The sequence below is a fragment of the Stenella coeruleoalba genome (genome assembly GCF_951394435.1).
Source record: "Stenella coeruleoalba genome assembly, chromosome: X".
Taxonomy (NCBI): Eukaryota; Metazoa; Chordata; class Mammalia; order Artiodactyla; family Delphinidae; genus Stenella; species Stenella coeruleoalba.
This window is the reverse complement of record NC_137152.1, coordinates 58,063,017-58,184,912: the sequence shown is the minus strand read 5'-3', so window position 1 is coordinate 58,184,912 and position 121,896 is coordinate 58,063,017. Positions and strand designations below refer to the sequence as shown.

The 121,896-nt window shown below is 38.4% G+C and overlaps 2 protein-coding genes across 16 annotated transcripts; one reads left to right on the top strand and one right to left on the bottom strand.

Annotated features, from left to right (window-relative positions):
* Positions 1 to 16,554: 16,554 nt before the first annotated feature.
* Positions 16,555 to 17,267, bottom strand: ZCCHC13 (zinc finger CCHC-type containing 13; the record flags this gene model as incomplete). The annotated part of the gene is given in 4 exon segments (XM_079909850.1): positions 16,555 to 16,607; positions 16,610 to 16,655; positions 16,657 to 16,962; positions 16,966 to 17,267. Coding segments are annotated over 4 exon segments (501 nt in total). The 5' UTR covers positions 17,062 to 17,267.
* A 5,232-nt stretch (positions 17,268 to 22,499) lies between these two features.
* LOC307180014 (uncharacterized protein) lies at positions 22,500 to 85,992 on the top strand. 15 transcript variants are annotated; one of them, XR_013825639.1, is made up of 8 exons: positions 22,500 to 22,797; positions 32,926 to 33,066; positions 33,500 to 33,655; positions 34,092 to 34,194; positions 61,117 to 61,211; positions 61,862 to 71,983; positions 74,878 to 75,006; positions 83,979 to 85,992. XR_013825639.1 is itself a non-coding variant. In XM_079909988.1 (7 exons), exons 1-3 carry the CDS (start codon positions 22,561 to 22,563, stop codon positions 33,545 to 33,547), a joined length of 327 nt encoding a protein of 108 aa, XP_079766114.1. In that variant the 5' UTR covers positions 22,500 to 22,560; the 3' UTR covers positions 33,548 to 33,655; positions 34,092 to 34,194; positions 61,117 to 61,211; positions 61,862 to 71,983; positions 74,878 to 85,992. The 15 variants fall into 15 exon arrangements, 2 of the variants coding, with proteins under 2 accessions (XP_079766114.1, XP_079766115.1); XR_013825640.1 differs by having other exon boundaries at positions 77,060 to 85,992; XR_013825641.1 differs by having other exon boundaries at positions 74,878 to 77,220.
* The last annotated feature ends 35,904 nt before the right edge of the window (positions 85,993 to 121,896 follow it).

Sequence of the window (121,896 nt, the reverse complement as noted above, 5' to 3'; positions counted from 1 at the left end):
TTCTGGAGGGTGAGTGGGCTCAATGTACGGGCAAGGCTTTGAGGAGAGATCCCGGACCCCAGGCAGGAACAGCCATCAGACACTCCAGAGTGATAGGGGTCTCTCTTGCCCCCAGAGAAGGCAAGGGATTGCCCAGGGAGCAGCCTGGGCTTGGGCATCCTGAGGACAGGGGCCTCTGGCCTCTGGCCTCAGCCCTCCCTCCCATAGGTCATTTACCCTCTGAGAGCCTCAGGGAGTCTTCATCCGTGCAGCGAAGACACTCCAGAGAATCGCCTGGGCTGCCCTGTGGTTGAAGGAGGCCTCTCAGCTTGGAGTAATGGAATCAGCTCTGGCCCGAGAGCCCTGGTGGCAGGTCTGGGTCTCTGCTCTTTCATTACGCTGCTCTGTGACCCTGGGTGGGCTACTTCCTCCCTGTGGGTCTCGGTTTCCTCATCTATACAATGAGGGGGCTGCACCAGTCGATCTCCAGGGGCCCGTTAGCTTCCACGTTTCTGTGATCTCCAGGAAAGGGAGACCCACAACATTCCTTGGTAAATGATTGCTGGTTTTATTTACCTTTACAGTCAGGAGGGTCTTCCTGCCTGTGTCCCACTGTCTCTGAGCCTCATTTCCTCTGGCCGAGGCCTGGGTCTGTCTAAGCTTCTTGGCTGACCCAGAAGTACCTGGGTGGGTGACAGCCATTTTCATCACCACAACTCAAGTCACAATGGTGGCAGAGTGGGCTCTAGAGCCCTCAAGTCCCTGCTCCCAATCCCCGAGGCGTTCAGGAGGCAGCAGTGTTGAGACATCATGCAGTTGAGCAACTGTGGCACCGATTGGCTCCTTGCCCTCCATGTAGCCCAACATCCTCACTTTCCAGACAAGGAAACAGGGACTTGTCCAAGGTTACACAGAGCTGGGACAGGGAGGAGCTTGGGGTAGGAAAGAGCTGGAGACCTCCTCAGGAGGGATCTTGCCTGGGCAGGGCGGGTGATGGTGAAGTGGAGAGCCAGTCCCCTAAGGAGCAGAGTTGTGGCATGAACTAAAACCAGTTTATGAAACCCACCCTCAGGGAGCTCCTGGGTTCTCCTGGGCAAATACAGGACACACGCACACACATGCACGCACACACAGGCACACAGGCACACATGCATGCACGCCACAGGGAGAAAGGTCACAAGCATGTCTGACTACCAAGTGCCTGAGCTGGGACGCTTAACTTGACCACCCACCACGAGCCACTGAGTATCCTAGCTACTTCTTTTATTCAACAACTAGTGACCGAGTGACTGGGAACCGAACAGTGAACAAGTGGGACGTGGTCCCTGCCCTCTCAGAGCTTGCAGCCTAGCTAGGCAGGCAAGCGCTCGAGAGGTGAGTCCAACCCAGGGAGCTACCCCCAGGCTAAAGGAAGCCAGGGGCTGTGGGAACCCAGCGGAGCCCGTCTCAGGGGCTCAGGAACCATCCTGTGCTGCAGGCACTTTCCTGGCTGTCCGTGCCCATTTCTGGAGGAGTCGGTTCTAGCTGGTTGGGAAGGTATCCTTGGGGAGCCATCGGTCTCCCCTCTTCAGGCCAGGCAGACGTGGTCAAGGGTGCGGATTACTCTCCGGAACTTTTTGTCACGTCACCGATAACTGGGCAACTTCTGGGGCTTGGAGAAGAGGTGAGGCTCCCCTTCATCACACCAGGGGTTCTCAAAGTAGTGGTTAGGGACCCCAAAGCTCACTGTTGAGTCTTCAGTGGCTGTTCTGAGCAGAAGTTGAATATGAACTGGGTGCCCTTTCTCTTGCTGGCTCTTGTGATGCAAAGTGTGGGTTGCAAGGCCTCCAAAAATGGCAACAGTTCAATTGTTCTGAGAAACCGTTTTCTTTTTCCCCCACTCATGCAGAGGGCCAAGATATTGCCTTCTTCAAACCTGTGTTTGTGATTTAGCTTCCATTGACCTTGACAATTAACATAAAGGGCAGGGAGCAAGGCTGCCCCTTTTCTCCATCCCTGCTACTCTTCTCCTATGTATGTGGGGGTGGGGGGGGAGGAGTGACACAGGAAAGAAGGGGGGAAAAGCATGGGACAATGTCCTGTGGATCCTTTACTTACTGAGCTCAGTGACACACAGGGATGTTTAAGTGAAACTTTCAGGGAAAAAATAAGGAAATGCCTTATTTTACCCGCCTGGTCACTCCTGCTGTTTGGCTTCTGAGACTTCTGGTTTCCAGGCTGTTTCATAAGTACTGACGCATTGAGAAGCTGTATGTGTCCTTGGAACAGAAAGTGAAGGGCCCTCTGGTCCCTGGGGCCCCCACCCACAGACTCTGTCCATATGGTCTCTCTTTGCCACTGGCCCTAGGGGGTGGGGCCTGTGCCCATGAAAAACAATGATCCCAGTGGGCCTCCAGTGCTTTGGGGGACACACTTCCCTTCTCTACCCCATGCCATACCCACCCCTGTCAGACTTTGGATGAGAGAGGAAGCATAGGTGTAGTGGCGTTCAGCCCCTTCTTTCTCAGAGCTGGGAACTGAGACCCAGGGAACACAGGGCTCTTGCCCTTGTTCCAAGCAACACAGGTAACTCCTAATGAATTTAACGATAAGCTTGGATATTTTGGAAAGAGATAACGTAATGCTAATCTTCCATTCCATTTATTCACTGAAAATATTTCAGCTGAATGATTGCTATGTGCCAGATACTGTTCCAGGTACTAGAGTACAACAGTAAACAACAATAGGCAAAATCTTCTGCCCACATGGATCTTGCATTGAAATGGACATAAACGCTAAAAACCTTAATAGGAATATATAATATGTTGCAGTATATATAGTATGGACATTTATCTTTTATAGGGCCATAAAGAGCGGCCTCCTTGAGGAAGCGACATTTGAGAAAGGACTTAATGTAGGGAACATGCCATGTGATTATCTGGCGGAAAATATTCAGGTAGGAGGGACAAGAAGTATAAGTCCCTGAGATATGTTTGAAGAACAGCAAGAAGACTAGTTTGCCTGTAATGAGAGTGAGGTAGTTCCTGTGTTGGGAGATGATGGCAAAGAATTGAAGTGAGAGAGTCAGATTATATACAGCCTTGCAGGCTGTGATAAGAACTTTGGTTTTTATTCACAGTGAGGTGGGAAGGCATTATATTATCAGGAGAGGAGCAAAATTATCAATACATCCTCTAGTCATTAACTGGGTCACTGTGGTAATTGTGCCAAAATGGACTGTTTGCAGGCAAGATCAAAGTAATGAGACAACCTAGACCCCTTGTTGATGTTCCCCTGCCATTAGAGATATACTTGGCAACTTCCATTTCAGGATAATTTAGCCCTCTTCATTAGTGTTGGCATCAAGGGCAGTACTGGAACTTGGATTAGGCTCCAAGCCCTGTGGTGTTTCTATTGCCCTACATAGCCTTTCGTTGACATTGCCAATAAGGTGAGAAAAAATGATGGAATAGGGAACATTGAAGGACTAGCTCTGGGGATTGTAGGAATAATACTTTAAAAAAAGGAAGAGGGTAAATGGCATGAAAAAGCCTGTAAAAAATAGTGGTGATTTTTATTACTGTTTGCTGAGAGATATTAGAGTTGTTTTTCAGTAACCATTTCTGGAAAACTATTATGGATAAATGATAGTGTTAAAAGATTTTGCGAATACGTCTTTAGGGATTTGGACGTTCTGGTCAGGAAATAAAAGGATTCCTTGACACCTGATTTCTTACAATTGAAAGTTAGAAATGGGGAAGAGAAAAATGTTACACATAGATTTTGACCTAATGTTGGAGGTTAGTGTGTATTCTTTGCTTATATAAAGAAAGCAGAATTTGTCAATTTTTAGTGACAAAAACTCTGACCAAACTTTAGTCAGTCTCCTCTGAGCACTCTTCTCAACTAGGCCTCGAACTTTGGACTTTTGTGTCCATCTTTGCATTGCCCAGTTTTAGCAGAAATCCTGCTAAAATGAATTAGCAAGGATCCCCCACACTCAATACATGATCATCCTTGATATCTGATTAAATTCTTCATCCCTCACCCTTGGTATCTGTTCACCCAGGCCTGCCTTCAGCAAGAATCCTGTCAAGTCAGAATCCCCCCCTCACCCCTGATGTTTCCCCTTAGTAATTTTCTGCCCACTGACTCCCACCCTGCTCCTTGGCAAAAATCCCTACTTGTCCTTGGTGTATTCAGAGTTGAACTCAATCTCTCCCTCCAGCTGCAAACCCCCCTTGCAGTAGTCCCTTGAGTAAAGTCTTCATTACTATTCCTTAACAAGTGTCAGAATAATTTTTCTTTGACAGTAATGTGAAAGACAAAATGCACTGGACATTAAGAAGATGCTTTCATTCATGCTATTGCAATAGGGAGAATGTTAATTTCTGTGGGAGAATGTTTCGGAGAAATGGAAGGGGGCCTAAATTTACAGAGGCAGATAAACAAGGGAGCCATGAGGAAAGGTGAACATCAAATTTTATCTAACTTATGAAGAAGAGTGGAAGGGAATATAGGAGGGCAGGGGTGCCCTTTGTAGTTAGCCATTTCTTAGAACACAAAAAGGTGAGGGGATTTCTCAACTATCTCTGCTCTTCCAAAGCACAAGGCTCAAATATAGTTAAACACTGTTACTAGCTTTCTCCTATCATCTTGATTTAGGAAAATAACTTTCAGGCTGCATTATTGTCTGGAGTTTTTGAGATGATACTATAGAGTACACACATGCTAGCATATTCATAAACATGTTTCTGGAAGAATACACAAGAAACTGTTATTAGTTCCTTTACCTTTGAGGAGGAAAACTGGGGAGCACGATGATGAAGGTAAACATTTCTTTTTATACTCTTCTATTTTGTGTGAATTTTCTGGCCTTATGTATACATTCATTGTATTATTAAAAATACTGTCATTGGGAGTTTCTCTGGACAGTGAATCATAGGTTTTTTGTTTCTTCTTTATATTTTTCTGCTTTTCAAACCTAATAATCCTTTTTTTTTTTTTTTTTTTTTTTTTTTTTTGCGGTACACGGGCCTCTCACTGTTGTGGCCTCTCCTGTTGCGGGGCACAGGCTCCGGACGCGCAGGCTCAGCGGCCATGGCTCACAGGCCTAGACGCTCCGCGGCATGTGGTATCTTCCCGGACAGGGGCACAAACCCGTGTCCCCTGCATCGGCAGGCGGACTCTCAACCACTGCGCCACCAGGGAAGCCCAAAACCTAATAATCTTTTAAAGAGTGATATGGAGAAATTTTTACTGCAAGCTTGGTTATTAAAAGCAGCCCCAAGGGGGAAAGAGACTGCCTGGAGAAATTATTTGGATTGTCCTAGGGACTGGTCCCTGGATGTGTTTTTTCCTATTGCCTAAGTGAAAGGGCAAAAAATTAATAAGGTGTGAACGTTCTCAATCTATTCTCTCTCCCCCAAGGAAGTAAAGAGATGCAGTCTTTCCAGTTTAGCAGCCCCAACCAGGAGACCAATTCCCTACCTGGTGAGTTCTTGGACCTTTTGTGATGCAGAAATGGAAAATGAACTGAGGAAAACAATATCTCAAAGGTGAGCAAAGAAAAGGAAGTATGTAAAGAGAGGAAGCTAAACTCATCTACATAATAAAGAAACAAAAGATATTGGGGCGAAAGAGAGGGGAAAAAGAGTATTTGAAGGCATTTTTGCAGATGAGAGGCTCCAAAGATATTAGGGTGGGAGGTGTAAGAAAATTGAAAGATAAGAGAGGATATAAAAAGTATTGCTAAAAGCAGGTGAGAAAAATGCAGCCCCTTAAAAAGCATGAAGGTAGTGGAATGGATATTTTTCTTGTTACAAAGAAAAATATTTTATTATAAAACTTTGGAAAATATGAATACGGGTAAGTAAAAATTTAACATGAAAAGCTTAAAACCAAACAAAATGCCCCCACATAGAGATAATGGCTGTTAATGCATGGGTGTATGTCTTTCCAAGAGTTTTATAATCTACTCTTTCTATATAAAGTATATTTTCAAAAAAAAAAAGTATTGCTGGTGTAAATTGGATTCTATGTCATATTCTGAAAGGGACATAAGATAAAAATGGAAAAATTTATGTATATCTATACCTATGTATCAATATGTACCTAAGACAAATTAAAGTGTCAAGTATTTAGCTCAAAAGATAAAAGAACAGAGTAAAAAAATAAAAAAAAAGGAAAACATTTTTTGATTATTTAAGCTGTTCTGAACATATGTCTTTGAATATAACTCCTTGCAGTAATTGGACCATATGGGTCCAGTATTCATATTGGTTACTTTTGGGGGCTTTTCCATGATAATGGAACTATGAAGTCATGTTCAACTCTATCCAAATCTAAACATGCCTTAGGCCTGAGCCAAGAAATGTCCATTTCTGGCATCCAGATTGTTAGAAAAATCATGCAAAGACGTTTAGATAAACTCAGCATAAGCAGTAATGGTGTTTGAAATATTCTCTCAAGTGGAGAGGGATATGAGAGAGAGCTGAATTCTTTCCTTTAGAGTTACTGGGTGAAGTGACCTTCAAGAGGCAGTGCTTCAAGTGGAAATTTGGAACTGTGCTTGCTGAACAGTTTCTAAATAAGATCCCAAAAGGAGGTGGGCCACATTGGGCTGTGTGTACACATGTGTTGTCTAACACAATATATTTTACCTTTCGTCTATATTTTGTAAAGCTTGTAAGTTTTCTTGTAAATGTAAATGGTAATGTAATGTAAATACAAAACATTTAAGTTTTCTGTAGAAAAGTTGCAATAAAAGTACAGGGAGGGCTTTTCTGGTGGCACAGTGGTTGAGAGTCCGCCTGCCGATGCAGGGGACACAGGTTCGTGCCCCGGTCCGGGAGGATCCCACATGCCGCGGAGCGGCTAGGCCCGTGAGCCATGGCCGCCGAGCCTGCACGTCCGGAGCCTGTGCTCCAAAACGGGAGAGGCCACAACAGTGAGAGGCCCGCATACCGCAAAAAAAAAACAACAAAACAGCAAAACTTATGAGATTTAGTGAAAGTAGTGCTCGGGAAATTTTACAGCTGTGACTGCCTATGTTAAAAAAGAAGAAAGGTCTCAAATTCATTACTTGATTTTAAGGAACTAGAATAAGAATAGAAAACTAAATCCAAAGACAGCAGAAGGAAGGTAATAATAAAGATTAGAGTAGAGATAAATGAAAGAGAGAATGGAGAAAATCAACAGACATTGAAGTTGGTTTTTTGAAAAAAAATCAATAAAATTGACAAAATATTAGCTAGACTGACTATGAAAAATGAAAGCATACTCAAATTACTAAAACATCAGAAATGAAAGTGCAGGCATTAGTATTGACATTACAGAAATAAAAAGAATTATAAGGGAATACTATGAACAATTGTATGCCAACAAAATAGATAACTTAGATGAGATAGACAAATTCCTAGAAACACACAAACTATAGATACTGACTCAAGAAGCATGGAATATCTGAACAGTCCTATAACAATAAAGAGACAGAATTTGTAATAAAAACCTCCCAACAGAAAAAAGGTCAGGACCAGATGGCTGCACTAGTGAATCCTACCAAACATTTAAAGCAGAATTAACTCCAGTCCTTTTCAAATCCTTCAAAATAGAAGAGGAAGGAACATTTTGGAACTCATTCTATGAGGCTAGCATTATCCCAATACCAAAGCCAGACAAAAATATCACAAGAAACAAAAACAACAGATCAACATCCCATACAAATATAGATCCAAAAATCCTCAGCAAAATAACAGCAAACTAATCCAGTAGTGTATTAAAATGATTATACCTATGACCAAGTAGGAAATATCCCAGAAATGCAAGAGTGGTTCAACACACAAAAACAAATTAATATAATTTATATTAAGATAATTAAAGGGGAATAAACCACATGATTATCTCAATTGATGCGTAAAACCATTTGACAAAGTCCAACACCATTTAACGTTAAAAACACTGAGCAAAAATTTCCTCCTAGTTGTTTTTCTTTTTCAGAGATTTTCTGTGTCTTTTTACATGTATATTTTCCCATATGAACTAAGGAATCAGGTTGTCTACTTCAAAAAACAATCAAATAAAGAAACCATGTAGTTATATTTGTTGGGATCCTGTTAAATTTATAAATTAGGGAAAATTGGCATCTTTATAAGTTATTAGTTTTCTGAAAATTGTTATCATAACATGTTATCATGTTATCATACATACAACATATTTTTAATATGTATAGTTTAAGTAATAATAACAAATCAATATTAACTCACTACTAGAGATAAAACTAGAATTATTACTTTTATTATTATTATTATTTATTTTTAAGTGTGGTAGTATACATATAAAATAATATTTACTAAACCATTTTTCCTGGCTTTATTGAGGTATAATGGACAAATAAAATTATATATATTTAAAGTATACAACTTGGTGATTTAATATATACACACATTGTGAAATGATTACCACAATCAAGTTATTAACACATCACCTCACAGTTACCTTTTTTGTGTGTAAGAATGCTTAAGATCTACTCTCAGCAAATTCAAGTATACAATGCAATAGTATTAACTATAGTTACCATGCTGTATGTTAGATCCTCAGAACTTACCCATCTTATGATCAAATATTTGTATACTTTGTCCATCTTCCCCTATTCCCCACCTCCTAGCCCCTGGTAACAGATATTCTACTCTCTATTTCTATTAGCTCAGCTTTTCTTTTCTTTTTTTTAGATTTCACATATGGGTGATACCATCCAGTATTTGTCTTTCTCTATCTTGCTTTTCTCACTTAGCATAATGCCTTCCAGGTTCATCCTTGTTGACCCAAACAGCAGGATTTCCTTCTTTTTCATGGCTGAATAATATTCCATTATATATATAGATATCATAACACTTAGGTTGTTTCCATAAATTGGCTATTGTGAATAATGCTGCAATGGACATGGGGGTGCAGATATCTCTTTGAGATCCTGTTTTTATTTCCCTTGGATATATATCCAGAAGTGGGATTTCTGGATTATATAGTAGTTCTATTTTTAATTTTTTAAGGAAACTCCACAGTGTATCTATAACGGCTGTACCAATTTACATTTCCAACAGTGTACAAGGGTTCCATTCTCTCACCAACACTCGATTTATTTTGTCTTTTTTTTTTTTTTTTGTGGTACGCGGGCCTCTCACTGTTGTGGCCGCTCCTGTTGCGGAGCACAGGCTCCGGACGCGCAGGCTCAGCGGCCATGGCTCATGGGCCCCAGCCGCTCCACGGCATGTGGGATCCTCCCAGATGGGGGCATGAACCCGTGTCCCCTGCATCGGCAGGCGGACTCTCAACCACTGTGCCACCAGGAAAGCCCCTCTTTTGTCTTTTTTATATTGGCCATTCTAACAGATGTGAGGTGATATCTCACTGTGGTTTTGATTTGCATTTCTCTGATGATTAGTGATGTTGAGCACCTTTTCATGTACTTGTTAGCCATTTGTATATCTTCTTTGGAAAAATGTCTATTCAAGTCTTTTGCCCATTTTTTAATCTATTGAATTAATTGTATAAGTATCCCTTATCAGATATAAGGGGTACTTATACTTTTGCTATTGAATTAATTGTATAAGTACCCCTTATCAGATATACAGTTTACAAATTGAATTTTGCTATTTGAATTAATTGTATAAGTACCCCTTATCAGATATACAGTTTACAAATATTTTCTCCCATTCTGTAGGTTGCCTTTTCATACTGTGGAATCATACAATATTTGTCCTTACGTGTCTGGCTTATTTACTGAGCATAATATCTTTAAGTTTCATTCATGTTATAGCATCAGAATTTCCTTCCTTTTTATGGCTGAATAATATTTCATAGCATGTATATGCCACATTTTGTTTATCCATTCATCTGCCAATGGACACTTTGGTTGCTTCTACCTCTTGGCTAATGTGAATAATCCAGCTATGAATTATATATGCTATGTACAAATATGTCTTCAGGACCTGACTTTCAATTCTTTTAGATATATACACAAAAGTGGAATTGCTGGATCATATGGTAATATTTTTAATTTTTTGAGGAGGTGCCATACGATACTTTTACCTTTATTTTGGCATTGAAAAGTTTTCGTCTTCATCCTAAAAGCCTGGGCAATCACAACCTTTAGAGCACAAAGATTTTTCATCACCAGCATATGTAGAGAACTTTCTTCATCTTAGGCATTCATTGAATTAAAAACTGGATCATTTCTACCCTTAAATAATACATTATGCTCATCTCTAGTATCAGTGACATTATTATTTCCACAACCGCATACATCATTTACACTGCTCTTCATTACTTCCTGTATAGTTGACCTATTATCTGGTATCGTTTTCCCTCTTCCAGAACATCTGGTGGCAAAATCTTTCGATTTTTGTTTGCCTGAAAATGCCTATTTTTATTTACTATTTCTGTTTTGCCTAATCATTTAACAACTTTTTATTTACCTTTTTATTATGAAAAATTTCACAGAAGAAAGTTGAAAAAATAGTACAATGTACTCTGTATTTACACCATGTGGATTCAACAAATGTTAACATCTTATCATATTTGATTTAATGTCTGCATTTATGTGTGTGCACATGTGTGCGCACATAAAATCTCTTGAGAATTCACAGAAACAGAAAGTAAAATGGTGGTCACTAGGGACTGAGGAGAGGGGAGAAGTGGAAAGTTCTTGTTTAAGGGGTATGGAGTTTCAGTTTTGTAAGATGAAATAGTTCTGAAGATCTGTTGTACAACAAAGTGAATATACTTAACATTACTGAACTATACAGTTAAAATATATTGTTAAAATGGTTAAGATGGTAAATTTTATGTTGTGTTTTTTTAAAAAAATTTATTTATTTTTGGCTGTGTTGGGTCTTTGTTCCTGTGCATGGGCTTTCTCTAGTTGTGGCGAGTGGGGGCTACACTTCGTTGCAGTGCGTGGGCTTCTCATTGCAGTGGCTTCTCTTGTGTGGTGCTCGGGCTCTAGGCGCACAGGCTTCAGTAGTTGCAACACACGGGCTCAGTAGTTGCGGCATGCCGGCTCAGTAGCTGCGGCTCGCGGGCTCTAAAGTGCAGGCTCAGTAGTTGTGGCGCACAGGCTTCGTTGCTCCGCGGCATGTGGGATCTTCCCGAACCAGGGATCGAACCTGTGTCCCCTGCATTGGCAGGCGGATTCTTAACCACTGCACCACCAGGGAAGTCCCTATGTTGTGTGTTTTTTATTGCAACTTTAAAAAACCCTGAGAAATTTTTTCTATGGGTATCTAAGATGCAACATGGTAAATACACGGCTCTATGAATATACAGTCAGGAGCAAAGGTGGGGAAAATGTGTGATACTGGGCCAGTCATCTTAGCAATCACAAGGCTACGTCTTCTAACATAGTTCCAGGTGTTCTAACTTGTACTCTGCTATGAACATAGTGACTTGATGCCTTGAGTCATCTGCATTTAAAATGGAACAGTAGTTTAATAAGCTATAATGGAAGGGGATGCTTTAGTTCTGGTTCATTCTCATCCCTGGGGTGCAGCTTTTGGGGTCTGTGCTCTCCTGGCCATGTTTGCCTTCAAAACTTTTCTTCTACCTTCCCTGGCTCCCAGCCTCTTGGAGAAAAGCCTCCATGGTTGGGAGGAAGAAAGAGGCCAGGGCATTTCTCTCTGCTTTTGGCAGCTGCTCTGGCAGTGGCTCCATTTTCTCTGTGGCTCCAACTGGACAGGCCTGCTACAGTTCTAGCTTCCACTAGGTGACCCCTGAGCTCCAGTGACATTGCCTCTTACTTCTGTATCTCCAACCCAGAAAAGATTGTGGCATCTTGCTCTTATTAATCTATGGTATCCCATTTGGATTTCAGATCCTCCGTCACCAGTGTGCCAGTTGCCTGCAGTATGTTCCTCCTGTTGTAAATACGTGGTTTCTGCCTTCCTGGCAAAACAAATGGGCTATAGTTTACAAGAGTTCTCATCCTCAGTGTGCCCTGAACTCCACTTGTCCCATTTGTCCCCCAACCTCAAAAGGCACAGTCCAGCATCTTAGGAACCTCTTTGCTTTGGCAAATGTAAGCAGAACAGAGGTAAACCTAATTGATAGGTCCACCTCCACTTTTCAGGATTCCTGTCTTTTCCCAGAATTTCATTCCAGCAGTTCCTCACTATCTTGTTAGCTCTGTGATACTTTTACAGTGATGGTGCTTTATATTTTGACCAGCTTTTAAAGTTGTCTATAGTAAGCAGCTTGGTTTGAATTACCTATTCAGCTTTTACTCAATGCAGAAGTATAACTGAGAGTTGGAGAAACAGAAAAACTGATCCTGACAGTTTGAATTTCTGTTTTTAGTCATGCCTGAAGCCTCACCTACCCCTACTTCATTATATGCAACCCTGAATCCCCCTTCTGCTTAAGCCAGGTTTTAGTATTATAGAATTGTATGCCACTTATAACTAAGAAATTTCTAACTTGTACTCTAGTAATTTTATTTAGGATTTTTGTACTAGTATTCATAAATAAGATTAGTCTGCAGAGTTTTTAAAATTTTTCTACTGGCATTTGCTAAAATTTTCTATGCTAGCTTTATAGATATACTAGCTTTATAGAAAATTAGTGTGCTGTCTCTCTTATGCTCTGGAATAGTCAATAATTTGCTGGTAGTTATTTTTTCTTATGAAATAACCCTAAAACCATCTGAGCTATATCATTTTAATAGTGGCAATAATCAACTTAGTAGTAATATTCACATTATGTGCATAATTTGCCATTTTTAGTAATGTATATTCATTGATATTAAAGTGCATTAAGAGTAAAATTATAATCACTGTTTTCTTATAATTTTAAAAGCAGTCTGCTACATATAATAGCAGCTTTTGTGTGTTGAAATTTTACCATGTACCAGACATTGTGCCAAGCATCTGACATATAAAATCTCAAGTAACTCTTAAAATGACCCTTTGAGGTGTTATTTATTTTACAGATAAGAATTAGTCTCACAGGGATTGAGACTTGCCTAAGGTCACAGAGTAGAGCAAGGACTTAATTCAGGTCTGTATAATTCCAAAGTCTACGCAGGTTTTTCTATTTTAAATATATTTATTTTGTTCAAAGATGCTGATTTTTTTTGTTTATCAATTGTTTTGTCTAATTCACTTGTTTTTTTTGTTTTTTGAACTTTTTGGTTTTAATCTTTTTCTTCATTTCTCTAATTTCTGCAGCTTTGTCTAAGTTTTTAAAAAAATCTTCCTGAATTATAATGTAATAAAATATTTGGCTTCTGAATACTATTTTTTTTTTTTTTTTTTTTTTTTGCGGTACACAGGCCTCTCACTGTTGTGGCCTCTCCCGTTGCAGAGCACAGGCTCCGGACACGCAGGCTCAGCGGCCATAGCTCACGGGCCCAGCCGCTCCGCAGCATGTGGGATCTTCCCGGACCGGGGCACAAACCCATGTCGCCTGCATCGGCAGGCGGACTCTCAACCACTGCGCCACCAGGGAAGCCCCTGAATACTATTTTTGACTGGAGTCCATAAATTTTGTTTCCATCTTCTAAATTGCTGGCAATTGTAATTGTAATTACCTTTTGGAACCTACAGTTATTTAGTAAGTGATTTATAAATTTTAAAATAGCTAGAGAGTTTAAATTTATTTTTGGTGTTTACTCTTGTTTTAGAAAGTACAATGTGCTCAGAGCTTTTATAATAGGAAGAACTACCTATGTTACACTGTATGTATTATTTGGTAGCCTGATCATTTCTGTGTCGATAAACACTCTGCTATAATATGATTTTTAGTGGCAGCAAAGTATTTTATCTTATACATGTGTCATATTTTAAATTCCCTACCCTTTGAAGATAAATGTTTCTTATGTATCACTGCAATAAATAATGTTGAGGTGAACACTATTTTTACTATATATTTGAGTATATATCCATGATCAGTCTCTTAAATTTCTAGAAGTTTAATTTCTATTTCAAAGGATAAGGACTTTTTAAAGGTTTTTGATCTATAATGCCAAATTGCCTTCCAGAAATGTTATACAAATTTTCTGCTTCCAATAGTAGTGTATGGGGTTCTCATCTCTCCATATCCTGGCCAACAGGTATAACCATTGAGCCTTTTATTAATACATAATGTCCTTCTTTGACTCTCATAAACTTTTTTGATTTAAAGTCTATTTTGGCTCATATTAGTATAGCCACCTCTGCTCTATTTTGGTTACAATTTTCATGGAATTTTTTCCCCATCCTTTCACTTGCAATGTATTTGTGTTTTGGGACCTAAAGTGAGTCTCTTACAGACAGTATACAGTTGGATCATGTGTTTTTATCCATTCTTTCAATATCTGTCTTTTCATTGGAGAGTCTAATCCATTTACAATTGAAGTCATTACTGATAAGGAAGGACTTCTGTCATTTGCAATTTGTTTTCTGTATGCCTTATAGCTTTTTCCCTCATTTCCCTGCATTACTGTCTTCTTTTGTGTTTAGTTGATTTTTTTGTAGTAAAATGTTTAAATTCCTTCCTCATTTTCTTTTAAATTAAAGAGGGTACTTGTGACTTGTCTGTAGGGAGAAAGTACTACTCACCTCCAGATGAAAGTTTCCGCACAGAAATTGGTGCCTATTGCTTCCTGATCTTTCGTTTTATTCCAGAAAGTAGAAAAAGAATTTCCATTGGAAATGTTCCAATTTTTAAATGTTGGCATCTAATTAATGAATGTTGTTAAACAATGTTCAGGTCAAACTAAACATATTGTGGACCTGATTCAGTAAGAGAGCTACCATTTTGTAACTTCTGGCACAGGGTACAGGTGAGTCAAAATAAGACTTCCTTTCCTCTAGACTAGAAAAAATGCCTAAAGGGAATGTAAAGAGGACTTCAATGCTGTGTGTGTCCTTAATAAAGGGACATAGCCTCTTTCTCCCCTCCAACTCTGGGCCAAACTCCTGAGGTCATGGGAAATGAAATGCCAGATGGTTTGGGCGGATTCAAAAGCAGATTCCTGTGGTCCTCCTTTCCTAAATAGAGTTCAGCACTATGATGAGACTCAAGAATTTGTTTGGTTCAGTGTGATATAGGAGTTTCTAGCTGTGTCTTGGCAGACTGGACTGAGATTGCCCCGTTTAGGGGCTGGGAGTGACTGAGTTTATCTTGTTGAGATAGCACAGAGTGACAGAATCAATTTCTAGGAGCCCAAGAGGGTCACAGAAGTTGAAACTCAGCTGAATTGAAAGGGTCTTTCAGATGGGGATGAAGGGTCACACATCAACTCTTATGGAGGTTCATAAAAGAGTGCATCTTCAATTATAAAACCAGTTACATTTCTTTTACTGTGTTTGAGTTTATGGATCAAAAACTATACCCTCTACACTATCTTTTCTGCTATAAATTCTATCACATCCTAGGTTTGATATGTAGTATTGTCATTACTGTTATTTTGTAAATCACTTTTCATTACAACTTCAATTTTTTCTTGACACAACGGTTACCTCTCCCCATCCCAGGTTTTATTTAGAATTTAGAATTTAAATTGCCTTTTCTATTTTACAGAACTTCAGTTGTTTTTCAGATCTGATTTTTTAAAATGGGTCGCAGCATATGAAATTGAATGTATTCATATCTGGGAAAACACATTTTTCGGAAATTCCTAAACATAAATATAATTTTCATACCTGTGAAAATGTGTGTTTTGAAATTACAAAAGCCCCTATCTATGTTTAATCTTAATGTTTTTACCTGTTTTCTTAGATTTTTAAAAATATGTAAGTCCAAACTTTATCGCCAATATCTTTATGTCCACAATTTGCTGCTAAGGTTTTTTTGTTTGGTTGTTTTCTCATTGCTCTCTCTCAAAGCTACTTATACACGTTATACATATTTTTCTGTTTTATTTTCATAAACTATACACTCTCTGTAAGACCAGATAGAGATGTCTTTCAATGTTATTTAAGAGGTAATGAGGTCAAATAAATCAAAGCAATCGATATATAATAAAGTTACTTTGGCAAAGTCACAGACATTTCTAGAATCAGCTTTATTTGTGCAATGAATCTCTGAGATGTCGCCTTCTCAGGGTGCCTTGTGTATCTAAGACAGAAACATAGGTCCCCCCCCACACACACATTCTCTATCCTTTTACCTGGTGTTCTTTTTTTTCTCGATAGCAATTTATCTTTATCTGACACACTATTTTACTTGTTAATAGATTCCAGGCTTGTGTTTGCAAACTTGGTCTGATTTGTTCACAGATATTTCTCCAGCTTTTCTGGCAGTGGCTGGCACACAGTAGCTCTTAATTAAATGTTAAATCAAAATGCCTCCAAAGAATCTAGAAACTGCCTAATGCTCAGGATGTTCAATGACTGGAGTTATCAGTGGTGCAGAAACACATTAATTATAAGACATCTACAAGTGAATAACTTTTTCTGAGATTTTTTTCCCCAGCCCTTTCCTCTTTTACCTTTGTAATTAAAGCTCACTGGCCTGAGAGTAGCCTCAGTCTATCAACCTTTGGTCAGAGAAGAGGTTTCAGAGAAAACAACACAATTATCACGCAGCAAAAGGAGTAGGGGTGGGGAGGAACAAAGTGAAAAGTTAAGCGGTAGCCTCAATGGGGCATTCCCGGATTAGATGTCCAGGTTCGCCCAGCGGTAGCAGTTGACCTCGCTTCTTTTGCTGCAGTTGATGACAGTTGATGGCCATGTGGCTGGTCTCGCCACAACGGTAGCACTTGACTCGGGCACAGTGTTTCTGAATGTGGCCATATTCGCCACAAGAGTAGCACTTCTGCCCCTCCTGATGGTCACAATCACGGGCCAGATGCCCTGGTGTGCCACAGGTGTAACAGCACTGCTGTCTTTCTCGCTTAGGCTTAACACAGTCTTTGGTGATGTGGCCACTTGTCCCACAGTTGGAGCAGATGTCATCGAGAAGGTTACAGTTCTTAGCATGATGACCAGGCTCACTGCAGCGGTAACAGATGACAGGTAGGGTGGCAGAACTTCACTGAGCACCTCGGCCACCACCTCTAGCTCCGTGCCCTCGAGCTCCTCCTCCTTTAGGGCCAGAGTGTCCACACTTGAAGCATTCCTTACTGTTCATGGCTGCAGTGAGATCTTCAGGTGAGCAGTCCCACTGCTGCCCCGGAAGCCCCAACAAAACTCCCCTTACGGAGGTTTAAACAGAAGTGGCTGTTTTTCTTGAGGGGCCTCAGCGACGTCACACAGGGTTTGCGCACGGCCCCATTCTTGTGTCACAGGCGTTCTAGTAGTCAGCTCCTTCCCGCCTGACTTTCCTGCTGTCCTTGAAGCCCAAAGCCCGTCTCAGGGGCGTTTTCCGTTTTTTGTTTGTTTATTTTTGTTTTTGTGTGTTAAATAAACACTTCTTGGGTCGTTAAGTTTGAGTTTGAATCTGTTCTTGTTCAGAAAATGTGCCTTGTAGGATTTCTTATAATTAAGGCTTAGGCCTTCTTTGTGGTCCAGTAGATGACCAGTTTTTATATATGTGCTTTGGACATAGGAGAGATATGTGTGAGATGTATCTAATCCAGTAAATGAAAGAAATTATAACAAATTAGAGTAACCCATTTGGGGGGGATTAAAAAATAAAATACAAACGTCCATAAAGATATGAGATACATAAGATAGAAAAAAAATGTGTAAAATGCTACAGGGAGATTTACTCACAATTTAGCCTGTTTTATTTCAGGAGTCTAAGTTTTCAACATAATCACCACCATTTAAGTTGTAAAACAACATAATTGAAGCACTCAGTATAAAGAATATGATGTTCTTTGGAAAATAAATTACAAAATCTTAATTTAAATATTGGACAGGGCTTCCCTGGTGGCGCAGTGGTTGAGAGTCTGCCTGCCAATGCAGGGGACACGGGTTTGTGCCCCAGTCCAGGAAGATCCCACATGCAAAAAAAAAAAAAGAATAAATATTGGACAGATTTCCTCTCTGTTTTCTCAATTATTTATTATATAAATCTCATAAGGATTTATGGACATGTCCACTTACATAGATATAGAAATATGTATGGAAAACTAGACACCAAAATATCCAACTGTAGCTATTTTGGGGCTATAAGATTGAACAGGACTTTTTTCTCCTTATTTTCCTTCCCTGTATTTTACACTTTTTGAAATGACTTTAGGTTGTGTAATTTTAAAAATCCACAATAAATATTTTTCTTTAAGTTACTAGCTAGCTATGTTTTGCATATGAATTTTTTTCAGGAAGCCAGTACAAATGTATTTGGTAAAACATAGACGTGAGAATAATGAATGTAGCAATTGCCCTTTATTTTCAATATGACTTGATTGGAATGTGCAACTGGTTTCATAAATGCAACCACAAAGAAAACTGTTTTCAAAAATTAATAAAAGTTATAGCCAAAGAGGATGAGCAGTTGCCACATATAGAGTAGTGGAGTGAGTTTTATTCCTAAACAATTAAATGATGCAGCATAAATGGTTTCAAATGGCAAAAATTCTCTCTGTGTTTTAAAATTTGATATATGTTTATTAAATTAGCCATATTAACTATCATATTTAAACCCCTGTTTAGATTTATAGTTATATTAAAGTAATTCATGCCCATAGTTTAAAGCATTGATTTTCAAAAAGGTTTAATTGAGACAAGAAGGAAGAAATGCATTTTACATCACAATAGAGGATATGTGTAAAAAATGCTGGTAGTAACCCATTAAATTAATCTTTCAATTCACTAAATGATTTTTACTCATAGTTTGATTGATAACTATAAACAATGCTTATGCTTATGTTATGACTTCTTGATGTTTCAATTTTAGACATTATCTATGCTTTTCCATTTCAGAGAATGAACATTTAGCCCTCTTTTACCTACACCATCTTTTGGTACACTTCATGTGCTTGCATTCCACTCACCCTCCCACCCTTGCACCTTTCTCCTAATATTGATTGGGTCAATAGCCAACATTTACATAATTATAACTATGCAAATGCTACTCATGGCTGAGCCATATTGAATTTTGTCAAATGCTTTTTTTGCATTTCTTGAGTTTGCCTTGACTTCTTGCATTTGCTAGAACCACCAGTAGATTTTTGAATATAAGTTGTGAAAGTGCATATCCTTGTCTTGTTCCTGATCTTAAGGGGAAAGCTTTCAGTCTCATCATTAAGTATGATGTCAGCTGTGGGCTTTTGGTAGATACCCTTTATCAGGTTGAGGAAGTTCCTTCCTATTCCTAATTTATTAAGCACTTTTTTAAAACATGTAAGTGCATTGGATTTTCTTCTATGGCTATTCTTCTGTGGCTATTCAGATGATCATGTGGTTTTGCCCTTTATTACTATTGGATTTGGTTTGCTAGTACTTTGTTGAGGATTTTTGCAACTACACTGATAAGGAATATTAATCTGTAGAAGTTTTAAAATTTTTATTCTCGTGATATCTCTGTCTGGTTGTCATTTCAAAGTAATACTGACCTCAAAGGATGATTTTGGAGGGCTTCCCATCTCTCCTATTTTTTGGAATAATTTGTAAAGAATTTATACTATTTCTCCTTGAAATGTTTGCACGATTTCACTAGTGAAGCTATTTTAGCCTGGGCTTTTCTTGTGGGAAGTTTTAAAATTACGAATTTAGTCTCTTAACTTGTTATAGGTATATTCAGATTTTCTGTTTCTTCTTGAGGCACTTTGGGCAATTTGTATCTTTCTGAGAATTTGTTGATTTCATCTAGGTTATTTAATTTATTGGCATACAGTTGTTCATAATATTCCCTTATACTTCTTTTATTTCTGTGAAGTCAATACTGATGAACACTCTTGCATTCCTGATTTTAGAAATTTGATTCTTACCTCTCTTTTTCTTCATCAGTCCAGCTGAAGGGTTTTTTTCAATTTTGCTGATCTTTTCAAAGAACCAACTTTTGGTTTTGTTGACTTTCTCTATTGTTTTTCTATTCCCTATTTCATTTATTTTCACTCTTATTTCCTCAGTTTTATATCCTTGTAATGCTAGCTATTACAGAATTAAGGCCAGTCTTATGTCAGATTTAGTCAATGTACAATTTGGCAAGGCAAAGCTGTATTCAAGGGACTGATAGAGTATTCTTGATTATTTTTCATTCCTGTACCCCAACCTCAATTCATGGTGTTCACAGGTTTGAGGAGATCCTCTGTATTTGGATTCTTCACAGGAACAGAACCAACATGATATCTCTATATCTATCTATCTATTGAGAGAGATTATCTATCTATGGATATATGTATATATATCTTTTATATAATATATAAATAAATATTCATTTACTTATTTTAAGGAATTGGTTCACTTCATTATGGAGGCTGGGAAGTCCAAAGTCTGCAGGGTGGGCTAGCAGGCTGAAGACCTAGCGAAGAGCCAGTGTTGTAGTTCAAGTCCAAAGACTGTCCACTGGCAGATTCTCTCTTGCTCAGGGAAGGTTAGTCTTTTGTTCTATTCAGGCCTTCAACTGATGGATGAGGCCCACCCACATTATGGCAAACAATCTGCTTTACTCAAAGTCCACTGATTTAAATGTTAATCTCATCTAAAAATACCCTCACAGAAATATCCAGAATAATATTTGGCCATGTGTCTGGGCACCATGACCCAGCCAAGTTGGCACATAAAATTAACTATCATATTTTCTAAAGAGGGTCATTCTTCTAAAAAATGTATTGGGTGGGGAATAAAAGGGAATCAGAGCCTCAGAGTGTTAGTGTGGAGGTAGTAGAGGTCTCCAGATTTTTTCTTTACCACTCCTGAGGAAATGAAAAGTTCAGAAAAATGCGTAGGTCCAGGACCCAAAGTATTTTATAGCATTCAAGATTTACAAGCTGTGCCTCTTTCTTGAATTTCTCTTCAGATTGGACATAGTAGATTAGGGAAGTTTTGTTAAAGGGAAGAGAAGTGGAAAGGGCAAGTAACTGCATCTGCAATTATTATTATGTGCTGACCTCAATTTTAGAATACTTTAAAAAATGGAATGTTGTCCATTTGTTAAAATGATAAAGATGATATTTAGGACCATGTCAAAATATTTAAAACAACACTATATTAAAATGTCGATGTTAAAACATTACATATTTAAGCAAAAATTGAAAGGACACAAAGATATGATAATGGACATAAGGTTTCATTTGGGGGTGATGAAAAATTCTAAAATTGTGGTGATGGCCATACAGCTGTGAATATACTAAAATCCATTGCACTGTACACGTTAAGCTGGTGAATTGTATGACATGTGAATTATATCTCAATAGAACTGTTATAACAAAAAAAAGTACACAAAGAAATAAAAGCATTTGTTATAGTGCTGTAGAATAGTGGGCAAAATTCTCTTTTATTATTATTATTTGGCCACGCTGTGGCAGCTTGTGGGATCTTAGTTCCCCAACCAGGGACAAAAACCATGCCCCCCGCAGTGGAAGTGCAGAGTCCTAACCACTGGACTGTCAGGGAATTCCCAAAATTCCCTTTTAACTTTTGTGCAATAATAAATGATTCTTTTAATTTAGGAGTGAGGTTTTTTATACTACTATAACTTCAAGCATTTCTATTTTTCTCTTTTTTTTCTTTCTGCATATTGCACATTGTTGTATATAACCTTTTTGTGCATATTAGGCAAAAAATAATCTTTCATTATGTCTCCAAATAATGTTAATATGACATTCCTAACAATTAGAGAGGATGATGATGTACACATTTTATGGGTCTCAGAATTTATAGAATTGTGGGTTCTTAGTTTTTGGTATTTCCAAACTGGCTTTCTTAGAAAGCAAGAACCAGCCACCAAAGTAAAACATCATAATGAGAAACAAAATGTTATTTTGTATTCTCTCCTCCTCACATCCGAAAAGGAATCTATTTCAGAGCCTGTTGAATAAATGATGCCACTTCTCTTAAGATTAATTTGTGAATTTCTCACAGGAGACAGGAACAAGCCTTGCATCTAGCACCAAAGTACACTGAACAGTATTTTTAATGTTCAGACAATACCAGGGTTGTGAAGAGAAAGAAAAAGGTGTTGCATACTCCTTCTTCCCCCCAAACTGATGGAACACCCTTTCCCTTTTTGCTCTGTGCATAGGGTCTTTTGGTCCCCTGCCTCTGGGTTTCCTCTGTGGGTTCATCACTAACCAGGCGTTGTTTGCCCAACATTAGCTGGTTGGGCTCAGCTTGAGAGCTTCTTTGGAGAAGATTGTGCGGATACAATATCTTTTAAACAGCATTTTTTGCCGTATCTTTTACAACTTGCAACATCAGACACACAAGGGGAGGAGTAAGAGGCCCAATAGGGCTGCAGACCAGGCAAGGCCAAGAATACACGGGTAAGGCCACTAAGGATAACAGAGCGAATAAAGGCAGCCAACTGGCAATGAAATGGTGGGCTAAGAACAGAAGAGGGACTGACGGAGGAAGATGGGCTGAGGGAAGGATGGTGGTGAAAACGGGTGTAACCAAGAGGAAGAAAGGTTGAAGAAGCAGGATGGGCCAGGGACCTGGGCGAGGGGGAACACCGGAGGGTCAGCCTCAGGGAAAACTGGGGCTGGGTGGAGGGGTGGGGAGAAGAGGGCGGGCTCAGCGCATGCGCCTGAAGCACACTGCGGCGATCCTGGAGAGGCGGCGCTGTCTGGGCATCGGCGCTGTCTGGGCATCTGCGCTGCGGCTGGAGGTACGGCTGGTCCTCTGCCTGCTGTCCACTGCCACCTTGGTCTGCTCTTGCCACCCTGGCGCCGCGAACTCTGTGCCGCCTCTCCCTTCACCCTGTCTTGGGACGGCCGGCGCTAAGAATTCATGCTATGACCTTCGATGCAGCCAGGAGGTAAAGGAACGACATAGGGGAAGAACATGGAGGGCGGCGGAGGGAACTCGGCCCAGGGGGATCCTTAATTTGTGTGTTCTCCCGGTTCACGAGAGGAAAAAATGGGGGACAGTACGCGCCTCAGACCTACAAAAGGATGTTGAGCATTTACTTCCCATTGTGTAAGTAATACAGACTTCTTTCCATTAATCAGGGTTGAGGCACCTGGGTGTCGGCATTTTCCATAACGTTCCTTGCTTTAAAATTTTTTGGAGTTCCTCATATGCAGTAGAAGGTGTATTTAAAGGGCGAGGTTGTAGGACTAGGAGATTATGATAGCTTTCTTTGCCTTTGTTCAGTGTGGTGGCTCTTATTACGGAATCCGAGGGTACTCTAAGCCCCTCCCTGAGGGTCGGGACGGATTCTATCTGGATCTGGCATCTGCTCTGCAAGCAATGACGTCTTTTCCGTATTCCACTTCCTAGTTTATCACACCTACCCCCATTAGGGAAGGCTGGTAATGGCTCTCCTTGATTGAGCACTGGGGCACAACTATAGCAAGAAACACATCCATATATCATCAGGCACTTTTATATAAAAAACTGAGGTGGGAGGACAGACGCGGTGCGCACGTGTATTTGAGAGTGTGGGGATGCGCGGCGCGGTAGCGTGCAGGTATGCAGTCATCCTTTGGTAACCGCGGAGGATTGGTTGCAGGACCCCCGCGGATACCAAAATCCGCGGATGCTCGAGTCGCCTATGTAGAACGGCATAGTATAGTCAGTCCTCCGTATCCGCGGAGGGTCCACTGTATTTGAGGTCTGATGTCTGTGGGGGTGGGGTGGGGGGGCGACCATTGGGGAGAGCGGGAGGTACGCACGCGCAAGGCTTGGGGCAGGGGGATGGGTCGAATGCGTATTAAGGAAAGCAAAGTTGCCGGTAGTTGATAGGCGCGGAAGGGAAGAGTGAAGGTGCACATGCGCATTCGAGACGACTTTGTGACGGCTTTAACGGGAGGAGGGGAGAGGCGCGCATGCGTATTTCAAACGGAATGACGGGGAGGGGAGGGGAGGTGCGTAGCGTACGTGTAATTAAGATTGCAAAATGGCGAGGGGGGAGGTAAGTTGTCTTTTTGCTTGGCCATCTTGGGCTAGGAGGGCCTGCAGAAGAGCAGATCGACCTTTCTAGTTGGGTGAGGGGGTTTAGCCTGAGTTGGAGTTGTCTTAGGCTGTGGCCAGATCCACCAGATAATAACCCAGAATCTTAGCCCCTCTCTGGCCTATAGATAATGTGGGTTTAAAAATGCGGAGGCGATGATGACTTTACAAAAGGTTACGGCAGCAGGCTGTGTGTAGGAAATGCGTAAAACGGGAGCACTTGGAGACAAGGCCACATTCGGGCAGTACGCCTCTGGAGGGCTCTCTGTCGGACTTGCAGATCGTGGGCCGGTGTCCTTGGCTCTGGACACGTTCTCTCATTCCATCAGAATAGCAGAACCCAGCGGTTGCAATATTGTGAGAACCTACTGATGGTCAGAAGCCCTTGGTTTTCTCCCCTTGAGGTTGTAGGGGTGAGGATTTGGCTGTTTCCAAGTGCTTGTTCCACTTTGCTTTAAACCTAGGATTTAGGCAAATGATAATGGTGGTATGAAGGTGACCTCGGTTCACACCCTTTCTTCTAAATTATTTTTTTCTGTAGAACTTTGAGCACGGTTTCGTCTAGGGGGACTATTTTTTTTTTAGGCAGCAGCACTGTCATGGCTCTTAGAGGACTGTCAGTAAGGATCTACTGTTAATTGCTAAAACTAGTAATTTAGCAGTTAGATATATAGAAGAAAGGGCACAGGATTCAAAATTGAGATAGGTCTTTTCAGTAATCCTAGCTGTGATCTCATACGGTCATTTTCCTTCTTTGGGCCTGTTTCCCTATCTATAATAATAATTATGCTTAAACGTCTTTGGAGCTTAAACTGTGTGCCAAGTACTGGGTCTACATGCTTTTACACATGCCTTAACTAATTTAGTACTCTGGACAGTCTTATGAAATAGCAGTACCGTTATTCATCTTTTACAAGTGAGAAATTTGGGGGACACAGGTAAAGTAAATCCAAGGCTTTATATCCGTTTGAATGACTGAGACTGGATTTTTATCCAGGTACTGTGGCTTCGGAATCCTGTGCTCTTAAACATTATATTTATCCACCAAAATCATGGGGCAAATTTAAAGGACCCTTCTTTTATGGTTTCAAATTTTATTTGTAACTTATCTATGATGTATAAGAAAGGAGACCTGTTTCCTGATTTTTATTCAGTGCATTGTACAGGGTTACATATGTTGAAGACAAAAAGTAAAGAATTGGTTTGGAGCCTAGTGGGGTGGCCATCCTTACCTACCCTTGTCTTCTGTGCTTTTTGTTCTGCAGAGGGTTTAAAATGGCCGACTGCGGCAGGCTGGACACACCCTTCTTGTTTTGCCTGATTTGAGATCTGGTCTGACGCTTTGAGACAACCAGTCATTTACCGCAGTAGAGATTTTTTCCTTACCCATTATTAATATTTTGGTGTTAATACCAAGGTTCGATAGTAAAGGAGAGGGTACTGCTTTTCTTTCTTATAATAAAAGAGAATACATGGATTTCTTTTATTATTTGGTTGGGATAGATTCATTGAAGCGGAATTACTGTGTCAAAGGGTATGAACATTTTTAACACTTAATATGTATTGCCAAGTTTCTTCCTGAAAAGGTTGTACCAATTTTTACCCACACAAGCATTGAGTAGTATTTATTAAAAACATTATTTTAATGGATTAAAAAAACAGTATTTAATTTTGCATTTCTTTGGTTATAAGTTTGGATTCTGTTTTCCTCTATATGTTTCTTAGCAGTTTTATTTTCTTCCATGTGATGTTAGTTCATGTCTTATACTGATTTATCTGTTGGAGTTTTTAGTTTAGCGTTTACTATTGTTATCTATTTGAATGTGTTTTGTAAATAAAGGCTCTTACTCAGATTTCTGTAATGTTAGAAATATGTACTACAGGTTATTGTTTGCCTTTTAATTTTTGTTTCTAAATTTTTGGTTAGTAGAAATTTGAAATTGTGGTCAAATCACTCTATCTTCTGTTTCGTGATTTTTCTTCCATTAAGTTTGAATAGTTCCCTCAATGTAGAAATTTGGTAAATACCCATTGTAGCTTCATCTGAAGATAACCATCAAGTATGAGGGAAAAAGATCCATAATTTCACCACCCAGAGATAACCAGTGTTAATAAATGTGTTCACTTTTTTCATTCTTTCTGAATTTTTCTACAGTGATCACATATTTGTACTATTTTATATGGTGTTTTGTGTTTATAATGTGCATTTTTCCATGTTAAACATTTCTGTGATTGTCATTGAATGGTTTCATGATATTTTGTTGTATGGAAGTAGCTTAAGATTTTCAGTATTTTAAATTATGTAATTAATGTCTTTTCATTTAGTTTTTATTGTTTATCTATTTTGAGTTATTTCTTTATAGAACAGAGTTCAGAATTAGCATTATTCATCAAATAGTTTGAACATTGTAAAGACCTGCCAAATAGCATTCCAAACGTTGTCAATTTTTGTACGCAGTCATTTAGGTACATAAAATTTTTTTTACTTACTTTATATGTAAAAGAATGGTATCTTTGATTTATGGTACATTTCTCTGATTATTGCTGAGGCTGGACTCTTAAATGTTAATTGATAGCTCCTATTTCCTTTTATGAACTATTCGACTTGGGTCTGAATGTTATCTATTTGTAAGAGCTCTATATTATGTGTTCTGTGTGAGAATCTATTACCCCTTGTCATTTGTTGCAAATGACAAACCTCATTTGTTGCACATACACTCCTGGTATATGTTTGTTGCCATTGAGTATGAAGAAATGTTTGTGATTCCAAAGAAAACTGCTGCATGGAATACATGTCAAATTCTTGGTAGCCATTTTGAAATAACATTTATTTGTTCTTTAAATAGATAACCATTTCTTTTCATCTAAAAGGAAAGCACTGTTTGCTGTACAGCAGTGATGCTCCCTCGTTTTGGGTGTGGGGAGAAGACATGGCAACATTTTGTCCTTAATAAGACATGGCAACCAAGTAGACAAGACACAAAACAGTAGTCCCCCTCCCCCCATCCATTCGGGGACTGGTGTTCTTTTGAATATTTATGAGTGATCTGGGGGAGGATATGGACATAGTGGAATGTTCACATTTGTAGATAACACGGAACTCTTTGGAGATGTAAAATGGTAATAGGAACAAACCACAACACCTGAGAAGACATTGTGCTTGTGGGCTGACAATTGGCAGAATGGAACAGGGTAGATAAGAGCAGTGTAATGACTTTAGGGGAAAATAGTATGTTAAGCATACAAAATAGTGGCCTCAGAGACATTGGGTCCCAAGACAGGGATCTCAGTGTAAGCAGAAACAATTTATTGATGTCATCAGCTCAATTTGCGGTTGCAGAGACAGAAGACCCATTAAAAACTTAGGCCTGGGGCTTCCCTGGTGGCGCAGTGGTTGAGAGTCCGCCTGCCGATGCAGGGGGCACGGGTTCGTGCCCCGGTCCAGGAAGATCCCACATGCCGCGGAGCGGCTGGGCCCGTGAGCCGTGGCCACTGAGCCTGCGCATCTGGAGCCTGTGCTCCACAACGGGAGAGGCCACAACAGTGAGAGGCCCGCGTACAGCAAAAAACAAACAAACAAACAAAAAAAACTTAGGCCTTATTAAGAAGCAGTATGTGACACACAAAAATTCCATCCTATCTTTGTATAAAATGATCTGAACCAAATGACCAGTTAACACTAGTAATCTCTCCTCAAGGAGTCTCTTAACTACCTCTCACTGAATTTTGAGAAGGTGGTGGGAAGAGTGTGTTACCTCTCTGTTTCATTTTTCTTATTTATAATATGGAGGTGATTTAGATTATATATTCTCAAAGGTTTTTTGGAGGGATAAGGTATCTTATTTTGGTTTCCTGAAACTGAGTCTGTTATTTGTGGTTCAAAGAATCTGTTTAATTATATTTATTAGTTAAGCCTTTCTAAATTATTATTCCCACTCCATGAGCTATATACTATCTCTTTTATATTTAGTAACATTCTAATTTTATTTTGTCAGTGAAAGGGGGATTATTGGATTTAGAGGTGTCAAGTGAGCTGTTACTTGCTTTTTGTTATCCAGTTATGCTGGGTTAATTCAGTTAGTTGTAAGCTCCCATGTTTCAGCATTTTGCTAGTTGCAGATGTTAAACTAGGCTTATGCGTGTGGTGGGGAGGTTGACAGATGTATAATAAGCAAAATGAAACAAAACAAAATGAAACAAAGCAACAACAACAGAGCTTGTGTTGTAGAGGAAGTGATTGGGAATGTCCTTTACTGGAGGTCTGTGCCTATCTTAAGGATGGGAGTCCCATTTTACGTCATGCCAGTGTCTAGTTCCCAAATCCATTTATGATCAGGAGTTAGGGAGAGCCTGGATATTAGAAATAGCCTGAAAGCATTTAACCTTTGGTTTCTACAATTTGTTCCTCCCCTCTCTTGATGTTACAGCCAGCAGCAGCCTGGAGCAGCACCCCCTGGAAAGAAATTTTACATCGGCCATTATAATACAACCTGATAAGTGTTACAGCACTTATCAGGTTGTATTGTAATTGTCTGTGTATATGCCTGTCTCCCTTCCTATGTTATCAGTTAGACTGTGAGCTCCTTGAGGGCAGGGACAGTGTCTTCATCTCCAGAGCCCAGCCTGGCACATTAGTAGGCCTCAGTAAATGTTTATTGGATGAATAAATGAATGACTCATCAACAAACATTTATTGTGTGCCTGCTAACGTGATCTCCACAGGCTCTGGACTGTCAACTGTTTTCTTCAAAATGCGTGTGGTCAGAAACTTGCTGTTTCTTTCTAGTTATGTATATATCTTCTCAAGAGTTTCTCATGAGATAATGCTATTTTTGTGTTTGCATTTCAGTCCTTGGTATTTACAGATGTTGCTACTATTGCTACTGCTGACAGTCTCTTCCTTGGTGGAACCTGGGTGAAAGCTGCCAGATCAGGAGCTTCATCCTCACTGTCTAGTGTTTGCTAAATGGTTTCTATTTGTAGACTCATCCCCTTTTCACTCCTCCTCAGGTCATCCTCCAAATGGTATTCCCATGTGGGCTCCACATTCTAGATCAGGGGTGGGCAAATACAGCCCATGGGCTGCCTGGTTTTGCAAATAAAGTTCTGTTGGAAAACAGCCATGCTCATTTGTTGATGTGTTGTCTGTGGCCTCTTTGACCTACAACAGCAGAGTTGAGTAGCCACATCAGAGACATGGTGACCCACAAAGTCTGGCCCTAGAAAAAGATTGCCTACCCTTTTTGGAGTATCACTCAACAGTCATGGTTTCATTCCCCTCTCCATTCACCGGAGATAACTTTTAGCATCTCAGAAACTCATTTATTTACTTCATTCATTATTACTTATGACGAGTCTTTTTCCTGTTTTACAGATGGGCCAGCCAGGACACACTTCAAACTAGGAGACTGATTATAAGGCCTCCCCCAGGGTCCTGCAGTCAGTCAGTTATACGGTGTCCTTCAGCATCAAGTTTCGAGCTTCAACCCTAGAAATTAAAATTCCTTTTGTTATATCCTAACTTGAAGCATATGGACATTTCATGCTTTGGTACCTTATGCCTTGCCCCCCTCCTTCCTACACAGCTCTTTGCAATGAAGATATGGGAAATAAGGAATTAATATGAGATAAAGCAGAAAAGTAGGCTGAGGCAAATGTTTAGAGGGTCTGAATGCTAATTTTTAAACTGAGAAATGGGATTTCTGAAACATTCACTTATTCAGACTTATACAGGTAGTGAGCCTGCCCTTCCAAGAGCTTAGGGCCCTTCCCTCAACCCTCTCTAACCCACCGCACGTTGTCTTGGTAACCTGTCTGTGAGTATATTGTCATTCATTTCACTTCATTAAAAAGTTGGAGAGCTCCAAGTCTGATGCAAGAAATGTAGATCTAAAAAAGCAAAATGGAGAGAATATCAGATAGTCTCATTCTAGGAGTAAAATGGAGGGAAAGGCCTTACAGTGTTATTTTCAAGCTGCTTGCTGGATTTTTCCCAGGACTTCATTATGAAAATTTTCATACAGAAAAATTGAAAGAATTGTACAGTGAAAACCCATATACTCACCCCCTAGATGGTACAATTAACATTTTGCTGTATCTGCTTTATTGCATATTCGTCCATCTTTGTTGGGTGGGTTTTTAAAGTACTTGTGTTGTCATTCATTTTGATTTCATCTGTATCTGACCCATTATGGTACAGAAAAATAATCTCTTTTGATTCTTATCTGTATTTTCCAAGATGGTATGGAAACTGCAGCCTAACTACGTACAAGCAGATCTTCCTGGGAATAAGAGTCCTAGGGAGAGAAGACATTTTGTTTCTGAAAGAAAATGGCTGCAGCTCACTGTTGTTTACTGGAAATAATAGGCGAAGGAAAAATGGAAGTCCAGATCCAGTGTCAGTAAATCCTTCCAATAATATACTGCCCTGCACCTCATTCACTTCACTGGCTTTAGGGGGTGGGGGGCAGCTGGTTTTCTGAGCTGCTTCTGCTTTTTCTTTCCTTTAAGAATTGATGAAGGAGAAACAACAAAGTGATATCGAAGTGCCACTGATGTGATAGTCAGCATTAACACAACTCCTTGGAATTTTAGTAAATGGATTTTTAATTTGGACTACTGTCTAATATTCTTTTGGACCTTTTCTGTTAGCAATAGCCACAGAGTCAAAGGAAGCACCATGAACTGAAATCTTATTTATCTTTATCATGAATATGATAATGGTACATGTTACCTGTTTGTGTCTATCTCCCTTCATTTAAGTTCAAGGGCAGAGACCATATCTTACTCATCTCCTAGTAAAAAATGTCTATATTCATAAAAAATGCAATATTACATTTAACACCTATCACATGGGCAAAGATTAAAAAATGTTATACTAGTGTTGGTGGGATATGTCCAATTTTAGTGTAATCCTTTGTAGGAGCAATTTGGCAATATATATTAGTGGGCAGAATAAATATTGCTTGCCCTTTGACCCAGCAATTTCATTTCTAGGGATATACCCCTAAAATATTCTAAATAAATTCTAAATATTTTTTTAAATGTTCTAAGGGTATTTTAAAAGATTTAGGTATGGGAATGTTCACAATGTTCATAGCAGTAAAAAAAAAATAGAAAAACTTACTTACCCCTAAATAGGAATTTGAATAAATAAATTTTGGTGTATTCATGTAATAATACAACTTAGGCATTAAAAATGAAAAGTCTTGTAGATGAGTATATGGCTTGGAAAGATGTACCCAGTATATTAATCGAAAGGCTATGGTTTCATCTAATTTTTGTTAAATAAAAATTCATGTTTGTACAGGTACATAAAAGTAATTGGAAGCATATACCCCAAGTGTTAAACTTTCTGGGATTTTGTGATTTTTACTTTCTGTGTATTCTTAATGTATTTCTGGAATTTTTTTTTCACAGCGTGTGTTTATGACTTTGAAAGTTAAGACAAACATTGAAACGGTTTCCATTTTGAAATATGCTGACCTGAACAGAAGTGGAATAAATGGGTTGGTTGAGGGGGCTGGAAACTGGAGCAGTTTAGTTTGGAAAAGAGCTGGGCCGGGTGGGAGTAGGGCATGGTGGAAATAAGATCTCTGTCTTTAGAGAAAGGCACTAGCTTAACTACTAACTGTTCTTGGCTCCTTAGTGCAGGCATTTCACGCATCAGGCTTTACACTTACTGTTTATTTCCCAATTAGACCCTGTACACATTCCTTTCCTACCCATGTCCCTCTGGGCTTTCATAAGCTAAATAATTGCTGGTGGCAGCAGCTGCTTATGGGTGTGCAGATCTTGCTCTAGTAACGGCTGCTTTACTTTATCCAATAAAGGGAAGGCTCAAACCCATCAAGGCTGCCTCCTCACCTCCCCCCACCGCCCCCAACACATACCACTTGGCATTATGAATCTTCCCCACCTATGGTGGGAGAGCTTTCTCCTGGGTCTCATGATCACTAGTAGATTATAAGACACTATTATATTTCACTGTGGGTGAAACAGTTAAAAATGAGCCCTGATAAACTGCTCCTTGGGTTTTCCTGGGGTTTGAGGGTTGCCTGCATCTCACTGCAATAACAGGAAACCTAGTTGCACTAGTTGGTGCTGCCAGCATCTAATGATAATAATTAATAGCCTGGGCTTTGGGCCGTCACTGAATTGCTAGATTTCTGGGTTGCTTTTCATGCTAAACAGCTAGGGACTGGGAAACTTAGAGGCAGAAGGCTGCTTCCTTAGGGAAGAAAGGACCCTTTGGGGGTCTTTGGCTTGTCCTGTGTGGGTCTTAGGTCTCAGAGCCCCATTCCTCATGGTTGAGTTTTGGAGGTAGGGGACTAGCCACGGGCCTACCTAGCTCCTTGTGATCCTTTTGGTAACCCACACAGCTGATAAGCGACAAGATATGTTCTATTACTTTTCAGGTATGGGAAAAGTGAGTCCTGGTGGGAGTTGAGATTGTAAATGACAGGCCTTGGTCCAGAGCCCAGGGTTTTGTACCTTTCCTCATCAGTGTGAACTAAATGCCATATGATGAGTAGATGGAGATTTAGTTCACTTTTAGGGGGGCCTTTTAGTCAGGAGTATGGAATAAAGGGTCATAATTGCCAGGCATAGAAGGGCCCCTAAGATACCAAGTTTACCTCCATTCAAAGATAGGATATTGATTGAGGTCTAAAGAGGGTAGGTAGCTAGGAGGATCAGCATTAGTTCAGATCTGAGTTCTAACACTTTGGTATAGTTACTTGGTGCCTCTGTACCCAAGTTATCTCATTTAAAATGGAGGCAAGAATCCTTATTAAATAATAATTGTTTGCATTGCAACAGTCTTTGCCAGATAAAGATAATTGTGATGCTAATAATAGTGCTTAGCAAGAGTGTAATCTGAGGTCCATGGTGTGGACTGGATGACTTGACTATGGTAAAGTAAAATTAAAGCTAGATCTCATACCTTAACTGTTCTTACATTTGTTTCTTCTTCCTTCTCCCTATCCTACAGGTGACACCAAACTCGATCAGAAACCATGCCACTGGTGAAGAGGTATATTGAGCCCTGCCTGGCCCAGTGAGGTTACTAGAGAATTGGAAGAGACTCAAATCAGCATCCTGCACATGGTTATCAAACCATTGTGAAGTCTTAGTAAGTGGTCAGTGGCTCTGGTGGGCTTGCCCAGTTAGTGGGAAGGGCCAGGAAAGGTAGTCTTACTAGGCCTTTCCCATTATGATATGAAAAAAGGTCTTAAAATATTCAGAGTACACTAGAGAGTACTGAGCCTAACCTCTTCTTTTCCCATTCTCCCATTTCTGCAGATGATATCTTGCCCAAGATCATAGCTAGTTGGTATAGAAAATGGATTTGAATCCAAGCCCAATACTGTGTCTTCCACCCAGTGCTTCCTCTAGATTCCATCTAAGTCCAAGGAGGCCATGTGAGACAGAAACATTTTTATTCCATACTGTGAAAGATTTTTATAATAGCCTCTGAGATTGTGCTCCTCTGATGAAGGAAATGTCCATGGTGTGATTTTTTTTATTATGCATAAAATCACCTGGGATGCTTGTTAAAAATGCAGATTCCTGGGCAGCCTGAAACCTTGTCATTGAGTCAAGAGCAACACTAAGACCTACCTGTCACTTATCCTGAGGCTTCCTGCCCAGTGGGTTCACCAGCAAGCCAGAATGAAGCATCATTGCCCTGGATGTCCTTGTGAAGCCGTTAGGAAGTCTTGGTAAGTTGGTGGTGGTTTCGGTGGGGTTCCCCAGTTGGTGGCAGAGAAGAGATGGTTGTGACGTGGCACTTCCCCCCTTCCTTCAACAGACAGTTATTAGGTGCTTACTAAGTGCCAGAGACTGTTCTAGATATTAACAAAGTCCTGCCATCATGGACTTTCATTCCTATGAGACTAGACAAAAGAATAAATAACCGATAAATAAGTAAATATGTATCATAAATGTTATATCAGAAGTTTCTCCATTTTGGTGTGAAAATGGCATTAAAAAATGGTTGGGTTGGACTAAGCAATACTGTGTGTTTTTCTCCCCCCTTCTCATTCTCCCTTTTCATACATTCCACTGTCTATCAGTGCAGTGGAGGCTGACAAGCTGAGTATGGGAGGGTCATAGATAATGAAAGCAATCTATTTCCTTTTTGTAACCCCTCACTAGGCTGAATTTTGAAGGATATCTTTGAAAAGTGTTTTAGAGAGTCTACCAGATTTTCCACGTGAGTGCATGTGCAGCAGAAGAGGGGGTCTTCTCAGTGATTAAGGTAACACAGTGATTAAGGTAAGTAGGGGGGGGGGAAAGACTGACATTGCCTTGGCTCCTGTCAGGGAGGCTCTTAGAAATGTCATTTCCAGGGGCCAGTACTTTTAAAGCCTGCAGTTTATTCTGTGATATATCCTTCTCAAAACAATTGGGGTGGATTATATGCTTACCCAGTCTGAGAACACCCCTGCAGAGGGTCACGAGAACTGAAATGGTTCCCAAGTAAACTCGGTGGCATAAGCTGCATGTCATAAATAATGTCAACATGACACTGATTACACTCCCCTTAGGGGAGAGTCTAATCTTTCAAACCAGACTTGTTGAGGGTTTTTCTTTATCAGACTATGGAGCTACATACATCTTGTCAAAAGCCAGCTCATTAGCAGAAGCTTGTTGTTTCAGCAGCCACCAAGTATATGGCACTTTGGATTAGTAATTTCAGAGGAGCAGCGTCTTCTTGTGCACTCCATTTAAACCAATTGGACCAGCATTCATTTTTGGCTCCTCAGGGATCAGCCCCCTAATAGGCTTTAAGGAATAATGAAATGGTTCATAATTAAACTGGACAGCATCTATAAAATGGCCATTCTTGGGAGATCTCTGCAGAAGCCACCCCTGTCTTAAGCTAGTAGCTCCTCCATCCAGAGTTAATACCTGAGGGCCATGTCATTCCTTGGTATCTGCCATTTTTTATGGAAGCAATAAAAGTCACCTTTTCTCATAAGGATGGATGGTCTTGAGATGGTGCCTTCATAACATAATGTTCTTGGTATAGTTTCTGGTGTGTTTGGATAATTCCTGCTGGCAGAATTAGGTAGATTAGCCTGCACTGGGAACCTGAATGATAGAAACATGGTCTTTTCCCTACAGAGAAGTCTGGAATAGTCGTTGATACAAAGAGAGTCCCTGCATTCTGTATCCTTCACCAGAACTTATTTTAAAATGACATTGTTCATGTATAAGGATATGAATGTTAGCATGCAGTTAAAAAAGTCTTCTGTCACTTTCTCTATCTGGGCCAAAGTGGGATGTATAAATTTGGCTTTTGCTGTCTGAATGCCATTTCTTGCCCTAGGACTTCCCTAGCCTTGTTATCCATCCTCCTTTCCTTTTGTGACAGCAGGTCTGTTGTTTTTTCTTTTTCTTTTCTCTTTAGGCTAGTCATCTAGCACCCACATACAACATTTGAAAATTTCCTTCCTAAAGTCATATAATAATAATAGTGCTTATTAGTTATAAGTGGCTTTTATGTTCTAGGTGAGTGCTTTACACCTATTTGCTATCTCATTTTAAATTAACATTACCTCTGGGAAGTAGGATTTGTTCCTCCTTTACAGATAATAAAACTGAGGATCAGAGAAGTGTCACTCATGTAACACAGGGAGCCAGTGGTGGAGCTGTGTGAGTCACACTCCAAATATCTCAGCTACCTTACTTGAAGCACTAGAATGTTTTGAGCACGTTCTTAGTTGTTGGGACTTCCTGACTCCTTGTGGGCTCTTCATCACTGTCGTCTTCTGGGATATAGGGGCACATGTGAGTGGTTCATTCTTGAAGGGAGATACAGATGCACAAGAGATGGTGCAAGGGTTGTGTAGGCCCCTCTAACTTTTAGAGATGACCGCTTTGGATGGATTAGCATTTATTTCTTTCCCACACCACCATTCACTATTTCTCATTGTCTTCTCACCTTTTATTATTACCCCCACCCTCCAGCATGATGTTTATGTTGTATAGTTTCTATGAGGTTATACTTCCTTTTACACAAACAAAAAGGAATCACAAAAGTCAGAGTTACAACTGAAAATCCCATCGCTCGCAGAATGTTAACTCAGGTGTAGGTGTATCAGGGGTTGGAGCAGCCTGCTGTGTAGATCAGCGTGTCTAAGCGCGAATTCCACATAAACATTGCCTTCCCTTAGCAGACAATGCTGATAAAATTATTTTCTGTTCATATCAAGTGGAAAACAATAAGAATACCTAACAATTAATACTTTCATAAATTTTATTGCTGGTAAGGTGACAGTGTCCAGATAGTTAACATAAACTATAGGGCTTGGTAAGCTATGGCCCACATGCCAGCTGCCCGTTTTTGTAAATAAAGTTTTGTTGGAATACAGTCATGCTCATTCACTATTGTCCATGGCTGCTTTACACACTACAGTAGAGTTGAGTAGTTGCAACGGAGACCATATGATCCACAGAGACTGAAGCATTACCATCTGGCCCTTCACAGAAAGTTTGCAAACCACTGGCATAGGTTAAATGTACTATGACTACAGATGTTCCCCTCCCAACCCATTTTCTTTTCTGTGGGGCTTAGATTTACAGCTGATCCTAGAAAGTATGGAATCTTATAGTAGTCAGTTTGCCTCTGAATTTCTTCCCACTCAAATTAAGCTCACCAAGAAAGCACATTCACAAATTTGCTATGTATACAGAAAGAACTATGTTTTATATGCCTCACTGTAGCTATTCGTTTATCCTATATGGTTCCCTTTTTCTTTTTTCTTTTCAGGGATGACTTAAATTTTAGCCATTCTCAAGTATCAATGAAGTACTACTCATGTTTCCTAATTATGAGTTTATCCTAATTTTTCATACATCTTTCCCCTCCCTGTAGCGTGAAAGCAGCCATAGACAGTACGGAAACAAGTGGGCAGGACTGTGATCCAATAAAACTTCATTTACAAAAACAAGTGACAGCCCGGATTCAGCCCATGGGCCATAGCATGCTATCCTTGTTCTATACTGTATATACACAAAGACTTTAAAATAAGACTTGAGGTGATACGTTAAAGAAAATATTCAGGGTGATCTTTATTCAAAATACTTGTAATACAATGACAGTAACACAGCTCTACTTGAATTAGCACTGGAAAGTGTCTCATGATCTGTGTATTATGTGCATGACTTAATAGTCACCTAGATATTGGCCTGAGTTCTTGGTAGAGTGATAGAATCCTCATGGGCCACGTTATTATCATCCCTTAGAGGATCTTCTTCCTTGCCACAGGTCTTTTCTTTGGATGGCTTAGAAGTGACTTTGTCTTTATGTCTGTTATTTGTTCTTATTCTTACCTTATCAGCTCTAGTGTTTACCTTCTTCACCAGCGTGTCTTCTACCCTATGTAGGTCCAAAAGTGAATCTGATACAGAGGTTACTTTGGATGTAATCACTCTCCTAGCAGTCATCGTAGGGGGCTGTGGTTTTGGTAATTTGCTATATCAAACCCTAAATGGCTTTCAGGATTAGGAGGAATTAATCCTTCCATTGATGTCTCAAAATGTGATCTGAACAAAGTAACAGGGATCTCAGTCTAGTAAGTGTTGAACATGGAAGTAAATCTTTTTATTTACCCTTTTTGTTGTATTTGTTATATTTAATAGCTTTCCTTATAATGAACCTACCTTGTATTTCCAGAAGAAAATTTCCTAGTTTTCAAGAGTATCGAATTAGGTCTGCTAAATTCGCTATTTTTAAATTTTATTTTCTATTTTATTTTTTTACTACCTTGTTTCTGTGTTCAAAAGTGAGTTTTTGGTTGGAGTGACAGTCTTTGTCAGTTGTTGACGTTAGGGTCATTAATGAAACCTTGTTGCCTGAGCTTTTAAATTCAGCAGATCTCAAACTGTCCCATGCCATCTGAAACATGTTTAATAAAAAAAAATTTTTAATAATAAAAAATTAAACATCTGTTTTAATTGGCATTATAATATAAAAAATAATTTGTATCTGATATTTGGGCCCTCGTTCAATTGCTGCCCTTCTAAGTTTGTGTAAATAATGCTTAATGTGAACATCCCTGTAAATAAGTTTTTGCACATCTCCATGTTTGTTTCCTAAGGTTGGATTAAATGTACAATTCCATCTAGTGTATGAGAATGCCTGTTTTTTCATATCCTCAGTAATATACTATATTGTGGTTTTAAAAAATCTGCCAGTTGCAAAGGTGAAAAGTGGTCTCCCTTGATGTTTTAATTTATTTGATTCCTAATGAGATGGAACAGTTAAAAATCTTTCTTGGGTCTTATTTTTAAGTTTCTTTTTCACACTGATTTTTGATCTACCATATATGTCACAGATGTTTCCCTCAATTTGACATAGAAGTTCATTTTTTTTTTTTTTTTTTTTTTTTTTGCGGTACGTGGGCCTCTCACTGCTGTGGCCTCTCCCGTTGCGGAGCACAGGCTCTGGATGCGCAGGCTCAGCGGCCATGGCTCACGGGCCCAGCTGGTCCGCGGCATGTGGCATCTTCCCAGACCGGGGCACGAACCCGCGTCCCCTGCCTCGGCAGGCGGACTCTCAACCACTGCGCCACCAGGGAAGCCCAGAAGTTCATTTTTATGTAGCTCAAATATCTTTTTTCTTTATGGTTTATTCTTCCCTTGCATTTCACAGTGAAGATAAATATAGTTTATCTTCACTTTATAGTTTCATATAGTTCATGCTTTATTTATTTACTTTTAAATATAAATCTTTTTCTGTTGGGGATCCTCTCTTTGTGTGTGGTATATAATTTTTCTGAATGTCCAGCACATTCAGGGTTCAGGGGGTGATAGGGTACTAGTGGGGATCTCAGCAGAAGGAGTTTTAGAATTTTTTCTCCAGTTTTCTGCTTTTATAACATGACTTAAATATTCTGTCTGCCCCTGTTTCTTTTGTGTGGCTTCTCAGTTTTGCTTCCACTGGCCTATTCTGTCCTCTTTGATGGTTTGGCAACTTTTTCTGTAAAGGGCCTGATAGTAAATATTTTAGGCTTTGTGGACCATATGGTTTTTGCCACTGTGGCATGAAAGCAGCCAGAGGCAGTACATAAACAGACAAATGTGTCTGTGTTCCAACAAAACCATATTTATTTAAAAAAAAAAGATGGTGCTGGATTTGGCCTGTGGGCTGTGGTTTGCCAACATCTGCTCTGTGATATTTTGCTTTATAACTTTTGCTCTCATAGTTTCTACTTAGTCATGGTGGACTTCCTCATGTTCATGCCTCTCATCTCCCCTCATAACCTCTTAGAGCACTTTTTCACCTCCAGTCTCTGCTACTGATTACCTGTTCCTGTACATATTTCACAATTCTGAGTTTCTGAGAGCACAGGTGGTAGCCAGACTGGGTGCTTTGTATGTCATTAGTATTATGTTCTGGGATGTAAAAGTGATTTGCTTGGCTGTCTACCTTGCTGCTTCAATATAACCAATTCCATATTTATTACATTCCTTTTCAGGGTCTATTCCTTGCAATCCAAATTTTATTGCAAGAAATGGGCTCATTTGGATCAGTTTAAGAAGTTTACAGAACTTGACTCCACTGTGGCATTATTAATGTGATTCAGTTTATTTCTCTGGTTTTCTGCATGTCATCTTGCTTCTACTTCCAACTGGTTTCCTCATACTCTGTCCTCCTCTACCTCCTAGCTACTGAATACTTATGTTTTTATGTTTTTTTCTCATTCATAACTTGAGCTTGTGCAGCCTCTGTAGGCGTGGCCTCCAGTCTACCTCATCTTTCTCTCTGCAAACTATCTGTTTCCACTCTTGTTCTCCATGCTGCCCAGTTGTCATTAAATTGAGACTCTGATTGCCTGTGGGTTAAGTTTCCTGAGACTGTAGAGGTAGCAGTTGTTATTTGGCAGGTCTAGGACATTTCCCCCTATTGATTGCTATGTGGAAATGTTTTTCTTTCCCTTTTTATAATCCCGAAGTACTTTAGACTAACACAACTCATCTATCATAGGTATATCCAGAGTCATTTAATTGCTCTAAAACTAGAAGGCATCCCAGTCATGGGACATCCGAAAGATGCCATACCTAACCATCTTTGGAAGTGACAGTTTCACAAATGACTACACGACCCTACTTTCTCTATATCCTTGAGTCCTGCTGCTGTTTGATTTCCTTATCCTCTGTTCTTTATTCTATTGCTAATGGAGTTTTTGCTTATTTTTAGCTTCTGATTTCTGTGCTTACAGTTGATATTACTTAAATCCTTCATGATTCTTACATAGGCTGTGGTATGTTCTTTCATTGCATATCCATTCATTTCAGCTGCAGAGGTTTTGTCCCTCTTTTTCCTCAGTTGTAAGTTGAATCTAATTTTCTTACCTCATCCTTGTTTGTGGACAGCTTTCATGTCACAGCAAGTCATAGGCTGTTGACCGGCTTGTGGATATCTGTCCTTGGATCTGATCCTTACTTCCCCTTGATCTGAATAGCCATGGATTCAGAGGAGGGATTCTTGGTCACAAGAATGCTTTCTTAGCTAGACTTGTTTGCAGTACAGTTTCCTTTAGAAGAATTTTGGGCATGGGTGACACTATGACATGTCTACTTTATTCTCTCTGGTTTAGCTGCCTAACACTGCTTATTTGCAGCATCTAGCAAGTCTCTCAAAGTCTCACCTTCTAAAGTGGGTATAAAATGTAAATTCTATGTCACAAGCTGGTTTGCACAGCATCTTTAAAACAAGGGATTTTCTGGAAGATCATAGCCAATTCCCTAAATTGCATTCCTCTTGAGGGGCTATTCTGCTTCTTACTATTGGTTAGGTACTTCTGATTGCTAGAAACAAATTCACCAGTGAGCTAATGACAGGTTATTGGCTGGTGACTTGTGGGGAAATAATGTGACTGGGATCACATGAAATGCCAATTATAGGGGGACCTTAATATAGTTATGCCCATTAGGGATGGGATCTGGGTCCAAAGAAGCTTTGGGAAACTCAGCAGCAGGAGTTTGCGGATCTTCATGTTACGATTGTGCCATTTATGTAACTGAGTTACTCTGTCTTCTTAAGTTTTGTGTCTTATTTCTCCCATTGCCTATTGGCTTACCTATTCACTTTGTTTTAGTTTTTTTCTCTGCCTCATATTTTTAGCTTATTCATAGGTTCTGCTTACTTAGGGCTTCACCTTTTTTCCCCCCACTGAATTGTATACTTTATTTATTTTTTAAATTGGAGTATAGTTGATTGACAGTGTTCTGAGGGCTTCACCTTTATCATAAGTTTTGCTTGTTTGTGGCCCTCGTGGCCTCACCTCTCTGCATTGTGTTGGCTTGCTGTCTATCCTTTCAGCTTCAGTTCCCTTTGCTAACTATGATTACTACTTTTTTTTTTTTTTTTTTTAAAGAAGATGTTGGGGGTAGGTGTTCATTTAGTTATTTATTTTTGCTGTGTTGCGTCTTCATTTCTGTGTGAGGGCTTTCTCTAGTTGTGGCCAGCGGGGGCCACTCTTCATCGCGGTGCACGGGCCTCTCACTGTCGCGGCCTCTCTTGCTGCAGAGCACAGGCTCCAGACGCGCAGGCTCAGTAGTTGTGGCTCACGGGCCTAGTTGCTCCGCGGCATGTGGGATCCTCCCAGACCAGGGCTCGAACCCGTGTCCCCTGCGTTAGCAGGCAGATTCTCAACCACTGCGCTACCAGGGAAGCCCCGATTACTACTTTTGATAGCCCAATTCTAATTCCTGAGAATACAAATGTACTAGGCCTGACTTATCCCAGTTTAGTTAGATATTTATATACCAACAGCAGCAGTTTGTGGGTCGTTTTTTTTTTTAAGATTTTGTGCAAGTTGATAAAAAATCTACAATCTACAATACTTCTGGGTAGATATGGAATTCTATGAACACATATAATAGCTCTCATACTGTAATTGATGGATGTTTCCTTATGCCTAAGAATACTATTCCTTACTCTGAGTATCTCTTAAATCCTAGAACAAACAGGGTTCAGTCTTTTTTTTCTCGTGTTTCCCTCTCACTTGAAAAATCGTCAACAGCTCTCCGCTCTCACCAGACTCCACTTAGTCATTCACTACGACGACATCGTAGAAGCCACCCTGGGTGTCTCCCAAAAGATAAAATCCTAACCCCTGGTACCTGAGAATGCGACTTTATTTGGAAATATGTTTGTGGGTCTTTACTTTTGTGTTCTGCAGTTAATATGATTATTATACTTAGTCTCTGTTTCTTTTACTTTGCTTCGTTTCTTCTAGCTTCCAATGCATCCATTAACAACTGGCTTCTCCATCCTTTATTTCAGGGGTTGCAATTGCAGATGCATGCAGGGTCCAGATGGGGTAAATGTGTAAGATGGTTCTGATATTTATTTTCTTATTTATTTCTTGAAACACTGCTTTGTTTTTGTTTTGTTTTGTTTTTTTGGCTTTTCTTTTGTTGCTCTACTTTTGATACAGACATTGGAAAAGAGAATTCTCTTAAAATAAAATAAAGATTTCAAATGCAATGGTAAAGAGCAGTTGATGCTTCTAAGAGGGAGTGTTTAGGTTTGTGGTCCAGTGGAACATGAACCTTTCATCCAAAGGAGAAGGCTATTACTCCTTGGCTCCTGTTGATTGTTGCCCAGTAAAAATGCTGCCCAACATTGACAGGATTTCCAGCTCTCTGCAAGGAGCCTGAGTTTGAGCTGTTAGCTTAAATTTGTTTAACTGCTGCAGGCCAACACAGTGTGTTTATTTTATTTTTTTAAATATTTATTTATTTATTTATTTTGGCTGCCCTGGGTGTTAGTTGCGGCACGCGGGATCTTCGTTGCAGCATGTGGGCTTCTTAGTTGCGGCATGCATGTGGGATCTAGTTCCCCAACCAGGGATTGAACCCGGGCCCCCTGCATTGGGAGCACAGAGTCTTACCCACTGGACCACCAGGGAAGTCCCAAACGCAGTGTGTTTATAAATGCTCTTATAACCCCATAGCTTCTGCTTCTTTACATTTTTGACTTGTTTGTAGTGTTACCTTTTTCCCATGTGGTATGAAACATGAGTGTGTAGTACTACCCGTTCAGCTTGGCCTGCGGTTGGCAGTTTTCCTTGGGTAGTGTTTAAAGCTAGGTCGCAGTTTTGAATGGAATGGTATAGATTCGAATAGATTAGGAAAGAACAGATGAAGATAGACTATTTAAAAATGAGAAAATACTAGCCTCCATCTGGCAAAGGGTAAGTACTTTGTGAAATTTTTGTTCCAGCTATATGTTTGTATGTATGTATATCTTTGTTCTAATGTAATTGTTTCTTACTGTGGATTAAGCAACTTTATAAGGCACCTAGTGAAATAGTGTGAGTAAGCTGGCATCCTGTGGGCTAAATCCCTCCTGTATACAGGTCTCCTTTGGCTCACACAGTGTTTCTTAAAAATCTGGTGATTGCCAGGGGCTTGAGGGGAGGGGGAGAATGAGGAGTTGTTGTTTACTGGGTATAGAGTTTGAATTTTGCAAGATGAAAAATTTCTGGAGATTTGTTGCTCAGCAATATGAATATGATTAATGCTACTGAACTGTGCACTTAAAAATGGTTAAGACGGTTTAAAAAAAAGAACAGGAGTAACCCATTAAACAAAGTTTACACAGTCATCAGAATATCCTTGAGTATCTCAAATATAATCAAGTTAAAAAATACTTGATGACCATCTTCGATAAAACCTTCCATTTCTATATATCAAGCTATGGCCCACGGGGCAAACGTGGCCCACCGCTTTTTATATATATATATATATATATATATATATATATATACACACACACAGCCTATGAGTGGAGAATGGTGTTTACATTTTTTAATGGTTCAAAAAAATCAAAAGGAGAATAATGTTATAACCTGTGAAAATTATACAAAAATCAGATTTCAGTTTTATTGGAACACAGCCACACATTCATTTATGTATTGTCTATGGCTGCTTTTATGCTACAGTGGCAAAGTAGTTGTGACACAGACCATATGGCCTGCAAAACCTAAAATATTTACTACCTGGCCATTAAAGAAAAACTTGGAAAGTTACTCTATTGCAACAGTTGCCGGATCCCTCACAGCATCATCTTTGATGGCTTTAAATGCCTAATTAACAGCTCTGTCATGGCCTCCTAGTGGCTATTATCATTCTATTCTAATATGTGGGGGGATTCTCACTTCCTTATCCCCTACTGTGACACCCTAACCAAATCGAGCAAACTCACATTCTTGGTGAGCTTCAGTTATGCCTGGAATTCTGTTAGCAATTTCTGGTATTGTAGGTTCTTTTATTTTCAAGAAACGGACCTCTCTTGGGTCAGCCAGGCAATTTGGACCACCCATGGCTATGCATGGCCAGCCTCTAAGGTAGACAAAGGTTTCATAAGAGTCAAAATAAAGAAAATCCAGTATTTGAATAAGACAATTAAAAAATAAAGAAAATGAAATTCAGTTTCCTCTCTGAGGAAAATGGTTTGAGGATTGGAAACGGTTCCAAGATAGATGCAAGCAACAGGGGTTTGTATCATTCATCTAGTATGCTACCTTTAAAATCTTTTTTTTAAAATAAAAATTCTATATATTTAAGGTATACAACTTGATGATTTGATATACATAGTGAAATGATTACTATAGTCAACCGTCAAACTAATTAACTTTCTTCTCACCTAGTTACCTATTTTTTTGTGATGAGAGTACCTGCAATCTATTCTCTTAGCAAATTTTCAGTATTCACTATAGTATTATTAACTGACCTTATGCCATATATCACATGTCTTCATTCCTCCTTTTCTCTGCTTTTTTGCCTTCCTCATTATCTACTCAAGATTTAGTTTACTTCCTAGTTTTGTTTATATTCTGCTTCCTCATAAATTTTCAGTTATTCATCTCTAAACCTTGCTTATTGCTCCAGTGTCCTTGGCTGTATCTCATGTTTCCCAGCGCTGTCATTTAATATTCAGCTCCCTCTGCTATGGGCCTCACTCTTTTTGTATTTCACAAACTTTATTCCTCAATGCAAGAATTTAAATGGCTTAGCTCACCCCCTGCTTGGGTAGTCAGTTTCTGAGTCGTGCAATGACACAGCACTTAGGTAGTGTGTCCCACACCTGGTACATTCAGCTTTGGGTGACAGGACAGGTCATATTCTAAAATTCATTGCTCTCTCAGACTGCCTCATCTCCAGAACTATGAGTGGAACAGTTTACCTTAGATGAGACTGTGAGTGTAGCCACCACTTGATTCAGGCGTGTTTGTATTGCATTTCTACATCTTGACCACTAATCACCTGTGCCCCGCATCTCATTTTCTCATTTCTAAAGATGCTTCTGTTTATACTTTTCCAGCTCTTACTTAAGCAGAAATGTTGGAGAGTAACTAAGTCACGTCCAGATGCTATAGTCTGATGTCACGAGGCCACATTAGATATTTCCCTGCCAATTTTAGAAGCATCCACCTGTCTGATCTTCTTGGCCACTTCAGTTTTCTCTCTTGCGATTCTACCACAAGTTACCTTCATTGGATGTGTGATCCTGTGACAATAACTTGGCCGCAGTTCCTGTAGGCCCTTAACCTTCTAGCCTGGGTTGTGGTGGGGTGTGTGTCTGTTCTCTGCCCCACCACCAAGTCATAACCAGGTCTAAATATTTTACTTCCTGCCGAAGTTCTGTTTATGTAGCCCAACTCTACATTATTTTCTAAATTACATAAGATTTCTGGTTTCAAGAAATAAGACGCAGGATTAGCTCAAGAAATAGACATTTATCAAATAGATACACATAGTAAGATACACACAGTAAGGAAGATAGGATTTCATAGGAATCTTAAGAACAGTGTGGTATGGAATTAAATCTGTGGTGGCTCTAAGAGCTTAAGCACATGGAGTTTGTAGACCTTTTCCATTGTGCTGTTGACTTGAATTAAATCAGTTATTTGTTCAGCTATTCTCTTCCTCTCTACTTTTTTTTTCTTCCTCATGACTGGCTTTGCCACTACTTCAATGAGGCTTTCAGCTTCAGCTTTTACTGGTAATTACCTAGTTTTCATTGTTTCTACTCAAATTCCAAAGAGTGAAAATCTAATTGGCTTAGTTTATCTTTACTTGTGCAGTGCTTTTTCATGCTTAGACATGCTGGCAATATATGGATTGGTCCCGACAATCGTGCTCATTGGAGAGGATGTAGTACTAGATAATGTGAAACAAAAGCTGGTCATTAAGGGCTGTGCTACAGCTGTGACAATAGATAGGGTGGTGATCTTTAGAAGGATGCGGGCGTACATTTGTAGGAACCTGAACACTGGACACATTTAGTCCAGTGGTTCGCAAGCTTGGGAACCTATGGTCTGATCCATGTTATTCCGTGCCTGTTGGAATGGTAACTGAGCACCCTGTCTAGCTATAAGAGAGAAAAAATCATGCTTTCCAGGGTCAGCACCTCATGGTTATGTTGGAATTTGCACATCATTGTCAGAAGAGAAATAACTGCCAAACCCTGCTCTGCTTATTTTTTTGTTGTTGCTATAATACAACCACTACCAGTAGCCTCAGTGCTTCACCTTAAGTGGCTGTATGTATCAGTCACAAAGGCAATTGTGTAATTAGTGGCTTTGCCACAACATAACTTGGACTTGTAAAAAAAACTTTGCATCCTGGTATCTGGAGGGGATTGTGTATGATTTTCTACCCTACAGTCATACCCTAACAATTCCAAATGTTTTATATTTCTCCTGGGGGTCTGTTTTCATGCAACTGTATTTCTGATACAAATTTCTATACAAAATTGGCTCTTTTGGTCTCAAGAAATGAAGAATCACTCAGCCTGCCTCATTAATAGGAGTTTATTTTATATAAATATGTTGAACAATGTGGAAAATGGGGCTATAATGGGAATCTAAATATAGAAACAATATTGAGTATGGGAACTGGATTCGAGCAGCTCTGGGCACCTTAACAGCAGGTATTTTTGGTTCATTACTCTTGTGCTACACCACTGACATCACTCAGCCACTGTGCGTTTGCTGTTCCTTCTAGCTCAGTGGCTCTCTATCAGAGCTGTACATTAGAATCAACTGAGGAACTTTAAAAATAAACCAGGGTGAGATATTGTGATTTAATCGCCACAGGCATCAGTTTTTAAAGTTCCTTCATGCTTCTTTTGCTTTTAATTTTTAAAAATTTTTTTGGTTGCACTGTATGTGGGATCTTAGTTCCCTGATGAGGGATCGAACCCATGCCCCCTGCAGTGGAAGTGCAGAGTCTTAACCACTGGACTGCCAGGGAAGTCCTCTTTTGCTATTAACTGGCTTCCCCAACCTTTATTTCTCTACCTGCCAGTTTCTGCTTACTTGTGATATTCATGGATTGTATTACCTCGTAAATTTGCCTTCTCTTGGTCTTAATGAGCTCCCTTAGAGAAGAGCCTATGGCATGACAGCAAAATTAAAGTGTCTATTGCAAAGGTTGGCAAACATTTTCTGTAAAATTCCAGATAGCAAATATATGAGGCTTGTAGGCCACAGAGTCTCTGTTGCAACTATTCACTCAGGGAATCAACCAGAGACAGTGAATGCAAGATCCGTCTGCAGCCAGATTTGACCCATTGGCTGTAGTTTGCTGACCCCTGGTCTGTTCCTTCCTTGTTCATAGTAAACTTTCTTGTTTATTCTTTCTCAGTATCTTCTTAGCTACTGTTCTCCAATTCATCATTAACTTGAATATAAGAATTACTTTGGGGACTTCCCTGGTGGCGCAGTGGTTAAGAATCCGCCTGCCAATGCAGGGGACACAGGTTCAAGGCCTAGTCCAGGAAGATCCCACATACTGCGGAGCAGCTAAGCTCGTGCGCCACAACTACTGAGCCTGCGCTCTAGAGCCCGCGAGCCCCAACTACTGAGTCCGTGTGTTACAACTACTGAAGCCGTGCGCCTAGAGCCCGTGTGCCACAGCAAGAGAAGCCACCGCAATGAGAAGCCCGCGCACCTCAACGAAGAGCAGCCCCTGCTCGGCGCAACTAGAGAAAGCCCGCACGCAGCAACGAAGACCCAATGCAGCCAAAAAAAAAAAATAAATTAATTACAAAATTAAAAAAAAATTACTTTGTAAAATTCTACTTCATCAAAAAAAATTCATGTAGGGATATTTATCGTGGTAGCATTTGATTTATAAATTCATTTGGTCAGAATTAACGTGCTTGAAACATTTCTTCTCCTCTTCTAGAGACATTTAGTCAAGTCTTTTTATGTCCTAATAATCATAATTTTCATCATGTAGATCTCCCCAGTATTTCTTATGTTACTCCTTAGGTATTTTATGCCATATGTAGCCACAATTTTCTATTAATTCTAATAACTTTATTTTTCCTAGCTTATTTCAAAATGGAAGTGCTGTTTTTCCTGGTTATAAAGAGGTACTTATAATAAGCAATTCAAATAATACAAGGATATAAAGAGTGCAGGCAAGATAAGCTATAATCCCATCATTCATCTAAAACCACTGTTAATGGTGTATAGACTTCAGTGTTGGGCTGTCTTTGTCATTGAGCATTTATTTTATCTAATTATGCCACCTGTTCAGATTCTGTGCTGATTAAGCAATTTCATGATTACAATTTGGCTACAAGAAAAGCATATGCTCCTCATGTGGAAACGAGTATTCTGGTTACATAGATGGGTATGTTTCTTGTAGTAAGTTAAATTGGCATGTTGAAGATTATTTACCTCTCATTATATGTCAGCTATGATGAATGCCCTTGTAATTTATCTTTGCACAGTTGACTCATCATTTCCTTACCAACCATAATTTTTAGTCACAGAAGCTGCAGTGAATTCTCTCAGGGCCCTTAGGCCTGGTTTGTTTCCATGGAAAAGAGCCTGACAAAAGACTGATAGTGTCGACATGTTCCTGGCAGCAGGCATGAGCATAAGTATGCATTTGAAGAAGTATTAGAGAATATGATAAAAATCAGTGGTTACAGTTTGTTAGGAGAAACTCCCTCATTTTCTAATTTACCTAGAGAATTACTTTAGTCAGTTCAGAGATAGCAGCATGTATATGTTTTGTCTTGTTCCTGAGGCACAGTTGTTGGAAGTTGGCTACAATGGGCCACCAAAGGATTTTTACACTCCTTGAATACATCCAACTAGGGAGAATTGCATGAAGTATTTGTAATTGAAAAGTGTGCGTGCCTGCTTTTAGTAGCCTGGAACTTGATAAAAATGTCGTTAACTAAAGGTAGGATATAAAATATTTTAACTCAGAGTAACAGCTTAATATCTAAAAAGAACTTCTGCATCACTAAGAAGAAAAATGTCTTGCTGGGAACAAGTTTGGGAAACAAATGTACTTTTTTTTCTTTTTGTGGGGAGTAAAGTGCCCTCTCAAAAAAAAAAAAAAACCTTGCCTAGTTCAGAAAATGCATTGTTCTGCTTAAAAACCAGCTTAACATTTTGTTCTAAGTCAGAAGTAGTTCCTAAGTTGTATGTTTTATGATAGTTGTAACCTCATTTATTGACAGTTCTAATCCAGTGATTTAAAAAATGTGACAGTAAGGATAATTATAACCAAAACATCTAATCGTTATAATGTAAATATATATTATATTTAATTGTGGTTGTAAAAATGCATTTTGAAACTTCAAGGAAAACAAGGGTGGCCTATATGATTTGGCTACTTAATATCAAAAATGGATGATATGTGGGGGTATCACTGGATCACAGGACTCAGCATATAGTTTTACTCAGGGCTAACATAGTAAGGATACATAGCCTTTCTAAAGTTAGCATAAAGAAAAAGACACACGTGGAGTCTGGAGGAGTCCCTGTGCAGCTTTCCATCTGCTTTCTCCTTCCCATGAGCAGTCACACAGAGCATCCCCTTGCAATAAAAATACAGCAGCACGTTGTAACAGCAACAGGTTTCTGCCAGGGAAACCTGTTAAGAGACTCAGCAACCAAGGTTTTTATTGTGGGCTGGTCACATGGGCACTTTCTGCTTAGCACATACCAAGACATCAGACTTCCAGAAGGAAAGTAGGTATTCAACGTGATCCACATTATTTATATAAGCAATTTAGGCACAGTGAGCCACCCTTATCAGTTAGGGAAAGTTTTCTATCAGTGCAGGGAACTGTTTGCCAGTAAAGTTTCCTGATGCCAGCCAAGGGCCAACCTTGCAAGCAGGTCTTTCTGAGGATAGTAGTCTTAGGCCTGCTATGTTAACTCTTTCCTGTGTACGTGGGTTGAATGTATAAGAATAGATCAAAATTATAGCATTCTATGATTGATCACATTCAGGTACTGCTTAAGGTGATAAGAGTGAGTTCAAATATATGATTTCCGTTCTGTTTGGGGCATGTAAAAAAATTTTGGGAAGCCTTTTAGGTTATGTCAAAGAGTGACTTAAGCTTAACTTGTAAAGTATTTTTAACAAAATCTTTGATATACTGGCTATTTTTTCCTTTTTTCCTCCTTACACTGTTGGAAATAGTTAACTGAGAGAAGTGTGTTAATTTAAAATTTTGGGTGTCTTTCCTTCCCCACACATTAATTAGGAAATTCACCTTCAAGGAACCATTCTTTAAGAAAGAAGTCCAAGGGAATATTAAAGTTTTGTTCTATGGTTTCACATGAATTTAATTAAAAAACTGAAAGTTAGTTTAAAGTAACAGGCCTCTCCATTTGAGAAGATTTAAAAGCAGATTGATTGTGCTATCTGGGCATAATTCGATTCAGGTAATACTATTTTTCTCCCTTATCAGAAACTGAAGAAATTGCTGTAACCCCTTTGATGTATTTTCCTGCATCAAAAGTAAAAATATGGAAGTCTATTAAGACACCAAAATGTTCACATTGGTTATCTTTTGAGACAGGTTTACATAAGTAATTATTATTTCTTATGGGGTGTTTTGGTTTGATTTTTTTTCTTAATGAAAATATACTATGTTGGAAAAAATAAAAAGTTGGTAGGTTGACAGTGAGAGATTGATACTGCTATGACACCAGGTCTCTGACACCACCTGGCTTCAATTCATTTCTGATGCTAACTACCCCAAGTTAATACCAGATCCCACAAGTTAAGGGCAACATCTTCCTGAAGACTGCCTTCCCTTTAGTAAATCTTAGGGCAACCTATACTGACCAATCAGCTAAATTCAGGGATTCCTGTGACCATCTTGGGTTTGTTAATTTGCTAGAATAATTTCTAGAACTCCCTGAAAGTGCTATACTTACAATTACAGTTTTATTATAAAGGATACAACTCAGGAGCAGCCAAATGAAAAAGATACATAGGACAAAGTCTGGGAGGACCCTGGATAAGGAGCTTCCATTCCCTCACCCCTTGGACTCAGGATATGTCACCTTCCTGGCACATCAAAGTGTTCACCAACCAGGAAGCTCCTTGAGCTCTGGGTTTCTAGAGTTTTATTGGGGTCTTATCATTGGTCAGTTGGTTAAGTTCAGTCTCCAGCCCCTCCTCTCTGAAAGTCTAGAGGATAGGGCTGAAAGTTCCAATCTTCTACTTATATGCTTGGTCTTTCTGGCAACTAAGCCCATCTTGAGTCACCTCGTTAGCATAAACTCAGGTGTGCTCAAAATGGACTTCTTGTAAATAACAAAAGAACACTCCATCACTCACGCATTTTAGAGATCTGTGCTTCCAACAGAGGACAAAGACCAAATTTATATTATACATTTTTATATTTTATCTCTAGTTTTGTAAAGTTTTTTGTTATGAGGAGCGCAAATGATAGATCCAATGAGGGGATGATAATTTGCAAGGTTATAAGGGATCGTGAGCAGTAAGGGAGGTAAGAATTTTACTGGAAACCCACCAAAGGAACAGGTGAGTGGCTGTGCCTCTCTGGCATGGTAACTAGAAGGCCACCAGGAAATGGAGGCATCAGGAGAAACCCTTTATGGGTTTGTTTCTATTTATGGGCCATGTTCTGCTCTTTTTTTTTTTTTTTGGTGGCTTGTGGGATCTTAGTTCCCCAACTAGGGATCAAACCCAGGCCTTTGGCAGTGAAAGCGTGGAGTCCTGACCACTGGACCACCAGGGATTTCCCCTGTTCTGCATTTCTGCTCTATCATTACCTTACCTCTGATTGTTTTGCTCTTTCTTTTGACCTTTTATATCCTTCTCTACACTTCTGCTTACTCATAGTTTATGCTTTTCCATGAATCCTTAGAGATCCAGTTCTATCTCTCACTTCGTTATGCATATTTAAAACTTGAGTGCATGTAAATTGTCAGCCTGTCATACTGACTGGCTCTTTCCTAGGCTAGGTTGGGAATTAACAGTAGTAGACTCAGAAGACTACTACTGCAGAGAAGTTTCACTTAGGAGCCAAGGGAAGAGAGGCTTATTACAATGGAAAGCACTTCTAAAACAACATTAAAATGTTTCTTTTTAAAGAGTGCTTAAAACATTAAGGATATCAGTGCTTTTCCTAATACCAAAAGCAAAATTCTTAATATGGAAGATTGATAAATGTCATGATATAAAATTTAATCGAGTTTAATGTATTAAAAAATGTTTGGATTTACTGTTAGAAAGGAATTCTAAATCTCAAGGCTAAATCAGTATATTTATGTATATTTTCTTATTCTGTCAAAATCTTGCAATCCTTAATTAATTTTTTTTTTTAAGTGGAAAGGATTTACTTTTTTCTCTCTCCCAGTTGTTTGGTTATTCTATTTGTTAATCCATTCTTTGCTCACTGATTTGTAAACACATCTTTATCTTTCTGTGTTTTCAAACATAGAAGCCATAAAATGATTCATAAGCGCAGCTAACATAATAAAATACTTCATGTCAAAAACACTAAATGAAGTCAAAAGAAAATGAGAAATTGGAAAATATATGCAACATGTATTACTTAGTGCTAATCTCCATTAATGTATAAAAAGATTCTAAATAAAATCAAAAGACCACAGTTTAAAATGAGCAGTGGGCATGAACAGAGACAGTTCACAGAAAAACAACACTTAAACCTATGAAAGAACGCTCAAGCTCATAAGAAATGCAAAACAAAACTACAGAGAAAGTTAATACTTGAGAACTTTGCTGGAAGGACTATGGGAAAACTGGCATTTATAGAATGTTTGTTAGAGTACAAAATAGTATAATACTTATGGAGGGCACTTTGGAGATATTTATCAAAACTATAATTGCCTTTATTTTTTGATCCAGTGATCCTGTGTATCTGCACATGTGAAACAAATTGCATATGTAACATTGCAGACAGTTTTATAATAGTAAAAGATTGGAAACAACCCAGGAGCCCATGAGTGTGGAATACTAGGTTGCTGTAAAAACACATGAGGAAGCAGTCTCTGCAGTGATATATTGTTAAGTGAAAAAGTGAAATGGACAATGTTCACTTATGTTAAAAAAAATAACAGATTATATAAAAGTGGTTACCTGTAGGTGTTGGGAGAATGGGGCAGGTGTATCCAGGGATGAGAACAAGAATTTTCTATATATAATTTTTTATATAGAGAGGGGGAAGGTAGCAGAATTGATAGGTTTGGAAGGTTCTGGTGACAAGATACACCTTTAATTTTTACTGTAATGTTTTATATATTGTGTATATTTCTAAGGTATATTGTGTTCGCTGATCTGTTGATTTCTTTTACATGCTAGTCTTTAAACTATGTGTTTTTTTTGTTTTTTTAAATCTTTTTTTACATCTTTATTGGAGTATAATTGCTTTACAATGGTGTGTTAGTTTCTGCTTTATAACAAAGTGAATCAGTTATACATATACATATGTTCCCATATCTCTTCCCTCTTGTGTCTCCCTCCATCCCACCCTCCCTATCCCACACCTCTAGGTGGTCAGAAAGCACCGAGCTGATCTCCCTGTGCTATGCGGCTGCTTCCCACTAGCTATCTTACGCTTGGAAGTGTATATATGTCCATGCCACTCTCTCACTCTGTCACAGCTTACCCTTCCCCCTGTGTCATACAGAGTGAAGTAAGTCAGAAAGAGAAAGACAAATACCGTATGCTAACACATATATATGGAATCTAAGAAAAAAAGAAAAAGGTCATGAAGAACCTAGGGGCAAGACGGGGATAAAGACAGACCTACTAGAGAATGGACTTGAGGATAAACTATGTTTTAATAAGAGGTTTTCTTTTTTTAAAAAAAAGGCTATGTTCACTCATTTTTCCTCTTGATAAGCTTTTTATTCAACTTGTATACATTAAATGCCTCCTGTACCATGCATGGGTACTGTACATAATTTATACATACAGTAGGTTCTAGGTTTTCTCTGGGAGATCAATAAGCTAGGGGAAGTATAATAGAGTTAAGTACGAGGTACGTAGGAAGGAAGGTTACCTAACAGTAGAGGTGATAGGAGGGGAGAGGAGGAGGACTTTGCAACATTGGACTTCAGGGGAATTTTATCACCAAAGCTGTACCCTAAGGCAGAACCCATATTTGGGGCCAAGTAACCAAGCTAACATTGGTAGATCTTGTTCTCTGAAGGACTTTTGGTATTTTTACAGTGGACTTAGCCACCATATATATCAATATATTGCCACCAAGGGGCTTAAATTCCAATTATTAGAGGTTCCAAGGGACCTGCTTTTGTCCATTAGGTGTTCTTGCTAAAATTTTTGTAATTCTGGGTCAGGAATCATGTCAGTCATAAATGCAGCCTTTTTCATGATGTCTCTAGATAAATTTTGTCATTTTTTAATTTCACGTTGTTGATCATCACCCATTCCTTTCTCTTGGAATCATGATACCTTGGTACCCTGGCATAATTTACAGTTTTTTTTCACTTTGTAGAAACTTAAAAATCTGTTGAAGTAGTGTTAAGTGTCTGGCTTAAGTTCTGCTTGGGGGGTTCCTTTGACGCAGAATGTTCCCTCTGATGTTAGACCAAATATTGTGATCAAGCTCAAGGGGTCAGTATATCTTATAGTAACTTTAGTGACTGATCTATAATTGGTAGTTTGATACTTTCAGCTCTATTATTTTCTAGTTGAGAGATTACATGATGTCTGTCAGTACCTGGGATTGAATAGTTGGCATATCATATTATACAAGCATTGCACCCTGGGTCTGAAATTACATTGTAATGTAGGGCGTAGACATATCTACTTCCAACAGGTTGTATGAACATCTTTAACACCAATGAATTTCTACCGAAGTCATGGAACTCAAAGGTATATTGTAGAATTTATAGGAGTCTGCTGGGCATTAACACTTTCAACTCAGGTTAGGTTGAATATCATAAGGTGGCCTGCCATCTTGCATTGGTGTATTTCCCTATAACCCCTGCTTGATTGGCAGCCTAGTGGCAATTTGGTTGTTGCTGCTGATACGTAAGCTCTTTGCTGATATATACAGGGTTTGTGTCTTTGTAGACCAAGCATTTTTATCCTTTTAGAATGCTGTGATTCCATCTCTTAAAACTGCCTGGCACTTAGTAGGTGCTCATTAAATGTTGAATAAACATTGGTATGAATATAATACCAATATGTCTACAATACCATATGTGTCATCCCCTAAATGCAAACAGTGTGTTACATGTCATTTATATTTTTCTGTATCTTGTACACTTGTTCTGAGGTACTTGCACTAGTAATTTTGTATGATTTGAGTAAAGAGAATATGCACATTTAATAATTTGATTCATTAGGTTGCTAGATTGCCCTTTGAAAATGTTCCAGTTTTACTGTCACTCACAGATTATAATAGTTTTTTTCAAAAAACAATGATACATGCAAATAGTAAATAGTTTAGTTTGTACTAAAGTGGATATAGTTAAAAGTTGCCTTTCCACCCCTGGTTTCTAATCCTCAATCTTCCTTCTTCCCAGATATAAGTACTGTTACTAATTTCATGTGTAATTTTTCAGAGATAGTCTCTGCATATATAAGTTGATACTCTTGTTATAAAGTCAGCATATTGTAGAAACAATAGCCTGATAAAAATAGATCTGTGGACCAGTCTCTGACAGTGATATACAGTTGATCCTTGAACAACAGGGGTTTGAACTGCCAGGGCCCACTTATATACGAGTATTCAGTTGTTCAATAAATATGTTCTATACTACAGCATCCCGAGTTGGTTGAATCCTTGGATGTGGAACCCCAGGTATGGAGGGCTGACTGTAAAGTTGTGTGTGGAGTTTTGACTGCGTGGGGGGGTCAGCACCCCTAACCCTAGCGGTGTTCAAGGGTCAAGTGTATAAGCAAATAACCTAAATATAAACTTGGTGAGAAGGATCCAGAAGCAAATTCATGACTAGTATATAAGCAAGTAGTGTTCCTGCCAGCCATGCAAGGATGATTCAATTTTAGGAAATCTGTGAATATAAGTACCACATGGTTAGGCCAGAGGGAAAAAACATCACATGAGCAGCCCTACAAGTTGAACTTTTTAGTATTTTTATAATTTAATCAAAATCATTGTTCCATTTAGATCTTATTTTGATGTCAGTAGTCATATAATGATCTCACATTCTATTTTAAAAGGCTAGCCAATTGCCCAGTACTATTTATTGAAAATTCATCTTTTCCTCACTCATTTAAAATTACATCTTGTCAAATACTAAATTTCATAATTTATTTGGGTCTGCTTCTGGACTCATTGGTGTGTGAGTCCATTAACTGTCTTTTCTGTGACAGTATGGAATTATTTTGATTGTGTAAGATGTTACTATTTGCTGTGCCCACTTGCTGCCTGTCCATACTTAGATTCATTTATTTGACACCATTCCATATACTCTAAATTTCTTGGTTCTACATAATATTTGTGTCAATAACTATTCATCATGGCTCTTGACTTTCCCACTTTAACAATTTACTAGAGTAGTCTCCATCTGAATTTTTTTCATTATTCTATTTTGTGTCAGTTCTACACAGGGTTTTTGTTTTTCCCAGCTGCTTTTATACTTTTTTTTCCTGCCAGGTGTACCGTAAAGATGTATGATGTATATATATATACATGGGCTTTATAACAGGAAATTTTACATGTTAAAATTAATATACAGGGTGATTTTAATCAGCATACACATAGCATAATAGAAGAGCTAAAGCAGAAAAAGTAATATTTCATGATCTGTGCTTCCTTGCATGCCTATTTGCTGCACATTGCTTGTGTTCTTGGTTGAGATAGTCTTATCAAAGTAATATTTATGGGATGTTTCATGACAGCCATATTCAGAGTCCTCTGTCTTGCCTTGTGTCTTTGCATGCCTTAAACAGGACCCCTTGTCATACACAAGTCATTCAATTTTATGTTCTAAAAATTATCAATTTTGGCACTTAACATGTGACTCTGGACTATACATCAGAATATTTGGCTGTTAGTTTGAAATTAATTTATGCATAATATAATTTATTTAACAGATTACTTTAAAGCCTTTTGTTCCTTTCACAAATAATGAAGTGAAAACATGATCCATATTTCCTTGTGTGAGTATTTTTATATGATTTCTATATGATGGTATCTTTGCAAAAGTTGGAGAAATATGAACAATTTTTATTAAAGTTCTTCTCAGTTGCCCATCTAGAAATGTTTTACTTAACCATTTTTATAGTTGCTTAATTAATTTTCTTCAAAATACAAGGCTGTGGATTGTTTAACCTGTATTTTAGCACAATATCACAAAACAGGTTATCCCCAAATTTTCCTTGCACATCAGGGGCCTCAACAAGGTTATTATAAACTTGATTCAATTTCCTTTATTGAATTTGTAATAAGTCTAATTTTTAGTACATGGAAAGATCAAAATGTGTGGTGACCTATTTATAGAGTAAAATTTGGAGGGATGTGGATGTCATCATTCGGTTATTTTTTTTTAAATAAACTTTTTGTTTTTAGAACAGTTTTTGGTGTACACAAATTTACAAAGAGTTCTCATATATGCCCCACTCAGGGTCCCCTATATTAACATTTTATGTCAGTTACTATGGTACATTTGTCACATTCCCTCTCTCCTTAACCCCTGGTAACCTCTAAATATAATTTTGGTCTCTGTGAATTTTCCTATTATGGGTACCTCATATAATTGGAACAGTATAATATTTGTCCTTTCGTGTATGGTTTATTTTACTTAGCATATCTTCAAGGTTTATCAGTGTTGCATGTACCAGAACTTCATTGCTTTTTTTTTATGGCCAAATGATATTTCATTGTGTGTGTATGTATGTATCACACTTTATTTATGCATTCAGTTTGTTTATATGACACATTTTGTTTTTATACAACATATATTGGTATATATTTGTTTATATATACACTTTGTTTATAAAACACATTTTGTTTATTGTCTAGTGGATAGCCCTGCTCTACAACATGCATGTAATGTTTTGGGTTAATTGTTTCTACATTTTATTAAGCTAATTAAATTGCTCATAGTAAACTGTACAGTAGAGAATTATTTAACTCTTGCAATAAAAATCTTGAAATTGGCTCTGTAGTATTAAGATAAAACTTTGGTCTGCTGAAATTATGAGGCATCTATATTAATATCAGCACAGGCTATCCAAAAATTAACAAAATATTTTCCAATTTTAGTTGAGATACCTTTGGCATCAATGTCTATTTTCCTTGATTAAAATTGAACAGTAATACTAATTGGGTAAATAGTTTTATGTGATTTAAAATGTATTTTTCTTTTAGCTATAATTTTTAATATAGGTCAGTATTTTGTGTAGAATTGCTGTCTATTTCCTGAACATTTGCTCTTTACTTTCCTTTTCTCCTTATTCTCTTCATATTTTCTGAGGACTTTTAGTCAATTTCTTTAGGGAGGAATAAGTTCAAATCTATGTATCTATCACTCAAAGAATCATTTTCTTTCCCCCATTATACAATGTATTAAAAAATTATAAAAGGCATAGGTATTAATTGTAAAAAATTGAAGTAAAAAAGCATAGCACAATTAAAAGAAGAATATTCAGAACCACTCAGATTTTTGGTACATTTCTTTTTAGTATATGTATGTATACTGATAACATTTTTAGATGGCTCTTAAATTAACGAAAACATTTTCCTGTCTTTAAATATGAATACACACTAATCTCATTTGGACCGTGATTTTTTGGTATAACATCTCCCTCTTTTTTAGACATTAGAATTATTTTAAGTATTTTTAAAAATAAAATTTGAACATATCAGTACAGTTAACATACTTACAGAAACATCTTTGTGTACGTATGTCCCTGATAATTTCTTTTATTATAAACTTGTTAGAGACGCGATTATTTTTTGTTTGTTTTGCACCTCTTGATTAGCTGATGTGAAGACAGTTAAGTGTAAAGTAATTAGACCCACATTCAATAAGCAAATGTTGTCCATACATCCCTACATCCCTTCACACTTAATTTATTGTCTCACCTCTGACAGACATACTCATTCTGTGCCCTGCTGTCATCCACCATCCTTTACCTTCCTCTTTCAGTTCTATGTTATGAGATGCCTCTGTTCCTTTCACTTTCACTAGTTGATAACACTTTTAATGGTTGAAATATTATTTTAACCTTTTAATCTGTTTTCCTAGCACTTTCTACCAAATACAACTATTCCTTCTCATTTAAATACCTCTTAATCATATCTATTTGTTCTATTACAGACAGCAGTCGGTTTTATACAATATCCTTTTTCTTTTATAATAGTCTTTTGATAACAATAGTTCACATTAACTGAGCACATAGTAAGTGTTACACACTGTTCTTTCACTTTTTTTTTTTTTTTTGTAGTACTCCGGCCTCTCACTGTTGTGGCCTCTCCCGTTGTGGAGCACAGGCTCCGGACGCACAGGCTCAGCAGCCATGGCTCACGGGCCTAGCCACTCCACAGCATGTGGTATCTTCCCGGACCGGGGCACGAACCCACGTCCCCTGTATCGGCAGGCAGACTCTCAACCACTGCGCCACCAGGGAAGCCCTACACACTGTTCTATGTGTGCTTTGACTCAGTTTTAATGGTCAGGAAGTAAATTCTAATATTATCCCTTGTTTTCTTCAGCTGCCGTAATTGAGGTCAGTTAAACTCAGTAACCTTGCTCCCGAAATGTCACAGAGCAATTCAAGCAGTTCATCCCCAGAGTCTCTGCTCTGTAGGTTCTCTCTCATTATCTTTTTATCAATGATGCTCTAGTTGGAGGTAAATTGAGGTCCTTTTCAATGTCCAGGGGTAACTGTGCTCCTAGGAAGATCAGGAACTCTTTAAGATTTGCCCTTTTTTTTAAGTTTAAATGCTGGACCAGCAAAGTAGAGGCAATCATTAGAGTATATAGGATAGGTGTGTTAGGATTAACCGGGGTACCTTTCTAATAGAACACCTGGATAGGACCCTTATCTCCACATCTGGTTTTCAAACACACAATTGAACCATACAGAAAAGACCTTTTAATAAAGGCCATTTCCTCCCAAGTTTGGTTCATTTTAGAGATAGCCAAACCTAGAATTGTTCTAATTGCTTCTACTTGATATAATAATCTCACCAACTCTGGTGTTAGTATCATTTTTATTACATTTCAAAGACAGGTTATCAAACCAAGAGAAGTTCAAAACTCATCCAAGCATGGCCAGACAGTAAATTGTAGACTCCCTTTTTGAACCCCTGTCTTATGATGGAAGAGCCTAATCTCTTAATTGCCCCAGGATACTACAGTGTCATCTTTGGACTTTCTTAATTACCCTTGACCTCTCTGGTATTTCCTCTTGTGATGTCTCCATCCTAACAACTTTTATTATACACATGTTTTCGTGATTTAACCACACTCCATGGAAGAAGCATTTTAAAAAAAATTTTTATTGGAGTATAGTTGATTTACAATGTTGTGTTAGTTTCAGGTGTACAGCAAAGTGAATCAATTATACATATGCATATATCCACTCTTTTTTAGATTCTTTTTCCGTATAGGCCATTACAAGAGTATTGAGTAGAGTTCCCTGTGCTGTACAGTAGGTCCTTATTAGTTCTCTATTTTATATATAGTAGCGTGTATATGTCAATCCCAATCTCCCAATTTATCCCTCCCCCGCCACCCTGAAGAAGCACTTTAGAATGAGACTTGTTCCAAATTACTCAGTTGATTTCCCAAGTAGAGATCTGCCTTTTGGTTCCTTTATCTGGCTACCAGGATAGAGAGATTCCTGGGAGCCAACCTGCTATCAAGTCAACTGTTTTACCCCAGATGTTTCTGTCCAGGTTCAACCTTGGAAATTCAGGCTCCTCAATCTTCAGGTCTTCATCCTCCATTTGACTTTCCATCTCGTCCACGGAGGATTGCTGAGTTAAGTCAGGTGAGCGATCATTCCATCTCATTATCTTTCATGTTGTTGGGACAAGGGCTGTCTTTCTGTCAGAGGGGGGAAGTTTTATTCCTTTAAACTACAGAATAATTTATAAACTATAATGCATAGTCCAATTGGTTGGTTTTAAAGAAAATCCATTAAAAACAGAGCTTTGCTGTGCCTAAACTGAATATCTGTCTGTGTTCCTATTGATTATTACCTACCATGGGCCTTGCAGATATGCTCTTCCCCACATCCTCTGATAAGTAAATTATAATTGGTGTACATATCATGTACATTGTACAGATAATCAGAGTGTGAATTGGAGAGAAAATAATTTTAACAAGATCAGAATGCTTTTTAAGTTACAGTTTGAATTTGAAGGCTCTGCTGTTTGTGGCATTTTACATTCCAAGGAAAGCTTTGAATTGTTTGGGATTCAGTTAACTCACATTTCTCAAAGGAAGAGAAGCATGGCTAACCTTCACACCTGTGAAAATTTCCCCATATTTGCTTGGGAACAGATGACCCGTATGCACTTATATATTTGTCTAAGGGATACATGTGGTTTCTCAGCAGTTAAACCTTCATTCAACTGAAGTGCAGTTAGCCTTCCCCAACAGGGCGGTTTTTTCTCAATAAGTTTTCTTTTTTAATAGGAAAGAAAACGGTCGTGCACAGAGGGAGAATTGATCACCGTCTGTTCTTCAAAGACACTTCTGTGGCAGTTGTTGGGGCTACTAGTGCTCACTGCCCTGACAGAGACCTGCTTCGACAGGGTAGGAGGAGGGTGGGCTTTGGGTGTCAGACCTGCATCTCCACTGTTAACTACAGCCCTTTTGAAAGTCAGGCTTTACTCCTTTTCCAGGGACTCCTTTGGGATTGAGAAGCTTTCTTTCTATTTATTGGCCTTCAGCCTTGACTTGGCCTTGAAGTTTCTGAATTTCTAGCTCACAAGTTTTTTCAGGTTGAAGTTAAATATACTTAATTCACATACGTGTGAGTCATTTCAGTTGTAATGTGCGTAAGTCCTTAGACCAGGCACAGTTTCTTACCTGGCCACATGGCCCTAGTGAGAATAGCATCCCTGTGTCAGGGCTGAAACAGCGAAGCAAAGTGACTGATAGACCCAGATCGCTGGAGCCCAGATTCAGAAGCAACTAACATTTATTGAGTAATTCCTGTGTGTTAGACACTGTTCATGTATTAAAGCATTTAATACAGCAACCCTTTCCTTTAGGTTCTGTGAGTAGTCTTATCCAGATTTTACAGGTGGGGTAATTACAGCTTACACAGTCTAGATGACCTGTCAAGGGTCACACAGCAAGTCATTTGCAAAGCAGGGATTTGTACCCAGGTGATCATACTGCAGGGTCTACACTCTTAGCCACTACATCAAGGCCCCTCATCGATTGCTGTTTCACTCTCCTTCCCCTGGCATGTGCAGTTATTCCTTCTTGCCCCCTTTCATTTATCTGAGTCTAATACTCTCTCTCTCTTTTTTTTTAAATCATCCTTCTCACCTCCACCTTCTCCAGCCCTTCATATTCAGAGTTTAACCACCTGGCTGGGAAAGCTGGCAGGCTTATACAATAAATAAATCCTCATAAAATTCTCAGCAAAGCAGATGGGGGTGAGTGTGGGGTCATTTATCCTTCTTTTGGAATATAAATGGGGTATGGGGTGTAGGGATCGTGGTCTTTTGGCATCATTGTCTCCTGGGAGCTCGGGAGCATCAGTGGTTCAGCTAGAGTGGTGTGCTGGCTTTTTGGGGTCCATGTTGAGCCAGACAAGTGAGGGGCTTTGTGGAGTCACTGAAGAATGAGTTATGTGCCCCTTGGTGCCTCTTGGTGTCTTTCATTTGTCTCATTTTAAGACTTCTCCTTTTACCTTTAAAATGGTAGTTGTGTGTGGTGGGCTTACTTGTTGAAGGCTTCTGTTTTTAGACTCTAGCTTATTCTCTGTGCCTTACCTCCCTGCTTCTGCCTTTGAGGCTTTAACCCCAGGTGACTGAGCTAGTTTGGTAGCAGCTTGACTGTTAAGTAAATGAGTGTTCACAAAAGGAGGAATTTTGAACTGACCTACTAAGAGGGTGGGCAGGGCAATTTAGGGAGTCCTTTGTAGTTTTCCCCCCATTAATCTTTAGCCTTGTACCATATCACTAGTGAGCTCTCATTTCACAGTGCCTATGAGTTCGTCTGTCTAGGAAGTCACTTATTTTACCCTGGCCCCTAAGGAATGCCAAATATCAGGAACTGTAATCACTTACACTTACCCTGCTGTTGGATGCCTAATGTCCCCTCACACCAAACTGTAACATAGCTTGAGGCAGAATCTGGGAAGTGCCTTTAGGTCCAAGGAGCAGGGTGGTAGGATGAAGACTCACTTGGCATTATTAGACTTTGCCATGGTTGACAACCTGCTGCTGCATCAGAAGAACTGGTGCATCTCAGAAGATGTTTGAGATTGAGTTCTTTGGGGCCACTGCTAATACCAGAGCTGTCCTGGGGTGGACAGTGCCGCTCCCGAGCCTCAAGGAAAGGGGTGTGTGGTTAAGAGAGAGAATACAAATCCATATTCTATAGGGTATTAGAGCTGAATAGACTAATTGCCTGATTAGGCCCTATAAGTTTCTGTGTGTGAACACTGAGATCCGTGGGTTGGGTGTGGGTGGCTTGTCTGGCCCAGGATAGATTGAAAACTCAAGGAAACTGCATGAGCCCTTCTAGTACTTTTGCTTTTGGTATTTAAGGGATTTGAGAGTCTTGGCTTAAGAGGGAAGTAGGGAGTAAGGTGTGGGATAGTCAGCATTTCCTGTCATACAGGTTGATGCTATTAGGAGTTCTGTTTGAGAGTTATTAGGTAAGGGAGATAGGTAGGGCTGAGGGCCTGAGGGCTTGGGGCAAGAAGGGAAGAAGGGAAGGGATGGAAGATCCATCTGGAATCGGTTTCAAAGAAGAAAGACTTCATAGTGCTTTGAAGAAATCAAACATCAGTCCAAGAAGACATGTGATCACAGCAGCTATCTTCACATCACCCCATCTCCTTGGCAGGGCTCAGCCTAACCTCTGCCCCCTTAATGCCCATCCTGGTTCTGTGTGTTTTGGAGCCCAGCGATTGTTTATGCTCTGGGTAAGCTCAAGCACTGGGAGAGGGACCACTTGTGGCTGTCATTTAGGCCACGAAAGCAGCAGGGAAGGGATGGTTTCCTGTGGAATGGGGATGTGGTGTCAAGCTGATGAGCAGCAGAGGAGCTATTTGGGGCAGCATGGAGGGAAGGATGCATATCCTGTAGGAATCAGGGGACACAGGATTTTGTCACCTATCAAGTGCCCTCAGTCGGGGATGGCTGCAGCTCTATTACACAACCCTATCAAGCAGGCACCGTAGTTATTAGCAGTGACTTTGAAAAAAATTATTCTTTTGCCTCTTCTCTCTCTCACTCCCAAGCTGCTCAATATGTTGAAAATGGAGTCCAGGGACCATCGTCTTTATATAGAAAGTTCCAACTTGAGATGCCTTTATTATTACATCCAAGAATCCTCTCCACTCTTTCCCTGGCTTCTCATACCTGTGGGATTGATGGGCCAGCCTGTGTCCTACCAGTGTTTCCTGAGTATTTATCACTGTTCAATTTGGGGGTTAATGGGAGAAGGATGGCGGAACTACGATGGATAATCAAGTGTGTTAAGATCTTAAAGATTTTCTGTGGATTTCGACGTGCCTCAAAGAACCTTCCTGTCCGGTAAGTACAGGATAATTGAGCAACATACATAACTACAGACATTAGATTGTAGGCCATCTGATTCAGTAATTTGACTTGAAGCACTTCCTAGTTTGCATGTTTTACACTTGAGGATAAGGTTAAGAGAAGTTAACCTATTGAGAAGTTTTAGTTGCTGCTGGAACTATGTTCACTTAATACAGGACGCCAGTATTCTTCAAAGATGAGAGTTCCTCTGTAGGACAATAGGAAGAACATGCAACATTTGTTCCCCAAGGAATAGTACACCATGGTAGACAAGGTTCTGGGTCCCCTGAGGGGTCTCCAATCATAGTATTGCTGAAATTCCAGCTGTCCTTTGGGATGGGATGTCTTTGGCTTAGCTGTACTTTTTACTGGCTTCTGCTTATCAGGACCAGAAGGCTGTCCAGACAGATGCTGCTATGATGAACTCTTGGTGTTCATCTTAGGAACTCACTGCCCTTACAGCCTTTTAACTAAGTGCAGTAGTTCAGCATGTGTTCTAGAGTTAGGAGGTCTTAGATGAGACTCCAAAATAAAAGATTTAAGAAATCCCATACCTTATGTTAGGACCAGAGCACGTGTTCAAGGATGTAGTGAGATGGTGTTTTGTTTGTTTGTTTATTTATTTTTAACATCTTTATTGGAGTATAATTGCTTTACAATGGTGTGTTAGTTTCTGCTTTATAACAAAGTGAATCAGTTATACATATACGTATGTTCCCATATCTCTTCCCTCTTGCGTCTCCCTCCCTCCCACCCTCCCTATCCCACCTCTCTAGGTGGTCACAAAGCACCAAGCTGATCTCCCTGTGCTATGCGGCTGCTTCCCACTTAGCTATCTATTTTACGTTTGGTAGTGTATATATGTCCATGCCACTCTTACTGAGATGGTTTTTAACCAGAAGGATGGTTGCGGGTATTGACCTCAAGAATAATCTGGAGCAGGTTTGCGATGAAGAGAACAAAGATTACCCCTGCTTTCATCGGGAGGAGAAATGAGCCTGATGCCTTTTGTTTGTGGTATACTTAGCCCATAGAGCTTTGTGATGCCTACATTGATATAGGCAATCTTTGATCACTGCCAGAATGGCCAGTGCACTTTGCATTTATTACCCTGTATTGAGTTACTCATCCTTTGGATGAGTTGCTTTCGGTGCTTAGTTTCTGAGCTTCCTTTGCACTTTCTGGTTCACATCTCAAACGCATATTAAGAGCAGTCAAGAAAAGAAAGATTTTGTTTATTTCAACCTTTAAAAGTGACATACTGGCAGAGATGGGAATAAAACCAGCTTCTGAATCATCAGTTTCAGATTCCAGCACAAAAAAATTGGCATTTTTAAGTGAAAAGCATATGGTTTTATACATGTGGGAACTACAAACTGGGCATGCTTTCCACAAGAAGGGGGGAATAAATACTTTTTAATGTGTCCTTGGAGTATGGGTGGGACTCATGAATATACTTCCCTGCTTGGCTGTTTTATTGATTTGAAGGAGTCCCATGCAGCGGCACAAAAGATCTCTCATCGTTGGAAGTTAAGGTTAGTTCACCTTTGCTGCTCCCTCTCTACGTTGCACTGGAGTGTGTGAAGTAGAAATGTAGGTCTCATAGTTTGTCCTAGACCCCATCCATACAAAGGCCCTTTTCTAGAACCTCTTAGCATATTGTGAAGTGCCTCGCATCATGCACCCCCAGTACTAAGAAGAAATCAGAATTGCCTAATGACAGCATTGGTCAAAGTGTCCCTGAAAGTGAACTAGGAAGCAAAACTTCAGATGGGAGTTTGCCATCGCTGTCAGTAAATATGCAACAATCTTTTAGGTGGTGAAATTCTTTAATGCCTAGTTAGTAATAGTGCCTATCTTCAACAAACTTGCTATCTGAAAATATTCTAATATACTTTTGTCACTCATAGTGTCCCCTTGCTCTTTGGGAATCATGTTTGCAATAGATTCTCCACTCATTGGCTTTAAGGGCAGTTTTCTTGTAAGTGGACAAGAAGCTGTTGTATACTGCTAGCACTTTTTGTCCTAGCCACCTGCGGTTCTGGGACTTCGTGGTCCTCAAATATCCCCTGATGGGCTGGGTTGTATTTTCCCAGATAATCTCTGTTAATACTATTAGTAGACATTACTATTCCTTTCAAGCATTCTACTGCCTAGGACATGTTACTTGAATTTTCATTAAGTTAAGGTTATTCGGACAATTCCCTACATTGGTAGTGCAGGTGAGCTTTCTTAGTTTTTCAAGAAATGCCTTTTAAAATATTTGGTTCTTTGAAAGCATGTAAGTGCCTAACTCCTCTTCTAGTTGTCTGTCTCCTAAGTATGCTCCTGTAGATGCTTTGTTGCATTGTAGACAGCCACTGCTGGAGAATTGGCTGTCCTGAGACAGGATAAACGTCTTAGACATGGTGCTACTCTATGTTTCTAGTTTAATTGATTCTTCAGATGGAATGTAACACCCAATTGGCAGCTTAAGCTCAGCAAATCTTCCTATGATATGGTTGTAATGAACTTCCAATTTTGGTTTCTCTATGGACAAATTAGCAAGAAAATCAAATGTAATTGCATGACTTATCCTTTGGAAATCTCTGGTGCAGAGCACTGTGTTCCAAAGTTTAGACTTAGTAAAAATTTTAGTAAAATTTTGCTGCTTATTGAAAAACTCATTGTATCTTAAGGTCCTTTATTTCTAGTAACTATATATTCATGCTTACGTGTATGATAAACCGGTCACTGTTTTTTAGGTGCAATATTAATTTACCTGGGTTGCTTCCATCTCGTGCAAACAGGCAATGCAATCAAGTTGTCCAATAAAGTCACAGGTTTGGCATCCGTCTTTGAAATATTGAGCCACTAATTGGAATTTGTAGTGCAATAATGTAGCCATTTGCTATTGGGTCAGTTTTCTATGGGAAGTTTAGTCTTGTCATCACTTTATGGCAGATAATACTGCAAACCTGGATAACTATACTTTTCCATATTTGTGTCTTTACATTAAGTAGCATTACTACTGTCATATACCTAAAACGTCAGTCACCTACTTTTTGTTTATGCTGCCAGAGGCTTGCAATGGAGTTCCCCAATTGTCCACTCTGCTTTGCCTCTGCAGAGGTGACATTACAAGTCAACGTCTCAGGGTCTCTTCCAGTTGCATTTCATTAGGATCCCTTGATTCTATACCAATACAATAAGGCTTTTTAAAAAAGAAAGTTTGCTAGGTATCCTTAGGTGCCTATTTACTTTTTTAGGGAGTCAATTTTGTCTGAATATTTGGCAATGTTAAGTAGGATCCCACTGCCAATCATATCTTTCACGAGCCTTGACGAATTCGGTGCTGTGTTTTTGTGTTTTGGACAGAAGACCGATTACCGTGGATCTTACGTATATTTCATTTGTCTTTACAGTGTTGTCTTTTATAAGCTATTAGATGAATTTTAAGAAAATTACTCTTAGTAATGCACTGCTTGCAGCGTTGGAAACCAGCAAGTCAGTAATAAAGGCATTTGGTGGTGAAACATTTTTAATTAAATTGTATGTCTGCTCTTGATCCTTTATGCTGAACGTTTCATGAACGTATTTGATTTATCACCATTATCATTTGCAAATAATTTTACAATACCACTCTCTAATGCACTGATAGCATGTGTTTATCCGGGCATACTTCTAAATGTTAGATTTGGTACTGTCTCAGAGTTAGGTGATGCTCTGTACTAAATTTACCCACACTGCTATTTAACAGGTGACGAGCTTGCATTCTAAGTTTGGTTCTTGACAGGCCAAAAAGTATACGTAGGTAAATTTAGTCGTAAATATATGCGTCATTCTCTGGGCTCCAATATTTTACGGCCATTGTTTCATTATTAATTCCACTGCCTATTTTTTCCCCCGGTACGCAGGCCTCTCACTGTTGTGGCCTTTCACGTTGCGGAGCACAGGCTCCGGACGCGCAGGCCCAGCGGCCATGGCTCACGGGCCCAGCCGCTCCGCGGCATGTGGGATCCTCCCGGACGGGGGCACGAACCCGTGTCCTCTGCATCAGCAGGCGGACTCTTAACCACTGTGCCAGCAGGGAAGCCTCATTCCACTGCCTATTAAATCTGCGGTAATAGTGTGGCGTTTTCATAGGTTGTAATGGGTGTTTTCACATTTGTAACTGAACTGTAGAGAAGTTGGAGCTAATCCGAACTTGTAGCCAATTGGTACATGCATCATTACCCTTTGGGAATTTAGACGGTTTGATGTTCATGTGAATGTAGGAAATTAGTGTCATCAGCAGTGCAGTTTAATACCTCTGCTACATAATCAAATATTGAGATTGGTAGGAATTTGGCGCCATCTTGTGGATACAAGATAACCACTATGTTAGCTTTTATGTTGTACCTCATTTGTCCACAGGGCAGCACCCTTTGTGAAATCACTACAGATCAGAAATGCCTCCCCAATTTTCCAGTAACATTACAATCTGGTTCCTCCATTTTGAGTCACTAATATATTTCAGGGTTGTTGTTGAGTGTCTTTTATTGTTAGACATTTAAATACTTTTAAAGAGTAACAGGGTTTTAAGCCCCAATAATTGTGTTTTTTGGTTGTTAAAGGTATTAATAAGGCTATTTACTGGTACATTTAGTGTCTTATTCAACCATTTACAGTATACCTCCAAAGTTTGTGCATTTCTGAGAACAATTAGCAATGATTGTGGAAATTTTCCACAGCTTGTATTAGTGGTATTGGTTGCATATTTCCCTTCAGGGATTATTACTCTAAATGTAAATGCTCCAGTGATGGTAAGACAACAATAATGTTGTAAGGTTTTTGAGGACATTGAGATTGTCAACTATTGTAGGTTATATATCGCATGTATATCATCTATAGTCTGATTTTCTTGTTTATAGATCAATTTGATCATGCGATATGTAAAGTAGTAGTCTTGCCAATTACTGTAGATCCTCCATAACATGATAGGAACGAGGTTTTCACTCATAAAAACTCCAAGAAAAGTTCATCCAGATTTTGCATAGTTTAGTGGACAAAGAGGAAACATAACGGAAACTGTTACTCAATTTACTCATAATATGATGCCTTTTGGATATGTTAGGTTCATCATTCTCACAGAAATTTGGTCTCTTCAGTCTCTTCTAGAAATGGAAGTTTGTGAATGAAAACTTCCATTAACATCACAGTCTAATAGTACTAAAGAGCAAAAAATAATTTAGTGTTGATAAAAGCTGTTTATTTGCTTGTAATATCATTAACTTTATCTCCACATTCACTGAGGTGTGTGACCTTTTTAAAGTAGGTCAGTGTAATTATTACGTATATTACAGTGGCTGTTTTTCTTTAATTTTAGGTGTCTTGCCTCCAAATTTATGGAGGGTTTTGTGCCCCTTGTCAGGAAATATTTCAAGGTTTGTTGCCACCTTGTGGACACGAAGTTTTTTCCCCCCCAAGACTCTAGTACCGCATTAGTCCACAACGTGTCGCCCTTTTGAGTGATATTGCATTGCTTGCATCACAAGTATGGTTCTGATTGAGAGTACAGTAAACTGATGACTGTGCAGTGAGCCAAAAGTATATTTGAGGAATTTCAAGGGTGTTTGTTTCATTTCTTGATTTTGCCCAGTTACAGGCTCTGGCTTATAAAATTTGACGTTGGTGTTTGTGTGCAGTATAGTGTAGTGCTGATGTATAATTGGTTTAATTCGATATTCCTACTTATTAGCTTTGTCCTGGTTTATCACTAGCAATTTAAAAATTTCACTAGCAAATTAAAAACACATGGATGATGTCTTTATATCAGATAACAAGGACCGTGTTTCTCCTAAAACCAGTTGACCTCACTGGAGTACATTACTCCATATATAAAAAAATGCCTGAGGGAGTGTATTGTTAAAGACTTACTGTGCTATTCCGAAATTTCCAAGTGTTGTTATTTGATATACTTTTATTGTACTATTGTTGCAGTAACTTCAGCTGACTTTTGTCAAACATAACATTGCCCTAGTAAGCACATGCTCTGTGATAATCTGATATGGATACCAAAAAGCATAGTATGTGTTAATGTATTATTGGTTATAATTGTGCTTTGTTTTCCAAATTATTTTAAAAATTATCTAGCATGCATATGTATAATGCAGTGATGAGTGGTGGTTTAATTTTGCTGGTGTTCTCTAGTAACCACTATTGTTTGTTAAACAGTACTTTGAGCTGCGTCTCACTTGGTTTCAAAAATTTTTGCTTTTTTTGTCATGGCAAAACTTGTTTAGGGGGTGTGCTTTAGTATTGTCACCTAGGTTGCTCAGTACGTTATAGTGCTTTACATGGAGAACTTTTCATTGTTTACTTTTAGTTCAGTGTTGCTATTTAGATTGGGGTATTCTAATATTGTTAACCATTTAGCCTTTCTTTGCTCCTCCAGTTGACTGCCTGTAATTTTATTAATTAGCAAAACGTTAGGTATTAGGATCTGCCCACCATGGACTGAGTGGTTCTGGAGGGCCTGTTACTTGCTGTATTGTGAAACCATAGATCCGTGATTTGGTATACTGCCAATGTTAATTTAATCATGTGATCAACAAATGTGTCCCAGAATTTTATCATGGTGAGTGGTCATTGTTTCTGACTGCTGTCGTTACTTATTGAATAGCATTAATCTAAACCATAGTCACCAAGGTGATTGAAATATATTTGGTAGGTCTTAGGCTTTTTCCACCATTAAGAAAATTTTGTCTTTTTTACTGCCTTGTATTGGTACTGAATTGTCATATTTTCCTACCTGTTACTAAAAATAAATGTCTAGTTGTTGGCTCAGCAATCCCTTTGTATTATAGATGTGGTCCTGCTAAGATTTTTCACCACCTGTGGTCAAATGTACTTTTCTGTTTTGGAGGTTCTTCAGTGACTGTTCTTTACAGTCTTGCCTCTGCTACTTCTCTGCTAGATCATTATTTAGCCCAGCTGTATTACGGGATCTTTTGACTTCATGGTATCACTGGAAAGCTTACATGTCCTAGTGGATGAAAATATTTCAATGGTAAGACTAATCTCCATGTGGTATTTTATTTTATCTCTAATTTTTGCTTATATGTTTATGGGTTATGCCTACACAGATTGGGCAGTTTGATGCTGGCATAATGTTGAAGGACATTTCAGGTTTTGTGTGGACATATTTTCATTCCCTTAGGTATCTACTTAGCATTGCAGTTGCTTTGTAATATGGCAACTCTACATTTAATGTTTTGAGTAATTGACAAACTGCTAAAGTAACTGCAGCATTTTACATTCTCACCAAGAAATTTATGAGGATGTTAATTTAACTCCATTCTCACTTATTTTCTATCTTTTATAATAGCCATCCCAGTAGATGTTAAGTACAGTTGACTCTTGAACAACACAGGGGGTTGGGGGCGCTCATCCTCCTCACAGTGGAAAATCCACATGTAACTTATAGTCAGCCTTCCATACATGCAGTTCCTCCTATCCGAGGTTCCGCATATGCACAGATTGTGTAGTACTGCAGTTTTTACTATTGAAAAAAAATCCACCTGTAAGTGGACCCACACAGTTCCAGCCCATGTTGTTCAAGGGTCATTTGTTTCTTGTATCTCGTGTTTTTGCCTAGTGTTTCTGTGTTGAACAACTTTTCATATGCTGATTGACCATTTGTATTTCTTTGGAGAAATGTCTATTCAAATCCTATGTTCACTGGAATTGAGTTATATATTGTTTTATATGTTGTTTAGATTTTCATTCAAAATACTAATTCTTTTTGTGATTTCTTCTTTGACCCATTGGTTATTTAGGAGTTTGTTGTTTAATATGCACATATTTGTGAATTTCCCAAATTTCATTCTGTTATTGATTTATAATTTCATCATGGGAGAACATACTTTATATGATTTCAATTCTCTTAAGTTTGTTGAGACTTGTTTCATTTCTTAGCATCTAGTCTATTCTGGAGAATGTTCCATGTGCATTTGAGAATAATGTGTATTCTGCAGTTGTGTGGATGTTTTGTAGATGTTTAATAGATCAAGTGGTTATTTTTTTGTTTGTTTTTTTTTGTTTGTTTTTTTCAAGTGGTTATTTATAGCGTTGTTCAGGTCTTCTCTTTTCTTGTAGATCTTCTACCTAGTTGTTCTGTTACTGAAACTTACTGCTGAATTATCTATTTCTTTTTCTGTTTCTACCATTTTCTCCTTATTTTTGGTGCTATGTTGTTAGGTACATATATGTTTATAATTATACTTTCCTGATGGATTGATCCTTTGATTGTAATAAAATATCCTTATTCATGTCTAGTAATAATCTTTTCTTAATTGTGTATTTTATTATTAGTATAGCTAACTCCAGCTCTCTTTTGGTTAGTGTTTTTGCCTGGTACGTCTTTTTCTATCCTTTTACTTGTAAACTTTTTGTATCTTTGAATTTAAACTGTGTCTTGTAGATAAGATATAGGTAGATTATATTTTTTAAATCTGTTGTTCCAAGCTCTGTCTTTTGATTGCATTACTTAAAAATTTTTTTATCTTTAGTGTAATTACTGACAAGGTAGGATTGATGTCTGTTTTGCTACTTGTTTTCCATGAGTCTTACGTCTTTTTGTTCCTCTGTTCCTGTATTACTACCTTCTTTTATTTTTGTTAAATATTTTAAGCATTTTCTTGTACCACTTAAATTCCCTTTTTTCTTTTATTATATTTATTGAGTTGTTTTTCTCATGGTTGCTCTGATCTTTCAGTTAACAACTTACCTTAAAAGAATTGATTTCAGATTAATACCAACTTAATTTCAATTGTGTATACAATTTGTTCTGCTATGTCTTTGTTCCCTGTCTTTTCCTTTGTGATGTTATTATTATGTAAATTACATCTGTACATGACGTAAGCATATCAACACAATTTTCTAGTTATTCCTTTATGCTATTGTCCTTAAGTCAGAAATGGGAAGAAAAGTGTTACAAATAAATACAGATTTTTTTTGTCTGTTATATTTATTTATGGAGTTATCTTATTGGTGCTCTTTATTTTTCATGTGCATGTGAGTTACTGTCTAATGTCTTTTCATTTCTGCCTGAAGGACTTGATTTTGTATCTCTTGTAGATGGCATGTCTACTAGCACTGAATTATTTTAATTTTTGTTTATCTAGTAATGCTATAATTCTTAATTTATCAAGGATAGTTTTGCTGAACATAGAATTCTCAGTTTACATTCTTTTTCCTTCAGCAGTTTGAATATATCACCCACTGTTTTTTGGTCTCCATGGTTTATGATGAGAAGTCAGCTATAACTTACTGAGGAGCCATTGTACATGATGAGTTGTTTTTCTCTTGCTGCATTCAAGATTCTGAAGTTAGTCATGAGTCTAGATTTGAGTGTCTTTGACTTTATCCTTTTGGGCATACATTGATCTTGCATGTATAGATTAATATTTTTTTCATCAAATTTGGCAAGTTTTAGGCTATTATTTATTCACATATTCTTTGTCCCCTATTCTTCTCCTTTGTTTGACTCTCATTTTGTTTGTTATCTTTACTGAAAGTAATTCTTTTTCATTACCTTATAATAAGAGAACATAAAGCTATGTATAGTATTGGCTTTATGTTATAGTGTTCCTTTTTTACTTGCTAAATTGGCTTGATTGTAATTTACATTTCTTTTTTGACCCAATTGTTATTTACTGTGATGCTTCATGTTGAGGTTTTCTGGTTTGAGCACATATTTCATATATATATGAAGTATATAATATATGTTGAAATATATACATATAATGAAATGTATATATGGTTTTATTGCATTGTGATTAGACAATGTGACTGCTATATGTTCCTACATGTCTAGTTTTAAATAACAACTTTATCTAGTAGGGAAAGACCCTCATTCATTTTTTAAAAAATTTCTTTATTTTCATATACTTGTTCTTCCAGGAGCCCATTAGAAAGAGCATGTCAAGTTCTCACCACAAATACCATTGGAGTTACAGTTGGAATGGCGTTGAATTATAGAATAATTTTTGGAGAGCTGTCATCTTTATAATTTTCTCATACATGAAGGTGGTATGTTTCTCCTTTTATTCAGGTCTTCATTATTGTGTGCTTGTCTTTTCCACTTATTATTTTCAATATTTTTTTCCTAGTTTCTGGAAGAAGTAGGCAGATATCTTAGGAACTGAGATTCTGGTGGGAAAAGTACAGAAGGTGTCATCTGCATAGACTAGACTCTATTAGTATAAAAGGTCATATAAAATGTATTTTTGAATATGACGTTACCATTTCTTCCACAAGGCCCTAGGAGTCTGCATTATTTATAATGTTCCATATCCCTGTTCTGCATAAGTATAGAGGTGGTTGCTAATATTAGGGGAAATTATGTAGTAAGCCATTTGTTTTTAATACTGTCAGCATCCCTTTGACCCTCCCCTTTCCCTTTTCGAAGTGCTTCTTCCATCCTGCAAGCTTTTGGGGACTCTGCTTATTGTTTATAGCATATGTACCCATTGAAGACCTTCAAACCCTCCAATATAGAGCTAACTGGTTGTGTTTTCACTACAAAAGTTTACAGTTTCGGAGAGGTAAGAGTCCTGTTCCACTTGATGGTTTTGTTTCAATTTTAAGAGCAACTCTCTGAGAGGGAGCTAAAGGAGAACATCCAGGATACAGAGACATATTTGAACTTAGATCCTATGAGAAGCATTATAGGAATTAGAGCTATTTAGATTGTGGGAGACAACTCCAAAATGGAGAGCTTGCTGGTCTGAAGTCAGGGATAGTTGGTTTTGTTGTGTAAAGGCAGTTCTAGTTAATGGAGTAACAGATTCAAGAATGTCCAAAGATGAAAATACTCTTGGAAATAATAACCTAGTGGAATTTGAGAATCTCCCTGCATGGAGTGAAAGTTGGATTACATGCACTTTAAGGTCACATTTATAACTGAGATTCTGTCTCAGTCAGGGCAGATGAAACTGATTTTTATTGTGTGCCTACTTCACATGTTCCCATTTAATCATCACAACCCTCTGAGGCATCCCAGAGAGGTAGAATAAGTTTGCTCAGGTAACTAATCTCATTAATGGCAGAGCATACTTCTTTTACCTCTCCCCTCCTATATATCTTAATTTGCAATAGTAATTCCTTACATTTGTATCGCAGTTTATCATTTAGAAGCCTTTCAGAAACATGGTTTTATTTGACCCTTATAAAAATCTGGTGAAGTTGGAAGAACCGATTCCACTTGTCTATTTTATAGGTGAGGAACATATATTTCTCTGGGGTAAAAGGGATCTGAGAGACTATTCAATACAATGTCCATATTTTGCAGTTGAAGAAACAGTACCAGAATTAAAAATCAGGATATTTTGTAGGCATTCTTTGATTTGTGTTGGATGGAGGGGAAGGTGAGACTAGATGATTTCATGAGGTACAGAAGGTTGTATTGTTTTTATCCATCCTATAGTATACACTGAATTGGTGCGAGCTCGCCATATTAGATTAAGTGGCATTTTAACAAACTGATCAAAGGCACTAAAGGTTTAAGGAAGAAACGTAAGGCTTCAGGTAGCAGGTTGTGGAAGATATTTGGTCATGAGGTTCTACTTGGTGGCCTTTAAAGCATTTAAAGTATTTCCTGCTCCAGGTTCAAGGGTCACCAGGGAATCAGGCCACCGGAAAATGAGTTATGTTGTACAATCAGTCTGCTAATGGACAGGAATGAGATGAAGCCTCAACAGTTGTCCACAACTCTGGGAGCCACCATTCACTGTGACATGGGCTCAGAGTGATGGCTCTTTTGATTATAGCATAGGTTATAGATTTAGAACCTCAAGGATAGAAGGACCTTAAAAAAAAAAATCTCATATCTAAAACAGCTTATTTTAATTTGACCCTAATTCAAGTCCTTTTATAATATACCCAACAAATGGTCTTTTTGCCTCCAAGTGAGTGTACTTAGTGATAGGGAACTCCTCCCTGAGTTAACTTATCTCTTCTTTCAAGAGCTCTATGTAATACTGAGCTGAAATATATTTTTCTATAGCTTCAACTCATTCATCATATTTGTATTATGCCTCAGTTCAAGAATATTGCTTTATTGTTCTCTCTCCTGCATCTTCAGCTTCTCTCTGCTGCCTTTTGTGCTGCCAGGCACAGTGCTTGGTGATGGGGATATGGAGATGAATTAGACACGATTCCTGCCCTCAAAGAGTTCTCAGTCTAGTGAGAGAGTTCGACATGTACACAGATACTTACAACAGTATGGTATGCTCTACAATGGAGGTATGTACAAGATACTATGGGGTTCAGAAGAGAAATCATTTGACTGAGTCTGGAGATGCAGAGGTTGGAGGAACTGATGCTTCAGTTGATTCTTTAAAAAAGTAAAGGTTGACTAGGCAGAAAACAGAGGGAAGTACCTTCTAAGCAAAGGTATGGGGATTAGAAATAGAATGATGAATTGGGAAACTACAAGTAGTTCATGAAATTAGATTGGAAATATGCCATGAAATTTGGATTTCATTTTGAGTGTTTTAAGGAGATGCTTTTGATGGTCACTCTGGTAGTATGGAAGATTTTCAAATCTGGACAGGGAGATCAGTTAGAAGGATACTGTAGTAGTTAAGATGATATGTGATCTAAGGCTAGAAGGAGTGGGAGTGAAGAAGAGGGGATAACCTCTCAAATAAGGGTTTATACAAAATACAGATATAATTAGAACATGGGAAAATTTAGGCTTTCAGGCTTCGGCAAGTGTGTATCCCCCATCCCCACCCCTGGCCTTCATGAAAGATCCTCACGTGTTCTTTAGATGGGTGAACATCTAAAGATGTTCCTTCCAGACTAGGGCTTTGCTGCACAGATTTTGCAAGTTTCTTTGGTTTGGGGGGCAGCCACATATGAAATTTTGACTCTTGGGAAGACATCTGAACAGCTGTAGACTTCTCATAGTATTACTAAGTTCCTGGTCCTTCTCATCAATAGCAGGGCTAATCTCATTGTCATATATCTCTCAAAATATTTTTTACCAAAAATGGAGGCTTTTATATTTAAAACCCACTCAGGGAAGAAATGGCCTTAGTTATTGTCTCAATTGCTTTATTTTGCTTAGGGATTTTTAAATGTTTATGGTTATATCTCTTGGTAAAAAAATACATTCAATAATTAAAAATCTAAATATATCCAGTGTTTATTTTCTCTTTTCTCAAAGCAATATAAACAGAATATTTGGGAAATTCTCCCCTTAAGGCTCAGAGTGGTGACCCTGGGGATTCAGAGAATGGCTTTCTGTGACTCAATGATTAATAGGAGATTATGTTTAAGTAGACCTTATGTATTTTCAGTGGACCTTATGTCACTAGCCATCCTGGAGGGCAGTAGGGGGAAGAAGGTTTGGGACAGGAAGCCCCGAGCAGGACAGCAAAGCAGTACAGTGACAGTTTGGGTCTTGGACTCAAATCGAGTCTCACACTTACCAATGTGGTTTTGAGCATGGTTTTTCACCTCTCTGGTACTTCTTATGTAAAATAGAATTAATAATATCTTTTTGCAATGATGAGTGAGGGTGGGAATGTAAGTATTTAATGGGATTATTTCTGTAAACTGCTTGGAACTGGTGTGGAATATGCTAAATGCTATATGAACTGTAGTTGCTGCAGATAATGATGTTGACCTTGACGAGGATTAAAAGAAGATAGTTAACTAGAGGTACTTATATTTTATATTGTCAATAAGGATGTTGGGGTTTGCAAAAGAAAGTAAAACTAACTGACCTCAAGGTTTTCAATGGCATGCTAGTGTGAAGTCACTTCTCTGCCTTTTTTTTTCCCTCTGCCAAATAGGTTGGGAAAACAGATGACTTTTGTCCATGCCCTGATCACTAATCTATTGCATTTGCTCTTATTTCCAAATATAAAGTCGTTGAAAATTTGTACAGTACCCAAACTGAATAAAAGTATCCTAAAAAATGTAGTAAAATGCTTTGGAATTGGTCAAAACTGGATTTGAAACCTGGCTCAACTACTTAATAACTGTGTGATCTAAGGCATGTTACTAAACCTCATTGAACCTCAATTTCTTCATCTATTATAATAATTAATTTGCAGGGTTTTCATGAGGATATTGTAAAGTGTATGTTATAAGCATGCTATAAATTGCAGGTATCATTGTTAGTTCTTGGGACATTCACCGCGTGACAGAAACAACAGCAGGCCCTGGTGGCTGGGAGGACTTCATGGATCCAACAGCAACCTGAAGAAATCCTACTCGGATGGATATAATACAACCTGCTAAGTGTCCTAGCACTTATCAGGTTGTATTATCATTGTCCGTGTCTATGGCTCTCGTCTACCAGACTCTAAATTCCTAACGGGCAAGGACAGTGCCTTATTCATCTTTGTATTCACAGTGCCTAATCCGGTGCACATTGTAGGCCTCATTAAATGTTTGTTGAATGAAAAAATGAATCATCAACAGACATTAATTGGGCGCCTGCTCTGTGATCTCCATGGGCTCAGCTTGTCCCCGCCAGTTGCCTACAACGTCCAAGCTGTCTTCAGTATGCTTTCTCCTGAAGCTTACTCCTATCTTCTAATTCTTTTGCCAAGGACTTTTCTGTGTAGTGCAAAAATAGCAAATATACTTCATCTCAAGTACCATCTCCAACTGATTGATAGTACCTGTCTTGATTATGTTTTATAAAAAGGATTCTGAAGCCAGATCTCAGCTCAGTATGAAAGAGGATTATAACTAATTAGTGATGTTTGCTGGGGGTGGGGGAAGGGGAGTAGCAGCACAAATGCCACATATATGTCATATTTAATATTGTATTTTCCATGAAATACTCTGTTTCTATGCCTGTATTTTAGTCTTGGCTACTTGCAGATGTTGCATTGTTGCTGCTGCCACTACTACACTTGCTGCCAGTTGCTCCTTGGGTAGGACCAGAGTGATCATTGATCAGAAACTTCATCCTCACAGTCTGGGGTTTGCTCCTGTGGCTGGTATTCACAGTTTTCCCCTTTCAACTATACCTCAGCTATCCCCTTACCTACATTAACAGGTAGGCCTCCAGATTATCTTCACCACTCAACAGGCTCATACTTCCTTTTTCTTATTTAGTGTGATAAATCATTATTGCTTCATGAGAAGCCTTCTTTCTGTTAGAAGATGTGACAACTAGAATACAAGTTAACCAATTCCATCAGGGCCCTACAGTGAGTCATAAAAGCTCCCTTTTAATGTAGGAGAAAATTGAGCATGCTCACAGACTACAGGGCAGGGAAAAGGGAGGCATTGTACATGTGGGAGAGAGATGATAACTTTTGGCTCTTAGAACACAGGTGGAGGGATAGCCTTAGATGAAAGGAGTTACCTCTTCACTGGGGCATAGTGACAAGAATAAGAGTTAGGAAGAGTACCTGATAAGGGTGTTGAAGATTTGTAATTGGAGAGGTGGATGATAGAGAGGAAGCTGACCAGGGCCAGGATTATGGAGACAAGAGTCTAAGGAATATCCAGGCCAAAAGGCTGGATTGGAGAGCTTATGACATATCAAAGTGAACAACTAGTTTGAAGCTTGATAATAGATTCAGGAAAATATAAAGTGGTCTTGGACCATTGTTACAAGTAACATTTGGTTGCCTGGAACTGATCTTGATTGATTGAGGGATGGACAGCTAGCAAGAGAGGAGTTATGCAGAAATGGATTTGAGGATCCAGACTGTATATGGAAGGAAGCTCAGAGTCTGTAAAAAAAAGAGGCCTTAGTGCAATCAAGATGGGTGCTGAGTAGTTGGAAAACTAGAATGATAGGACCTGTATCAGGGGCTGAACTTTGGAATGTTAAAATTTTAAAATTGGAGTGATCAAGATACCTGTGATGGTAGGATGTCAGATGGTTGTTTACCTGGATACTGAAGTGACCCAGGATTATAGCAAAAGCTGGGCTAGGAATGAACACTGTAGGCTAGATAAAATAGGCTTCAGTGACTGAGGAATGATCTGGAGGTTGGCACATGACAGTTGTGCAGATGCAAGAGAAGAGAGGTTGTAGTGGGATGGTAGTATGAGCCTCAGAAGAGTGGTGGGGATTACTAGAAGATGCAAAAACTGTGGTTTGCCCATTGCACTGAGGTTTTGGCTGGCAGAATGCACATCTAAAATGATCCCCTCCTTTATTAAGTGCTTGTTCTATATCTGACACTTCGCTGTGTGCCATCTGTTTATCCCTTTTGGATCTGTCAACATTTCATGTGTGAAAATGAGCAGCAATCCCAGGCAAGGATAGCTAGGCTGCTGGCCCTTAACACTGGTGGAATCCTGTGGCCATCTCCTAACTCTTTGAAAGAGCAGCAAGGCTGGTCATCTGGAAGTATGATAAAAAGATTTGTTTAGGATTAAAATTTTCCCTTGACCTTGATGTAACTTCATTACATGGTACAGGCTTTTGTTGGCTGTGTTCCATAATGTGCTTTGGCTTCTGAGCCTCTGAGTTGAGGAGTGAACTAGAACTGCCCTTTGAAAAAGACAGGCACAGTACTTGAAAAACACTCGTGTTGATTAGAACAAGACACAGTCCTATTATCTAATTGAGCTTTTAAGATAAAGAGTAGACAAAGCCCACATCAGTGGGTGAATAACAAAACCACTTTGTAAAAGCCATTTAGCTTCAGGATGCATCCAGTCTGGTGGCCATATTGTAGATGTTCCCTGTGCTGTTGGGAAGGATGGCTGGAAATTGATGCAAAGAGATGGCCCTTAGGACTTGGAAGGTAAAGTTTAGGAAGAGAGTCTCTCTGAACCCTCTGAAATTGCATGCAGTCATTTTTCTTTTGTTATAGTCTTCAAATGAGCCAATATTCCAATAAAGGTTTAGAGCCACTGTGTTAGAGTGACCAGACCCTCAGATAGCCCATCCCCTCCCATGGGGGCTGCTCTATATTTATTCCTCAGGAGGAGCTGGTAGAAGACTTCATGAAGGAGAAGAAAAGGAAAAGATCAGAGGATGACTACAGCCTCTCTTCATCCCAGCTTTGCAAAGCATGACTCAATAGATAGATCACTCTTTTGAAGACTCTCCAGACCACAGGTTGCTCTTTTCAATTGCATGCTTAGCCCTCTTGGCTCCTTTCAGAAGTTGTACTCTATGTATGTATATATGAACTATCACTTCGCATAAAGAGGACACCATGTAGTCAAAAATTGCCAGATCCCCAATGCTGGAATATAGGCCACCAGAGATGAGTTTGAGTTTCAGCAACGTAAGACCCCAACTTCATGGAAGGAAGGTAGTCAATTGACTTGAAAATAACCCCAATCCCTGTATTCATATTCTTTTTCCTTCAGTCCTATGGCTAAGATATCACTGATTAAAGCAAACAAAAGCCATGACTTTCTCCTTCCACTGGCACTTCTCTATCCCACGTATATGCCACTGTGAGTCACTGTCTTTCATTAGCACTTCTTTCCATCTCTTAAAACCCAAGGAGGTATGAATACTAAGGTTGGGGTTGAATTTGTCATAATTACTCTGCAGTTGGAGAATACTCAATGTTAATCACCCTGAAACCAACTCCCACCTTATCTCCTGGGGCAGCCACAGGAGACACTGTAGCCATGGCTAGCAACTGGACCCCAGCCCCAGGGATTACTCCTGATGTCTCAACTGATTATGAAATACCAGTAGGAGGGCTTGTTTCCCTTTCTAACTTGGTCATCAGAGATTAGGATTTGCATACATATGATATATAAGGACACACATCTTATGGGTCAATAGTAAACAGTGTCAGGTTACTTTTTGTCTCTTGGGGATGGGCAAGATAGGGTATGGGGGAAGTGGAAAGTCTTGAACCTTTCAAATATTCCCAGTGATTGTTCAGGACACCCCTAGTCACATCTTCTGGTGCCTTATCCTGTGCCTTGCCTCTCCTTTCTTCATAATCCTTCTAGTGCACTCCTTGCTCTCTCTAGCCACCTTTCATCTCCTGCCCCACCCTGATGGGTTTCAGCAGGTGTTTATTTTCTTTTCCTTCCCCCAGGCCATCTGTAACAGGCCCCAGATAGGAAGAGCCTTACTGTGAATGAGTGAATGAAGATTCAGTGAGTGTTGGTAGTGACACCATGTTTCTCTCTGGATTTAAGGAGAGAAGGAGTGCGGTGCAGAGGGGAAGGAGAGGGAAGCTATGAAATCCCATTATGGAGTAACAAATGCTTGACATTTTAGTGGGTATTAGACCTAGAAGCCTACATGATTGAAGGAAGCAAACCTGAGATTTCTGATATTTGTGAGTGAAGATAGGTGTTAACTCCTTATTGCCATTAAGAATGAGGGGAGGAGAGAAAAGTAAAGGTCATAAAATCCTTTACCTCAGTGGAGAAGGCACTGAGACTCACTTTATGAACCTGTTATTTTTAGAGGTAGGGTGAAGGTAAGTTGTTGTGCTGCACTTTCGTTACTCGTGAGAGTCACTGTCAGCCACTTTTCTTAGGTAGGTCTGCCCTTGTGGAGGTTTCTGTTGACCTGTATAAAAAAAACAACCCAGAAAAAAGTTTGCAACTTAGAAGAACTCTCCAGTTCAATAACAGGGTGTTAAAGGGGTTGAGGACAGAGGAAATAGCACAAGTAGTACCAAATAGCTCAGTTTTTTTGTTTTTCTTTTTAATAGGATGAATGGGCCAGAGATAGTGGGCAGAATGGCTTCATGCAACCCCAAACAGCAGATAGGACATAAGGAAACAGTACAATGAAAGGTCAATACTTGGACGTTTGTCATTCCCCAGAGAATGATGGAATATCTAAAATAAAATTAGGAGCTGCTTTGGAGAAGGGTTTTAAAAGATTATTTCATAGAAGAAAGATTTAGAAGAGGGGAAACTTCCAGTTATATAAGATGGGCATTATAGCTTTTAAAGACATCTGTTCCCTGTATAGGTCATAGAGATTGATACCAGTATCAGCCTGTGGCTGATCAGGCCAGTTTAACTAAGCAGTTTCATGTTGCTGGAGAGATGCTGCCACTCTCTGTCTCTCACTTTGGCAGGTATTCATTCATCTGCAATGAGTCCAGTACCTGAAGGAGCAAGACAACAACAAGCATCCAGGGGGACAACAGTGTGGCCTTCTGAGTGAAGATAGCAACTGAAAAGATCATGGGATTGGCTGCATTAGGCTGGGTTTGTTTCTTTTTTGAAAATAAAAAATGTTCTCTTTTTGATGACAAAAGTAACAAGTGGTCATTGTTAAAAAATAAAGTGAAAGGTATAAATTAAAAAGTAAATAATACCTATAATCTTATAACCCAGAAAATAATTCATAACATTTGCATGTATTTCCTTTTACTCTTTAAAATAAGTGTATATAACACAGTTTAAAAATAAAATTGACATTGTATATGTTATTCTCTAACTTTTCTCATTTGAGAATAAACAAGCATTCTCCTATATCATTAGCATTACTTAAAAATACAGTATTAAGTGTCACATAATATTTCATATGGTTCTAACAAAATTCATTTACAGTAAGTCCCCCTACATATGAACCTTCAAGTTGCAAACTTTCAAAGATGCGAACGTGTGTTCACATGTCCAGTCATGTAAGTTAGTTCACGTGTCTGGTGTACATTGTCACGTGCATGCATCTTCTACAAGTGGTTGTGCTTTTGTGTACTTTACTGTACCGTACTGTATAGAGCATAGTAGTACAGTATCTTTATTTCAGGCCCAGAATGTGAGTGAAACTGAAGCTTACCCAGCCGCCTAGCACAGGGAGATCAGCTCGGTGCTTTGTGACCACCTAGAGGGGTGGGATAGGGAGGATGGGAGGGAGACGCAAGAGGGAAGAGATATGGGGATATATGTTTATGTATAGCTGATTCACTTTGTTATAAAGCAGAAACTAACAAACCATTGTAAAGCAATTATACTCCAATAAAGATGTTAAATAAAAAAAGTATTTTTAAATTAAGGTTAAAAAAAAAATTGAAGCTTACCTATTGCTGATGATCCTTCAGCTCTACCATCTCCCACCTCTTCTCCCTCCAGTCAGTAACTCTTCTTGCCTGTTCACTTGATGCCAGCCCCTGTATGCCAGCTGTTATACTGTACTAGTGTACTTTTCAAGGTACTGTACTTTAAGATTAAAAATGTTTTCTTTATTTTTCGTGTTTGTTTTTTATGTATTATTTGTGTAAAAAGTATTATAAACCTATTATAGTACAGTACTATATAGCCTATTGTGTTAGTTGGGTACCTAGGCTAACTTTGTTGGACTTATGAACAAATTGGACTTATGAACACGCTCTTGGAATGGAACTTGTTTGTATATAGGGGACTTACTGTGGATGATCCCATGATGCAGACATTTTGGATATTATCAATTTTGCCTATAAAATTAAAATGTAATGAACATAATTGCACATTAACCTTTATGTGCATCTCTATTTCTTTAGAATAAATTTCTAGAATTGGAATTACTGAGTTTGATGAGAGCATTATTAGGGCACCTGAAAGGTGTTGTTGAATTGTCCTCAATATTGTACAAATAACATTCCCATCAGTGGTGCATAAATGTGCATCAAAATATGCCCTTTCCTTTTATAAATCTCTCATCATTTGACAGGCAAAAATATCCATTTGTTTGAGATTTTTATTTCTAATTTGCATACACTAAAATTCATTCCTATCATGTATAGTTCTATAGTTTTGACAAGTATAGAGTCATGTATCCTTCCACTCCAGTACCATACACAATTGTTTTAGCATTAATAATTTCTCTTGATTGCTCTTTTTGTTGTAAACCCTTTCCCTCAATCCCTGGAAACCACCTATTTGTTCTCCATCCCTATGGTTTTGCCCTTTCCAGAAGGTTATATGAATGGAGTCGTGCAATATGTAGACCTTTTGATCTGGCTTCTTTCACTTAGTAAAATGCATTTAAGTGTCATCTATATTGTTATGTAAATCAATATTCATTATTTTTATTGTTGGACTTCACTATATGGATGTACCAGCTTTTAATCCATTCACTAATTGATGGACATGAGAGATATTTCCAGTTTAGGCCATTATGAATAAAGTTGCTATAAATTCTCAGGTACCAGTTTTATGTAAATATAAATGTTCACTTCTATAGGGTAAATGCCTAGGAGTGAGAGTGAGTTAAACTTTTCCAAAGTTTCTGTATCACTTTACATTCCTACCACAAATATGAGTTCCAATTGCTCCACTTCTTCCACATCTTAACCAGCACTTGGCATTATCATGTTTTAAAAAATTTTACCCATTGTGTGTGTGGTGATCTCTAATTGTGGTTTTAATTTGCAGTGCCCTAATGGCATATGAGTTTGAACATCTTTTCATATGCTTATTTGCCATTTGAATATCTTCTTTGGTGCAGTCTCTGTTCAAATCTTTTGCCCCCCCCCTTCTTATTAGGTTGTTCTTTTTCTTACTGTTGAGTGTTTAGACTTCCTTATATATTCTTGATACAAGTCCTTTGTCAGATAGATTATTTGGAATTGGATTCTCCAAGTCTGTGGCTTGTCTTTCTATTAGCAGTGCCTTCTTCAGAGTAAGTGTTTAATTTGACAAAGTCCACTTTGTCAAATACATGACAATGTAATTTGGGGTGGGTATAAATGAAATTAAAATGTTCAAAGCCACTTAAATTATCCAGGTAGTGTTTAATACTACAAATATTTATTGTTGAAGTGAGACTCTAAGGATAAATCTAAAAGATCTGTCCTAGTCCTTAACACTGTGTAATCTCCTTGCCTTCAATGTGGGCAGGATCTGTTTCTTGCTTCTAACCAACAGGATATGGTGATCATCATTTTCATAAAAATGTTACATAATATTACATTTCCACGTGAAAATAGCCTCAAAATATACAGAGCATTAATTAATAGAAGTCCACAGAGAAACTGAAAAATCCACCAAGCAACTGAGAGAATTAAACAGCTCTTTTTCAATTGTTGAGAAATCCCATATACAAATCAACAGCATACAGAAAATTTAAACAACACAAATCACAAGCCTTACCAAATGGGAGTGGAAATACAAACACTTCTGCCTTGAAGGGTTACAGAAAACATAATTCATTTGAAGCACACTTGGAACAGTTACAAGAATTGATTCTGGGAGAGAGCAAGATGGCAGAGTAGCATGACGTGAAGCTCACCCTCTCCCACAAATACAGCAAAAATACATCTACATGTGGAGTGATTCTCACAGAATATCTACTAAACGCTGGCAGAAGACCTCAGACTTCTGAAAAGGCAAGTAAATCTCAACGTAACTGGGTAGGAAAAAAGAAAAAAAAAGCGAGCAAGGAATCAGGATGAGACCTGTGCCCCTGGGAGGGAGCTGTAAAATGGGAAAGGTTCCTGCACCCTGGGAAGCCCCCTTACCGGCAGGGAGATTGGCCAAGACAGAAGGGGCGCTTCAGAGCCTCAGAGGAGAATGCAGCAACCAGTTTGCTGCAGCCAGAGCAGAGGGAGAACTGCACAGGTGGTCAGTGCTGCTGCCCAGCACTCCACAGCCTGACATGCACGTCTGCCAGTGCTGGTGGGGGCTGGTTGCTGGAACTCAGGCTTCAGAGATCAGAACCAGGAGAGGACTGGGGTTGGCTGTGTGTAGACAGACTGGGGTGGGGTCGGGGCGCTGGAATCCAGTGTGACTGTGGCTGGGTGTGTAAGCAGAGGAAGCCTGGGCCACTTTAGAGGCCAGTCGCCATTGTTTGCGGGGTGCATGTGGGGAGGGGTGGGACCAGATTGTAGACTTCTTCCTCTGTGTACACTCTCAGAGGGCAGGACACTGCCTGAATGGGCTCCAGAGGCAGTGGCAAGCCTCCACTGCTGCCTCCCCAGACGCTAGGAGCAGTTGTGGGACCCCACCACCTCCCACTCAGACACCAGGAGTGGTTGTGGGCCCCTGCTGACTCCCTCCCAGACCCTGGGAGTGGTCATGAACCCACCCAAATTCCAGTCGTTATTACAAGCTGCCTCCACTCCCATCACATGTCCCAAGTGCACGCCTGAGCTGCCTGCCTGAACTGAGAACCCCAAGACTGGGCATGAGCCACTGCATCTGCACACCCCCTATCAAGGGGGAAACAACCAGCACACTCTGGGGAAAGAGGTGACAGGCATCCATACTAAAAACAGCCCTCACACCAAAAATATTAAACCCACACAAGCTACACAGGGACAACCTCACACATAAATAGCCGTCCAAGACCACAGTAGGTAACTTTCTCCTAAACTCACAGAGTAAGAGAAATATAAGTAAAATTAAGGAACAGAGGAACAACTCCCAGTTAAAATATCAAGAGCATTCCCCTGGAAGAATTAACAATGAAACAGGTCTCTGACACTGAGTTCGTAGGTAACTTTCTCCTAAACTCACAGAATAAGAGAAATATAAGTAAAATTAAGGAACAGAGGAACAACTCCCAGTTAAAATATCAAGAACATTCCCCTGGAAGAATTAACAATGAAACAGGTCTCTGACACTGAGTTCAAAAAGGAGATAATGATAATGAAAGAATTAAGAAAGGCTATCAAAAGAAATGCAGAGCACTGTAAAAAGGAACTAGAAACTATAAAGAGGAACCAAGAAAAATTAGAAAACTCATTTACAGAGATGAAAGCTGAGCTAAAGGCAATGAATAGCAGAATGAATAATGCAGAAGAATGAATAAGTGACCTGGAAGACAGAATAATGGAAATCACCCAATCAGGACAGCAGACAGAAAGCCAAATAAAAAAAAAAAGAAAAAGAAAATAGTATGAGACAGATGGGATAATATAAAGTGTGCCAACCCACACATAATAGGGATTCCAGGAAAAGAAACAGAAAAGGAGACCAAAAATATACTTGAAGAAATTATGTCTGAAAACTTCCCAAACCTAAAGAAGGAAACAGATATCCAGGTACAGGAAGCACAGAGGGTCCCAAGCAGGATAAACACAAACAGACCTACACCAAGACATATTATAATAAAAATGGCAAAAGTTAAAGATAAAGAGGGAATTCTAAAGGCAGCAAGAGAAAAACAAAGAGTGAATTACAAGGGAACCCCCATTAGGCTATCAACTGATTTCTCTACAGAAACGTTGCAGGCCAGAAGGGAGTGGCAAGATATATTCGAAGTCCTGAAAGGGAAAAATCTGCAAACTAGGATACTCTACCCAGGAAGATTATCATTTAGAATAGAAGGAGAGATAAAGAATCTCTCATAGCAATACTAAACCTATCCTAAAGGAAATATTGAAAGGTCTTCTCTAAATAGAAAAGAAGTAAGAATCCATAGGGAAGACAAAATCACAATTGGAAAATAAATCACTTAAATAAGCCAGCACACAGATTAAAAACAAAAAAATTTCTGTGAAAGTGATGATAACCACAATGAACAGCACAAGAATGAACATGAAGATGTAAAAGAGGACATTGAAATCATAAGACATGGGGGAGGAGAGTAAGAAAATGTAGATTTTTTCCCCCTAGAAAGTGTTTGAGCCTATATGACTACTAGTTTAAGGCAAGTAGATATAGGAAGGGGTTAACATACTTGAAAAACAGGGTAACCACAAATCAAAAACATACAGTAGATTCACAAAAACCAAAAAGAAGAGAACACAAGTACAATACAAAAGAAAATCATCAAGTCACAAAAGGAAAAAGAAAGGAAGAAGAAATACAGAATCAATGGAAAAACAAGGTTCAAAATGGCAATAAATACATATCTATCAATGATTACCTTAAATGTCAGTGGACTAAATGCTCCAATCAAAAGAGAGAGTGACAGATTGGATTTAAAAAAAAAAAACCAGGAGCCTATGATATGCTGCCTACAGGAGACCCACTCTGGGGCAAAGGACACGCATAGATTGAAAGTGAGGGGATGGAAAAAGATATTTCATGCAAACGGAAATGACAAGAAAGCAGAGGCCTCAGTACTCATATCAGAAAAAATAGACTTTAAAACAAAGGCCATAAAGAAAGATAAAGAAGGACACTATATAATGACAAAAAAGATCAACATAAGAAGAGGATTTTACACTCGTCAACATATATACACCTAATATAGGAGCACTCACATAGATAAAACAAATACTAACAGACATAAAGGGAGAAACTGACAGGAATACAATAATAGTAGGAGACTTTAACACCCCACTCACATCAATGGACAGATCTTCCAGATAGAGAATCAATAAGGCAACAGAGATGCAAAGTGATACAATAGAGTAGTTAGACTTAATTGATATTTTCAGGACATTACACTAAAAAAAACCTAGAATACATATTATTTTCAAGTGCACATGCAACATTCTCTAGGACTGACAACATACTAGGGCACAAAACAAGCCTCCACAAGTGTAAGAGTATAGAAGTTATCTCAAGCATCTTTTCTGACCACAATGGCATGAAACTAGAAATTAACCACAGAAAAAGAAATGAGAATAAAAAGATTACATGGAGACTAAACAACATGCTACTACAAAACCAATGGGTGAATGATGTAATCAAAGAGGAAATTAAAAAATACCTTGATACAAATGACAATGAAAATATAACCATACAGAATCTATGGGATGCAGCAAAAGCAGTTATTAGAGGGAAGTTCACAGTGATACAGGCCTTCCTCAAAAAATAAGAAAAATCTCAAACAACCTAACTTATCACTTAAAAGAATTAGAAAAAGAAGAACAAACAAAACCTAAAGACAGCAGAAGGAAGGAGATAATAAAGATCAGAGAGGAAATGAACAAAATAGAGAACTAAAAAACAATTAAAAAAAAGTCAATAAAACCAAGAGCTCGTTCTTTCAAAAGATAAACAAAATTGACAAACCTCTGCCCAGGCTCACCAAGAACCAAAGAGAGAACGTAAATAAACAAAATAAGAAATGAAAAAGGAGGCATAACAACTGATACTGCAGAAATACAAAAAAAATAAGGGAATACTATGAATAATTATTAGCCAACAAATTCAACAACCTAGAAGTGGACAAGTTTCTAGAAACATACAGCCCACCAAAATTGAATCAAGAAGAAATAGATAATTTGAATAGACTGATCACTAGAACTGAAATAGAATCTGTAATTTAAAAACTCCCTACAAAGAGAAGTGCAGGACCAGATGGTTCCAGAGGCAAATTCTACCAAACATACAGAGAATTTATACCAATCCTTCTCAAACGCTTCCAGAAAACTGAACAAGAGGGAACACTTGCAAGGACATTCTATGAAGCCACCATCACCCTGATACAAAAACCAGAGAAAGACACTACCAAAAAAGAAAATTACGGGCCAATATCTTTGATGAATGTAGATGCAAAAATTCTCAACAATATATTAGTAAACTGAATCCAACAGCACATAAAAAAGATCATACACCACAACCAAGTGGGATTCATCCCAAGTTTACAAGGATGGTTCAACATATGCAAATTAATCAACGTGATACATCACATCAACGAAAGAAAAGACAAAAAATACATGATCATCTTAATAGATGCAGAAAAAGCATTTGACAAAATTCAACATCCATTCATGATAAAAAAACTCTTACCAAAGTGGGTATAGAGGGAACATATCTCAAAATAATAAAAGCTATTTATGACAAACCCACAGCCAATATAATACTCAATGTTGAAAAGTTGAAAGCCTTCCCACTAAAATCTGGAACAAGACAAGGATGCCCATTCTCACCACTTCTCTTCAACATAGTGTTGGAAATCCTAGCCACAGAAATCAGACAAGGAAAAGAAATAAAAAGTATCGAAGTTGGAAGGGAACAGGTGAAATTTTCATTATATGCAGATGATATGATACTATATATAGAAAACCTTAAAGATTCCAAACAAAAGCTACTAGAATTGATCAGTGAATTTAGCAAGGTAGCAGAATACAAGATTAACATACAGAAAAAAGATTGCATTTCTTTACACCAAAAATGAAATATCAGAAAGGGAAGGTAAAAACAAATACCTTTTTAAATTGCAGCTCCAGAAATAAAATACTGAGGAATAAATTTGACCAAGGAGGTGAAAGACTTATACACTGAGAACTATAAAACATTAATAAAGGAAACTGAAGATGATTCAATGAAGTAGGAAGATATCCCATGCTCTTCAACTGGAAAAATTAATATTGTTAAAATGACCATACTACCCAAACCAATCTACAGATTTAATGTGATCCCTATTAAATTACCCATGACGTTTTTCACAGAAATAGAACAAATAATCCTAAAACTCATATGGAACCATAAAAGACACAGAATTGCTAAAGCAATCCTGAAGAAAGGGAACAAAGCAGGAGGCATAACCATCCAAGACTTCAAACAATACTACAAAGCTACAGAAATCAAACAGCATGGTAATGGCACAAAAACAAACTTATGGATCAATGGAAGAGAATAGAGAGCTCAGAAATAAACCTACACACCTATGGTCAATTAACCTTCAACAAAGGAGGCAAGAATATACAGTGGGAGAAGACAGTCTCTACAAGTGTCAGTGGGAAAGTTGGATAGCCACATGTAAGTCGATGAAATTAGAACCTACCCTCTCGCCATACACAAAAATAAACTCAGAGGGCTTATAGACTTAAACATGACATGACACCATAAAACGCCTAGAAGGGAACATAGGCAAAACATTCTCTGACATATATCGTACAAATGTTTTCTTAGGTCAGTCTCCAAGGCAATAGAAATAAAAATAAAAACAAGCATATGGGACCTAATCAAACTTACAAGCTTTTGCACAGCAAAGGAAACCATAAACAAAACAAAAAGACAACCTAGAGAATTGGAGAAAATATTTGCAAATAATGAAACTGACAAGGGCTTAATTTCCAAAACATACAAACAGCTCATACAACTCAACCACAAAAATACAAACAACCCAATCGGAAAGAGGGCAAAAGACCTAAAGAGACATTTCTTCAAAGAAGAAATACAGATGGCCAATAAGTACATGAAAAGATGCTCAACATCGTTAATTATTAGAGAATTGCAAATCAAAACTACAATGAGCTACCACCTCACGCCAGTCAGAATGGCCATCATTAAAATGTTGACAAATAATAAATGCTGGAGAAGGTGTAGAGAAAAGGGAACCCCCCTACAGTGTTGATGGGACTGTAAGTTGGGGCAGCCACTATGGAAAACAGTATGGAGGTTCCTCAGAAAACTAAAAGTAGAATTACCATATGATCCAGCAATCCCACTCCTGGGCATATATCCAGACAAAACTATAAATCAAAAAGATACATGAGGGACTTCCCTGGTAGCACAGTGGTTATGAATTCACCTGCCAATGCAGAGGACACAGGTTCGAGCCCTGGTCCAGGAAGATCCCACATGGTGTGGAGCAACTAAGCCTGTGTGCCACAATTACTGAGCCTGTGCTCTAGAGCCCATAAGCCACAACTACTGAACCCTCATGCCACAACTACTGAAGCCCATGCGCTTAGAGCCTATGCTCTGCAACAAGAGAAGCCACGGCAATGAGAAGCCCGCATACCACAACAAAGAGTAGCCCCCACTTTCCACAACTAGAGAAAGCCTGCACACAGCAATGAAGACCCAACACAGCCAAAAATAAATATAAATTTATATATAAAAAAGATACATGCACTGCTGTGTTCATAGCAGCACTATTCACAATAGCGAAGACATGGAAACAACAAAAATGCCCATTGACAGGTGAGTGGATAAAGAAGATGCGCATATATACAATGGAATATTACTCGGCCATAAAAAAGAACGATATAATGCCATTTGCAGCAACATGCATGCAACTAGAGATTATCATACTAAGTGAAGTAAGAAAGAGAAAGACAAATACCATATGATATTACTTATATGTGGAATCTAAAATATGACACAAATGAACCTATCTATGAAACAAAAACTGAATCAGGGACATAAAGAATAGACTGGTGGTTGCCAAGGGGGAGACGGGTGGGAGAGGGTTGGATTGGGAGTTTGGGATTAGCAGATGAAAACTGATATATATAGAATGGATAAATAGGGGACTTCCCTGGTGCTCCAGTGGTTAAGAATCCACCTTCTAATGCAGGGGACATGGGTTTGATCCCTGGTCAGGGAATTAAGATTCTACATGCCACAGGGCAACTAACCCCGTGCACCACAATTACAGGGCCCATGCGCTCTAGAGCCCTGTGCCACAACTAGAGAGAAGCTCACATACCACAATGAAGAGCACGTGTGCCACAATGAAGAGCCCACATGCTGCAACAAAATATCCCACATACCACAATGAATATCTCAGGTACTGCAGCTAAGACCCAATGCAGCCAAAAATAAAATATTTTTTAAAAAAAGAGAAAAGTTACTTAAAAAACAAAGAATGGATAAATAACAAGGTCCTACTACATAGCACAAGGAACTATATTCAATATCCTGTGATAAACCATAATGGAAAAGAATATGAAAAAGAATGTGTATATATGTATAACTGAGTCACTTTGCTGTACAGCAGTAATTAAGAGAACACTGTAATTCAACTATAATTCAATAAAAAATAAATTAAAAAAAATGTCAGTTCTGCCTCAATGTCTGGAGAAGCTTATTTAGATTCATAATATACTAGACAGTGTTCCAGTGGGATAAATGGCACAGATTCATTAGAATGATTCAAGAAAGTTTTAATAAAGGGACTCTTTTCAAAGATATGTGTGAGGAATTAGAAAACCATTAGGGGTTAAAAAAGAGTTTAGGAACACTAAGAGTGAAGATGAAATTATTTTTAATTCCAGAAATGACAAGGAGAGGGAGTGGCTACAAGAACTTGAGAACTGTGGGCAGAGACACTCTTAGTGGAGTCGTGCACTGTATTTGACGAATACAGTCAACCCAAGTTCCTCACATGGAGAGAACCATGGAAATATAAAACAAAACCTCATCCCTTTCTGATTTCTTACTCTTGTTCTCCACTGACTAATCCAACTGGAAGCCAAAAAACAATTATACAGCCTATTGTCTTATCATGAAAAAAAAAACTACTAGAGAAAATACCAGTCACTAGAGAAATACCAATTGAGGGGCATTTTACAAAATACCCGAATAATACTTTCCCCAAATATCAAGGCCATCAAAAATAAGGTACAAAAGTGTCACAACCAAGAAGAGACTAAGAAGACATGATCACTAAATGTAATGTAGTATTCTAGATGGGATCGTAGAACAGAAAAAAAAAAGGGTATTAGGTAAAAACTGAGCAAATCTGCATGAAGTATGGGCTTTAGTTAATAATAAAGTATCAGCTTTAGTTTACTAATTCTAAACTATGTACTATAACAATGAAAGATGTTAAACGCAGGGAGAACTAGGTGTGAGTATATGGAAAATTTCTGTACCATCTTTGCAATTTTCTGTAAATCAAGAATTGTTCTAAAAAATAGTTTATTAAAAAATAAAATTCAAAAAAAGAATTGATTCTCCATAAATTATTTACTAATTTTAAAGAACTGGTATCATAGCAACCATGTTATCTTACCACACTGCAATTAAGTTATATATGAATAAAGAAGGTAAATAAAACATCTACATATATTGTACAATTTAAAACACACTTCTAAATATATGAATCAAAGAAGATATCATGAGGGACATCTTAAAATACTTAATGTTTAAAAATAATACATATAAAAACCTATGAGATATGATGAAAGCATGTTTTAAGGGAAGTTTATAGCCTTAAATATTTATATTAGATGAGGGGGTGAAAATTAAACAGCTAGGTATCCAATCTAAGAGTATAGTAAGAAAAAATGGGAAGGGGGAGTAGAAGGAAGAAGGTATTAAAGGCAAACCATAAATTCATAAAATAGAAAACAAAGACAAAATAAAGGTCAATAAAACCCCATATTTGTTTGTTTTACAAAACTAATAAAATAGACAAACATTTAGGAGATTCATCAAGATGATACACAATGAAATAATATAAAAGGGAAATCATAACAAAGGAAAAAAGATTAAGAAGAGCAAGGAACAGTTTTAACAATTTATGTCAATAGGATTGAAAATTTAGAGGAAATAGATGAATTCCTAGAAAAATGTGGCTTAACAAAACCAACTCAAGAAATAATAGGAAAGCTGTATAGTCCCATAAAATATTTAGTTTTTAAAATGAGACCTAACTATATGCTTTCTACCAGAAACACATTTCAAATAAAAGTACATAGATAATATTATATTATGCAAACACAAATCAAAAGGAAGTTGGAATGGCTATATTAACATTAAAAAGTAGACTTCAGAAGAAGAAATATCCCTAGGATAAATAGTGACATTACACAATGATAAAGATTGCACTATACCAAGAAGACATAACAATACCTGAACCAAGAACTGACAGAACTGAAAGGAGATAGACAAATCCACAATTATATCTGGAGATTTCAATACTTTACTCTTAAGAATTAATAGCAAGGCATCACACTCCCTAATCTAAACTATACTACAAAGCTATAGTAATCAAAACATTATGGTGTTGGCACAAAAGCAGACATAGATTGATGGAACAGGATAGAAAGCCCAGAAATAAACCCACACACTTATAGTCAATTAATCTATGACAAAGGAGGCAAGAATATACATGGAGAAAAGACAGTATCTTCAGAAATTGGTGCTGGGAAAGTTGGACAGTTGCATATAAAAAGAATGAAATTAGAACATTCTCTAACACCATATACAAAAATAAACTCAAAGTAGTTTAAATACCGAATTGTAAGATCAGAAACCAAAATCTTACTAGGGGAAAACATAGACAGAACATTTTGACATAAATCATAGCAATATTTCTTGGCTATGTCTCCCCAGACAAGGGAAGCAAAAGCAAAAATAAACAAATGGGACTACATCAAACTAAAATGCTTCTGCACAGCGAAGGAAACCATTAACAAAATGATATTGAAACCTACTAAATATAGGGAGAAGATATTTACAAATCATATATCTAACAAGGGGTTAATATCCAAAATAGATAAATAACTCGTACAACTGAATAACAAATAAAAAACAATTCAATTTAAAATATGGGCAGGTAATTTGAATAGACTATACAAACAACACACACACACACACACACACACACACACACACACACAATGGAATACAACTCAGCCATAAAGAAGAATGAAATATTTCCATATGTGACATGGGTGGATGTTGTGTGTATTATGCTAAGCAAGATAAGCCAGACAGTGAAGACAAATACCATATGATTTCACTTATATTTGGAATCTAAAAACAAAACAAATTGAACAAACAAAAGAAAAAAAAAGAACCTCTGACTTCCCTGGTGGCACACTGGTTAAGAATCCACCTGCCAATGCAGGGGACGTAGAACCAGGTTCTATCCCTGGTTCAGGAAGATCCCACACGCCACGGAGCAACTAAGCCCATACACCACAACTACTGAGCCTGTGCTATAGAGCCTGCGACTCACAACTACTGAGTTCATGTGCCACAACTACTGAAGCCTGCACACCCCAACTACTGAAGCTTGTGTACTCTAGCGTCCGTGTGCTGCAACTACTGAGCCCACATGCTGCAGCTACTGAAGCCCGCACCACCTAGAGCCTGTGCTTTGCAACAAGAGAAGCCACTGCAGTAAGAAGCCTGCACACCACAATGAAGAGTAGCCCACACACGCCACAACTAGAGAAAGACCACACACAGCAATGAAGACCCAACACAGTCAAAAAATTTTAAAATGTTCTATATATTAAAAAAAATAACCTCATAGATACAGAGAACAGATTGGTTGTTGCTAGAGAGGAGGGGTTTAGAGGGTGGGCAAAATGGGTGAAGGGGATAAGGAAGTACAAATTTCCAGTCATAAAATAAATAAGGCTTTGGTTTGCCCAAGGACTACCTTTACTATGGGCATTTTCCATTCAGTAGGCTTCAGTATATCTTTTCTCCTGGTCCATTCTTTCATTCATATTGTCATTATTGCATTCATTTTACTGCTATAAAACGGTATGTTTTCATGAATGTCTTCTCTATATTAGATGATAGGCTTGTTTACAGTATTTTGTAACACTAGTACCTTGTGCATAGTAGGCTTCTGATAATGTGCTGTGTGGCTGATTAGTGTATCGATAAATGAACACATCTAAGTCTGTCTTTCAGCCCAATGTCTTTTTCTTGTAATACATCCAGTCTCCTGACACTTAAATGTCAACATCTGTGAGGAAGGACTTATAGTGTTAATGTATAAATGACAATGCTTTCCCCCTCTTCCTATATGAAAGAAATAAACAGGGGTTAAAAACACATTGAAAGACTGCCTGTTGGGAGAGTGTGTGCTCTAGAGCTTGAGCTCACACCTCTCCATTCTTCAGTCTGAGAATAGAGTTTCCTCTGCTTCTGAACCAAACTTGGTCTCCTTTGGGCACAAGCCACACCAGTCAGAAGGACCTGTGTTGAAAGCCATGTGGCTGACAGGGTCTTGGTGCTCCAGCTGGGTGTCAGGCCTGAGCCTCTGAGGTGGGAGAGCTGATTTCAGGACATGGGACCACCAGAGACCTGCTGGTCCTATGTAATATCAATCTGCAAGAGCCCTCCAAGATCTCCGTCTAAATGTTAAAACCCAGCTCCACTAAACGACCAGCAAGTTCCAGTGCTGGACACCCCATGCCAAACAACCAGCAAGACAGGAACAAAACCCCACCCATTAGCAGAGAAGCTGCCTAAAATCATATTAAGTTCACAGATACCCGAAAACACACCACCGGACACGGTCCTGCCCACCAGAAAGACAAGATCCAGCCTCTTCCACCAGAACACAGGCACCAGTCCCCTCTACCAGGAAGCCTACAAAACCCACTGAACAAACTTTACCCAATGGTGACAGACACCAAAAGCAACGGGAACTATGAACCTGCAGCCTGTGAAAAGGAGACCCCAAACACAGTAAGTTAAGCAAAATGAGAAGACAGAGAAATATGCAGCAGATGAAGGAGGAAGGTAAAAACCCACCAGACCAAACAAATGAAGAGGAAATATGTAGTCTACCTGAAAAAGAATTCAGAGGAATGATAGTAAAGATGACACAAAATTTTGGTAATAGAATAGAGAAAATATGACAAATGTTTAACAAGGACCTAGAAGAACTAAAGAACAAACAAACAATGGTGAACAACACAATACATGAAATTAAAAATTCTCTAGAAGGAATCAATAGAATAACTGAGGCAGAAGAACAGATAAGTGACCTGGAAGATAAAATAGTGGAAATAACTAACACAGAGCAGAACAAAGACAAAAGAATGAAAAGAATTGAGGGCAGTCTCAGAGACTTCTGGGACAACATTAAATGCACCAACATTAGAATTATAGGGGTCCCAGAAGAAGAAGAGAAAAGAAAGGGACTGAGAAAATACTTGAAGAGATTATAGTTTAAAACTTCCCTAATATGGGAGAGGAAATAGTCAATCAAGTCCAGGAAGCACAGAGTCCCATACAGGATAAATCCAAGGAGAAACACATCAAGACAAATATTAATCAAACTATCAAAAACTAAATGCAGGGCTTCCCTGGTGGCGCAGTGGTTGGGAGTCTGCCTGCCGATGCAGGGGACATGGGTTCGTGCCCCGGTCCGGGAAGGTCCCACATGCCACAGAGCAGCTGGGCCCGTGAGTCATGGCCACTGAGCCTGTGCATCCGGAGCCTGTGCTCCACAACGAGAGAGGCCACAACAGTGAGAGGCTCGTGTACCACACACAAAAAAAAAAACTAAATGCAAAGAAAAAATATTAAAAGCAGCAAGGGAAAAGCAACAAATAACATACAAGGGAATCCCCATAAGGTTAACAGCTGAACTTTCAGCAGAAACTCTACAAGCCAGGAGGGAGTGGCAGGATATATTTAAAATGACAAAAGGGAAAAAGCTACAACCAATATTACTCTACCCAGCAAGGATCTTATTCAGATTCGACGGAGAAATGAAAACCTTCACAGACAAGCAAAAGATAAGAGAATTCAGCACCACCAAACCAGCTTTACAACAAATGCTGAAGGAACTTCTCTAGGCAGGAAACACAAGAGAAGGAAAAGACCTACAATTACAAACCCAAAACAATTAAGAAAATGGTAATAGGAACATACATATCAATAACTATCTTAAATGTAAATGGATTAAATGCACCCACCGAGAGACATAGACTGGATGAATGGATACAAAAACAAGACCCGAATATATGCTGTCTACAAAGACCCATTTCAGACCTAGGGACACATGCAGACTGAAAGTGAGGGGATAGAAAAAGATATTCCATGCAAAACGAAATCAAAAGAAAGCTGGAGAAGCAATTCTCATATCAGAAAAAATAGACTTTAAAATAAAGACTATTACAAGAGACAAAGAAGGACACTACATAATGATCAAGGGATTGATCCAAGAAGAAGATATAACAATTGTAAATATTTATGCACCTAACTTAGGAGCACATCAATACATAAGGCAAATGCTAACAGCCATAAAAGGGGAAATCAACAGTAACACAATAATAGTAGGGAGAATGTAACACCCCACTTTCACCAAAGGACAGATCAACAAAAATGAAAATAAATAAGGAAATAAGAGCTTTAAATGATACATTAAACATGATGGACTTAACTGATATTTATAGTACATTCCATCCAAAAACAACAGAATACACTTTCTTCTCAAGTGCTCATGGAACATTCTCCAGGATAGAACGTGTCTTGGGTCAGAAATAAAACCTTGGTAAATTAAAAAAAATAGAAATCGTGTCAAGTATCTCTTCCGACCAAAACACTATGACACTACATAACAATTACAGGAAAAAAACTGTAAAAATATAGAAACACATGGAGGCTAAACAATATGCTACTAAATAACCAAGAAATCACTAAAGAAACCAAAGAGGAATAAAAAAATACACAGAAACAAATGACAATGAAAACACAACAACCCAAAACCTATGGGATGCAGGAAAAGGGGATGCAGTTCTAACAGGGAAGTTTATAGCCATACAATTCTACCTCAAGAAACAAGAAACATCTCAGATAAACTACCTAATCTTATACCTAAAGCAATTAGAGAAAGACCAAAAATTCCCCAAAGTTAGGAGAAGGAAAGATCATAAAGATCAGATCAGAAATAAATGAAAGAGAAATGAAGAAAACAATAGCAGAGATCAATAAAACTAAAAGCTGGTTCTTTGAGAAGATAAACAAAATTGATAAGCCATTACACAGACTCATCAACAAAAAGGAGAAGACTCAAATCAATAGAATTAGAAATCAATAGAATTAGAAAGGAGAAGTAACAACTGACCCTGCAGAAATACAAAGGATCATGAGATAATACTACAAGAAACTATATGCCAATAAAATGGACAACATGGAAGAAATGGACAAATTCTTAGAAAAGCACAACCTTCCGAGACTGAACCAGGAAGAAATAGAAAATATAAACTGCCAATCACAAGCACTGAAATTGAAACTGTGATTTAAAATCTTCCAACAAACAAAAGCCCAGGACCAGATGGCTTCACAGGCAAATTCTATCAAACATTTAAAGAAGAGCTAACACCTATCCTTCTCAAAATCTTCCAAAGTATAACAGAGAGAAGAACACTCCCAAACTCATTGTAGGGAGGCACCATCACCCTGATACCAAAACCAGACAAAGATGTCACAAAAAAAGAAAACTACAGGCCAATATCACTGATGAACATAGATGCAAAAATCCTCAACAAAATACTAGCAAACAGAATCCAGCAGCACATTAAAAGGATCATACACCATGAACAAGTAGGGTTTGTCCCAGGAATGAAAGGATTCTTCAATATACACAAATCAATCAATGTGATACACCATATTAACAAGATGAAGGATAAAAATCATATGATAATCTCAATAGATGCAGAAAAAGCTTTCAAAAATATTCAACACCAATTTATGATAAAAACTCTCCAAAATGTGGACATAGAGGGAAACTACCTCAACATTTCTTGTAAGTCTGGTTTAGTGGTAATGAATCCTTAATTTTTGCTTGTCTGGAAAACTCTATCTCTTCTTCAATTCTGAATGATAACTTTGTTGGATAGAAGATTCCTGGTTGGAATTTTTTTCTTTCAGCACTTTGAATATATTTTGTCATTCCCTTCTTGCCTGCAAAGTTTGTGTTGTAAAACCTGCTGATAGCCTTACGGAGGTTCCCTTGTATGTAACAGGTTGTATTTTTCTTGCTGCTTTAAATATTCTATTCTTGTCTTTAATATTTTTTTAAAAATAAATTTATTTATTTATTTATTTTTGGCTGTGTTGGGTCTTCATTGCTGCACAGCGGCTTTCTCTACTTGTGGCAAGCGGGGGCTACTCTTGGTTGCGGTGCACGGGCTTCTCATTGCAGTGGCTTCTCTTGTTGTGGAGCACAGGGTCTAGGTGCATGGGCTTCAGTGGTTGTGGTGTGTGGGCTCAGTAGTTGTGGATTGTGGGCTCTAGAGCACAGCCTCAGTAGTTGTGGCACACAGGCTTAGCTGCTCCGCGGCATGCGAGATCTTCCCGGACCAGGGCTCAAACCTGTGTCCCCCGCATTGGGAGGTGGATTCTTAACCACTGTGCCACCAGGGAAGTCCCTCCTTGTCTTTAACTTTTGTCATTTTAAATATAATGTGTCTTCATGTGGGTCTCTTTGGGTTCATTTTACTTGTAATTTTCTGGGCTTCCTGGATATGGATTTCTGTTTCCTTCCCCAATTTGGGAAAGTTTTTAGCTGTTATTTCTTCAAATAAGATTTCTGCCTCTTTCCCTCTCTTTTGCTTCTCCTTCTGGGGGCCCTATAATGTGAATGTTAGTCTGCTTTATGTTGTTCTTTAAGTCCCTTAATCTGTCTTCACATTAAAAAAATTTTTTTTTAATTTTCTTGCTACTCTGATTGGATGAGTTCCCTTGCCTTGTCTTTGAGTAGACTGATGCTTCTGCTTCATCTAGTCTTCTCTTGGACCTCTCTAGTGTATTTTTCATTTCAGTTGTATTCTTCAGCTCTGTGACTTTTATTTGGTACTTTCTTAAATTTTGCACCTCTTTGTTGAAGTTCTCACTGTGTTCATCCATTCTTCTACCCAGTCCAGTATTTTTTATGACCATTACTTTGAACTCTTTATCAGGTAAATTTTATATCTGTTTCATTAAGTTATTTTTTTCTGAGGTTTCCTTTTGTGCATGCATTTGGAATATATTTTTTTGTTTCTTCATTTTGCTTGACTCTCTGTGTTGGTTGCTCTACAGTAGATGAAACAACCACCTCTCCCATTCTTGAAGGAGTGGCTTCACGTAGGAAATGAAACTTTTCATTCATTCCTGCCCCAGCCTTTTTTCATCTCTCAACCATCTGTACTTATCCAATCAGTCTATTATATTTGTAACAGCTCCCAGTAGTTGAGGATGTGTCAATACTTGTTAGTGTCACAAAGGGGAGGATCTCAGCATCTGGATTCAGGGTGACTGGAAGACAGACCCTCAGGCAGTAGCTTTTAAAAGTATATCTGTATCTATATCTTTGTCTATATCTATATCTATATCCACAGTCACGAGGGGCTGCAAGCATTAGCCTCACTGGCTACCAAAACCAGGCAATCTAGAGGTGTCTCCTGTGCAGCAGTCACAAAATCTGTGGCTCCAGATGAGTGGATAAGCTGCTTTCTGGGAGATATCAGTGAACTGAAATAAGGCAAAGGGAGAGTTCCAAGATGGCATCCACAATCTACGTTCCTTGAGAGCAGCTCTGTAAGCCACTAAGTGTGGCCAAACCTGAAGCCTGATCCTCAGTCTGGAGCTCTCGGACAAATAAAGTGGCCTCCTTCACAGAAAGACAGGGGGAGTATGTGTGTCTAATTCTGCTGTCTGTGCAATGCCCTGGGGTGGTAGCCTGCTGAGAACTGTCCCTCTGATTGCTGCAGTACTGTAGGACTCAGGAATGCAAACCATTCTGGCCACCAGTGCCAAGCAATCAGGGGTTATCCTCTGGGCATCAACCATAAGATCCAGGAACCAGACACATGTAAAGCTCGCCTCCAAGAGACACCAGTGCTCTGGAGCATGGCAGAGGGTGAGTATGAAGATAGTGCCTGCCCTCCAAGGTCTCTGGAAAGGACTACAGTCAGCCTCTAGATGCATGTTTAATTAGAACCCTGTCCCTCAGGTCACAGTTATGATGATTAGCTAATAGGCCTCTTTCACAGAAAGACCAAGTTCTTGGGTTTATTGTCTTTTGCTATGCCCTGGAGGTGGTAGTTGTTTATGAACTCTTTTTCCATTGGCAGTAGTACAGTGGGACCCAGGAGCATAAGCCCCACTGGCCACCAGAGCCAGGCAATAATCACAAAAGCTGGGGTGCTAAATAAGAGTATGAGCTTCTTTGTGGGTGACACAAATTATTACAGTCTCATGGTACCAGAAAAGGTAACTCCCCTGGCCTCCAGAGCCAGGCAATGAAGAGACATTCCCTGGGTGTCAGCTGCCAAAAATTGGGATATGAGATGCATGTGAAGTCTGAAACATGGTAAAGGGAGAGCACAAAGATGTCACCCACCAATCTAAATCCCAGGAGAGTTTTCCAGCAGGCTCCTAGATGTGTGTGTTAAATTAAATGCCTGCCCCTCAGGCCAAGGTTTCAATATGAGTAGGTGAGCCTCTTTCAATTTAAGTCTAGGCACTATCGGCTGCCTCTGAGTTGGGCCGTGGGGCAGATGAGTCTGAGTGCGTGAGTCCTTTAAGATGTGTTTCTCAGATTGCTACTGTCTTGTGGGCCTCAGTATGTGAGCCCTGTTCGTTTTCAAATTTAGAAGATTGGGGGGCTTGTCTATTAGGTGCACATCTTAAAATTTGGGGTGTCTAATGTGGGGTCTGAACCCTCTTGTCTTCAGAGAGAAGCTCTGGGATTTCAGTTCCCTTCCAGTTGTGGATTGCAATGCCAAGGGAGGGATTTATGGCAAGATTGTGTCCCAGCCTATCCTATCTGTTTTGTTTTTTTTTTAAACATCTTTATTGGAGTATAATTGCTTTACAATGCTGTGTTAGTTTCTGCTTTATAACAAAGTGAATCAGTTAAACATATACATATGTTCCCATATCTCTTTCCTCTTGCATCTCCCTCCCTCCCACCATCCCTATCGCACCCCTCTAGGTGGTCACAAAGCACCGAGCTGATCTCCCTGTGCTATGCGGCGGCTTCCCACTAGCTAGCTATTTTACGTTTGGTAGTGTATATATGTCCATGTCACTCTCTCACTTTGTCACAGCTTACATTTCCTCCTCCCCATATCCTCAAGTCCATTCTCTAGTAGATCTGTCTTTATTCCTGTCTTACACCTAGGTTTTTCATGATTTTTTTTTCTTAAATTCCATATATATGTGTTAGCATACGGTATTTGTCTTGCTCTTTCTGACTTACCTCACTCTGTATGACAGACTCTAGGTCCATCCACCTCACTACAAATAACTCAATTTCGTTTCTTTTTATGGCTGAGTAATATTCCATTGTATATATGTGCCACATCTTCTTTATCCATTCATCTGATGATGGACACGTAGGTTGTTTCCATCTCCTGGCTATTGTAAATAGAGCTGCAATGAACATTTTGGTACATGACTCTTTTTGAATTATGGTATTCTCAGAGTATATGCCCAGTAGTGGGATTGCTGGGTCATATGGTAGTCCTATTTGCAGTTTTTTAAGGAACCTCCATACTGTTCTCCATAGTGGCTGTACCAGTTCACATTCCCACCACCAGTGTAAGAGTGTTCCCTTTTCTCAACACCCTCTCCAGCATTTATTGTTTCTAGACTTTTTGATGATGGCCATTCTAACCTGTGTGAGATTACATATCATTGTAGTTTTGATTTGCATTTCTCTAATGATTAATGATGTTGAGCAATCTTTCAAGTGTTTGTTGGCAATATGTATATTTTCTTTGGGGAAATGTCTATTTACGTCTTCTGCCCATTTTTGGATTGGGTTGTTTGTTTTTTGTTATTGAGCTGCATGAGCTGCTTGTAAATTTTGGAGATTAATCCTTTATCAGTTGTCTCACTGGCCAATATTTTCTCCCATTCTGAGGGTTGTTTATGGTTTCCTTTGCTGTGCAAAAGCTTTAAAGTTTCATTAGGGCCCATTTGTTTATTTTTGTTTTTATTTCCATTGCTCTAGGAGGTGGGTCAAAAAGGATTTTGCTGTGATTTATGCCATAGAGTGTTCTGCCTACGTTTTCCTCTAAGAGTGTGATAGTTTCTGGCCTTATATTAGGTCTTTAATCCATTTTGAGCTTATTTTTGTGTATGGTGTTAGGGAGTGTTCTAATCTCATACTTTTACATGTACCTGTCAAGTTTTCCCAGCAGCACTTACTGAAGAGGCTGTCCTTACTCCACAGTACATTGCTGCCTCCTTTATCAAAGATAAGGTGACCATATGTGCATGGGTTTATCTCTGGGCTTTCTATCCTGTTCCATTGATCTATATTTCTGTTTTTGTGCCAGTACAATACTCTCTTGATTACTGTAGCTTTGTAGTATAGTCTGAAGTCAGGGAGCATGCTTCCTCCAGCTCCGATTTTCATTCTCAAGATTGCTTTGGCTATTCAGGGTATTTTGTGTTTCCATACAAATTGTGAAATTTTTTGTTCTACTTCTGTGAAAAATGCCAGTGGTAGTTTGATAGGGATTGCATTGAATCTGTAGATTGCTTTGGGTAGTAGAGTCATTTTCACAATGTTGATTCTTCCAATCCAAGAACATGGTATATCTCTCCATCTATTTGTATCATCTTTAATTACTTTCATCAGTGTCTTATAATTTTCTGCAGACAGGTCTTTTGTCTCCTTAGGTAGGTTTATTCCTAGATATTTTATTCTTTTTGTTGCAGTGGTAAATGGGAGTGTTTTCTTGATTTCACTTTCAGATTTTTCATCATTAGTGTATAGGAATGCCAGAGATTTCTGTGCATTACTTTTCTATCCTGCTACTTTACCAAATTAATTGATTAGCTCTAGTAGTTTTCTGGTAGCATCTGTAGGATTCTCTATGTATAGTATTATATGTCACCTGCAAACAGTGACAGCATTATTTCTACTTTTCCAATTTGGATTCCTTTTATTTCCTTTTCTTCTCTGACTGCTGTGGCTAAAAATTCCAAAACTATGTTGAATAAGAGTGGTGAGAGTGGGCAACCTTGACTTGTTCCTGATCTTAGTGGAAATGCTTTCAGTTTTTCACCATTGAGGACGATGTGGGCTGTGCGTTTGTCATATATGGCCTTTATTATGTTGAGGAAAGTTCCCTCTATGCCTACTTTCTGTAGGGTTTTTATCGTAAATGGATGTTGAATTTTGTCGAAAGCTTTCTCTGCATCTATTGAGATGACCATATGGTTTTTCTCCTTCAATTTTTTAATATGGTGTATCACATTGATTGATTTGCGTATATTGAAGAATCCTTGCATTCCTGGAATAAACCGCACTTGATCATCGTGTATGATCCTTTCAATGTGCTGTTGGATTCCGTTTGCTAGTATTTTGTTAAGGATTTTTGCATCTATGTTCATCAGTGATATTGGCCTATAGTTTTCTTCCTTTGTGACATCCATGTCTGGTTTAGGTATAAGGGTGATGGTGGCCTCGTAGAATGAGTTTGGGAGTGTTACTCCCTCTGCTATATTTTGGAAGAGTTTGAGAAGGATAGGTGTTACCTCTTCTCTAAATGTTTGATAGAATTCGGCTGTGAAGCCGTCTGTCTGATCCTGGGCTTTTCTTTGTTGGAAGATTTTTTTTTTTTTTTTTTTTTTGCAGTATGCGGGCCTCTCACTGTTGTGGCCTCTCTCGTTGTGGGGCACAGGCTCCGGACGCGCAGGCTCAGTGGCCATGGCTCACGGGCCCAGCCACTCCTCAGCATGTGGGATCCTCCCGGACCGGGGCACGAACCCATGTCCCCTGCATTGGCAGGCAGACTCTCAACCACTGCGCCACCAGGGAAGGCCTGTTGGAAGATTTTTAATCACAGTTTCAATTTCAGTGCTTGTGATTGGTCTGTTCATATTTTCTATTTCTTCCTGATTAAGTCTTGGCAGGTTGTCCATTTCTAAGACTTTTTCCATTTCTTCCAGGTTGTCCATTTTATTGGCATAGAGTTGCTTGTAGAAATCTCTCACGATCTTTTGTTTTTCTGCAGTGTCAGGTGTTACTTCTCCTTCTTCATTTCTAATTATATTGATTTGAGTCTTATCCCTTCTTTTCTTGATGAGTTTGGTTAATGGCTTATCAATTTTGTTTATCTTCTCAAACAACCAGCTTTTAGTTTTATTGATCTTTACTATCGTTTCCTTCATTTCTTTTTCATTTATTTCTGATCTGATCTTTATCATTTCTTTCCTTCTGCTAACTTTGGGGTTTTTTTGTTCTTATTTCTCTAATTGCTTGAGGTGCAAGGTTAGGTTGTTTATTTGAGATGTTTCCTGTTATTAAAGTAGGATTGTATTGCTATAAACTTCCCTCTTAGAACTGCTTTTGCTGCATCCCATAGATTTTGGGTCGTCGTGTCTCCATTGTCATTTGTTTCTAGGTATTTTTTTATTTCCTCTTTGATTTCTTCAGTGTTCACTTCACTATTAAGTAGTGTATTGTTTAGCCTCCATGTGTTTGTGTTTTTTACAGATCTTTTCCTGTAATTGATATCTAGTCTCATAGCGTTGTGGTTGGAAAAGATACTTGATACAATTTCAATTTTCTTAAATTTACCAAGGCTTGATTTGTGACCTAAGGTATGATCTATCCTGGAGAATGTTCCATGATCACTTGAGAAAAATATGTATTTTGTTGTTTTGAATGGAATGTCCTGTACATATTAAGTCTATCTTGCTTAATATATCATTTAAAGCTTGTGTTTCCTTATTTATTTTCATTTTGGATGATCTGTCCATTGGTGGAAGTGGGGTGTTAAAATCCCCTACTATGAATGTGTTACTGTCGATTTCCCCTTTTATGGCTGTTAGTATTTGCCTTATGTATTGAGGTGCTCCTATGTTGGGTGCATAAATATTTACAATTGTTATATCTTCTTCTTGGATCAATCCCTTGATCATTATGTAGTGTCCTTCTTTGTCTCTTCTAATAATCTTTATTTTAAAGTCTATTTTCTCTGATATGAGAATTGCTACTCCAGCTTTCTTTTGGTTTCCATTTGTATGGAATATCTTTTTCCATCCCCTTACTTTCAGTCTGTATGTGTCTCTAGGTCTGAAGTGGGTCTCTTGTAGACAGCATATATATGGGTCTCGTTTTTGTATCCATTCAGCCAATCTGTGTCTTTTGGTGGGAGCATTTAGTCCATTTACATTTAAGGTAATTATTGATATGTATGTTCCTATTCCCATTTTCCTAATTATTTTGAGTTCGTTATTGTAGGTCTTTTCCTTCTCTTGTGTTTCTTGCCTAGAGAAGTTCCTTTAGCATTTGTTGTAAAGCTGGTTTGGTGGTGCTGAACTCTCTCAGCTTTTGCTTGTCTGTAAAGGTTTTAATTTCTCCATCAAATCTGAATGAGATCCTTGCTGGGCAGAGTAATCTTGGTTGCAGGATTTTCTGCTTCATCACTTTAAACATGTCCTGCCAGTCCCTTTTGGCTTGCAGAGTTTCTGCTGAAAGATCAGCTGTTAACCTTCTGGGGATTCCCTTGTGTGTTATTTGTTGTTTCTCCCTTGCTGCTTTTAATATGTTTTCTTTGTATTTAATTTTTGACAGTTTGATTAATATGTGTCCTGGCATGTTTCTCCTTGGTTTTATCCTATATGGGACTCTCTGTGCTTCCTGGACTTGATTAACTATTTCCTTTCCCATATTAGGGAAGTTCTCAACTATAATCTCCTCAAATATTTTCTCAGTCCCTTTCTTTTTCTCTTCTTCTTCTGGAACCCCTATAATTCGAATGTTGGTGCGTTTAATGTTGTCCCAGAAGTTTCTGAGACTGTCCTCAGTTCTTTTCATTCTTTTTCTTTATTCTGCTCTGCAGTAGTTATTTCCACTATTTTATCTCCCAGGTCACTTATCCGTTCTTCTGCCTCAGTTATTCTGCTATTGATCCCATCTGGAGTATTTTTAATTTCATTTATTGTGTTGTTCATCGTTGCCTGTTTCATCTTTAGTTCTTCTAGGTCCTTGTTAAATGTTTCTTGCATTTTCTTTATTCTATTTCTGAGATTTTGGATCATCTTTACTATCATTATTCTGAATTCTTTTTCAGGTAGACTGCCTATTTCCACTTCATGTGTTAGGTCTGATGGGTTTTTATCTTGCTCCTTCATCTGCTGTGTGTTTTTCTGTCTTCTCATTTTACTTATCTTACTGTGTTTGGGGTCTCCTTTTTGCAGGCTGCAGGTTCGTAATTCCCGTTGTTTTTTGTGTCTGTCCCCAGTGGCTAAAGTTGGTTCAGTGGGTTGTGTAGGTTTCCTGGTGGAGGGGACTAGTGCCTGTGTTCTGGTGGATGAGGCTGGATCTTGTCTTTCTGGTGGGCAGGTCCATGTCTGGTGGTGTGTTTTGGGATGTCTGTGGACTTATTATGATTTTAGGCAGCCTCTCTGCTAATGGGTGGGGTTCTGGTCCTGTTTTTCTAGTTGTTTGGCATAGGGTGTCCAGCACTGTAGCTTTCTGGTCGTTGAGTGAAGCTGGGTGTTGGTGTTGAGATGGAGATCTCTGGGAGATTTTCGCCATTTGGTATTATGTGGAGCTGGTAGGTCTCTTGTGGACCAGTGTCCTGAAGTTGGCTCTCCCACCTCAGAGGCACAGCACTGACTCCTGGCTGCAGCACCAAGAGCTTTTCATCCACACGGCTCAGACTGCTAGTGTTTGAGGGTCTCCTGCAGTGGCGCGGGTGGCTGTGGCTCACCACAGGGACAAGAACACTCCTCTTACCTGTTTTGATGTGGTTTTCTTTTCCTTTGCCCAATGTGTAGTCATCACTCAGCCAGACTTTGTCTTTTTAGGAAGAAATTGTTCCATATGTAGCTGTAGACTCAGTGTGTGAGTGAGAAGGGAGTTTCAGGATCTTCCTATGGTGCCATCTTGAACTAGCTAAACTTAAATTCTTGCCATAAATTCCATTTGGCCATAATGAATTATGATTTTTATATATTATTGGATACAATTTACTAAATTGTTATTGGAATTTTGCATCTCTGGTCATCATGAATATTGTTCTGTAGTTCTATAATCTTGTGATGTGGTATCAGAGTAATACCTCATGAAATGGGTTGGTAAGTATTATCACCCCCCACTTTCTAATATTTGTGTAGGATTGTTAATATTTCTTATTTAAATATTTGATATAATCCACCAGTGAAGTCATCTGGGCCTGGACTTTCCTTTGTGGGAAGAATATTTTTACCAATTTAAATTTGTTCATTGATATAAGTTGTATTTCTTTCCTATTGCTACTCTAACAAATTACCACAAAACTAGTGTCTTAAAAGTACACAGATTTATTATCCATTAATATTTAATGGTGTTATTTATATGGTTGGACATCTTCTTACAATCTTATTATTTCTTTTCTACATGTCTCCTCTGTTTTTTCCCTCTGTTCCTCCTTCCCTTCCTTTATTTAGATTATTTGAATATTTTCTAGCATCACTTAATTTACCTTTGATTTTTTATTTTAAATATCCAAAGGTTTCTCTATGCATTATAATATACATTCTAAACATTTTACAATACACTTATGGTTAGTGTTATATCATTTAATGTAAAAAAATGGAAACCCTGCAACTGTATAAGTTCATATGCTTGACAGCTCCCCTCATTGATATTACAATTGTTATATTTATTACTTATAAATAGATAATAAATCCCACAAGTCAACATTATAATTTTTGCTATAATTAGTGTGTGACTCATAAAAAAAGGTAAATAGCAAAGAAAAAAATTATCTTTTCTATTTATCCAGATTCTATTCTATTAATCTTCATTCTATTCTGAGTGTCTCTGTTTCAACCTGGTGTCATTTTCCTTCATTCTGAAGAACATATTTTAGCATTTCTTGAAGTGCAGGTCTGCTAGTAACAAATTCTCATAGTTTTCCTTTTTCCCTTTTCTTTTATTCCTTTCTAACCACTTTATTAAAGTATGATTGACATACAAATAACTATACTTAATGTACACAATTTCATGTGTTTGGAGATACATCTGTAAAACAATCATCACAATCTATGTCAATAAACATATCCATCACCTACAAAAGTTTCACCCTGCCTTCTTTACCTACTACTATTACTACCACCACCACCATTATTGTTATTATTTTGAAACACCTAAAATAAAATCTACCAATTAGCCAATTTTTAAGTATACAATACAGTATTAACTCTAGGCACCACATTGTAGAGTAGATCTCTAAGAATCATTCATTTTGCATAACTGAAGCTTTATACACTTTGACTAACATCTCCCCATTTCCATCTTCCCACCAGACCCTGGAAACCAGCATTCTACTCTCTGCTTCCATAAGTTTGACTAGTTTAGATCCTTCATATAAGTGGTATTATATAGTATTTGTACTTCTGTGTCTAGCTTATTTCACTTGGGATAATGTCCTCCAGGTTCATCCATGGTGTGGCAAATGGCAGGATTTCCTGCTTTTTTTTAAGGCTGAATAATATTCTATTTATGTATATATTATACTACATTTTCTTTTTTAAAATTGAAGTATAGTTGATTTACAATGTTGTGTTTCTGGTGTACAGCAAAAGTGATTTATATATATATATATTCTTTTTCATTTTATTTTCCATTATAGGTTATTACAAGATATTGAACATAGTTCCCTGTGTTATACACTAGGACTTTGTTGTTTATCTGTTTTATATATGGTAGTTTGTATCTCCTAATCACAAACTCCCCACCCTTTCCCCTTTGGTAACCATAATTTTGTTTTCTTTGTCTGTGAGTCTGTTTCTGTTTTGTAAATAGGTTCATTTGTATCATATTTTAGATTGTCAATTTTTAATATTCTCTATTTCATATTTATTTCTAATCTTTATTATTTTCTTCCTTCTGCTAACTTTGGGCTTTGTTCTTTTTTTCTAGTTCCTTGAGGGTAAATTTACGTTGTTTATTTGAAATCTTCTTCTTTGTAAATGTAGGTGGTTATCTCTATAAACTTCCTTCTTAGTGCTTTTATTACTTTCAAGTCACACATTTAAGTCTTTAATCCATTTTGAGTTGGTTTTTTGTGTATGGTATAAGAAAGGGCCCAGTTTCAGTCTTTTGCATGTGGATATACAGTTTTCCCAATACCATTCATTGAAGAGATTATCCTTTCTCCATTGTGTGTTCTGGGCAACTTTGTCAAAAATTAATTGAGCATATGTACTTGGGTTTATTTCTGGACTCTCTATTCTGTTCCATTGGTCTACATGCTTGTTTTTATGCCAGTACCACACTGTTTTGATTACTATAGCTTTGTAATATAATTTGAGATCAGAAAGTGTGATGTCTTCAACTTCGTTTTTCTTTCTCAAGATTGCTTTTGTTATTCAGGGCCTTTTGTGGTTCTATACCAATTTTTAAATTGTTTTTTTCTATTTCTGTGAAAACACCTTTGGAATTTTGTTAGGGATTACAATGAGTCTCTAGGTCTTTTTGGATAGTATGGACATTTTAACAATATTAACTCTTTCACTTCATGAACACAGGTTATTTTTCCATTTATTTGTGTCTGGTTCAATTTCTTTCATTAATGTTTTATAGTTTTCAGTGTACAGATCTTTCACTTCCTTAGGTAATTTTATTCCTAGGTGTTTTATTCTTTTTGATGCTATTGTATATGGGATTGTTTTCTTTATTTCCTTTTCAGATTAGTCATTGTTGGCATGAAGAAATATAACTGATTTTATATGTTTATTTTTGTATCCTGCAATTTTACTGAATTCATTTATTTCTTTTAACAGTTTTTGTTTATGGACTCTTTAGGGTTTTCCACATATAGGATCATGTCATCTACAAAGAAAGATAATTTTATTTCTTCCTTTCTGATTTGAAGGCCTTTTATTTCTTTTTCTTGTCTAGCTCTTACTAGTACTTCAGTACTATTTAAATAGAAATGGCAAAGTGGAGATTCTTGCCCTGTACTCAATCTTAGAGGAAAAGCTTTTCAGTTTTTCTCCATTGATTAGGATGCTAGCTGTGGGCTTTTCTAAATGGCTTTCATTTTGGTAACGAAAGTTCCCTCTATTCTTATTTTGTTTAGAATTTTTATTGTGAATGTATGTTGAACAAACTATTTTCTGCTTCTATTGAGATAATTGTGTGATTTTTATCCTTTATTTGGATAATATGATATATCATATTGATTGATTTTCATATGTTAAACCAACATTTCATCTCGGGAATAAACCTCACCTGGTCATGGTGTGTAATCTACTTGATGAGTTGAATTCAGTTTGGTAGTATTGTATTGAGGATTTTTGCATTTATATTCATCAGAGATGTTGGCTTATAGTTTTCTATTCTTGTCATATCTTTGGCTTTAGTGTCAGGGCAATGCTGACCTCATAAAATAAATTTGGAAGTATTCCTTTTACTTTTATTTTTTGGAAGAATTTAAGAACAATTAGCATTAAGTCTTCTTTGAATATTTGGTAGAATTCAGCAGTGAAGCCAACTGGGCCTGGGCTTTTCTTTTTTGGGAAATTTTTGATTACTACTTCAATCTCCTTATATTTTTATTGGTCTGTTCAGGCTTTCTATTTCTTCTTGACTCATTCTTGTTAGGTTGTACATTTTTAGGAATTTATCAATTTATTGTAGTTTATCCAATTTGTTGGCATATAATTGTTCATAATAGTTCCTTATGATCTTTATAAACTTGGAGGCATCCATTGTAATGTCTCTTTTGTCATTTCCAATTGATTTTGAGTCTTTTCTCTTTTTCTAATTTAATCTAGCTAAGGGTTTGTCATTATTGTTCATTTTTTTCTAAAATCCATCTCTTCCAAAAATTTTTTTTTCAGGGGCCTTACCTCTTTTAATAGTGTAATAGTTATTATAGGAGTATCAGTTGATGTTTATTCCATTTTCAAGAAATAGGTCTTATTTGTGACTCATTAATAATTTGCAATTCATTTTCATCTAACTGTCCAATGAATATCAATACTCAGAGAATCAAAGTTTTGTTGACTTTTTCTATTGTTTTTCTAGTTTAAAAAAATTCTGCTAAATCTTTATTATTTCCTTCCTTATTTTAACTTTGGGTTTATTTTGTTCTTTTTATAATTCCTTAAGGTATAAAGTTAGATTATTTGAGATCTTTTTTAATGTAGGCCTTTATTACTATAGAAGTCCCTTTTGGTACTGCTTCTGCTGCATCCTGTAGGTTTTGGTAAGTTGTGTTTTCATTTTCTTTTGTCTTCAGATATTTTTTAAAATTCCCTTTTGATTTCCTCTTTTACCCAGTGGTTGTTAAATAGTGTGTTATTTAGCTTCCACATATTTGTGAATTTTCCCATTTTCTTGCCGCTATTGATTTCTAGTTTTATTCCATTGTGGTAGGAAATGATCCATGGTATGATTTTAATCTTCTTAAATTTGTTAAGATTTATTTTGTGATCTAATGTGTGACCTATCCTAGTGTATGTTCCATGTGCACTTTAAATGTATTCTTCTGCTGTTGTATGATAAGTTCTGTATATGTCCGTTAGGTCCATTTGGTATGCAGCATTGCTCTATTCTGCTCTTTATTGACTTTCTGTCTGAATGTTCTATTTATTATTGAAAGTGGGTTTACTGACATCTCCTATTATTTTATTTCAATTTCTCCTTTCAGTTTGTCAGTGTACTTATGCACTCAACATCAGAGCACATATGTATTTGGAATTGTTATATCTTCCAGTTGAATTGACCCTTTTATTATATAATATCTTTATCTCTAGAAACAGTTTTTGACTTAAAGTCTGTGTCTCATAATAAAAAGAAAACAAAGCAGGAGTGGCTAATATCTTTTTCTATTCCTTCATTTTCAGCCTATGTGTATCCTTAAATCTAAAGTGAGTTTTTTACAGATGGCATAAAGTTGGATCTTTCTTATTTAATCCATTCAGTAACTCTCCTTATTGGGGAATTTAGTTCATTTACATCTAATGTAATTATTAATAGGAAAGGATTTACTATTGCCATTTTGTTAGCTCTTTTCTGTTTGTCTTGTGATTCTTTTGTCCCTCTTTTTCTCTCTATCTTCCTTTGTCTTCCCATTGGATTTTTATTTTTTGGTTTTGATAGATTTTGATTTTCTTCTTTTTATTTTGTGTAACTTCTATAGGTATTCTCTTTGTGGTCACATAGGGGCTTACCTAAAATATCTTAGAGCTATAATAGTCTACTTTAAGCTGATAATAACTTAAAGTAAGTTGATAACAACTTCACTTGCATACAAAAAGTCTCAGCTTTATCTCTCCTCCTCACTCATTACACACTATTGATATGTATCATTAACATAATCTATAATTGTTTTTAATACTTTTATCTTTTATAGTAGAATTAAAAGTTATTGTTACTGAGTGCAAGCTCATACTGCTTGCTTCACAACAGGCCAGTAAATCAAGAGATGTGTTGTTAGAGCAAGGAATAATGACTTTATTTAGAAAGCCAGCAGACCAAGAAGATAGTGGACTCACGTCCCCAAAATACATCTTGCCTGAGTTAGAATTCAGGAATTCAGGATTCTTCTGAAAGGGGAAGGAATCAAGTAAAATATTTCCTGATTCTGGTCAGCCTCCAGAGGGGATGTGTTCCTGCAGTCATTCACAGGTGGGCCTGGTCAGGATATTTCCTGTGAGCTAAACAAAAGTAGCTTAGCTTAATGCTCATTACCTGGGAGGCAGGGTTCCAGAGATGGGCCATTATGTATATTTAAGCTTACATGCAACATCCCTTTAGTGATTAACTTGTAATAGAATACAAAGATTCTTCCCTGTTACAATTCTGCACTGTCAATGTCCATTCCACAATCTTGTGGGAAAAGGGACAAAGACCATTCTGGCTACTTCCTGCTGAATGGAGGTGACAAATATTCCTTATAATCTTTAGTCAGTCTTTTTTTAGCTACAACTATTTGAACCTGATGAAACCCCTTAGCACTCTGTCTAATTTGTAATTGAACTTGGGGTGTTGGTTCCAGTTCTCAATACGAACACTAAATTCCTGTTGTAATTATTTGGACAAAGTTAAACAAATTGATTAACCCTTCTCCAGCTGCACTGAAATTACCATCTGCTTCAGTTGGATATGCAGACTTGTTGGAGGCAAACTCATGAACAGAGGTTAGTATAGTGCCCAAAGTTTTAATGTATTTGGCAACTGCTAGTTCTTTTAGAGCACTTATAGATTCTCTCACCTGGGCAGACACCTGGAATGGCCTACCATGCAATATTTCAAAAGTGCTTAATTTAAGCTTGCTTCTTAGAAGGAGACACTGATCAATATCAGAGCAACTGGCAAGGCCTTATCCCAAGTTAAGTTACTATTCATTTTCTTGGTTTTTCCTGTTGACTGTGGGCTCCAGGATGAATGTAGTTCCAATGGCTTAATCCAAATCAGGAGATAATTTCCTTAAGGAGGGCTTTAACCAATTAGGTACTGATTTTAAAAACTAATAACTTTGCCACACACAAAACAAATGGTCCCCAAAACATTCTCCTTTCCTTCTGAAGATTTTATGATGCATTGTTATCATTAACCAGTCTTTTACTATTAAACTTAAATGACCAATTAAAACAAACAGTTCTGAGACCATTCTTCCACCACTGATTAAGACTGGGGTGGCAAGTATTGGGGATAATATTCATTTAGACTTCTGAGATTTCTGGGAAGACTTGGTGACCTTGCCAGCTTCAGCTGCCTTCTTGTCCACTGCTTTCACACCCACAGCAACTGTCTGGCTCATGTCACGAACTGCAAAAATGGCCCAGAGGAGGACAGTCAGAGAAGCTCTCAACACACATGGGCTTGCCAGGAACCATATCAACAATGGCAGCATCATCAGTTTTCGAGAATTTGGGACCATCTTCCAGCTTTTCCCCATAACAATCAATCTTCTTCAGCTCAGCAAACTTGCAAGCAATGTGAGCTGTGTGACAACCCAGCACAGGTGCATATCCAGCACTGATTTGGCCTGGATGGTTCAAGTAATCTCTTGAGCTGTGCAGCCAGCTGCTTCCATCAGTGGTCATTTTTGCTGTCACCAGCCACATTGCCACAACGAATATCTTTGACAGATATGTCCTTGACATTGAAGCCCACATTGTCCCCAGGAAGGGCTTTACTCAAAGCTTCATGGTACATTTCAACAGACTTTAGTTCAGTCGTAATATTGACTGTAGCAAAGGTGATCACCATGCCAGGTTTGAGAATACCAGTCTCCACTCAACCCACAGGGACAGTGCCAATACCACCAATTTTGTAGACGTCCTGGAGGGGCAGACACAAGGAATACACTGGCTAGGAATACACTGGCTGGTAGTGACAAGTCAATCTGTGGGAGAAGTGCTCCTCTTGCCTCAGAGGATGTTGTTTTAGATTAGGTGTCCCAGCATCCCTTTTTAATGGGATTACTATTGGCCATGTGTTTTTGGGCTTCCCTGGGCTGCTGTTAACACACACTTCTGGTCTTACCCTTTTGTAGACCTTGAGGGTGGGGGAGAGCTCTGTTTCCTTTCCTGGAGTTTTCATGAACACCATCTGTAGGCTTAAAGTGTGCTCTGGTGGGACTCTGTCAAGCTGTTCTGGTGAAAAACTTTAGGGTGAAGTCTATCAAAAAGTTAATCAGCTCATTCTTCACTGTCAATTTTACTGGGGGCTCCTGTGGGGAATTAGTTGCCTCAAGTCCAAGGGAGCCCCTGGGCCTCTTCATTCTTCAGAATCTTCCTCTTTCTACTATATGAGAGGTTCTTGTCTTTTATTTTCTTCTTACGTTTCAGCCTAGGGCAATCTGTTCTCCAATGTTCTTCCTCCTTACAGAAGCACATTTTTCCTTCCCCAATAGTGGCTTACCTCTCTTCGGTTACTCAGCTTCCAGGAATCCAATACCACTGCCAAAAAGTGGTGTTTCATTTTGCATCTTCTTTCTTCTGTTGTTGCTCCCTGTTGAACACTTTAAAAGCAACATCTACCAATTGATAAGGATTTATTCCAAGTGCACCGTCTAATTTTTGCAACTTTCACCTGATATCTGAGGCACTTTGCCCAAAATAAAGGTCAAATTTACCAGTCTAATATTTTAGGGGGCTTCAGGATCTGCATTAAGATGATGTCTGTAGGCCTGATAAGACCTCTCTGAATTTTTGGAAAGGATTTTTATTTTGAGTCTCTTGAATTTTGTTCAAACTCTTTTGCTTTGGTTCCCCTTTTCAAAGCCCTGCCAAGATGCACTAATAAGTAGTGCTCTAATAAGGGCATTCTTCCTTCATTGGGGTCCTAATTTTGTTCAGCTGGGTACTGCCAAGTGGGCTTCAGGTGTAGAGGATCCTCCCTATAAGGGAGGGTTGCAATCTTTCCAATTAAAACGCCTGAGAAACCCATCTGGCTGATTATTTGCATTTAGCCCCCTATGTGAGATAACGGCAATGGAAATTACCTTGCCCTGGGAGTGGCTCCTGGCCCAAATTGGGTGCCCTGTCGGGTCTCAAATTATGATACCAGACCAATTCCCTGTGCCCCAGAAACTAACACAGGATTTTCTAATTGATCCCTAGAAGGAGGGGAACTCCTGAGCTCAGCCGGAGGAGTTAAGATTTGAAGCAACATACCCTCAGCCTCATTCCATTTTCTTATTTTCCCTGATGTAATAGCACACATGCTGGCACACACAGGATTTCATCGTTCTTCCCCACTTCTTCACAAGTAGTTATAGAGTTATTCAAAAGCCACTGTAAAACCATGAATACCAATTGATCATCTCTAACCATTAAAAGGAAGCCTTTTTGCTTTGGCATCAACCAACCAGGATTGCAATGCAATTGAAAAGAAACTTGGTTACTGCTGTGACATAAAACATTTTAAGATAATTACTAAAATTATGACTGATCATTTACCAGGATACATCAGCATTTTAGGCATTCCATATAGTCTTTTAAAATAAATTTTAATTAATTAATTTTATTTTTGGCTGTGTTGGGTCTTTCCTGCATGCAGGCTTTCTTTAGTTGCAGCAAGCGGGGGCTACCCTTCGTTGTAGTGTATGGGCTTCTGATTGCCATGGCTTCTCTTGTTGCAGAGCACAGGCTCTAGGCGTGCGGGCTCAGTAGCTGTGGTTCTCAGGCTATAGAGCACAGGCTCAGTAGTTGTGGCCCATGGGCTTAGTTGCTCCGTGGCATGTGGGATCTTCCCGGACCAGGGCTCGAACTCATGTCCCCTGCCTTGGCAGGTGGATTCTTAACCACTGTGCCACCAGGGAAGCCCAGGAGTTCCATATAGTTTCTAGAATGTGTATATTAATGTTTACCCATATGATACAATCTAAGAAATGTTATCACCACTTATTTGATAATGCTTCCCACATAATTTAATATACCAAATAAGTCTAATTAGTTTAATATTCCTCTCAGCAATAGAAAGAAAACAATCTGAGGTGTTCCAGGGACCCTTTGGAAAACCTCAAATTTAGCTAGAGGTCGAATGAACTTCATTTAGAATTTGATCTTTGGGAAGTTTGTCAAAAATATCAAAAAGTTTTAACCAGTGATAATAAAAGATCAATGGCAAATACAGATCACTTAAAGAAATTCACAATTACCAAAAGCAGTTCAATATTTTAAGAAAACTTTGTCCTCTTAGAGAACCAAATTCAGGTTTTGTACCACTTTACCTTTAAAATTCATTTTCTAGTTTGAAATTCATTTTCTAAATTAAGTTCAATCTTATATTAGCCAATTCTGACCACACACACAACTCTTTCAGTTTTCCTCCTCCACAAACCTTCCACAATTTTCTGTATCCATATTATATCCATATTAGTCTGTTCCTCACTTTCTTTTCCATTCAGAAACAACCAGCTCTAGGACAGAAACACCTTTTCCCCTTTAACAAAAATGCATTTCGGGGCTTCCCTGGTGGCGCAGTGGTTGAGAATCTGCCTGCTAATGCTGGGGACATGGGTTCGAGCCCTGGTCTGGGAAGATCCCACATGCCACGGAGCGGCTAGGCCCGTGAGCCACAACTACTGAGCCTGCACGTCTGGAGCTTGTGCTCTGTAACAAGAGAGGCCGCGATAGTCAGAGGCCCGCGCACCGCGATGAAGACTGGCCCCCACTTGCCACAACTAGAGAAAGCCCTTGCACAGAAACGAAGACCCAACACAGCCAAAAATAAATAAATAAATAAATTTAAAAAAATGCATTTCATTCCTCATACCTTGTTTGCTGAAAACACACATCCTACATCTTTGCATACTAAAATGTTTCCCTTATAATTCTTAACCTTAAAACTTTAATCTCTAGTGAAAACCAAGAAGCAAGTAATTATAAACTCTGTCATACTAGCATTTCCTGATTGACAACTTACGCTTTAGTCATTCTCCCTCAAGAAGGCAAAGGTAGGTAAACTTAGACCTGCCCAGCAATTAATGTTCTAATATTTTATGCTATTTGCAATGACCCAGAGAGTCAATGCATTCTCTTCATTTAACTTAGTTTAAAGTTATGAAAATCTAGAGAGACTATTTTTAGCACAGGGAGACCAGCTCAGTGCTTTGTGACCACCTAGAGGGGTGGGATAGGGAGGGTGGGAGGGAGACGCAAGAGGGAGGGGATATGGAGATATATGTATACATATAGCTGATTCACTTTGTTATACAGCAGAAACTAACACAACAATGTAAAGCAATTATACTCCAATAAAGATGTTAATAAATAAAT

What these genes read in the sequence shown, in the direction of transcription:
- LOC307180014 (XM_079909988.1), top strand. Translation starts at nt 22,561, where the DNA reads ATGCGCCTGAAGCACACTGCGGCGATCCTGGAGAGGCGGCGCTGTCTG. An exon ending in ACCTTCGATGCAGCCAGGAG is followed by an intron (nt 22,798 to 32,925) that starts GTAAAGGAACGA and finishes CCTATCCTACAG; the next exon opens with GTGACACCAAACTCGATCAG. An exon ending in ACCATGCCACTGGTGAAGAG is followed by an intron (nt 32,968 to 33,499) that starts GTATATTGAGCC and finishes TTAAAAATGCAG; the next exon opens with ATTCCTGGGCAGCCTGAAAC.